The following is a 144,179-nucleotide window of genomic DNA, read 5'->3' as shown; positions in this document are numbered from 1 at the left end:
AACTTGGTTAAAGTATCAGAGAGGGAGCCGTGCTAGTCTATACACTATCAAAACAAAAAGCAGTCAAGTAGCACTTTAAAGACTAGCAAAATAGTTTATTGGGTGAGCGATCGTTGGTCTGAAGAAGTGGGTCTGTCCCACAAAAGCTCACCCAATAAACTATTTTGCAAGTCTTTAAAGTGCTACTTGACTGCTTTTTGTTTTGGTTAAAGTATGATGCAATTCTGACCTTTGTATCTGTACCAAACACTCCTGTGAAAGGAGAAAATGATTTGCTCCAAATCTGAAGAAGTGGGTCTTACCCATGAAAGCTCATTGCCTAATATATAAATTTGTTAATCATTAAGGTGCTTGTTCATCATACTTTAAGTATGCTGGAGACTTTAGGACCAACATATTTGAGCTTGGATACCTAAAATTAGGCACATAAAAAGTGGCTTGATTTTCAGGGATGCTGATAGATTAGTTGTTTGAGTTGACTTCAGTGGAATTGTAGGTGCTTTAATTCTCCAGAAATTAGGAAACCAGTTTTAGGCACCCGATTTTAGATAACCATATTTTTAAACTATAGCCTATGTATATAGTTCTGACCTGGTTTACAGCCTATGAAACTTGCTGAATCATTCCTAGTATTCTGCACTGGAGTAATGGCTGTGCCACGATAACATTATAATACTGGAAAAGTTGCAGGGCAGAAAAAGCCTCCAACAATATATTTCTAAGGGGGCTTTGAAATAGCTCTATCTTTAATTTATTATGCATAAAAAGGAAATAAATAGAGCAGAGCAAAAATATTTTTGTGTCTAGAATGGTTAATCGCACACCCCATGATATTATAATGAAGAAATCAGAACCTCAGATTATACTTTTTAACTTAACAGTTAAAACAACTTATTCTGAAACAACTTATCTGATTATGTTTTAATGCTTCAAGAGCACAAGACCAGCATATATTTCAGGATGAGGAGAAGAGCTCACCTGGCTGGTGTTGGTGAAAGACATAACTGTGATCAAGTTGATTGGGTCAAATTCTGACGTCGGTTACATCCAGGGAACAGATTTATCAAGGAAGGTAAAAGCACAAGCAAATATTAGTTATTTTAAAAACATTTGTGTATATTCAAATACAAATTAAATTCAGTCCATTGATTCCTGACAACATGAACCCCAGCTGAATTCCTCTGACCCATAGGAAGTATGTCTGAATGAATTCAGAGTATCTATTCAATAGCTTTTGTGGATCCATCAAGTCAGTTCTGGACAACTTACATCCCCAAGAAGATATGAGTTACCTTTCTTGAGTATCAAGGAAGTAATTGTTTGAAAGTAATCCCTTTTCTCTGCCCCATTAGTTTGATGTAAGCTTTATTTTTGGATTGCATTTGTCATCTCCTTATGTTTCTGTAACTTTGCCTAATGATGGGACCTCTCCTTCCATCATTAATTGTGAACAGGGATAGTGATCACAAGCAAAACTTAAATAGGATGCGCTGGATTCAACTCATCTCCTGTAGGCTTTTTTTCTTTTTTTTTCCAACTATCTGTCTATCTTCTGATATTTGAAAGCAACTGACAGAGTTACATAAATAGGAACATATGAATTGCTATACAATAACAGTCCCCTGGTGCACCTAATTCAGTGTTCTGTGGGCAGTAATAAGCGATATCATTTTTCATGCAAAGGACTGAGTCTCAATAGTATATTTACACAGTCGTCCAATATGGTGCTAGAGGGAGAAATTTCTTCAGAGTCATAAATGGAGATGAGTTGATGTAAAGCGTGAGGCTGAAGTGGGTGGAAGCCTGCGCTGCAGCGACCATGAGATAGTAGATTTCAGGATCCAGACAAAAGGAAGAAAGGTGAGCAGTAACATACAGACCCTTGATCTCAAAAGAGCAGACCCACTCCCTGAGAGAACTGATGAACAGGATCCCTTGGGAAATGAAGATGAAGGGGAAAAGAGTGCAAGAGAACTGGCAGTATTTTAAAGAAATCTTACTGAAGGCACAGAAACAAACCATTCTGCTGCATAGTAAGAAATGCAAACATGGTAGGCAACCGGCTTGGCTTAACAGGGAAGTCCTTAGGCAGCTTAAACTCAAAAAGAATGCATACAAGAAATGGAAACGTGGACAGTTGACTAAGTGTATAAACATAGGGCTGGAGAATGCCGGAGGTTAATCAGGAAAGCGAAAGCACAATTGGAACTGAAGCTGGCAAGGTATGTGAAGAGTAACAAGACGGATTTCTACAGGCATGTGAACAATAAACAGGTTATCAGAGAAGGTGTGGGGCCATTACTGGATGAGGGAGGTAACTTAGTGACAGATGTAGGAAAAGCTGCAGTACTCAATGCTTTTTTTTCCTCAGTTTTCACAGACAAAGTCAACTTCCACACGATGGTCCTAGACAATGCTGTATGGGAAAGTGGAGGGCAGCCATCTGCGGGGAAGGAACAAGTTCTGAGCTATCTAGAAAAACTAGATGTACATGGGTCTGAATTTCATGCACCCAAGGGTACTGAGGGAATTGGCAGAGGTCATTGCTGAGCCTTTGGCCATTATCTTTGAAGACTCTTGGAGATTGGGGGAGATATCAGATGACTGGAAAATGGCAAATGTAGTGCCCATCTTTAAAAAAGGGAAGAAGGACAATCCAGGGAACGATAGACCAGTCAGCCTTACCTCAATGCCTGGGAAAATAATGGAGGGAATCCTCAAGGAATCCATTTTGGAGCACTTGGAAGAGGGGAAAGTGATCAAAAGTAGCCAACATGGATTCACCAGGGGCAAGTCCTGCCTGACCAATCTGATTAGCTTCTCTGATGAGGTAACAGGCTCAGTGGACATGGGGAAATCAGTGGATGTGATATACCTTGACTTCAGCAAAGATTTTGATATGGTCCCCCACAACATTCTTGTCCATAAGTTAAGGAAATATGGATTGGATCCTTGGACTATAAAATTGATAGAAATCTGGCTTGATGGTCAGGCCCAACAGATAGTGGTCAATGGCTCAATATCTGGATGGTGGTTGGTTTCAAGCGGAGTGCAACAAGGTTCAGTTGTGGGGCCGGTGTTATTCATAGAATAGAGCTGGAAGAGACCTAAGAAGCCATCAAGTCCAGCCCCCTGCCCAAGGCAGGACCAAACCCCATGAGATAAGCCCAGCCAGGGCTTTGTCAAGCCGAGACTTAAACATCTCCAGGGATGGAGACTCCACTACTTCCCTAGGTAGACCATTCCAATGCTTCACCACCCTCCTAGTGAAAAAGTTTTTCCTAATGTTCAACCTGGACCTTCCCAACCGCAACTTGAGACCATTGTTCTGTGTTCTGCCATCTGTGACCACTGTGAACAGCCTCTCTCCAACCTCTTTGCAACCTCCCTTCAGTAAGTTGAAGGCTGTTATCAAATCCTACCTCAGTCTTCTCTTCTGCAGACTAAACAGACCCAATTCCCTCAGCCCTTCTTCAGAGGTCATATGCTCCAGCCCCCTAATTATTTTGGTTGCCCTCCACTGGACCCTCTCCAGTGTGTCCACATCCTTCCTATAATTGGGGGCCCAGAACTGGACACGGTACTCCAGATGTGGCCTCACCAAAGCCAAATAAAGAGGAATAATCACTTCTCTGGATCTATTGGCAACGTTCCTCTTGATGCAACCTAATATGCCATTAGCCTTCTTGGCTACAATGGCACACTGTTGACCCATGTCCAGCTTCTCAACCACTACAACTCCCAGGTCCTTTTCTGCAGAACTACTTTTAAGCCAGTCAGACCCCAGTCTGTAACAATGCTTGGGATTCTTCTGGCCCAAGTGCAGGACTCTGCACTTGTCCTTATTGAACCTCATCAGATTTCTTGGGGCCCAGACTTCCAATTTGTCTAAGTCACTCTGGACCCTATACCTACCCTCCAGCATATCTATCTCTCCCACTAGCTTAGTGTCATCCACAAACTTGCTGATGGTGCAGTCCAACCCCTCATCCAGGTCATTGATACATAAGTTGAACAGAACTGGACCCAGAACTGAACCTTGGGGCACTCCACTAGAACCTGACCACCATCCTGACATCGAGCCATTGATCACTACCCGCTGGGCCCGACCTTCGAGCCAGCTTTCTATCCATCTTACCATCCATTTATCCAATCCACATTCCTTTAACTTGCTGACAAGAATATTGTGGGAGACCGTATCAAAAGCTTTGCTAAAGTCAAGATAAATCACATCCATTGATTTTCCCCTATCTACAGAGCCAGTTATCTCATTGTAGGAACTAATCAGATTGGTCAGGCATGACTTGCCCTTCATGAATCCATGCTGACTATTCCTGATCACTTTCTCCTCCTCCAAGTGCCTCAAAATGACTTCCTTGAGGAGGCCCTTCATGATTTTTCCAGGGACTGGGGTAAGACTGACTGGCCTATAGTTCCCTGGATCATCCTTCTTCCCCTTTTTAAGGATGGGCACTACATTTGCCTTTTTCCAGTCATCTGGGATCTCTCCTGATCTCCACGACTTTTCAAAGATAATGGCCAAGGGCTTGTCAATGACATACGCCAGCTCCCTCAGAACCCTCAGATGAATTAGGTCCAGGCCCATGGATTTATGTACATTTAGCTTTTTTAGATAGCTCCTAACCTGTTCTTTCCCCACCAAAGGCTGTCCACCCTCATCCCACAGTGCATCACTTATCGCATTAGTCTGGGAACTGTCCTTGTCCGTGAAGACAGAGGCAAAGAAAGCATGTAGTACTTCAGCTTTCCCTAGGTCATCAGTCACTGGGTTACCTCCCTCATCCAGTAGGGGCCCCACTCCCTCTCTGATCACCTTCTTCTTGCTAACATGCCTGTAGAAACTTTTCTTGTTATCCTTCACATTCCTTGCGAGTCGCAATTCCAGTTGCACTTTCACCTTCCTTATAACTGCCCTGCATTCTCGAGCTATACATTTATATCCCTCCCTAGACATCTGTCCGAGTTTCCACTTTTTGTAAGCTCCCTTTTTGTGCCTAAGTTTTCCAAGGATTTCCCCAGTAAGCCAGTCTGGTGTCCTACCATATTTACTTCTCTTGCTGCACATTGGGATGGTTTCTTTCTGTGCCTTCAATAGGGCTGCCTTAAAATACCGCCAATTTTCCTGGACTCCTTTTCCTTTCATGATAGCATCCCAGGGGATTCTGTCCATCAGGTCCCTGAAGAAGTCAAAGTTTTCTTTTCTGAAGTCCAACATGTGTAATTTACTGCACTCTTTCCTTCCTTTGGTCAGGATCCTGAAGTCTATCATCTCATGATCACTGCTTCCCAGGTTGTCACCCACCTCTACCTTCCCTATTAGTTCCTCCCTGTTTGTAAGCAGCAGGTTGAGATGCGCACAACCTCTGGTTGGGTCCTTCAGCACTTGTACCAAGAAATGATCCCCAACATTCTCCAGAAACTTTCTGGACTGCTTGTGTACCACCGTATGGGTCTTCCAACAGATGTCAGGGTAAGTAAAGTCCCCCATGATAACGAGAGCCTGCGATCTGGAATCTTCTCAGTTGTCCAAAAAAAGCTTCATCTACCTCATCATCCTGATTTGGCAGCCTGCAGCAGACACCAACCACCACATCTCCAGGGTTGCCTACACCACTAAGCTTGACCCATAGATTCTCGACAGGCTTTTCTCCCTCTATGTACTGGAGTTCCTAGCAATCATAGTGATCTTTTATGTACAGTGCAATTCCTCCTCCTTTTCTCCCTTGCCTGTTCTTCCTGAACAGTTTATACCCTTTCATGACAGCGCTCCAGTCATGCGAGTCATCCCACCAAGTCTCTGTTATCCCAATCAAGTCATAGTTCTTGGACTGGGACAGGGCTTCTAATTCTTCCTGCTTGTTAACCAGGCTTCTGGCATTGGTGAACAAACACCTTAGATAACCAGTTGATCTCCCTGCCCTCTCTACTCGAACCAGGGGTCAACCTTTGCTCTACATTCCTCTTTGCATTTCTTCCTGGCCTCCAAGTTCCTTTCTCCCCTCAGGGTTTTGGTCACTGTCCCCCAGCAAACCTAGTTTAAAGCCCTCCTCACTAAGTTTGCAAGCCTACTTGCAACAATGCTCCTTCCTCTCTTGATTAGGTGGACCCCATCTCTTCACAATAATCCTTGTGCCTAGAACAGTGTCCCATGATCGATGAATCCAAAGCCATCTCTCCAACACCACCTGCATAACCCTGCATTTACTTCCTCAGTTCAATGATCCCTACCTAGCCTTTTCCCTTTGACAGGAAGGATGGACGAGAACACCACTTGCGCTCCAAATTCTTTGACCCTTCTTCCCAGCACCACATAATCTTCAGTAATCTGCTCAAGATCATTTTTGGCCATTTCGTTAATTCCCACATGCAGAAATAGGAAGGGGTAGTATTCTGAAGGCTTGAGCAGTTTTGTAAGGCTCTCAGTCACATCCTGAATTCGAGCTCCCGGTAAACAGCACACCTCATGAGATTGCACGTCCGGTCGGCAGATGGATGGTTCAGTCCCTCTTATGAGAGAGTGCCCAACCACCACTATCCATCTTTTTCTTATCAGGGTGGTGGTCATTGAACCCCCACCCCTAGGACTACACATCCCATGTCTTGCAGTAGAAGCAGTTCCCTTCCAATTTTTTCCCTGTGATGCTCCTTCTAAAGCATTCACCACCGCAGAACCAGTGGAGAGAGCCTGAAAGTGATTACTTATCTCTATATTGATGGGGGACTCATGTACCGGCCTTCTTTTTCTTCCAGAAGTTACATGCTGCCAGTTCTCTTCTTCATCCCTTACTGCCTGCCCCGGTTCTTTGACCTGCCGTGCTTGCAAGATTAAATGCTCCCTTCTGTCAAGGAAATCTTCATCCTCCCTGATTGAGGCTACGTCTACACGTGAAGCCTACATCGAAATAGCTTATTTCGATGTAGCGACATCGAAATAGGCTATTTCGATGAATAACATCTACACGTCCTCCAGGGCTGGCAACGTCGATGTTCAACTTCGACGTTGCGCAGCACCACATCAAAATAGGCACTGCGAGGGAACGTCTACATGCCAAAGTAGCACACATCGAAATAAGGGTGCCAGGCACAGCTGCAGACAGGGTCACAGGGTGGACTCAACAGCAAGCCGCTCCCTTAAAGGGCCCCTCCCAGACACAGTTGCACTAAACAACACAAGATCCACAGAGCCGACAACTGGTTGCAGACCCTGTGCCTGCAGCATGGATCCCCAGCTGCGGCAGCAGCAGCCAGAAGCCCTGGGCTAAGGGCTGCTGCCCATGGTGACCACAGAGCCCCGCAGGGGCTCGAGAGAGAGCGTCTCTCAACCCCTCAGCTGATGGCCGCCATGGTGGACCCCACTATTTCGAAGTTGCGGGACGCGCAATGACTACACGGTCCCTACTTCGATGTTGAACGTCGAAGTAGGGTGCTATCCCCATCTCCTGATGAGGATAGCGACTTCGACGTCTCGCCGCCTAACGTCGAAGTTAACTTCGAAATAGCGCCCGACGCGTGTAGCCGTGACGGGCTCTATTTCGAAGTTAGTGCCGCTACTTCGAAGTAGCGTGCACGTGTAGACACGGCTTGAGTGTAGGGTCAACACTTGAGCCTCCAGTTCTCTATTTTTTCCTTCTAAAATGGAGACCAGCTTGCACTTAGTTCAGAAGAAATCCCTTCTTTCCTCGGGGAGGAAGACAAACTGGCACATCCCGAGCAGCTAACAACAGTAGACCTGTCACTATCCATGCCTGCCATCTTAGAAAAGGGATTTAAAAGAAAGGCAAGGGTCTCTGGCCTCTTCCACTCCCCTTCCAAACTCCCTCTCTAAACTCCCTGTTTGCAGTCCCCTGTTTGCTTGGACACTGCTTTATAAAGCCCTGAACTGCCTCAAAGTCCCTCCCCTTACTGAGGCTCAGCCAATTAGCAGAGGCTTCTAGATATCAAGCTTATTTAGAAACCAACAGTTTCCAGCTGCCAGTCCCAGTCCACCCTCTGTGGACTTTATTAGTGACCTGGATGAGGGACTGGATGCAGATGACACAAAACTAAAGGGGAGAGGTAGATACATTGGAGGGTAGACAGAGAATCCAGAGGGACCTGGATAAACTGGAGGACCGGACCAAAAGAAATCTGATGCGGTTCAACAAGAACTGTAGAGTCCTGCACCTGGGGCGGAAGAATCCCAAGCACTGTGATAGGCTGGGGACCAACTGGTTCAGCAGCAGTAAAATGGAAAGGGACCCAGGGGTTATGGTAGATGAAAGGCTGGATATGAGTAAACAGTGTGCCCTTGTAGTCAAGAAGGCTAACAGCATACCAGGGTGCATTAGAAGGAGCATTTCAAGTAGATCTAGAGAAGTAGTTATTTCCCTCTGTTCAGCACTGGTGAGGCCACATCTGGAATGTTGTGTCCAGTTTTGGGCCCCCCAGTATAAAAAGGATGTGGATTTGCTGGAGCAGGTTAAGTGGAGGGCAACAAAAATGATTAAGAGGCTGGAGCACAAGACCTATGAGGTTAAGCTGAGGGATTTGGGCTTGTTTAGTTTGCAGAAGAGAAGACTTAGGGGTGATTTAATAGCAGCCTTCAACTTACTGAAGGGGAGCTCTAAAGAGGAGGGTGAGAAACTGTTCTCAGTAGTGGCAGATGGCAGAACAAGGAGTAATGGTCTGAAGTTGAAGAGGGAGAGGTGTAGGTTAGATATTAGGAAACACTGCTTCACCAGAAGGATGGTGAAGTGTTGGAATGCGTTGCCTAAAGAGGTGGTGGATTCTCCATCCCTTGAGGTTTTTAAGTCCCGGCTTGACGAGGTCCTGGCTGGGATGGCTTAGTGGGGGTTGATCCTGTTTGAAGCAGACGGCTGAATTAGATGATCTCCTGAGGTCCCTTCCAGCCCTATGATTCTGTGATTCTGAAATCTGTCATTTCATGTTAATGTAAGTTGATTTGACATTTTGCTGTGTGGAAGTATAACATTGTATAAGTATAACGTTGTATAAGGGGACATGCAGGACACATTGTATATGAGAGGGCATGCCAGAACATGTTACAAAGTATCTGAGGGAGCACACGTAGGGACAGTTAGCTTTTGAATGGAGAAGCAATTAAGATGGAGCCAACGGGTCTAAGAAGCAGGCATCAGAATGGAAGGTGTGAAGGGCAATTAGTTAAGTTAACTGGAAGCTGTTAAAGGAGATTGTTAAGAGTGGCAGGTAACTGAAGATACGTGACTGGTCTCAGGGATCTTGAAGGGTGGTGACTAAACTCTTTTTCTTCTTTTGTCTGTAACTTGTCTGTAACTTGTTCTCCAAAAAACTGTATAAATTAAGAGACACAAGCCCCACTCGGGGGGGGCTCACTTCTAAATGTATTAGCAGAGCGGCTTTGCTAATAAAACAGAGTGGTCTGATAAATTGTGGGTCTGAGTCTGACTTTGACAGCTGCTTGCCTCTGTGCTACCCAAGTGAGTTGCAAGGACTGATTAAATAATCAGTCCTTAAAAATCATTAAATATTGGCTAAGTTAAATAATTTCTCTTATCTGTTTTAAATTGGTTTTTAGCTTTGCTGAGTGCCTTCCTTTTGTTGTTGTGATCCATTTTCTATATGCCCTTTATTTTCAATATATTTGTGATTGCGGCTGCTCCCACATAGATGTAATAGGGCTAATTCCTATACTGCAGAGAGAAACAGTGAAGCCTGTCAGGGAACAGCTTCAAGGAACAGCAGTTAGGACACAGTGGGCCCATATAAAAGAAGCAGCAGTTCAGAATCAGTGCTGGGAATTAGCTCTTCCAGGCACTGTGCTCCCTCTCCAGAATCCTTACCCATGCAGTCTGTTCCTGCAAGCCCTCTCACTCGAGGGGCTGTAGTGTCCTCTTCCTGGCATGTCACTAACGTCTTCCCTCTCTGCGCAACTCAAAGTCCTCCCAGGCCCATGGGGTGGCATCTCCAACACCTTGTGCCAGTCCCAAGAGGCTGGTAGGGGAACACAGGGCTGCCCTCTACACTGGGTTCCAACCCAGGGACTCTGTTATAAGCAGCCAAGGCCTCTGTGTAGTCCCAGCTCTTGCTGCTGTTTCTGTGGGCTTTTTTCCTACCTCCCAGGGAGTCTCTTCTCTTTGGGTCTGTGTACACTACAGCTCTGTTTCGGAAGGACAGCTTTCGAAACTGAATGTTGAAAGACAGCCTTTCAAAACAGAGCATCCACAGATGCAAATGGGGCCTGAAGGTTCGACCCGTCATTTCAAAAGGCCCCCAGAGAACTTTCGAAAGAGGGCATCCACACATCAGGGCTCTCTTTCGAAAGAACAGGGGCAGGAAGCGCCGCAGGAAGGGTTACGTGACACACGCACTCTTCCTAGAGTGCCGCCTGCCGTCCCTTTGAAGGGCACCCCCACCCCAAGCCTGCCCTGCACATGCTGAGGGCCAGCTACCTGTCCCCAGGCACACAGGGGAGGGAGCAGAGGAGGCATCATGGGCCCCATGGACCCCTGAGCAGCACCCCCCAGCCATCAAGGCTGTGGCCAGTGCGGCCCTGGCCACTGTGCACCAGCGGCTCCGGGTAGCCACCCTGTTAGCCACCTTCCTGGAAGCCATCCTCAGGGTGCGACATCCCCGCCCAGTCCCCTGGGTCACCTGCTACATGTGGAGCTTCCCCACAAGCAGTGACTGTGGGCCCAGCTGGTGCTGGAGGACTGGGGCGATGACCCATGGCTACAAAACTTCAGGATGACCAAGGGACATTCCTGGAGCTGTGCCACTGGTTTGCCCCAGCCCTCCGGCACCATGACACCTGCCTGAGGCCAGCACTCTTGCTTCAGGAAAGGGTGGTCATCGCCCTCTGGAAGCTGGCCACCCCCGACAGTCACTGATCTGTCAGCCACCATTTCTTGGTGGGCAGGGCTACCACTGGGGCTGTCCTCAATGAGGTAAGCTGTGCCCAGGTCACACCTAGATTGCATGTGGGGAGGCAGGGGGCACCCTGGCAAGGGGCACCGTCAGGAACTGGGGGGGGCAGCCCCCACTGGGGACGGGGCGGGGATGAGGATGTGTGGGCACATGGGGGCAAGGGGCAGGGATGGGGACAGAAGGACATGTTGAACCCCACCCCACATTCACGAGCATGCCCCCCGGCATGTCTTACAGGTCTTCCAGGGTATCAACAAGGTGCTCCTGAGGCAGCTGGTCCGGATTGGGGACATGGACAACATCATCCAGGGCTTCAAGGAGTTGGGCTTCCCCAGCTACTTCGGGGCCCTGGACGGCACACACATTGCCATCTGGACCCTGGAGCACAGCCACATGGCCTATGTAAACTGCAAGGACTACCACTCCGTAGTCCTGCAGGTGCTCATCACTGCCAATGGTCACTTCCAGGATGTCTGCGTGGGCCAGTCCAGCCACACTCACAACACTACAGTGTTCCGGAACTCGGGTCTGGGACGATGCATGGCCGAGGGGACCTTCATCCCCCGGCAGGATCTTCCTGTCGGGGACACTACGATGCCGCCCTGCGTCGTGGTGGATGTGGCCTACTTCCTGCAGGCCTGACTGACGAGGCCATGCACAGGGCACACACAAGCTAGCTGGGACGTTTTTAATGAGCGGCTGAACAAGGCCTGCAATATGGTCGAGAGGGCGTTCATCTGCCTGAAGGAGTGCGTTAGACGCCTCCACACCAGGCTGGAGGTGAGCCTCCCCAACATCCCAGCAGTAGTCAGGGCCTGCTGCACCCTGCACAACCTGGTGGAGGCAAAGCACAAGCCCTTCATGCAGGGGTGGGCCACCGAGGCGGGGCACAGGTACAAACAGCCCCCTGCCACCCCATGCCACCAGGCGCAGCAGGACGGGCTTCAGGCACAGGAGGCCCTGAGTGAGGCCGTCGAGTGGGGACCACAATGACTCCCCCAGGCACACACTAGCACCACGCCAGCACCCTGCACACACACACACCCCAACACCACACATGCACAGGGGACACAGGGTAAACCTGAACTATAAAACTTTTACTGGAACTGAACTGTCTGCCTCTCCATGAACAAGGGAACTATTTACAGGCAGGAGGGGGAACAGCTAATGGGGGCTGGGGGAACTATTTACATGGATGTAGCAGCCCCGTGTGGGCACGCTGTGGGCACCAGGGTGCCTTACCCCTCGAAAAGGCTCGATGGCCAGGATCCCCATTGCCTGTGCCTGCCCCTTCCCCACCATGTCCGGTGGCCTCATTGGGGCTGGGCCAGGGCCGGCAGCACAGGGAGGTAGGCGCACGTGGCCTCGCCAGGGTTGGCATGGGTGGAGTGGGGGCTGGAGGGCCAGGCCTCCATCTGGCCAGCCCTGGCCAGGAACGCATGGGCCAGGCACACAAGGCTGGCCAGCAGGAGGTGGGGTGGGACCAGGGACTCAAGATTGGGCTGGTCAGGGGGGACTGCTGAGGGGAAGGGAGTGGGATGGGGGATCAGGATGTGGGGAGGTCTCGGAGGGAGGAGAGGGGACAGGCAGGTGATGGAGACACAGGGGATGGTGGGGTGGGGGCAGGAGGGGCAGGTGTGGGAGTGGCACAAGATGGGGCAGTGGACGAGGCCAGGTGGCTAACCATGGCCTGGGTCAGGGCATCCAGGTTGGCCGCCACCTGGTCCGAGGCCTGTGACTCCATAGTGAGCCACTCCCACAGCACACCTGTCAGGTCCCACAGGGCTGCCATGAGCGCTGCATCCCCTGCCTCCTCCTTCCCACCCTGGTGGCGCAGACAGACAGCCTGGCGGCAGCCCTGCATTATCCCCACTCAGGGTCTAGGCCAGTCCCCCTCGCCCTCCATGGTCAGGCTCCCCGAGACCGTCGTGGGGCTGATCCAGCTGCCACCTGCTGGAGCTGTGGAGACATAAGAGGGGGAGGAATGGGTCATTAGTCCCTAGTGAAGGCCCCTGTGACCCCCCTTCCCTTCCTAAACCATCCCGGGGACGCTGCAGGGACTTCATCATGGGGTTCCCCATCTGGGTGCTGCGAGTTTCAGCTCCCCTGAGCCCCCAGCAGTCCCTCTGTGGCTGGGCGGCCCATGGTGCTGTCCCAGCTGCATGGTACTGAGTGCCACATGTTGTCCCTCTGAGGCCTGGGCAGCTGGGCCATCTGGCCTGCCTGTGCCCTGGGGCCAACAGCTTTTTGGGTGGGCCGCAGCCACACCAGATGGGGCCGCTGGTCCTGGGCGGTACTCTCCCTTGGTCCCTGTCTCGGGCTCTGGCTCAGTTCTGGGTCCACCATGTCAAGGATCATGGCCTGGAGTCTCACCTCCTTTGGCCCAAGGAGGCAGTCCAGTTCTTTATAGTAGGGGCAGCTGGTGGCCACTGCCCCCGACCACCCAGCTGTGTCCCGGGCCCTGCAGTAGCCCTGGCAAAGCTCCTTCACCTTGGACCTCACCTGGTCTGAGGTGTGGTTGGGGTGACCCCAGCCAGTGAGGCCCTTGGCTAGGTGCTTGAACTGCCTCATCTTCCCAGAGAGTGAGGAGGTCTTGCAGCTCAGCCTCAGTCCACGAGGGGGCCCGGTGCTTTGAGACCTGCCTCTCCTCCTGGGAGGACTCCCTGGTGTTCTTGGTGGGCCCCTGGCATGGGCGGGGGTCCGAGGTGCTGGCCATGGTGCTGGGGAGGGCGCTTTTGTGTCTGGGGTGTCGCAGCTGGCAGTGGGCTGTGCAGCGGCGTGGGCTCCCTGCTGCCTGCACACTCTCAGCTTCCTGCCTGAGGCTTTGTGGGATCCTGCATCTTTAAACGCAGTTGGACGCTGGAGCCATAGAGCTCCACTTGTGCTGTGAGCACCACCGCCACCTGCCAGCTGATCATCGCCATGGAGGACTCCTTCTTTCGAAACAGTGGGCCATGGAGTGTCTACGCTTGCTCTCTTTCGAAATAATCTTTCAAAAGGGGACGGTCTTCCCACCACAGACATGGAGGACCAACTTCAACGGAATGGCCCCATTCTTTTGAAGTTACTTTCAAATGTTCGCAGAGTGTGTGTAGACCCTCTGTGGGTTGTTTTGAAAGATTTCCATTTTTCAACCTCACTTTCAAATGTACTTGCTAGTGTAGACGCACCCTTTGAGTTCACAACCTTACAACTCTGTCCACTCCGGGAGGGACTACAGTTTGCCTTTCTGCAGCTTCTTTCCTGCTCGCTGACTCTGGTCTTTATACTGCTTCTACCTCTTTCTGCTCCACTGAGTCTGCTGCTAATCAGTGGCATGCTCCCATATTCCTCCAGATGTACTCAGTGAAGTTAATTGGCCTGCCTGGCCCCCTTAAACCTTTTCATCCCATTCTGGGGCACAAAGCTCATCACAGGAAGTTATAAAGCAGCAGGTACTTGTCAAGGCAAGAATTCATGTACAGTGAGCTCCTGAGGTGAAAAATGAAGAGGAAAGAAAACTAAAATTAGAAGTGTACATATGCAGCTTGTACTTATATTGATGAACCACATTATCCACTCTTCTAAAGACACAAACCTTTCAATCCCCTCCAAATTGTGTACTTTTAAGCAAAATATTACAACATATTTTATAACTGCCTTGCAAATGTGATATGTATCATATATAGTAACAGAGAGGTAGCCGTGTTAGTCTGTACTACAACAAAACAAAGCAGCAGAAATGTAGCAGTTTGAAGACTAACAAAATGATTTATTCAGTGATGAGGTTTCATGGAACAGACCCACTTTTTCAGATCAATTTCAGTTCCAATACAGACTGACATTTACAAGTACAGAGGACTAAAAAGGAGAAAAAAACGATCAAAACTGTCTGGTCTGGCTATGGTCTGAAGAAGTGGGTCTGTCCCACGAAAGCTCACCTAATAAACTATTTTGCTAGTCTTTAAAGTGCTACTTGACTGCTTTTTGTTTTGATAGTGTATAGACTAGCACGGCTTACTCTCTGTTACTATAAAAGGAAGAGGGTGAGAGGTGGGGGGACGGTAATTGTCCTGTCTGCAATAATTACGAGCATCAAAGGAAGGGAAGCTGTCCTTGTAATGCGTGAGGTAATTGATGTCTCTGTTCATACCACATGATAATGTGTCAAATTTGAATATGAACTCTAACTCAGAAATCTCTTGCTCTAATCTGTTGTTAATGTGTTTGTGTTCCAGGACACAAATTCTTTGAAGACCTGAGAATTTGTGTCCTGCAACATAGAGAATTTAACAGATAAGAAAGAGAGATTTGTGAGTTAGAGTACGTATTCAAATTCAACACATTAACACATGATATGAACAAAGACATCAGTTACCTCACACATTACAAGGACTGCTTACCTTCCTTTGATGCTCAGAATTATCTCAGACAGGACAATTAACATCCCCCTATCTCTCACTCCCTTCGTTCCATCCTATTTGATTTGTCAGTTTTTATTGCAATTTTTTTTTCTTTTTGGTCCTCTGTACTTATATATGTCAGTCTGTACTGGAAATGAAATTGGTCTGAAGAAGTGGGTCTGTCCCATGAAAGCTCATCACCGAATAAATCATTTTGTTAGTCTTTAAAGTGCTTCGTTTCTGCTGCTATGTATGGTGTATGTTCATTCTTATTGAGTTAGTTAGTGACAAATATATTTGCCTGCCTCACAGATTGTGGCAGTCAGCTAATACTTATATTTCCAGATGATTCTGGATGACATACATTACAGAAGTGAACATTTTGATTCTGATTATTACTGTAATAGCAAAACACATAACATTGTACCTGTCTCTTTAAAAGAGCTGTGCTGTGGCTCAAACTTAACAAACTAGGAACTGCCTTAAAGATTACCCTGGAGATCCAGTTATGTTAAATACTAACTGTCATACCTACTGCTATGAAAGTTTCTAAAGCTGCACAGAGAAAAGCAAAAAAGGTCACTCCTTGAAACTCTCATACTTGAAGCATTCAGAAGAATTCTGCCTCCCCAGGGAAGGAATTATAGATTCTTTGAACTACTAAGCTAGCACATCAATAGTCCTACACTTAATAGCAGTAGTCCCTCCCTTATAAGCCCTGTTTGATGTGGAATGGAAACTGAGGTGAAAGAACCATATTAGGGAACACAGAGGAAAACAAAATGAAAATAGAAATATGTGTCTGCCCTGCCTAGCCTAGCTTCATCTAGTTTACAGTATGCATGTTACAAAGCGCTACCTGCCCCTGTTCTCTTCATGAGGATTTTACACTTTGGCTGCCAGGGTACATTAAATCTGTTTCTGCTTTCGACACAAACTTTTCCTCTGTTACATTTATTAGCTATGACTGAATCAAAGAATATTCATGCATAGATATTCAAGTTGTGTAAATAAAATATACTGTACTTCAACTAGCTAAGATCAAAGTCCTATTTCTCGACTATGTGAAAGATTGGGCGATTAACACTTCAAGTGGCAAAATAATTACAAGTGGTGGAAGCATTTCAAACTTCTTTCTTTATACATTTAGACAGGAACCTTTTAAAAGCATGTAAAATATGTCTCATTATATGAATCTTTGGTAAACACATCTTCTGAATAAGAAGCTGTCAGACCTGTGAGGTAGGTAGTGGACTGCACTACAGTATATACAGAAAACAAAACTGTTCTGAAAGTGAGTGTTTTCCCACGCAAAATTTAAACAAACAATTGTTTTGTTAAATTGTTAGGTTTTCACCTTAAAACTGAGGATTTAAATATTTTAAATTTTCAGTTTTTCAACAAACTTGAAAACTTTTAAAACGAAAATGGAATGCTTTTTCAAAAAAATCTGATTCATGAAAACAGCATTTTTCTAATAAAAATGCATCATTGGCAAATTTTCAGTCAGTTCTAGCAATTGTGTTAAAATATTTTTAATATATACCACACAATTTAACAGCACAATTAAAAAAAAATCAAAACAACCAACTTTTATTCAACCAGTCTAGATCCCTTAATGAGCTCTTTGAACCATAGAACAAATGTCCTTCCTTTTCCATGAATAACCATTGAAATGCACTTTGAGGAATCTAAGACATAATTTTGCTGGTTACTGTTAAGATTTATTGCATGCTGTGACAATAGAGATGATCAAATGATGACGGCAAAATTATTCACAAATAATTTTCAGAAATCCCAGCATTGACTGAACTATTTACAAATAATAATTTGACAAGCCCTAATGAACAATCTATTAGTTGCATCATCATCTTTCATTACAACTCATGGGTTATTCCTCCCTGAATTTGTGTCCAGTATCATTTCAGTTTCATCAGTGATAACAATAGTACAGGTGCTATAATATACCGTGTGCAGATATTTCTAATGTTTTCAGTACAGAATCTTCCATCCAAGTGTTGACCACAGCTGCTGCTGTTTCTCTTGTAAGAGATGACAAAAGCACAGCAAAACATGGGGTGTTTGGAGACTCTGCTTTCATTTATTTAATTCCTGCCTATTGTGATATTACATCCCATATTTATTTATGAAAATATGCTTGTGAGATGGATATGACATAACTGAAATATACTTGATACAAGATGGCACAAATAAGATGACTTGAAAGATGATATACTGAATACAATTATGCAATCTGTATCATTTTGGTTTCTGAAGTTAAGAACATTGACCATGTATCTATATTCCATATGTGCCGCTTTGGGTGATGTTTCTTGCTAACGTTTCAGGAACAACTATAAAAAAGCTAGAAAAAGCTGAGGGCCCATCCACGAGGATAATGGATTGTGACAATGCTTGGCCTTTTTGCAACCACCTCCATGTTGCTGCTGACTCCTGGACACTGAGGCTACAGAGTCAGATGATCCTTTATCTTGGACTGTGTGAGATGGTGGTGGTGGTGGGGAATTAAATAAAGGATTCCTGCCTTAAGGAAGTTCTTTATAAGGTGGGGAAGGAACACAATTAATGCATTCAGTTTGGTTCTCCTCCACCACCCTACCCAGGGGATACTTGAAAACAAAAGGATTTGAACTGGGGTTGGGGTGGTGCGCGGAAGTTGCTCAAGAAACTTCTTCCACATTGAGAGGGGAAGAAATCATCTTGTGGCACCTTAAAAACTAATAGATTTATTTTGGCACAGACTTTTGTGGGCTTTCCACATTTTTGCAGATACAGACCAACATAATAATTGAGGGAGTAGGCAATTTTCATATACTTGTGTGTTTTCAGTCCAAGGAAGGTGGACAGCTAGTTAACAGGAGTTTTGTGATAGAATGATTATGTGACCCTGCAGGTATCCTAGAATCATAGAATCCTAGGGCTGGAAAGGACTGCTGGAGGTCATTGAGCCCAGCCCCCTGCCTAAAGCAGGATCAATCCTATCTTAATAATTCCAGCCAGGACATTGTCAAGCTGGGACTTAAAAACCTCTAGGGATGGAGATGCGACCACCATTCTAGGTAACACATTCCAATGCTTCACCACTCTCCGAGTGAAATAGCTTTTCCTAATAGCCACATGGGTTTTTTGTGTTTGCAGTGTGCTTGCTATTTGAAAGATACAGTTTGCTCTGTTTGTTAGCAGCTTGCTAGGCAATGCTGAGAGCTTGGTAATGAGGCTTTGATTCCTTTAGTACCCATCAGCCCTTAACCAGGGGGAACATTACCCAGTAAGGCCTGAGCCTTAAAAAGCCCAATCCTAAGTGATCAGAGGATCTAGTAAGGGGAGTGTGAGGAGGGCTAGATACACAACATACTTTCAACATAACTAAAAACGTGATTTAAAAAACAATAAAAAAGTAACAAGCTCCAGGAATAAAAAGAAAATGCAAACAGATTAGGAGCTATCCAGCAACAGAGTAGGAGCTATCCAGTTTATTGCATAGATGATTACCTTCTCTATGGGCTAGTAATGTATGTCTGCATTCAGGTGCTAGGAGCACCTGGCCCTTGGAGACTATATGCTGGTTTGGGGGACCAGAGTAGCTGAACTAGAGGAGCCAAGGGAGATAATAAGATACAAAGATGAGACATTCTGGGACACAGTCCCACCCCTAGCCAGACAGACTCTGTGCTGTTGTGGAGGGTTAATGTCTTAGGAAAGGAGAACATCCAACTGGACCAGAGAAGTGCAGCCCAGCTTGAGCTACTGTAAGGCAATTATCTCGCTACCCTCTGTGATAACTGTCCATTGTGAATAGTTATCCAATCAGTTATCAATGGCTCACAGTCATCCTGGAATGGCTTAATAAGTGGGATTTCATAAGGATCAGCTTTGGGACCAGTTCTGTTCAACATTGTCATCAATGATTTAAATGATGGCATAAAGGGTACACTTTTAAACTTCGTGGATGATACTGAACTGGGAGGGTTGCAAGTGCTTTAGAGGACAGGACGAAACCTCAAAATGATCTGAACAAACTGGAAGAATGCTTTGAAATAAATAGCATGAAATTCATAAGGACAAAGGACAAATGTTCCTTAGGAGGGAACAATCAGCTGCACACAAACAAATTTGGAAGTGACTGCCTAGGAAGGTGTATTGTGGAAAGTGATGTAGGGGTCACGAGCTAAATATTAGTCAACAGTGAAACACTGTTGCAAGAAAAGCAAACAGCATTCTGGGATTCATTAGCAGGAGCTTTGTAAGAGAGACATGAGAAGTCATTCTTCCGCTCTACTCTGTACTGTTTAGGCCTCGAATGGAATATTGTGTCCACTTCTGGGTGCCACATTTCAGGAAATATGTGAGCAAATTGGAAAAGGTCCAGAGAAGAGCAACAAAAATGATTAAAGGTCTAGAAAACATGACCTATGAGGGAAGATTGAAAGAACTGGGATTGTTTAGTCTGGAAAAGAGAAGACTGAGAGGGACATAACAGCTTTCAAATACCTACAAGGTTGTTATAAGGAGAGGGCAAAAAATTACTTTTCTTAACCTCTGAGATGACAAGAAGCAATGGATTTACACTGCAGAAAGGAGGTTTAGGTTGGACATTAGGAAAAGCTTCCTAGCTGTCAGGGTGGCTGAGCAATGGAGTAAAATGCCTAGAATGTTAGACTAACATCTGTCAGGGATGGTTGAAATGATGCTTGGTTCTGCCATGAATGTAGGGGACTGGATTTGACAATCTCTAAAGGTCTCTTCCAGTTCTGTTTCTATAATAAGACAGAAATTATATTATTGCTTCTTTAATAAATGTATGGTATTCCTGCATCTTGAATACTGTATGCAGATGTCATCACCTCTTCTCAAAAAACATTGGAAATGGAAAAGGTTCAGAAATGGTTAAGGTTATGAAATGTCTGCCCTATGAGGAGAGATTATTAAGACTGGAATTTTTCACTTTGTAAAAGAAACGATTAATAGGAGATATAATAGAAGTATAGAAAATCATGACTGGTGTGGAGAAAGTAAATAAGAAAAAGTTATTTACTCCTTCACATGACCCAAGAACAGGGGGCAAACCAAACGAAATCAATGGGCAGCAGGTTTAAAATAAACAAAAGAAAGTATTTTTTCAGACAATACACAAGCAACTTGGGTAACTGTGCCAGAGAATGTTGTTGCCATGAATGAATGCCTGTAAAGGCATTACCCAGATTTCCCATGGTAACATCAGTTCCATGAATCTGATTTATCAGTTTTTATTTCAAAAGAAAATTTTTTGGACTTCTCTGCTATATAACTGTCAGTCTGTATTGGAAATGCTATTGATCTGAAGAAGTGGGTCTGTCCCACGAAAACTCATCACCTAACACATTATTTTGTTAGTCTTTAAAGTGCTACAGGACTGCTGGGTTTTTTTTTTGCCTGAAGCAAGGCCAGCTATCAGATTACAGCTCTTTGTTTCCAATCTATCTCCTAAAGAAAGGGTGAAGCTTGGAAGCTTTTTGTCACCCCACTGGATATTGCAGTACACAGATTTCACCCTTGAAAAGTAGGCCACTCCCCTTAGTTGGAATCTTGAGTCTTCTCAGTGTCCTGGTTGCTTGCAGCATCCATCAGGGAAGCAGAAAGGCCAAGCAGGGCCCTTCCCCCGCATTTTGCTTTTTCATAACCTTAGTCCATGTGCTTGGAAAATACAAGTCCAGGCATGCCTGGTGAGCATTATAGAGTCCCTAAGGAAAGGTGAGAAATTCCCTTGGTGTGGCCTCATGCAGCTGGGTCATCTAATTGTAAATCCTTTGCTGGACAATGGCTGGTGAAGTCTGTGCAGCTACATCTAGACGGCATATCTAGCTTGAAATAATTTATGTAATTTGCACAATGCAAATTGCATAAATTATTTATTTACCTTATTCTGAACTTGGTGCTATCCAAATGGCACCAAAATTTGAAATAAGCCCATTTTGAGGTTTCTGCTACATCTCTCATAGCCATGCTATTTTGAGCGCGGAGAAGAGCCTCAGGGTTGCTATTTTAGGATATGTTTGCATCCCGAAATAACAACCGCAGTCTAGACATAGCCCTTAAGAGCACCCACCTGGATGTTGATTACTTCCCTTGTCATTGTCTTTGTAGAGCTAGTAACAGGGTGCTTCCCAAACCCACGCTATGCTTTACTGAAAGCCATATGCAACACAATTCTTACAATTTCACATGCGTTGGTGATATGTATATAAGGATAAAGAAATGATTTCCCACAGATCATAACCTTTCTGCGACACCTCACATGGTATGCTTTTTATGCGATATCACAATTATATACAAAATGAGGAGTATGAGCATTACAAGGTGCTCCCTCAATGCACAGTGTCACACTTTGTTTTCTAAGTACAGAGCACCCATCAAAATGCAATAGTCTAGACACCTCCAAATACATTTACCCAAAGTCTGCAGTGGTGTTGAGGGGCTGTAAGAGATTTCCTATTGCCAGCATTTCTCGTGTCTTCTGGGGAGTTTTTTGCCAGTGATTCCCTTGCTCACAGAAAATCCAAACTTCTCTGAGTACACTTTCTAATTAAACTCTTCATAGGTTTTCTCTGGACCAAGCCCATAACTCAGAATGTCCCCTTGCAGGCTAAAAATGGCCCTAGCAACAACGAGTAATAATGAATTATTTTACTTATCAGCAAAGTGACTTCAGCAAGAAACTTACAATGACAAACACAGGTACCCAAACCTGGATCAGCTATGTACACTTCCTCCCCTTCTGGTGAATCTGTCCTTATTAGTAACACTGCAGTTGTGCAGATATCGTTTGTTCTTTCTGCCTAAATCAAGGCCAGATTTTTCCTGACTCTGGGTTTCTCATTTCTATTTTATGATGGCTGAGTAATAAGCTCATTTCTCTGGTAACAGATTGAGCACAGAAGAGGACCTGTAATTCACACACTGAACTATGAATTAATCAGGACTTTTTCCTTCAGGATGGATAGCAGTCCTTAAGCACATGCTTACAACCATATTGACCAGTCCTACTTCCGGTTACCTTCCTGTATGAAGGTTTTTCCATGCAGTGACTGTGCTGCTCTGGTTGCCTTTCTATGTACCTGCTGAGGCAGTTTGGAATCACTGCCTCAGTTTACCTAGAGGTCACTGAAACAAATCAAGGGTGCAAACACAAGAAAAGTATTGTGCAACTGTAAAAGAAATTGCTGTGAATAGGAAGCAGATTGCCTCATGCTAGGATGACCAAAGGGCATGGACTTAACTCAGCTGTATTTGTACATGTACCATAACCGATTACAAAAACTGTTTAATAGCATTGATTGAAATTTTCACGCTCCCTCTTTTCACTTTCTATTCCTGTTTATAACACGCATTCTTTACAAGGATGCTTGCTTTATAGAAGGCTTTGTTTTTTCATATTGATTTTAATTGATTATTTACATTCTTTGGAAGAGTTGACTATCAAACACTGAATAGGAAAAGAGAAATTATGGAAATTCTCTACTTCAGGAGACTTGGTAAGAATGTGAACAACATTGACGAAGGAATACCTCAAGAAATAAAAATTAAACCCATGCAACTTGCAATGTAAACATCAAAAGAGAGCTGGCTTGGAACTGATAATGAGGCATGCTTAGAATAAATGTAGACCAGGGTACGGCTGGTGTGATTCCAATAGTGTCAAGAGATTGTGTGATTTACACCATATCAGTGTGTCTCTTCAGCTTTACACCCAGGCTATTTTTGTATTTTGATCTTTTTGTGACTATATGTGGGAGTGTGGAGATGAGGATGGGAGGGCAACAAGAGCTAAAAGCCTGCAAGGCACCTCTCACATGGCACCTGTCAGTGCCAATTCTTGACTTAAAAAGCAACATCACAGTCTGCTCTACAGCTTTGTCATTCTGACACGCATGCAAATTTTATCTACAGATATTCCAGGTAGACATATCTGAATCCTGGCAATGTCATCTCTCCCTATATCTTTGGGGATTTTTTTTTTTTTGTTTATGAATACAGCAGTCAGTTCTGCTTTCAGTTACAGCAAGTTCAGATGTCTGATTCTAAATCATAAAAAGCAGAATCCTTGATTCTCAATATGTGCATAAGCGTAGGTGTAATCACACAGTGTAGGCATGACTTTTGTCTCCCATCACTGTTGATCTTTAATTGAGTGACTCTTGATTTACATCCATGTGAGATCAGAATGAGGCTCTGTGTGTTTCTGAGAGGGCTATTATGGTATAAGAATCCGGCCACTCTGAATTGTTCCTGATTAATTGGTTGAAAAAGATGTTTTAGTTTTGTTTCTAGATTTTACTGTTCAGCATCATTAAACTACAAAAACTTCAAAGCCCCAGTACTGTGATCATGTCAGTATTTTAAAAAAAAATGCAGTGTTTAAAAAAGAATTCCAGTATTGGAAAGCTTTAAGAATCTTCTTGCCTATGGAGAAGAGGAAGCCTTCCCAGACAAGTGTCATAAACTTCTGCTATCTAAGCTATCATCAAGATACAAGCCTTATGATTATAAAGGTAATATTTAAATTTAAATCAGGTTTAACCGATGCAGTATTATTTTCCATGACATCCAGACAGATAGCTTCAGCTTCTCAGTTGCAGCTCTTAGCTTTGTCAAGTTGCAGCAGTGAAAAGTAACCACAGCTTTCTTTTTCATGACTGACGACAGGGTTCTGAATACCATCAGTGGGATTGTCATGAATACCACACTTAGCTGCTCCTTTGGAAAGTTATGACTAACAAAAAGAGTCTGATCTTGAGCTGGCTCACTGGGGAAGAAGAGTCAGAAATGGAGTTTTGAAACAGTAAAGAAATAGAAATATCATTCACTCGTCTCAGCTGCTAGAAGTTTCTGGGGTGAATGGAGAAAAAGAGAATTCTCCTTTTCCATTTTTGCAACCAGCAGGATTGTTGATAGTTGGAGGAGGATGCAGCTTCCAAAGTAGCAGAAACAGGGTCAGGGGGCAGCCTTATTAGTCTGTAGCTGCACAAAAAACAAACAAACAAAACCAAACAAAAATAAGCACTCCTGTAGCACCTTAAAGACTAATAATTTTATTTATTAGATAATGAGTTTTCATGGGGCAGATCTGCTTCATCAGAAATTTATCAGAAAGTATCAAAAATTAACTACGTTGAGGTTGACCTAGAGGACTAAGCCCTGAGCAGAGTTGAGAAAACAATGAGTAGCATCCTCTTCTTTCCAAAAACTGGGTTGGGGGAGGATGTGTTTATATCTCACGTGGATTGTGAGTCCTCCACTAGCCAGATGCCTGGGCTGTAGGTGTATTTTTCTGGCTAGTATCTGGTGGGTTAAATTCTAAGCCCTATATATGAAAGGATATGAGTTACTGTTATACAGGAGAAGTACAGTATTTAAAACATTTTATGGGCAGAAAAAAGGAGGAAAATATGTAAAGGAGGAGATAGAGAACAGAATGTAGGGAAAGAAAAAGAATTAAGTGAGCTGGGTGAGAAAAGGAAAAGAGGAAACAGATGTTTAAGGCAGCACAGGAAATGCTTTGACTCTGATTTTCACAAATGCTGAGAGCATCCACACTCCAAGTGCAGTCAATGAGAGACAGAGGTGCTCAGCACCTGTGGAAATCAGGGCTCTGGAATTATTCCACAAAATAAACTGTGGCAAGAAACCAGGAAGGGAAAGAAAGTACAAGAAGGCAAGGGACATGTAATGTTACATTTAAAATTATAGGCAATAGAATGTGGACTAAAACCACATTATAGTTAACTATGGTACATAATAAGCAGCATATAGCTGCTTATTCCTTTAAATTGGAAAGAACTCAACAATACAGTTGTTCGCCATCAATAACGGGCTTAGCTCTCAGTTTTGTAGTTTTTCAAACCCTGCAAAATCACTTCTTTTAAGAACCTCTACATTAGCATTTAACAAGGTGAATGTAAAAACCGTAAAATATCACTTGGAGTTCCCAGGAAAGTTGCTCATGCTTTAACTAATTGAACTAGGAAAATCAATAGGTTGTACTTCTGGTAGCTTCAGTGCATATTGAAATAAATATATGTTGCTGTTCCACAATCAGAAAGTGCAGCCATGATTTGTATACAATGCCCAGGATTTTGTAATTCATAGAACCATAAAATACCAGAACTGGAAGGGACCTCGAAACCTCATCAGATCCACTCCCCTGCCCTCACAGCAGGACCAAGCGCCACCTATATCATTGCTGTTAGGTATTTATCTAGCTGTTGTTAAATAGCTCCAATGATGGAGATTCTACAACCTCCTTAGGCAATTTGTCCCAGTAATTAACCACCCTGAGAGTAAGGAAATGTTTCCTAATAGCCAACCCTTGAATTGCTGCGGCAGTGTTGCTCTGACATTCTGTGTGGCTCAGGGATGGGGACCTAGTGCCGTGGTCTGAGCAGTGCTAAGAGTTGACTGCCATTGGCCCCACCCTTCTAGGGGCACAGGGCCCCCTCCCACCTGACCTGTAGTGGCAGTGGGCCCTGCTGCTCATTCTACCAAATTTCTGTGTTACCTATTGTATCAATAGCCTCATTTAATATGAGATATTCTAGTTCAACCTTCTTATTACAGAGACTTCTAAAATGGGTATGTAAGCTTTATAAAACTGTGTCAGTTTTAGCCTGTCTGCCCTTAGATGCTGTAATTGAATGACTCTTTTTCATTTGACTGTCTCAGATGAGATCCTCCTTGTATTTTCAAAAACAAGAAGTCCTGCGGCACCTTCTAGACTAACAGATGTTTTGGAGCATAAGCTCTGACGAAGTGGGTATCTGACCATGAAAGCTGATGCTCCAAAACATGTTAGTCTATAAGGTGCCACAGGACTTCTTGTTTTTGAAGATACAGACTAACACAGCTACCTCTCTGATCCTTGTATTTTATCTTTTTCCATCTTACTCTCCTTACTAGAGAAGCTCCACTAGTAGATGTTCCCCTCAGGGTTGGCTGACCCATATGCTCTTCTACACCTGTCAGCTTTCGCCCAGCCCTTAGCTTAAAAAATGCTCTACAGCTTTTTTAAGTTTAAGCACCTGTAACCTGATTCCATTTCGGTTTAGGAGGAGCCCATCCTTTCTATATAGACTCCCCATTTCCCAAAAGTTTCCACTGTTCCTGATAAATACAGTGTACCAGATAGGGTCTGAATTTCTCCACTCGTGCAAGAGGCAAGGGTGCTTGCTGTTTTATTTGTATCTTACCATACGCTTTGTGGTGGGGAAGGGGCAACATTTTATCCCGGTGCTTTATGGTCTACCTCAGAGGCAGGAGAGTGAGAGAGAGAGGGGAAGAGGGATTCTGGGGTGCCAGGACCAAAAATGGGACAGTGCAGGTGTTTATGAGATCCAGCGAGGTGGGTGGTGCTCATGCTGCAGGATGCCCGCAGAACCAGATTTTGCCTTCTCCTACTCTTTGTACTAACTTCAGTGCTTCCCCATTGTCACCTAGAGCAGTGGCGCACAAAGTGGGGGGAGAGGGAGGGTGACATTTTGGAAAGAGAGTGCAGCACCATCGCCTGCTGGGTCTCAGGCTCATCCAGCTCCTTAACAACGCTGAGATCTAACAAAACACAGCAGCAGCACTTTAAAGCCAAACAAAATGATTTATTGGGTGATGAGCTTTCGTGGGACAGACCCACTTCATTGGATCTGACGAAGTGGGGCTGTCCCTCCAAAACAACAAGAAGTCCTGTGGCACCTTATAGACTAACAGGTATTTTGGAGCATAAGCTTCGTGGGCAAAGACCTGCTTTGTCAGATGTATGAGAGGATGCGTCTCTCATGCATCTGATGTAGCTGGTCTTTGCCCACGAAGCTTATGCTCCAAAATATGTGAGTCTATAAGGTGCCGCAGGACTTCTTGTTCTTGAAGATACAGACTAACAGGGCCACCTCTCTGAGACATGTCCCTCCAAAGCTCATTACCCAATAAATCATTTCGTTTGTCTTTAAAGTGCTCCATTTCTCCTGCTGTGTCTTGTTTCGTTGGAGTAGAAAGTAGCCCGGGAACCTCTCTGTGACTCTCCAACGTGCGGATGCCGGTTTTGCCGTGCGTGCACATTCACACAGCCCTTGGTAAAGTTTTACGCCCCCCACCCTTATTTTCGGACACGTGCCGAAAGGGCCTTTGGGCTTTCTCACAGGAAGGTGACCGAAACGGCCATCGCTTTGGATCACATCAGACAGGGGTGTGCGTGGGGAGGCGGCCCGACACGCCCAGTGTGCTCAGAGCTGCCCTAGAGAAGAGGGGGGTTCACCCCCCCCCCAGCCACCGCCCGCCTCAGCCAGCCCCGCCCTCACCGGCCCGGGCGGGGGCCAGAGGGGAGGGACGTGTCGGAGCGGCCGGGAAAGGGGCTCGCCGCGCTGTAGCCGCTGCTCGGCGGCGGGGGCGGGGCTGGCTCGCCACAGGGGGCGGTGACAGAGACACGGGCCGAGCCCTCCCCGCCCCCCCCCGCGGAGGCGCGTCTCTCCCCGCGCGCTGCCCGGCCGCCAGCCCCTGCTGGGCTGAGCTGGGAGACGGCGATCGCCGCTGACGCCTCCGCTCCTCTGGTGAGTACGGGGCCGGGGCCGGGGCCGGGGCCGGGCGGAGCCAAGGCTGCCCCGGGGCAGGGCTGCGGCGTGGCGGGCCCCGCTGGGCGCACCCAGCCCGCCCGGCGCCAGGGCCGGAGCTGGCGGCCGGGCTGAGCGGCGGGAGCCTTGGCTCGGGTCACGCGGGCTGCCCCCGCTCGGGAGCGGCTCTGCCGTGCAGCGCCGGGCGCGGGCGGAGTAGCGGCAGCAAAGTCTCCCCGGGCTGAAAAGCGCGGCCGTCCCGCCCGGCTGCAGCGCCTCCCTGCCCCCGGCCGGAGGGAAGGGCCGGGCGGGAGCCGTCCCGTCGGGGGGCAGGAAGCACCTGAGTCCCGCTCCTGCTGAGAGCAGGGATCCTTCTGTTCCCAGCCGGCCACAGGCGTTCGCTGGGATCCTGTGCCTCTGGCGAGCCCCACACTGCGGCTGCGGCTGCGGCTGGGCTGGCGAGCTGCTCGGACACCGCCGGAGGTTTGTGGCTAAAACTCCCCGCACGGCCCCCCGCTCAATGCGCTTTGTCGACGGGCTGCCGGCAACACTTGGCACGGCCAGCGACAGCCTTCTGCCTCTCCCGGCGGAGGGAGAGCGCCTGTGTCGACAGCGTCTGTCGCCAAAAAAGCTGCGTGGACACCCTGGTTAGGTCCACAGAAGAAGCAGCTCCCCACAGACTTGTGCCGAGGGAACCCCTGCTGGCAGATTGCATCTACACCCAAACACCGATCAACAGAGCAAACCGCTCTGTCCACAGAGAAAAGCCGGACTGCCCTGCCCTCTGTCAACAGAACGGCTGACCGGAAGCCCTTCCTATCATCAGAAGTGTCTTACACTGCACTTTTGTCAACAGAAGTGTTATTCCTCAGTTTTTCTAGGAATAACACTGTCAAGACAAATGCAGAGTTCTGTTGAGACTCTGTTGACAGAAGGCTTTACAGACGCTCCCTGATGTCTGGAGAAGGCCCATTCTGTTCACAAAACTCTCTAGTGTAGACGTAGCCTCTGGGGGGCCTTCTGTAGACAGCCAGAGCTCCCAGGATACTGGGCAGGCCTATGTGCTCTTCTTCTTCTGGTTCACTGTTTTGTTGAGAGAGTAGCCAAGCAGTCCAGCTGCTATGGTGACAGAGCTGATCGCTCTTTCAGTCTGCTTTAGGGTATGGATGGAGTTGGTCAACAGGTGTTTTGCTGGTAAATCTTTTCCGACAAGAAATGTCTGTCGACTGATGCTTCTAGTATAGCCGTAGGCTGCCAGGATTATCCTGTGGGCTAAATAGAATTTGGGAGGATTATTCCCTTGGCTCTAAACTGCACCCATCGGCAGCTCCGACCCCACGTTTAAATAACCCTCAGATTTTCACAAGTCCACATCAGGCTGCCTTTGCAAGCTGAGGCTGTGTTTCAAATAGAGCTTGTCCCAGGCCTGACGATACAAAAAATGGATCACAGATTTTAGTCCTCATTGTTCCTTTTAATCTTCCCCCCACATCCTAAACACATGTATTCTGTTTCAAAGTGTTTTAAAGGTGTATATGACATATCTTTTGGTGGCCATTTGAAACAAAAATCTCTAAATGGGTGCTGTTCTGGGGTCCACAATATAGCCAGTAAATCAATAGGTAGGTGTATAGAAATTCAGAATAAGAAAACAAGAGTTTCAAATAAAACGTTATTGTTTGCTGGGAGGAGATGGGGAATACTACTTTCCTGCTCCTGTGGAGTTTAAAATATGTATTTTATTTACTTAATGGCTCAGACTCTATTCCTTCACTAAAACTGAAAAAATATATCTTAAAATTAAATCTGTGATTGAAAGCTATTGCTTTATATTTTGGTCTTTTCTACCAAGTAGAAAATGTTCAAATATTAACATATATTTCCTCTCCTTTCTAATGCTAATGAAGTCATTACAGTAAGAGAAACATTCCCTGGCTCAGCTGTGATTTTTTCCCCCTCAAAATGTTAAAAAAACACTCTGGCTTCAAGAAGAGAAAGCAAGTGTTTTTAGGAAAAGAAAGAAGAAGGAAATTTATGAAGTCCATTAATTTCTTTTTGTCATCTAACATGGTATTGATGTGTAAATAGTCTCTCCTACACTTTATATCCAGTGTATATAGACACATCCAGGTCTCAGATTTAATATCTAATAAAAAAAATAACAGACTTTAGTAAGATTTTAACTCTCAGAGATGAGGAATTTTTCAATAAAGTATTTTTTGTCCAAAATCCTAAGTTGCAGAAACTGGCACTTTTTCTGAAAACATCTGTTCTGATGAGAGAGTTTCTCAGTTCCAGATGCAAATTTTAGTAAAAAGCACAAGGGTAGAGACTTCCTTCTACACACCTGGGAGACCCATGTATGGGTCCCCTACTAGATTTGAAGCTGGATCTTATACGTTCTGGAAAAGTCTGTTCTGGTCTGGCTATGGTCTGAAGAAGTGGGTCTGTCCCACGAAAGCTCACCTAATAAACTATTTTGCTAGTCTTTAAAGTGCTACTTGACTGCTTTTTGTTTTGATAGTGTATAGACTAGCACGGCTTCCTCTGTTACTAATCACTTCACTATGAAGTATCAGTTGCTTTTGTGTGAGTGGTTGTTTTTATGAAAAATTTCGAAAGGTCTAATTTTATTCCACTGTATAATGAAAACAGATGCGACACCTTCAGCTTTTCATGAAACAGAATTTTTATTTTCTGTCCATCCCTGCTTACTCGATTTTTAGTCTGTAGGCTATACTAATTGTTCCAACTGTCTCAGCAGGGAATAAAATTCCTTTTGGATGTAGTAGTTTCAATGGAGGAACTAGAAATATGAAGGTGTGTATATTGACTTGTTTATATCTTCAGCGACTTTTGCTGCTAAACAAAACAAACACACAAAAAACAAACAAAAACAAAATAAACTTGAAATACTTGAGCAGACCAGAAATTCCAAAAGCAAAGATAAAATATGGATTGTTTCAGCTGTGTCTACATTAGCATTCCTCTTTGAAAAGAGATGTGCAAATGAAGGAAATCAAAAGTGCAAATGAGACACTGATTTACATATCTGGCACCTCATTTGCATAAGCTCTTTTCAAAAGAGCTTTCGAAAGAAAAAAAAGCAGTGTAGATGCATCTCTATCAAAAGTAAACCCCATCTTCAAAAGAACCCTTCTTCCTATCTTTCGAAGATGGGATTTACGTGTGAAAGAGCCCTGTCTCCCCTGCTTTTTTTCTTTCAAAAGAAGCTCTTTTGAAAAGAGATTATGCAAATGAGGTGCCAGATATGTAAATCAGTGCCTCATTTGCACTTTCGATTTCCTTCATTTGAATAACTTTTTCAAAAGAGGAATGCAAGTGTAGACACAGCTTTCTTGTTTACTTCTTTTCATTGCTGATGACTTAGGAATCAAGCTTATCCATTTCTTTTAATTTGAATTGGTAGTATTTGTTTTGAAATGGTGAAATAGTTCAGTAGTCTGTTTATATTCTGATGCTTATGAAATCCTCTCATAGCTGATGAAGGCACTGTGAAAGAAACTAAAATATCCCTACAAAAATGTAACTTCCAAAAAAAAAAAAAAAAGATCATTCACTGCAACACACTAATGACATTTTTAATCTTATACTTTTTATTACATGTGCATTGGTATATGCATACCAGTCCAGTTCAGTTAAGTTTCATTATGTCACAGCAGTTACAAAGTCCATGCTCCGTATGTTGTTTTGCTCCAATGTGCTATAAAAACAGAAATGATCTTTAAGAAGTCCAGACAAACTCAAAGGTATTGATAAGAACTACAGTATCCAGAGATGGAAAGGACCTGGTAGGTCATCTAGTCATTTGCCTGTCAGTGCAAAAATTGTGTCCTATTGTCCATTTATTGATAGAGCAATTAGAAATATCTATTTCAAACAATATTTGATGCCTATGTTTGGTTAATGAATCGTTCGTGAACAAATCAGATTTCGTGTTTGTGCTCAGGCATGAGTTAGAAAAAGCAAAATATATATTCTTCTCATCTCTGCACACAAGAGCTGCCTCTTACAGTAGATCATCATCATCAACAACCATCGGCTCAGTGCCTGTTGGTGTCTGATGCCCCTCTCATTATTTGCTTCCGTTCTGACAGTAGATGGAGATGTTCAAAGTATTATATATGCTCACTGGTCTCCTTGGGCATGTCTTGCCCTCACTGCGACCTGAGTACACCTGGGGCTCTCTGGCTTTGGCTTGTCCTTGTTGGGCCTCAGGGGCCCTGCTTGGCTCTTTGAGTATATGGATTCTTAGTGGCGGTTGTGATGGCAAAATAGTGATAGTAATGTCCAAACACTCTTTCATGACCAGTGCCCCCTGTAAGCTGAGTGCTTGGGCTTGCACCCAGAAGAAATTCAGGTGCCACTCAGCTGGTTACTAGAGTGCCCACAGCCACCCACACAGCATGTGTTTCTACTGGTGGTGCACATCTAGTCATGCCTTGGTGCACATAACAAAAATTATTCTGCCCATGGATAGAAAAAATGAGAGGGAACCCTGTTCATGACCAGATGAGCGATCATGAAGTAGACTGTGAAGATCTTCCTGACTTTAACCATGGCCCATCTTGCCCTTTTTTGAAACATATCTTGAGGAACAGTGAAATGGTTAATAATATTGACTTTTAAAGTAGTATTATTGGGCAATGGAATGAGCATCCATTTAAATCATCATGGCAGGTCACACCTCTTGGACTCAGTCTTTCAATTTTTGCAACTGCAAGCAGAGGTCAATGTGTCAGTGAGCCTCAGATTGCTCTGAGACTCTCTCAGCTAAAAATATTCCTTATTAAAAAACAAAACAAGACACAAAAAAACCCAACAAGCTTAGATTCAAGAGAACAGGAAGGCAGCATGAAATAAATACAGGCTTTCCCAAACACCAGGTATTAACTCATTCTGTGCTCTGCAGGCATTACTCAACATTACATAGTTGCGCTCAATGAATTTCATCCTATAGACTGCTCATGAATGGGTTGCTTCCACTGTTTGGTATTCAACACTGATGTTTTATGAATGGTCATCTAAATCAAAAGGTGATAGTTTATTCACTGCGTATTTAAAACTCTTGACGTGGGAGACCAACACCAAACACACGCAGAAATACATTGCAGAACAAATTTGTGGATAAATGAACAATTGTGCTAAAATTTGTGAAGATACTTGAATTTGTCCCCCGCCCCCACTAGTATGTTGTGGTTGTCCTAATGCTCATTGCATCTAATCAAATGATCTTCCAAGGATCATAGCAAATCAGATAGAACAGTTTATTTGTGAGAATTTCACAAATCAATTTGCTTAATAAATGCAGCTGGCCAAACTATTTTGTACAATCTAAACAAGCGAAGCAATTTCTTGAAGACAGCTCAATGAGCTGGTAGCATTTATTTAAAAATACTGTTGATTAAGCTTCCCTTTCATTAATTTCGTCCCATTGCTCTTAGTTATACTACCTTTTGCTATGCTTGTTCCTTCCTTTGAGTTCAGAGATTTCCAAAGTTTGGTCGTACCTCTTCTCTCCAATAGCTGTCTTTGCTCTCTATTTTACCGGAATGATATTAACCAGCTGAGATTCCCAGAAATGAACTCCATGCTCCAAGTGCAGTTGTACCACAGATTCACAGATGGCGCATATTACTTACTTGATTTAGTAATTCTGTATGTGGGGGCGAAAGTTAGACTAACATTGTTTCATCTCTTGTCTCCTGAGTCACAAAGTCAACATATATCAATTGTTGCTGCTGAGTGTGATGAGAGCATAGCATTTCTTTGTAGTTTGAATAGAAAATAACTGTGGTATCTCATATACCATTTTAGAGTAACTGCAGATAAAAGTTGGCTTTTAAAAGGTAATCCTTTTATTTGGTCTCTTCTATCATAATTTCTTTTCACATTACTGCCTTCCATACTTTCCACTTACAAATCAGTACTTGTGTTTGGGAATATTTTTCATCAGATGTATTGCCTTGGATTTTTTAAAGCTGAATCTCATTTTGCAACTGTTCCAGTGTTTGTGACTCTGCGTAGTTGAGTATTTGTGAACTTCATTTTAAATCAGCTCAGCCTCTTCTGTTTGTTAATGAAGGGAAGAAAAAAGACAAAACCTAACATTCCTAGACTAGACCTCTACAGTGCTACTTAAGTATATTCCCTTTTATTATATTTTATTCCTTAGGGTCCTTCAGCCAGTTTTCAGTCCATGGGTCAGTGTTGAGATCCAAGCTGATTGGAATTAGACAGTATCAGGTGTCAAATATTACATCTACTTCTTTAGCTTCACATAGTAATGTTGTAATTCAATGGGAGGGCAGGGTAGGGGAGGCATCAAACTTGCTTGGTAGAATCTCTTTATCAATCCTTGGTGGTCAGTGCTAATGGTTTTATCTCTTTTCAATGGTTGATGATTGTATTCCTCAATATATGTTTCATTATTTAATGTGGGATGGTACTGAGGATTATGGGATGGAATTTATTTTCTTTTCTGTTTTTTTTTTTTAATATTGGTATCTACTTTTGTACCCTCTCTGACATTTAGAAGGTAAATCCGTGGTGTAGTAAAGTGGGACATAGGACATGTCTTTACTCCAGGGAGGATGAACTCTGGAAGACTGACAGCAGCAGAGTCTAATTGAGCATGCTTGGTAGGGACATACTAAATTGAACTCACAAGCCTCCCCCCCGACTACCACTGGCACCGGTACTCCTGCCCCTTGCAAGGATTAAGGGAAGTCTACAGGAGCATGTGCACCTGTGAACCTCCCTCAGGAGAGATGGCACAGAAACTCGAGTTAAGGTACAGTGACTCCAGCTAAGTAATAAACGCAGTTGGAGTTGAGTATCTTAAATTTGACCTTCCACTTTAGTGTGGACCTGGTCATAGACTGAGACTTGAGAGGCCTAAGTGACTCTTTAATAGGTCTCTTGAGGCTCTTTATACCACATTAAAAAGACATTGTGAGATTTAATTATTAACCTATCAGGATACTTTTACTAAGTTATTAGCCAACTGGTCTCCAGCACACAGCCCAGTTTGGCAGCACTTATTTCAGAGAAAGAGTGCTGTGTATCATACTAGTAGACAGTCACAGAGGGAAGGACCATTATTTGAAGTATGGATAATACATATTTCTGAATAAACATGGCTTAAATAGCATCAAGATTTCTCTCACAACGATTATAGTTGATAAAAATAATTGGTCATTTTGCTGTGAAAATACATAAATAAAAAATAAGCATTTCCCTGTCATACTGTTTAAGTATGAATATATAGTGCATGAAAGAATGAATTCACACTGCTGTGGCACTTCTGGGTAAAGTGGACAGTTAATTTAGCTCCTGAACCACTGGGGGCTGAGTAACAGTGGTATATTTAGTTTATTCACTAATTTCCTTAATACAGTAGAATATATATAATCTGAACTTGCACTTCATGTGTGTGATATATATATGAAAACTAACATAAAGATCTGAGGCTAACTTCAAAAAAAGTACACAGCTGCACTGAATATACATCAGGCTTTTTTTAACAGGCATGAAATGTTTTAAATATTATCATATGTGTTGTTCACTACTAAAAAGTACCATCTATGGTTGCACAATAATAAATCTTGGCCGTTTTTCCTCTGACACTAGTGTTACCCTAATAAGGGGAGAATCAGACATACTTATTAAAACTGATTGCATATGCTCATGGGCCATACACAACATTTAATCTGTTTCTTTTTCTTATACTTAAGAGCTATAGCCAACATTCTTCCTCCTTTTTAACTAGTTGGATCTCCTGACAGTTGACTGGTCAAGTAATACAATACAAAAACAACAAGAAGTCCTCTGGCACCTTATAGACTAGAAGATACTTTGGAGCATCTAATGCATCTCATGAAGTGGGTCTTTGCCCACAAAAGCTTATGCTCCAAAATATCTGTTAGTTTATCAGGTGCCACAGGACTTTTTGTTGTTTTTGAAGATACAGACTAGCACGGCTACCTCTCTAATACTGTACAGATACTCTGAAGTCCCTACTTGCCAGAAGGTATCAAAGAATCAAGTCAGTGTTGTTACAGACTAAGTCAGATATAGGACTTCCTTTTAAATCATGGACACATGTATAAATGCATACGTCAAGAGCAGATTCTGAGAATGGGACTCTGGCAGACCGATGATAGCAAACCATTTGAGTTCACCATCAGAGCTGTTCCACCTAGCTTGTTAGCTATGGTGAATGTTGAGCATATGCAATGGAAAGGTCTTTGGATATAGGAGGATAAAATAGCTATACTGTACTACAGATCATTCCTTGATATCTCGGGGGGCACTTGTAATTCAGTACCATATCACACTACAAAGAAACAGCCCACAGTAGGGGTTGTGATGCACTATTTTAGGAGACTCACAAGGAAGAAAACATGGCTCAGGGATCACAATTTGGTCTCCATTCTGCCGTTACTTGTGCCAGCAGCAGTCACTGCCCTCTGTGTATTCCACCTGTGCTGGCCAGTGTATTGAGGATGCAGAGCCAAGATACCCCCTTCTTTCTGTCCCACTTCTTGCCCATCTACTTCAGGAGTCAGGGGAGAGGGATAACAGGTGCATAGCATCTGGTTTGGCCTATGAATACATATTCAAGGCCGTGTCTACACGTGCACGCTACTTCGAAGTAGCGGCGCCAACTTCAAAATAGCGCCCATCACGGCTACACGTGTTGGGCGCTATTTCGAAGTTGAAATCGACGTTAGGTGGTGAGACGTTGAAGTCGCTAACCCCATGAGGGGATGGGAATAGCGCCCTACTTCGAAGTTGAACGTCGAAGTAGGGCATGTGTAGACGATCTGTGTCCCGCAACATCGAAATAGCGGGGTCCACCATGGCGGCCATCAGCTGAGGGGTTGAGAGACGCTCTCTCTCCAGCCCCTGCGGGGCTCTATGGTCATCGTGTGCAGCAGCCCTTAACCCAGGGCTTCTGGCTGCTGCTGCTGCAGCTGGGGATCCATGCTGCATGCACAGGGTCTGCAACCAGTTGTCGGCTCTGTGGATCTTGTGTTGTTTAGTGCAAGTGTGTCTGGGAGGGGCCCTTTAAGGGAGCGGCTTGCTGTTGAGTCCGCCCTGTGACCCTGTCTGCAGCTGTTCCTGGCACCCTTATTTCGATGTGTGCTACTTTGGCGTGTAGACGTTCCCTCGCAGCGCCTATTTCGATGTGGTGCTGGCCAACGTCGAAGTTGAACGTCGACGTTGCCAGCCCTGGAGGACGTGTAGACGTTATTCATTGAAATAGACTATTTCGATGTCGCTACATCGAAATAAGCTATTTCGATGTAGCATGCACGTGTAGACGTAGCCCAAGTCTGCACAGAGATGTAAAGGAAATTAGTTTATTCCCTGCATATGTGTGGGCCAAGACACAATCTAGCCCTTAGTAATTAATCCTGGCCACCAGGTTGCAGACATTAGTGAATGGAGCAATAGTTGGGATGATTAGTGCAAAAAAGAGGAGGGATAACATTTTAATAAGTGACTTAGTTCTCCTAAATCCCATTCAAAGTAATTAAAAGCCCAAGGGATTTGTGCACACATGAAAATTGTATGCTATGTCTATTGAGATGGTCTTGGTTGATTTCCAGCATTCCCCTCCATTTGCCATCATGGAAGCAAATATTTTATTAAATGTCTGACCTTCGTATAACACAGCTTTAGCCATTAGGGAAAGTTGTTAGAGCCATAGAAACAAATGTGCATATGAACATGTAAACTGATTTGTGTGTTTTTAAGTGAAAACCAAATGACAGTGCTTTCTGTGATTTATTATTCTTAAATTAGCAGAATGTGAAAATTCTGCAACTTTAATTGTTAGAGGACTAATGCTCAGCTAGAGTGCTTTATCATTTTACATTATTTGTGATTTCAGCATTGTTAAAGTGACGGAATTTAAAAGATAAGGAGCTGCATAAAAATGAGTATGAATGTAATTAAGGAGGAAGTAGATCCTCGTTTGCATGCTGGGAACATAGCTTGTGGCTGTGGTGGACCATGTGGAAGTGACTAAATTTGAAACAGGGATGTAAAAATTGTCTGCAACATAATGAAAATTCAGAAGAGGAAACCACTTATGTTTGTTAGAAAAGTTAAGTTTGCAATATGTATGTGAATATATTCATATACATTATAGAGAACACCTGATGATGTGTACTGAATGAACTTGTGGTGGCCATAGCATTTGTAAGAGAAGAAGTCATGACTTAATTGTGCAGCTGATACCAAATGAGTGACAATGACACTTTCATACTACATCATGAAATTTACCTTTCTGCATGTAGCCAGTGTACCATTTAATTCCCACTCACGCCCTCTTTGCCATCCATGGCAGGGAAGTAGGGCCTGTGGATATTCAAGATTTTTTCTACTAGATCTGATGTCTGCTCAGACAGAATTACAGCATTTAGCAGTGGAGGTGTTTTATCCTAATTAATAAAAATGTGTGATTCCCCGCCCCCCCATACTGCTGTATGACCCAGGGAAGGGTGACATTAAAATGAAACTATAATTATCTTTATTCTTTGCAATAGTCTAGTTTTGTCTCTTTGGCAATATGTGCTGTGAAGTTCAGGTAACAAGGCTGACTCTTGCAGTCCTTACTCAGCTAAAATGCCTGCTGATGTCAATAGGAATTTCCACTGAGTAGGAATTGTGAGATTAGACCTGTAAGTATTTAGATAACTTAAAATGTACGTTATTATGGAAAGGACTCCTGTGTTCAGTGACCACTGATGTCTTGGGTGACCATATTTCCCTATGTGAAACATGGAACACGTGCTAAATTTCTTGGAGTTAAGTGAGTTCAATGGTAACCCCGGAGAACTATGTAGTACAAACATTCAAAATAACATGAAGTTGACTGAGCACCCGTTTAAATAATATACTGCATTACTGTAACAAAAATAGGTAAAAATTAAAAAATATATACCTATGGTTGAGTGGTTATTCCTCTGTAAAAGTGCCTGCTTTGTTCTAATCTTACTGTCCTTCAGAGTGTGAGCGGGCAGTGTGAGAGAGAGGTGCGGGAGGCTGTGGGCATATGGGGGAGGGCTGCGATATGTGACTTAGCTGCTGGAAGTCAGGGCTGGGTGTGTGCACAGGAGTGCCGGAGTCAGGATAGGAGGCTGGAAGTAGAGAGGACCACAGGGGTGGATTCTGGAACAATATAAGCCTCTGGATATTTTTGCAGTATTATAAAAAGAGAATGAAATCTAGTAGGCCAGTTCCACCCCCTCACCCCACCCCCATTTAATTTCACTGGAGTCAGTGGATTTACAACAGATAAACCCTTATCTTTCAAAGATAAAAAATACATTACTCCATACCTGACACCTTTTAATACCTCACTGTATTCAATACAGCACAGCATTCCTTCTAATATCCATACACATTGTATAAAGCCCATTGCCAAACCTTCCAGTCTGTAAACAACAGCCCTATATTCTAATACCCCACTCTGTAAACAGGATTCTCAGAGCTTGTAACTTAGAAATCCCCATGAGTGATTGAGCACTGAAAGCCTTGGAAATCCTCACCCCTTGCCCTGATGCTGCCACCTGCCTGCTGTCTCCCATTGACATCATCCATCATGGGTTTCTCGCTCTCAAACAGTGACTTGACCTCCCGTCTAACCCCACCTTCCCCTCTCACTCCAGAGGTGCCCAGGCCACATGGTGCCTGCTTGTTTCCTAGTTGCTGCCTTTGGATCACCCCTTCCAAGAAGTGGTTCTGTCTTACAAAACTTCATAACCTAATAATATTATTATTAGTCTTTAAGGTGGTACAGGGCTGCTTTTTTCTTTGTGAAGATACAGACTAACATGGCTACCTCTCTGAGACTCTCCCCTCCTCTGCAGTCCTGGCCTAGCTAGCTCTGTCTTTCCCAGGGTAAGGCTGGATTAAGATAAGGGCTGCAGCCTAATGGTTCAAATACCCTCCCCAAACAAATACTAAACCTTGATGGATATCACTTATATGGAAATCCAACTCAAACTGAAAAGTCAAATAAACAGGATCCATTGTAAAGTCCTTCCAGTTTTTAATTTACCATGCACCAAGTAGCAAAGTAACACACGATATTTTTATGTTATTTATCAGTTTCAGATAGCTACAAAACTCCTAAAGAACTGTGTTGTAGAAAGTCTTGTGACACCTTACAGACTAGCAGATATTTTGGAGCATAAGCTTTCATGGGTAAAGACCCGCTGATGTAGCTGGTCTTTGCCCACGAAAGCTTATGCTCCAAAATATCTGTTAGTCTGTAAGGTGCCACAAGACTTCTTGTTCTTGAAGATACAGACTAACATGGTGACCTCTCTGATATTTGTTGTAAAACGCATTCTTTCCCTTCTAAACCATTAACACCTATGCAAAGTGAAGCAGCCAAACTCCCTGTCCCCACCCTATTTTTCCCATCGCCTCACCTTTCTCCACCTGAGGCTGTGGCTTTGGTCTTTGAGGGCAGGCACCGGCAGAAAGAATGGAGCGGGGGTGGGGAGGTTAGCCTCCCCAAAGGGGTGGGAGGTTTCCACCTGCCACACCTGTCTGAGCAGTTTAAAAGGGTCTGAGGCTTTTAGGCCATTTTAAATTTTCTTGGGTCCTGAGTGCTTACCCTTTGCTCCTATCTGTCAATGAGCCAGGCTGAGCCCCATCCCACACTCCAAACCCCTGGTCCCCAGCCTGGAGCTCTCTCCCGCTGCTCCCCAAACCCTTCATCACAGGCTCTAACTCAGAGCATGCACTCCTACCTGGAGTACCCTCACCACATCTCATGCCCCAGCCTTCTGGCCCAGCCTGGAGCAAACTCTCCCATATTCTGAACCCATGATTTTTGTGCTCACACCTGATCCTAGGGGGCCCCACAAAAGCCAATAGCCTTGTTCTCCAGAAGAGTTAATCCAGCCCTACCAGGCCTCCTCCATGATTCACATTCCTTGTCCCCTTCTTCCTGTCACTGCTCCCTTCTGAGTCCTGTCCCCCATCCTTCATGGGACTCCTCCAAACCCATGATCTCCCATCTAACCCCTGGTTTGGGCCCAGCTGCCTTTTACTCCAGATACTTGTCTGTTTGTGCTGCCTGTGGGCTACCAAGCTAAGTGCAACCTCCTAGCAGCTGTCTCTCCTTCTCTCCAAGTGGCTGCCCCCACTTCCCCACCAGAGGGCCCTGCCCTCCCTATCCCCATCCTATTATCTGCCAGCGTTGCATGTCGGGGGGTGGGAGAGAACTGTCTTGGGCTGTGTCTACACTGAGATAAATTTGATTTTTAATAAATTCGATTATTTAACCTTGATATTATGAATTCGAATTGTGTCCACCAAGCTTCTTGAAATTTGACCCACCTTTTTTCTGTGTCGAGTCTCCATGTCCCCATTATCCTGTACAAGTTTTACAGCATGAGCAGTGCATTGTGGGTACCTATCCCATAGTGCCTTAGCCCTGGTTACTTGTGGCTGTTTCATGTTTGAATCCCAGAATTCCAAGCACTGTCCCAGAATTCAGAGCACTAGTAACCACGTGAAAATGAACTGAAGATGGTGCCATTTCCTGCTGCGGCATTCCAGTGCAAGCATGGATCCCCAAATGCTTCAACTCATAGCACACATCGTTTCGGCAACCACACTGGCCGTCACACAATTTGTCCTTCAATTACAAAGCTCAGCGACAGTTCAGCATCATAATGCTGCTGCTGCTGATGAGGACAATGGTTTGGAGAAGCAAATCTCCCAACTGCGGTCCAAGAACTCAGAGCTGCTGGCTGTCCTGGATGCACTGGTGACAGTGGGATGGCAGTTTTGGATTCATGAGACCAGCACACACTGGTGGGACCACATGGTTTTAGAGTCCTGGGACGACCAGCAGTGGGTGCAGAACTTTTGCATGCACAAGTCCACTTCTATGGAACTTTGTGATGTGCTGGCCCCCGCCCTGAAGTGCAGCAACACAAGAATGAGGCCGGCTTTCACGTCTCAGAAGTGAGTGGCAGTCGCACTGTGGAAGTTTGTAATGCCTGACAGTTCCCAGTCAGTAGCAAATCAGTTTGGGGTGGGCAGATCTACAGTGGGGTCCGTGGTGATGCAGGTGGCCCATGAAATCTGTTAACATCTCCTCAGGAAGCCTGTGACCCTGGGAGATGTACAGACAATAGTGGATGGCTTTGTTGCCCAGGGGTTTCCTAACTGCGGTGGGGCAACAGATGGCATGCATATCTGCATCATGGCCCCAGACCTTTAGACCTCTGAGTATATAAACCAAAAGGGGTGCTTCTCCACGGTGTTGCAGGGGTTGAGAGGTCATTTCACCAACATCAACGTTGCCTGGTCAGGGAGGGTTCACGATGCACATATCTTTTGAAATTCTGGACTGTACAGAAAGCTCCTGGATGGGACTTCTTTTTCCTGATCTGAGAATCACGTTTGGCGATACCTATTGTTATGTAGGGCGACCCTGCTTACTCTCTGCTCCCTTGCCTTATGAAACTCTACACAGGTGCCCTGGAGCCCAGCGAGGACAACTTAAATCACAAAGTCAGCAGGTACAGAATGGTGATGGAATGCACCTTTGGCCATTTAAAAATGAGGTTCAGATGCTTATTGACACGTTTGGACCTTTCTGAAATTTAATGTCCCCACCGTTATTACAGCATGTGCTATTTTGCACAACATATGTTAATCCAGGTGGGAGACTTTCCTGTCCATCTGAAATTCCCCTGTCTCCCCCTCCCCTGGGTTTGCTGGTATCAGCATGTTCAAACAATCTGCTTAAAGAGCCTACATACCTCCTTCAGACTTCTCTTTAAACAGACAGCCGCTGCTGCTTAAGGAGCTGTGTCTTTAAAATTCAGGTCCCTGGTTTGCAACATATGGGGCAATTAGCCTGCTTTTCAAAAAAAGTCAGGATGCGCTCCAGGGAGCTACAAAAAGGGGTAGTCCTGGCTAAAACGGGATGGATGGTCACCTGACTCATGTTAGAGCTGAGTGAGAAATGGGGAAGAAAATGTCTGGAAATTGGGTTTTTGATTGAGCATGCAGCTCTTCAAATAGCTTTGGATCTCAGCTGGGGTTTCTACAGGGGTACACAGTAAAAGCTGTATGTTGCCTTGGCAATAGCCTAGGGATGGATTTATTTTCCCTAGGGCTTAACCAGTAGTGATATAGCTTTATAGCTGCCTTCATCCACCTCCTCTTGTTTTCCTCCCATCATTTAGCTTGAAACCGCTCACAGGCAAGACTATACTAGCTGGCCTTGGAACTGCCAAGGCAATGAGAGGTGCCTTTCTTCCCTGGCCCAGGTGCTGTTGTGAGGAGAGAGCTGGAACAGAGCTGTAGTCCTGGCGCACCCTCCTTCACCTCAAACCCCTCACATCCATGCACCACACCTTATCTCCCGCCCTGAGCCCCTCATCCTTGGCCTCACCCCTGAGCCTGTGCCCCCCAGCCAGAGCCTTTTGCATCTCAACCTTCTGCCCCAGGTCTGAGCCCCCTCCCACATACCGAACCGATTGGCCCCATTTCCCACCACATTAATTTTATTCTGTCAACTCCTGCCTTAGTAAGATTAAGAGTTTTCCTGAAGGCTACATGTACAATTAGGGGAAAAAATGTGGAGGTTTCAGAATTGTATTTAAGATGTAATTAGTTCAAAGTAGGTAACTTTTCTCTTCTGCCTTCTGTAAAGGAAAGTTTACATACTGTTCTGTACAATTCATATCCATTAGTGACTTCATTTCCCCTCCCTCCGAATTGCTGAGACCTATACAGCTCTTGTAACTTATATGTATGATGTGAATGATGAGCATCTCTGAGGATTAACCAATAACGGTATATAAAACCTGCCTCTATCTATCATAAAAAGGAGTGATCTAACTCTTACTTCAGGAACTGAATGGTATACTTCTGAGACTAGCAGCTGGGTCAGGAACATTTGCATCTTTTATACAATCTCCCTATGTTTATTAAACAAATGATCTTAATGGGAAAAGGTAAGTTAAGTAATGAGGTCAGTCAATGTAGTTATATTGGAGCCTGGTGAGTGCAGTGGACAAATTACATTCTCTTTACCTGAATTACGTTCTTCTGGCCTCTGTATGCCTTCTCACTCAGCAGACCCATGTGTCTAGGTACAGGATAGACAGTGTAGTGTGTTCCTTTCACTATCTGAATAGGGTAACCATCTGTCCTGTTTTCACTGGGACAATCCCATATTTTAGGCAGGTGTGCTGCTTTTTTTTAACAAAAGAGCTAATTGTCCCATCTATTCACTCCCCATGCTGAGCTGCCCTTCCCCCAAGTCAGCGCAACTGCAGGTGAAATCAATCAAGGACTGGTTGGATAGCATGTGTAGCACATACAGACCAGCCAGTACGGGCTGTAGCAGGAGCGGTAAGGCAGGGTACGCTTGGGTAGAGTAATGTGTTTTGTTTTCCCATCTAAGATTTCAAGGGGGACCTGGTGTCCACATGCAGCTGGGGAGACCACTGCAGGGAGGTAGCCCAATCCCCACTGCAGGACAGCTTCCCATGTAGGCAGGAGACACACTCCCTCCCCACAGGGCAGCTGTCTCCATAGCTAGGGAGCCCCCACAGCTGGGGAACTCTCCCATGGGGTGACAGCCCTGTTCTGGTGCCCTGTGGTGTGGGGCAACCAGGGAACTGCACTTTCTTGGCAGCTGCAGCCAGAGAGCCACCCCTCCTGCCCCCATTCTAGGGAGTCCTGTATTTGGCGTAGGGGAATACTGTCACCCGACATCTGAAGCAATTGTCTTGTTTTCTTGTTCTTCAGATACAGCTTTAGATGTTACCCAGAACATGCACTTCTGCGATGAGAGTCCTCTCTTACATGGTGTGTGTGAAAGAATGAGAGAAATTCAGTGTTTTGTTTAAAGACCTGAAAGATTGAGAATTCTGTTCTTGTCTCACCCCATTGAGGCTAGGTAGTGTGGCTCTCTTGAGATGTTGCCCTGGCTTGTGCCTAGGAGACCCAATCCAAAGCTCAGTGAAATCAATAGAAAGACTTCCCTTGACTTAAAAGGGAAGCGGGTAGAACAGCAAAGGAACTCATGTCCCAAAGGCCCCTGTAACCAGGCGTCTTGCCTCTTCAGTTGCATTGACACGAGCCGACGACTTCGAAGTAGCCGCGCCAACTTCGAAATAGCGCCCGCAGCGTCTACATGTGGCGAGCGCTATTTCGAAGTTGAAATCGATGTAAGGCGGCGAGACGTTGAAGTCGCGATCCCCATCAGGAGATGGGAAGAGCACCCTACTTCGACGCTGAACGTCGAAGTAGGGCACGTATAGACGATCCGCGTCCCGCAACATCGAGATAGCAGGATCCTCCATGGCGGCCATCAGCTGAGGGGTTGAGAGACGCTCTCTCCAGCCCCTGAGCTCTATGGTTGCTGCGTGCAGCAGCCCCTTAAAGCTCCCTGCCCCCTGCGTTCCTGTGCAGGAAGCTGAGAGCTCGTGCAGGCAGCAGCACTGCCACGCGCCCAGCCTGCACGGACCTCAGCAGCCCCAAGCCAGCACCCTGCACCCCATGGCAGCCAGCCAGCCCCCCAAGCGCCCCAAGGGCACGCCCCCCAAGGGGACCCAGGGCTCCCAGGCTGGCAGCCAGCCGGGGAAGAGGCAGCGGGGCCCCTCCTGGATGGAGGCTGAGATCTGGGACCTGCTGGGGCTCTGGGACAAGGAGGAGGTGCTCCAGGTAATGGGGAGCAAGAGGCAGAACACAGATGCGTTTGCTTGGCTGGCCAAGGGCCTGGCTGCCCGGGGTCACCCTGCTCGCACTCCTGACCATGTCAGGAGTAAAGTCAAGGAGCTGTGGCAGGGTTACGCCCGGGCCCGGGACTCAGCCAGCCGATCTGGGGCCGCCCCCACCACTTGCCCCTTTTACAGGGAGCTCAGAGCCATCCTGGGCCCCCGGTACACTTCCTCCCCCCCGGCCACTCTTGACACCTCGGCTGATGAGCGCCAGCAGGCCCCGGAGATGGAGTCCGCCCCGGAGGCAAGCCCTGCACCCCAGGGGCCCCCCCAGGAGCCCACCCCTGGGATGCTGGAAGACGGGGATTCCTCCAGTGACGGGGGGCTCCGCATCGCCTTCCCGTCCCGCAGCTCCAGCAGGGCATCCGCCCAATGGGTGTCCCCCGAACGTGGGAGCGGACCGTCAGGTATGTACCCCCCCGGTGCACACCCCCAGGGTTAAGGGGTGGGGACAAGAGACATGACCAGGGCCCTCCACATGCCTAGATGACCATGGCCCCAAGGACAGCAGTGGCATGTCCCTCAGAAGAGTCCATCAGCCCCTGCCCCCCAGCAGGACAGTGCCATGCCCCATCCCTGGGGATGGGGGGAGCGGAACCTAGGGTCCCCCAGGGGGGGTGGGACACCCATCAGCAGCAGCAGAGGGGTGGGGGGACAAGGGCCACGTGTCAGGGCCCACACTAATGACTGTCTCCACTCTTGTTCTCCCGTGTTCCGCAGCTGCACCATTGGAGGTCCCGGAGAGCGCCGGCGAGGTGTCCGTAGTCCTGGAGAGCCCACCGGGGCCATCCCACCAGGCCAGCCCCTCGGCGGAGCGCTGACCAGCCCTGGGACGAGGCCGACGGAGGAGCCACCCGTGGACGGCCACGGACACTCAGCTGCTCGCGATCCTCCAGCAACAGCTGGAGGTGTCGGAGCGGCGCCTGCGGGTGGAGGAGCGGCGGCTAGAGCTCCAGGAGCAAGCGCTGGCCTGGTGCCAGGAGGCTTGGGGGGCCTTCATGCGCACTTTTGACCGCATTGTGCAGCACCTGGCCCCCCCGCCGCACTGTGCGCCGCTCCACCTGCCGCGCTACCCGCTGCTCCACCTGCCGTTCCACCTGCTGTCCCTCCACCGTCTGCCACCCTGGGGCCTGCAGCCGAGGGGGACCATGGGCCTGCGGACACCGGCCGGCCGTATTTGCTGGTTCTCCCGGCCCCCACCCAGCCTCGACCAGAGCTCCGGCTGAGACGTGGGTCGCGCCCCCCCAACACCAGGCTCTGGACATTAGGGTGCGGGGCCGAGGACGTGGTCCCCCCCTCCTTTGTACATATTCCCCCATTTGTAAATAGTTTTTGTTGGACCCCTGTTTTAATAGCTGCCCCCCCATGTACATAGTTCCTTCCTTTTCTTCTGTTAATAATAAGGTTGCACTGTTTGGTTTGAAACAACATTTCCATTTATATCAAAGAAAAGTGTGGGGGGGGGTTGTGCTCTCGGGTTCTCTCTGGTGTGGGCGTGGAGGCTGGGAGTGTTGTGGAGGATGGGGGGGTGCCGTGGGTGGCTCACCCGCAGCTGGCCCTGCCAGCGTTCACCCCGCAGCCTGGTCAAAATGGGCCCGCAGGGCCTCCCGGACCCGGATCCCCTCAGGGTCGACCTGGCGACTGGGGGCAGCGGGTGGCTGGATGTTGGCCCTGCCAGCCTCTACAACCCAGCCCTGGAAGAAAGCCTCTCCCTTGCTCTCCACCAGGTTGTGGAGTGCTCTGCATGCGCCCACAGCCTGGGGGATGTTGGTGAGGCCTGCATCCAGGTGGGTGAGGAGACACCTCCAGCGCCCTTTGAGGCGGCGGAAGGTGTGCTCAACCACCTGGCGCGCATGGTTCAAGCGCGTGTTGAACCGCTCCTGGCTGGCTGTGAGATGGCCTGCGTAAGGGTGCATGAGCCAGGGCCGGAGGGGGTACGCCGCGTCTGCGACGACGCAGAGGGGCATGGTGGTGTCCCCCACAGGGATCTCCCGCTGGGGGATGTAGGTCCCTGCCTCCAGCCGGCGGCACAGGCCCAAATTTCTGAACACCCGGGTGTCGTGGGTGCTGCCAGGCCAGCCAACATAAATGTCCAGGAAGCGGCCCCGTCTGTCCATCAAGGCCTGGAGGACCACGGAATGGTATCCCTTCCTATTGAGGAAGTGTCCTCTGCTGTGCTCCGGGGCACGGATGGGGATATGGGTCCCATCCAGAGCCCGAAAGCAATTTGGGAAGCCCAGGCTGGCAAACCCCGCGATGGCAGCATCTGGGTCCCCAAGCCGCACGAGCCTTTGGAGGAGCAGGGCTTTGATTGCGTGGACGACCTGCAGGGGAAGGACATGAGAGATCACCGGTGAGGGGTGTGCAGGGTGTGTCTGGTCCTCCACCCCTGGGCTCCACCCCCCGAGGGCTCCCCCCTCCCAGGGTCCCTCCCCCGTGCTCCCCCCCAGGGCTCCCCCCGGGGTTCCCCCTGCCCTGGGTCCTCTTACCTCCACGAGGACAGCCCCGACGGTGGCCTTGACCATGCCGAACTGCTTCCCTACGGATCGGTAGCTGTCTGGAGTGGCCAGCTTCCAGACAGCGATGCTGACCCGTTTCTCTACAGTGAGGGCACGTCGCATGGGGGTGTCCTGGTGCCGTAAGGCAGGGGTGAGCCACTGGCAGAGCTCCAGGAATGTCTGCTGGCTCATTCTGAAGTTCCGGAGCCAGTGGTCATTGTCCCACTCGCCGAGCACCAGCCACTCCCACCAGTCCGTGCTCGTGGGGTATCTCCACAGCCGGCGGCGTGTGTGGCGGGAAGGGGCTGGGAGGGCAGCAAGGTCTGGGGCTGCTTCCTCATCCCCCGAGGACAGCTCATCTTCCTGAAATAAAAGATGGTCAGCTGCCTCCTGCATGGCACTGAGCAGGGCAACCACTGCTGCTCCAGGGGCGGGTGTGTGGGCCTCTGGCTGCTGCTGCTGCTTCTGCTGCTGGGGGTCCATGCTGCTTCCACGGGGTGTGCGTGCCTGTGGCTCTGCGGACCGCGTGCTGTGCAGGCTGAATGTGTCTGGGAGGGGCCCTTTAAGGGAGCGGCTAGCTGTTGCCTGGGAAGTGCTAGTCCGCTCTGTGACCCTGTCTGCAGCTGTTCCTGGCACCCTTATTTCGATTTGGGCTGCTGTGGTGTGTAGATGCTCCCCTGCAGTGCCTACTTCGATGTAGTCCTGCCCAACGTCGACGTTGAACGTCGATGGCACCCGCCCTGGAGGACGTGTAGACGCTATTCATCGAAATAGCTTATTTTGATGTAGCGAAATCAAAATAAGCTATTTCGATGTAGCATACCAGTGTAGACGTAGCCTTTGATCTTTTAGCACTCCTGAGGCTCACACTGTGTCTGCTGCCTCACGATGTCCTGACCTTTGATCAAGAGGCCAGACAGTAACTTTGCTTCCACTCTGTTATGGTCAGAAGTCAAGCAGGATGCTTCTGTGGTATGCCTGCCAGCAGTTGTCCTCAATGTAAGAGCATATGCAGCCACTTCCAATTACTGTAGCAGCAAAATGTGTCTGTCATGGGGTAGACTACAAAGAGAACACATCAAGTAAACACATCCAGGCAGATATAATAAAAATGGGAGAGAGCCTCTGTTACAAAGTACAGAGTGACTCTTTAAAGCAGTGTGAAATAAAGTTCCTCACCTGAAGGCTATTCACTTTCTCCCAGCTTGTCAACTCTTGAGTTTCTGCATCTCTCCAAAGTCTGTCCTATCACTCCCCTTACTGAGATATATCCCAGCAAGGAAAACTGTCTTGTCATCCCCTGCCACTTCATTTTTTCCCTTTCCTTTGATCTCTAAAGAGTACCGTCCAGTCTACATACTTTTTATATGTGATGGCTCCTAGCATCTACGGAAGTCCTATACAGTAATGCTATAACATAGGCATGTATTTTTTTTCCTAATACTGTTTTCTTGCATCTTATTTCTGCCCCTTTTAGTGTTTTGCTTGCATTCTGATGTACGTTTTCTTAACAAAAAAAAAAAAAAGAATGGCGGGGGGGAGGAATGTGCAGTTCTCCTTTTCCAACAAATGCATATAATTGAATAGGAGGGATCCATACAGGGGTTTATAAAACATTCTATTAATCTCTTTTTGAAAGAATGTTCAATTAACATCCATGGAATTAATTATCTTAACATTATAGTAATTATGTATTGTAATATATAAAACAATATTAATTTTCTCAAGCATGTGCACTAAGTACTGAGCAAGTCACACTGGACAAATTTGAGCCCTGTTCTTAATGGACAGAAAAATACTAACCATATGGCTGCTGTTTTGAAAATACACTCAAGTATACAATGGCAGGATAAACAGTGGGTGTAATTTGTCTTGTGATATTTAGGCCAGAACTAGAATGGCACAAATGGATATGACCCAATCTACATAATATAATAAAATGAGTCCCTTGAAGCTGTTTTCCTCTTTTGACCATCTCTCAAGTGGAAATGGACATACTCACTGTCCTTATTCACAAAAGGGCTATGAAGGTAAATGAGTTAAATTATAAAGCTCTTTAAAGACTTAAAACCACTATTTAATAGTAAACATTATTATTACATAAAAACTAGGGATCATGTACTAGCTTCACCCTATACACAAATCTCCCTTCAACAGTAATGAGTTATGGTCTGATACCATAGCATTCACGGACTATGCAAATACATCATGGTCAGCAACCTTTCTGAGGCAGAGCTCCAAAATTTGACTTTTTGACCTCTACGTACTGTCTGAGTGCCAGAGATACTTTTTAAAGTCAGTAATAGTCCTACTTAGAACAGCTTCATTAATAAATAAATTAAGATACGGAGCTTTGCTGTTTAGGTGGTGGTTGGTAGCATTTGGCATTTTGTTGATCCACAGGTAGCATGGGTTTGAGCAAGCTCCCAGCTGCATGGGGAAGGAGGGGCAGAGCTGAGCTTCTGTCTTGCATACCAATGAAAATCGGCTCATGTGCCACTCTTGGCACCCGTGTTGGGGGTTGCTGATCCCTGAAATATATAATGATATAATAGATTTTAGTTTACTAGGTCTTAAATATTTTTTTTTAAATTCAAGCGCATCCGTTGGGTATTACAAATCAAGACCTCCTATCCTGCAAACTGTTTCACATTGTTGACCTTCTGTGCTTGCCTAGTGTAATTGGTATAATTGGGGCTTAAGTGCTTGACATTGCTATGAGTGCCCTCAAATGCCATTAACTTAACTGGAACTGGAGATTGTTCAGCTCCTTTTCAGAGGCACTCAGTACCTCATGGAATGGGGCTCTAAGGAAACCGTCAGCGAGAATATCAATTAGGATTGATTTCCCTCCTGCTGCCTTGAAATTGAATTGGATTCTTTTACATACAAAACGATAAAATTAGTGGATGATGAGTCTAACCAATTTCTATGTTGTATTGATGTATCATTTATAGAACCATTACTCTTTAGAGTTTCTTTCAGTGGTGAATACCAAAAATATTCTACAGGTTGAACCTCTCTAATCTGGCACTCTCATCTGGCAACATCCATAATTCAGCATGATTTTAGTTAGCCAGAGAACCACTTATCATGATTGTGGCCAAGTTTCCCGTGGTCCCATAAAGTTTATTTCTATCCACCAGTCTTGGCTCTCAGACTGCTTCTACACTCGGAGGGGGCATGGTAATGAGGCAATTCGAAGCAAGCTAAGGAGGCAGTAACCTGCATATTCAGTACCCTATTAGCATAATGGAGGCTGTGCAAATTTTAAAGTGCAGACTTTGAATTGCAGATTGACAGTGTAGATGGGGGCAACTTTGAAATAAGCATCTCACTTTGACATTCCCTTATTCTGATCTAGTTTTGTGGGAGTAAGGGAATGTGCAAGCAGGATGCTTATTTTTAAGCTACCCCCATCTACATTGTCAATCTACAATTCAAAGTCTGCTCTTTGAAATTTGTGTGGCCGTCATCATGCTAATGAGGCTCTGAATATGCATGTTAGTGCCTCATTAGCCTGCTTTGAAGTGCCTCATTCCCATGCCACCTCTGATGGGATGGGGCTAGTGCAGAAGTAGCCGCAGTGTTCTGTGCTGTCATTTAGCTGTAGATTACCCCTAGATGATTTCTAAGAGCCAAGTAAGCAATGGAAGTGTTGGTAATGCTGCTAGACAATATTAGCCTCCTGTGCTTAAACAAAATTCTCTTGTTTAGCACCTGTCTGGTCCAAAGGGTGCCAGATTAGAGAGGACTAACCTGTGATGAACAATTAATGTTTGTAACTGGGTATTTTTCTAAAAAAACACTCACACTTTTAAAACAATGTAGAGTATCCACAAGAAAAGGGAATCAGTAACATGATTTGATTTGCCCAAAACAGCACATGCGTCTAAAAATGAAAAGCAAATATAATTATGGAAATGTAATTATATATTCTGAGTGGAACTCCTAATGTGTGTAATTCAGTATTTTATGACATGATGAACTAACTGTTCAATGGGCTATTCTTTGTAAAACAACCAAATCCTGTTTCACAAAATGTTCTTTTTACTTTCCTGTTTGCTGCAAATTAATAACAAAAAGTAGGTTGACCTGAAACAGATTTTTTTTTCATAAGTGGCAGCAAAACAAAAAATCAGTTATTCACACAGCTCTTGCTCTGAATGAGCAGCATTCCAAAGATTGCACTCCCTGCTCTAGGTACATGAGAAACACATCTCTGAATATTCTCTCCTGGAAGCTGGTACTTGGGGAAAAGCTCCAGAGCCCAAGGACTCAGCCAAGGTGAACTCCAACACCATAACTGCTTGCAAATGAAGGCTCCATGTGAAATGTTATAGGGTTCCATGCTGATTTTTCTTTTTTTTTTTTTTTTTTTTAACACTTACATGTGAGCAGAAGACTGTCATTCAGCAGGAAAACTCATTTCTTAGAACTGCTTTAAATCTGTAGTTCCACATGGAAGTGCTACATTGTGTTATTAGTTTTTAGAGTTTGCCACAAAAATATAGCAGCTAAAATGCTACCGCCTAGAAAAAGCAGTGAGGATTTAGTATGCAGTCATGGGGAATCCAATTTAAATGTTTAAACTGTGAACAAAGTATCTGAACAAAATACCATTATATCTGTTGCAAGAGCTTTCTGGAGGGAATTTACCACTTTTGTACAAATTAGAGAAACAAGAAAAAGCAAGAGAGGTAAAAATGACTGAAATTGTTTTTCAGATAGTGCTGCAATTCGTAACTAAATTAGAGGTTGTTTTTCTAAGAAAATGACTGTGTTCCCTTGAGGGAACTTGAGGTGTGGCATTTTCACTTGAATAGTTTTTTTTCTTGTAGATTACAGTATACTACGAAAGCAATTGGTAAGTGGGAAGAGTACATCTTAATGGAGCACATCATTGACTTCACAGGTGAACAAATTATTTAAGCAACAAGGTTTGTAGAAGCCAAAAAAGGCTTGAACGCTTGTTTTGTGCCATTAACCATTGGGGCAGTACCATCCTTAGGCACAGTCAGCTATGCAGGGCACCACTATATTTGGGACACAGGTGGTGCTCCAAATCTTGTAGTGCCTTATGCTGTGTATACCTAGGGCCACCATGGGCAGCACAAGCTCCACCAGCCTCAGTCCCCTGGCACTTGCTCTCTGCTCCGTCTCCCAAACTTGTCACCTCCAATCCCCCGACCTAACCTGTCTGCCATGCCTCCCAGGCCTAACCCCCCAGCCCCATGCTCCACCTCACAACCCTGTTGGCTTCCAGTCCCTGGTCTCTCCACCCCACCCTCCTTCCACCTGCTGGCCCCCAGCTCCAGCTGGCTGTACCACTCTGTCTGCTCCCCTACAATCCTCCCTTTTCTCTTCTTGCTCCTGCTCCTCCAGCCCTGAGCAAAGCCCCACCCCATGGAGTGGGTGCCCCCTGCTCTGCAGGGTTTGGAGGGCAGGTGCTTGGGCTCCATAGGCATCAAAAATCTTACAGATGGCTTTGTCTTGTGGGTGTGGATGACGCCTTTGACAGCAAGGCTCCTTGTAGAGGGTGGAGAACTGCAGCAAAAGGTTAGCAACACGGACTTCACTTTGAACACAGATGATAATGGACACACTGAAGAGCCGATGTAACAGGGAACCTGGCCCTAGGAAACCAAGTTAATCCCTTCTGAGTAAAATATGGCCGAGAGCATTACAGAAAGCTCGGCGTGTAGTTATTTTAAAATCATGCTGGCAAATAGTGACCATAGCCATGTAGTCTTGGGGGTCTCACCCATTTCATAGTGTGGACCCCGTCTTCTTAGAGAGATTGCCTCCTTGACCACCCCCACTGCAATACTGCTGAAAAGTTCCTCTCCAGTTCGTGACCATGCAACTTCCAGATGGCAGCTACAATCAGGGGCGCTGGAAAAATTTATATAGTGGGGGCACTGAGAGCCACTGAACCATGCCGCAAACCCTGTGTATAGTGTAAACCCCTTCAAGCCAGAGGGTACTGTAGGATCCCCTACATCCCTAGTCTATAACATGTGACTACAATAGTTGCTTATGTGGGAAAGAAAATATGTATTTTAATAATCCTGAATAATCCAATAAATGTTCAGCACCTGTTGAAAAAAGTTGTTCACTGTCTCCTTTTGTTCTTGATTTAATTTTCCTCCTCCTGTCTGCACTGTTCCTCATGCTTCTCCACTCCCACTCTGTCTCTTCCTCAACAATTGCTTCCTCTCTTCCTTCCTGCTACTGAGATCCCTTAGCTTGTGTTGCTCTGCACATTCCTCTCCTGCTAGTGGCTAGCGGTTTTATTCATGCTGGTGGCTCCAGTCCTTTGGGCTGGCTTCCGTTTCTTCTCTTCTTCCTACGTATCAGTGGCTCCTAGTGGAAGTAGCTAGAAATGATTGGGAGTGTTCTGTGCCATGTGACTCTTCACCGACCACCAGAAAGGGCTCTTTAGATCCCTGTTTGGGATCATTTATATAATAGGCAAAGTGTAGGAGTGTTGTGTTACCAGTAAAGAACAAGGAATTGAGTCTCAGAGCATCATCCTGTTAAGGTGCTGAACACTCTAATGCCATCTGAACTCTAAAGCACATGGCTAAAGCATGTGAAGTAATGTGCCTATAGTTAAGCACATGCCTAAGTCTTCTGATGGATTGGACTAGCCTGCTAAGCATCTTACAGGATCAAGTTTCTGTTCTTGGCTCCACCTCTACCTTGCTATGTGAACTTGATGCCTGACTCAGTTTACCAGACTGTGGAATAGTCCTAATTGTTCATAGAAGTGAGGGTTATTGCTAGGAAAGTGCTTTGAGAGTCTCAGCTGCAAGATTCTGCCTAAGTGCTAAACATTTCTTACTTATTGTTAGTCAGAAAGAGAGCAAGAAAGAGAGAGTGGTTTGCATTCATGGCATAGTCTTTGAATAAGATTTCAGTGCTGTGTTCCTTTCCCAAACTAACTCTTGTAATATGCTTGTGCATGAAATCCAATGTCAGACTCTTTCACTATTAAGAAATGGAACAGATAATACCACTTTGAAGATGCCAGATGGAAAATGTCTATATGTAACCATATGCAACAATCAAGGTCTCTTTCATAATCAAATTGTGTAGAATAGATCTAATAATTCCTTGAAGATATTTTTCCAGTCTAAGCACAAGAGCTTTGGGCACCACAGTGAATGTACCTTGGGGACAATAATTGTTCATAATTATAATCATATGTTTCAAGAGCTGTGGGAACAGTTCCAGTGCTGCCTGTTGGGAACTACCAGAATGCCCTGCTTGTCTTCTGCAAGGCTGAGGACACTCTCAAAATATACAGTCAAAGATTTCAGGAAGTTATTCAAAGCATTATTAGTAACCTAAAAATGGTGAAGGTTGGATCACAGAAAACTCTTTGAGACTGGCATCAGGTGGGCTGATCATATCACTGAGCCTACCTTCCTGCCTTTTGGATTGCCACACACCTGACTTGCTGGAGCAGATGCTCTGATCTCCCTCAGTACCAACACAGAGCTGGGATAACAGTCCCCCAGCAGAATAACACAGATGCTGATACCTGCTCAGCTCTGGGAGGGCTCAGCTAGAAGGACTTGAGCACACCCAGGAGTACAGCCCCAAATAGGACCAAATCCCCCAATGAATCTACCTTACCCTACGTAAAAGTTTTTCACAGAGGAAACTATAAAGATGTTTGCTCCCTTTGTCAGTGAAAGAGAGATGCACAGCTGTTGCTCTTTGTCCTCCCCAGGTAACATTTACCCTGGGTTTGATAATAAAAGTGATTTTTATTAAGTATAAAAAGGTAGGATTTAAGTGATTGCAAGTGAAAATAGGCAGATCACAGTGAGTTATCAAGTAAATTAAACAAAAACATGCCAGTTAAGCCTAACACACTAAGGCTGGGTCTACAGCACGGCTTTCCCGGCTGATCCATGCTAATGAGCAGCCTCGAAATTGCAAATGGCCGCTCATTAGCATTGTCCCGTGGCTCATTAGCAAAGCCATGTGCGAGCTTCATCTCAGCAGAGGCGGGTGCTGGCAGTAAAGAGGCCATGTGGATGTGCCCTGGCCAGCAAAAAGCCCCTCTGTCACCAGACTCCTGCACCTGAAAAAATGCAGCTGATGAAGTGGGTCTTTGCCCATGAAAGCTTATGCTCTAAAATATCTGTTAGTCTATAAGGTGCCACAGGACTTCTTGTTGTTCTCAAAGATACAGACTAACACGGCTACCTCTCTGATACTTATAAACTCAAAGGCCGTGTCTACACGTGCCCCAAACTTCGAAATGGCCATGCAAATGGCCATTTCGAAGTTTACTAATGAAGCGCTGAAATGCATATTCAGCGCTTCATTAGCATGCGGGCGGCAGCGGCGCTTCGAAACTGATGCGCCTTGCCGCCGCGCGGCGCGTCCAGATGGGGCTCCTTTTTGAAAGGGCCCCGCCGACTTCAAAGTCCCCTTATTCCCATGAGCTCATGGGAATAAAGGGACTTCGAAGTAGGTGGCGTCCTTTCGAAAAGGAGCCCCGTCTGGATGCGCCGCACGGCGGCAAGGCGCGTCAATTTCGAAGCGCCGCTGCCGCCCGCATGCTAATGAAGCGCTGAATATGCATTTCAGCGCTTCATTAGTAAACTTCGAAATGGCCATTTGCATGGCCATGTTGAAGTTTGGGGCACGTGTAGACGTAGCCAAAATAAGGCACACAATTTGTGCTATGCAAGTTTCATAGCTTATTTCAAGTGTAGTTCAAAATAGCTATTAGACAGCACCAAATGGTGACATAAAGAGCTATTTCAAAACATCCCTTGCTTCTCCTGCAATGAGAACGCCTGTTGTTTTGGAAAAATATTTCAAAATAACAGGTGTGTTTCAAAGACATGGAGTAGCTGTTTCAGGATACTGAGGATATCCTGAAACAGCTCTGCCATGTAGACACAGCCTAAGAGAAGTTGTTACAAATCATTTTTCTCACTCTAGTTCTTATCTCAGAGTTGATCTTTTTCTCTAAATTGAGCCCAACAATGTCTCATTATAGTCCTCTTTTTTTCCAGGTGTTCTCATATCTCCTCTTAGGGTGGGAGGAAGTAATTTCAAAAGCTAGCTGAAGGCAATTCTCATTTGCTCCCCCTTGCTAAAATAGAATTTCCCCAGGGTGGGGAGCTTTAGTTCAGTTCTCCCCATCTCCATGGAGAAATGCCAAATTCATGATGGAGTTCAGCACCAGGTGGCATGGTCACATGTCTCTGTAGGACCAATAACACAAATAGAGTATTCATATTCAGGGGATTGTGGCTCTTGAATGATCGGTTACTTGCCGTGTTTTGCATAAAGCATATCCGAGTTATATTAATATTCAAAAATATATTTCTATACAAATATGGGGGTGTAGCATCACAAAGTTCTCCTCTGTTCATGGGTATATTCAATTAGCTTATAAGGATTTTAATGCTACAGCAGAGAAGCTGTACCTTGAATTTAATGTGAAAAGCCTCTATTATATGTCTTTGAAAGAGATTTTAGAGAAAAGTCTAGTGATGAGCAGTAGATTAAATTAAGGGTATGGTAGGGCAAGGGAAGGTGTCGTGTCTTTTAAACGTATTTGGTTTCTCATATCTTTCTGTTTCAACATTTATACCAGTCTTCACCTGGTACGTGGGTCTCTAATTATTATGTAAATTTAAAAAATGATCACAGAGGATTCTAAGATACTTAACAAAAACCTTGGAATTTTTTTGCCAGTACTTGCTGGTACTGAGTACCAGCACCTCGGCAGCCCCAGCTCCGGGCTTGCCTGGGTACCCACTCCTCTTTTTTCATGTTCAGTTCTTCACAAGTGTGTTTCTGTCTCATGATGTAATTTCAGACTTCATATTCCCGTTAATTCCCTATGAGATCATTTTGTTCTTGGGAAATTCCATCATTTGTAATCAATGCAGAGTAGTTATTTTAGGAGCTGATCATGCTAGTTTTAGTCACACTGTGTAGTACCGTGATTTGAATTGAATTATTTGCAGAGGGAGTTAGTAATCATAGGGAGTAAGAGGGGCAAAATGAGGCCATTAGGGCCTCTGAAAAGTGGAGCCATGTGAGCTCAGCCAGCCAAAGGTGGCCTCATAAGACATTGAACATTGACTCTTAGTTCCTTTTCTTGTCACGGGGAGAGGGGGGAAGATGGGGGTGTAATAATTTTACTGTTGGCCTATACCAAATCAAGGTATGTGTTGGCTCAGTGGTGCTGACTGGCTGGCATGTTGAGGGCTGTCGTGTGTGTTGGGGGGAATAGATTTGAGGCCCCATATATCCCTTGCCCACTCCTGTAGGAGGGGGTAGCTGGTATGCAGTGGGCCCAAGGTTCAGGTAATTGGCACACTGGGTGAGGAAGTTCTTCTCCTTACTCCTCAGGGTGGGTGCATAGTGCACAACCAAACTGACTTATAGTTAAACTGAAATTCTAAAAAAAATAGGTAATGTTGGGGGTTCCCTCTTCGTCTTGGCTCCCCAAGACCTCAGCTCAACTCCAGTCTTGTCACTCAGGTTCACTGAGTTGATTAGATTCAAGTCTAAGGGTTGGATATAAGGCAGGGGTGGGAAAGATTTGGCCTGCCCAGCCTTTCAATCTGGCCTGTGGTCACCCCTATGGCTTTTGAGGGGGGAGAACTTTGCATGCTGCCCCTACCCTCAGCAAAATCTCAGATCCTTTTGGCTGGAAACCAACCCCTGGGAGCTGAGAGATTTTTCTGGGGGTGGGGGCAATACAGCACAATTTCTCTGCTCGCAGTGGCTGGTTTCCAGCCAATAGAAGCTGCGAGATTTTTGCTTGAGGGTGGGGGCAGTGCATGAAGCTCTCGGTCCAGCACAGGAATCCCCATAAAACAGTCAGTGGAGCGGGGCTGCAGGCAGGCGGGGAAGCCTCTCTGAGTGCTACTGGCCAGGAGCTGCTTTGGTGAGAACCTCCTGTCCAGAACCTGCACCTGGCAACCCCCACCTTTGCACCACATCTCTCTCCCAGGCCCTGCACTCTCTCCCCCGCCCCTCCCCAATCCAGAATCCTCTCTTGCACTCATACCCCTCCCAGACCCTGCAGCCCAGTACCCAGCCCCAGGCCACCACCCAAACCCTCTTCATCTTCCTCCCTGTGCCCCAGATCACAACTCCCTTTCAGACCCTGCACCTGCTCCTACATCCTTTCCCCAAGACAAAATCCTCTCCTGCACCCATACTTGCTCCTGAAAATACCCTGCCCCCATCCCCTCCTTCACCTAAACTCCTTCCCAGACCCCAACACCCTCTCCAGTGCCCTAGTACCACACGCTGAACTGCCTTCTGCACCCAACCGCCGGGTCCCAGACCCCACAACCCCTCCACAGATATGTATGGCCCTTGAACATTATCCAAAATCTTGGAGTAGCTCACCCCATTATAGCGCATAACACACATGCAAAATTGTACAGCAAATGTGTTCCTTTATATACATTTACGTAATTCAGTGGATTTACTATGCATTGCATCATATGTTTTGGAATTGGCTTGGTCACTGCTCAGCACTATCCATGCATGACTTGCTCTTTACCTCATTCTATGTTCCAGGCTTATCTGTTATCTGATCCATTATAAATGGTTCCCTGGGAATCCCCCATTATCTTAATTAGCACACATCTTCCATTTCCTGCCTGCAGGTCCATTTACTTCCCCATTACTGTCTCCCAAGAAATGAGATCTCACCCATGTCCAATTAGTCATGTCAAACTACATTCTTCAAATGCAAATGGAAGGAGAACGTGAGTGGTGGTAGTGAGGGGAGTGGTATTTTTTTCCCGTTCATCTGGCCAGGAATCTTTCCAGTGGTGACAAGTTTTCTTATGGATCCCCAGTTAGTTTTTCCGCCAGTGGTGCCACATAAAAGGGAAGAGAACACAGCCAAGCAGCTGCTGCCAAATTAATACAACTTTCTGACTTATCTGTTTGTTTTCTAGTTTTTATATGCAGAAGAACACAAGCCAAAGAGATTGTTTTCAGTGTCAAGAACCAAAAGAGGCCTTCTTCACAAACAGTACCTGTGATACATGCATATATTAATAATTAGATTTCAAACTAGCTGTTCTTCCCAGCGTAGTTCCCAACTTGCCAAGAAACAGCCATAAGACACTGGGCTTTCAACTATGCTACAAAAATTCAAATGCAGAATAGCAAAGAAAGATTTTGTATCTGAAATAACAACCCTGCAGCTAAACACTGCATTTGAAATAGCAATGCTATTTTGAGTGTGGTATTTCATTTCTGTTACCCCTTGTCCTGAGACAGGTAGTGAAAACTTTGAAACGGCCACTTATTTCAAACTTCAGCACCGACTTTGAAATACTTTAATTCAAGAAAATGTATGCAGTTTGCATTGTTTGCATAAGTTATTTTGAGTTATGGCTAAAGTGTAGCTGTAGCCTATATGTATGTAGGCCCATAGGTTCTCTGCTCTGTAATATTTGCTTAAATAAGCAGATGGGGTTAGGATTTTCAAAAACACTGAGCATTGGCCTAATTCTACTCAAATTTGAAGTTAGTGGTAAAAACTCCCATTGAGTTCCAAAGGAGAAGAGCTAGGTCAATGTCAAGCATTTGAATCACCATTTCAGTAAAGTAATGCGCTTGCCAGCAGGTAATGATAAATAATGGGGCTGGCTAGAAAACAATCATTCTGTTTCCTGAAATATTTTGGTTTTGATAAAATGGCATTTTTGAGGGAAATAAATGCTCATTTCCTGCCAGCTCTTGCAACTAAATCTACAATAAAACTATCTAATTACTTTATACATTTGAGGAGGCTATTGCATATCAGTTATCCTACAGACAACCTCAGGGGTATAGTTGTGTTACGCCATAATTTCAAAAACAACAAGCACTGTAGAGACTAACAAATTTATTAGGTCATGAGCTTTCATGGGTAAAAGCCATCTCATCATTTTCCTAGTATTAATTTCAGTCAGCTTTGAGACACTAATATCTAAATTGGGTGCATCAGCATGACTGTACAAATAATAAATAAACACCTTCTTTCTGTCCAAGTCATGCTCCACCTTTGTGGATTGTTTGCTTGAACAAATCCTGGTATGGAGCATGATGTAAGGATTTGATATACCTAGACTTCAGCAAAGCTTTCGATACAGTGTCCCACGATATTCTTGCCCATAAGTTAAGGAAGTTTGGATTAGATAAATGGATTGTAAGGTGGATAGAAAGCTGGCCAGACAGTCAGGCCCAACCAGTAGTGATCAATGGCTCAAGGTCTGGTTGGTGGTCATTTTCAAGTAGAGTGCCCCAGCAATCAATTCCAGGGCCCGTATGGTTCAGCATCTTCATTAATGACGTGGATGAGAGGATGGATTGCATCCTCAGCAAATTTGTGGATGACACTAAGCTAGTGGGACAGGTAGATACATTTGAGGATAGGGATGGGGTCCAGAGTGACCTAGAGAAATTGGAGGACTGGGCCAAAAGAAATCTGATGACATTCAACAAGGATAAGTGCAGAGTCCTGTACTTGGGATGGAAGAATCCCAAGCACTGTTACGGGCTGGGGACTGACTGTCTAAGTAGCAGAGCAGCAGAAAAAGCATCTGTGGATTACAGTGGATGAGAGGCTAAATATGAGTCCACGGAGTACATTTGTAGCCAAGAAGGCTAATTGCATATGGGGTGCATTAGGAGGAGAAGTTGTTATTCCCCTCTATTCTGCACTGATGAAGCCACCTCTGGAGTATTGCATTCAGTTCTGGACCCCCCAGAATAGAAAGGATGTGAATGCATTGGAGAGGGTCCAGTGAAGGGCCTGGAGTATGTGACCTACAAGGAGAGGCTGAGGGATTTGGGCTTATTTAGTTCGGAGAAGAGAAGAGTGAGGGAGGATTTGATAGCAGCCCTCAACTTCCTGAAGGAGGGGTGCTAAAGAGCATGGAGAGAGGCTGTTCTCAGTAGTGACGGATGGCAGAATGAACAGCAATGGTCTCAAGTTACAGAGGGGGAGGTATGGGTTGGATATTAGGAAGAACTGTTTCATCAGGAAAGTTGTGAAACACAAGAATGTGTGGTAGTGGAATCTCCATCTATAGAGGTTTTTAAGGCCCACCTTGAGAAAGTCCTGGCTGGGATGATTTACGTGGGGTTGATCCTGCTTTGGGCAGGGGGCTGGACTGGATGACCTCCTAAAGTCCCTTCCATCCCTAGGATTTTGTAATTCTATATTCTGTGATTCATGAAAACACTCAGAAGACTGACATTTATGTACAGGTTGAACCTCTCTACTCTGTCCAACAACATCCATAGTCTGGCATGATTTTAATTAGCTGGACAGCCACTTGTCAGGGTTATGGCCAAGTTTCCCATGGTCCCATAAAGTTTGTTTCCAGCCACCAGTCCTGGCTCTTAGTGTTCTGTGCTGTTATTTAGCTGTAATTTACCCCTAAATGTCTTCTAAGAGCCCAGTAAGCAGTGGAAGTGTACGTAATGCTGCTAGACAATATCGACCTCCCGTGGCCTGGCAAATTCTCTCATTTGGCACTGGGCAGGTCCTGAGGGTGCTGGACTAGAGACCTTTACTGTAACCAGGATAAACCAGTTGGGTCTCTTTTTTTCCTTCCATCTTCCGTAATATCTCTACCAAGAGTCCTATGGGAGGATTAAACCCTTGGTGGAGAAGCTCTTTAAATTAGTGACATGATTGTGTACTGTTTCAATTTACATGAATAATGGAGAAAATAATATTGGCTATGTTGTACATATGTGCATGCATATAGCTATTTCAAAGATTTCATATACTGCAAGACCAGGAGGGACCACTGTGATTGAGTATGATCTCTTGTATAACTGATCTAGTGTATAATCAAGAATTAGGCTGAAGCAGGTAGGAATACTAAAAAGGCAGAATCTGATTAATCTAAATAAAAACAAGAAAGAATTTCCTAAGGTGATGTGTTTTATTTAATTTCAAACACCGTCTGTTGTATGCCTTCTGTTTCAATTAAAACAAATTAACCTGGCATGGAAAGTAATATGAAGTTGCTCTAATAATGAATGAATAATAGACTATACATTTAGAGCGTATCCCTTGGACATGCTCTGTGTGAAGTACAGTAGCAGTGTACGTTAGTGCGATGGTATAGGGGAAGATTCCCATACTGTTTCCTTTGCCATTCACATGCTAAGGATAGTTGGAGGGACTTTGCTCCAATAATGCTTGTCCATCACTTTTTATGGTTATGGCATCAATTTACAAACTGTTAGAAGCTTTGTAAACCAATAATCTGCTACAATATGGATTCACTACATAGCCCACTGGAAAGAAAGGAATTAAATACTGGTTAGGATTCCTTAAGTTTTCTTCAAACGATTGAGTACATAGACAGCCATCTGCTTTACTTAGCATAAACATCGCTTATCTTCTGTACTGTGATGTTGTGAGGATTCCTGTTTGCTTGGTTTGAAGTTTGATCTATCTAGAGGATTATGCAGGATGAAATGCCATCAATCAAAATCTGTTAGATTGAAAGGAGTATAACAAAATGTGTAGTGGGTGGGGTTTAGAGAACCTGAATGGTTGGAGTGAATTACTTGCAGGGACCTGGAGGGATACAAAATGGCTGGGTCTACATGTGCCTGTTCCTTTCGAAAGGGGCATGTTAATGAGCAGGTTCGAAATATGCTAATGAGGCATTGCAAGGAATATGCAGTGCCTCATTAGCATAATGGCAGCCACGGCGATTTGAAAGTGCGGCTTTTCAAATCGTGCGTCACCCGTGGATACGGGACCTTCCGAAAGGACGCCCCCCCCGTTTTCGAAAGCCCTTCTTCCGATCACCAGATAGGAAGAAGGGCTTTCAAAAACTGGTGGGGGTGTCCTTTCGGAAGGTCCCGTCTCCACGGGTGACGCACGATTTGAAAAGCCGCACTTTCAAATCGCCGTGGCTGCCATTATGCTAATGAAGTACTGCATATTCATTGCAACACCTCATTAGCATATTTTGAACCTGCTCATTAACATGCCCCTTTCGAAAGGAAGGGGCACGTGTAGACCGAGCCAATGTGTATCCACATCCACATTTGTATCTGTAGAAATGAGCCGCGAATATCCACATCCACATCTGTGGATGCAGGCACCCATGGATATAGAGTGGATAGCTGCAAATTTGTAAGGTTCTGGGTGTCAAATTTGTATCTGCATCTATGTCTGCAAAAATAAGCTGCCTATTTCCACATCCACATTTGCAGAGCTGTGGTTATGTACAGATTTCCAGGTCTCTAATTACTTGCAGTAAAAACAGGGTAGGTTTTTGTGCAGAGACACTTGAGCAATGCAGAAGTAACAGGGAAAGTTTGAAAATGGACGGGGGAGTGGGGGGCAGGAATCTTAGTCCTTCAGACATGGAAACCAGCAGCAAATTTGGCGATGCAGCTGGATGCGCATGAACTATGGGACTGCATTTGTAAAACGATTGAGTGACTTCTCTTACAGCTTGTCACCAAGGTTATATCCTGTCCTACCATCATGTACTGGTACCAATTTCACATCTGAATCTCATGGATGGAGCCAATTTTTGATTATATGGAAGTGCAAATTTCGGGCCATCCTGGAGAGGGGATGGTGCAGAGTTGCCTATCCCCCCCCGCAGGAGTACTAAGAGAGAGTGTTCTAAAGGGAAGCACAATGCTTTCCAGTGCTCCTCCAAGCAAATAAGTAGCCTACCCACTGTTCGAACTGTTTTAATGGGAACCATTCAGCTGACTGGCACCAAACATGTATGGCCTCTGTCTATTCTGTTCCCCTTAAGGTTGCTGATACCTGGAGGGATCCTAGCAAGGAGCAGCCCAGCTGCTCAGGGGAGCATTGGGACTGCATTAGTGTCCAGCATCTCTCTCAGGAGCACAAGGGAGCGATGGACTTCTTGGTTCTGATCCCCTCCCCTGGGTGCATCTGCACAGGGGCCAAACACCTGTGTACCAGCTGTTCAGTGGCTACACTACAGAAGGAACAAAGCCTTTGGCAGGCACTGCCAGAATGACAGGCAGTAGCATATGCCAACAGCCTGTTTAGACAGAACTTTTATAAGCACGGAACAGCTGCGTGCATGGATGCATATTGATGTAGGGTTATGCTTTTCATGTCTCTCTTTTCCATTCATTCTCTTGAAAGGGAGCGTGGGTAGTGGAACATCTGACTTCATTGTGATTTGCTTTAGTTATGGCTTGTGTAAGGCATAAATTTCATCCTCTCATGACAGTCCAATGTCAGTACTGACTATGGAGGCTGGAAAGTGGGTGATGTTTCTTGTTCTGTAGTATGGTGGTTGCCTTCTAAGCTTCCTCCATAAGACCTTGCTTTATACACATCCAGCTTACAAACTGGTTGCTAGCATTGCTGTGCTTTGGAAGAACAACCGGCAATGTTATAGCACTGCTGCCAGCAAGTCACAAGGCTTTTAATACCTGCTGGCTTCTCTGGCTGGTACCATGTAGTGAAACTTTCACTTTGCCCTATAAGCCAGGCTAGATACAATGAGTATCTCACATAATTTCAACAGGAAAATGACCTCTTTCATTCCTTCTCCTGACTCAGGCTTTTCCATCATTGTAACACCATTTCATGCTCTGCTGCTGCCTTTGGGCCTGGAACTGAACAGTTTACAAGGTCCTCTTCTATCATTTGAAACGGTGGCATTTTATTTGTGGGAGAGTGATTAGCCAATAGCTCTCTATCTTTCCATTAAAATGTCTCCTCTTCCACACCTCAAACACCCCAGACATGTTTGATGTCTGCTAGCCATGTAAGTATGTTGTCTTTCTGCTGAGTGGGAGATTCCAAATAGGAGCTGGGCCTACTGTGGAAGCAGCACACATAGCCTCTGCGCTCGGTCTCCCAGGGGGCCAGTATTATTCCTTCACAGTGTGCTCAGCCCTGGGAGCTCAGAATCTAAACCTGAACAACCCCACACATACACACTCAAGATAAGTCATGTTCCTCCTGATGCAGTAAACCCTCTACAAAGCAATGGTACAGAGGTGTACTCAGCAGTGGTTGACACATATATATTCGGCCTTTTTTTGCTGGTATGCAGAGGTAACGTAACGTGCTTACAATTAACACAGCAGGTACATCTGTTCATTTTCCAGCTAGTATATAAGTCCCAGGATCAGTTTGTCTTAAATACCCTTAAACTGTTAAGGATGAATGTCCGACAGCCACTTCTATTAGCGCAATCTAGCACCTTCTGCATTGGGAACAGCAATGATTTTTTAGTTTTTGATTCAGGGGAGATTGGAAATGCTTAGTGTGGCAGATCATGAAGGCACAGAATACAAAGAATGTGTCTGTGCAGGTGTGGGAAATTTGCCGAGTGTTCATTTTGGACAGAGGTCCTAGGCAAAAGAAAATACAAGGACACTGGAAGTAACGGCAAGAGAATCGCTAATATTCTCCTCACCACTGAAATATTGTTTGGTGTGAGCTCAGATGTACTGCATTGTGAGGGCAAGATGAAGGGGAGTAGTGGCTCAGTCACTTTCCATGTGTATAAATATGGGTACTATAGGAATTGAAGAGGTGTGGTGTGTTAAATTTAATACCAGTAATAAACAGAGAAATGGCAACTCATCAGTTCAGTTTTTAAGCAGAGATCATTAGTCGAAGATTCATGCAGCACTGTACAGAATACTGTACTGAAAGTATACATTACCACCTTCTTGAAATGGCGAACAGAGTGCAACTTGTTCAGTTCCTCTGCACCTGGGGGAAAAGAGACAAGAAATGAACAAGCTGCAAACTCCCCAGAACTTTCCTTTTACAGGGTCTGAGACAAAGAAATTCCTTTGTGATGAAAGATAATTAACTTTCTCAAAGTTGATCGCATGTGTTCTGTTTTCAATATCTTATTACTTATGAAAGTTATTATCTCAGGTTACATGACTGACAAGATAAAGAGTTTTCTAATGTAATTACAGGATGAACCTCTCAAATATGTCTGTCAACAACCATAATCCAGCATGATTTTATTTAACTGGATGACCACTTATCATGGGTATAGCCAAATTTCCCGTGGTCCCATAAGGTTTGTTTCTAGCCACCAGTCCTGGCTTTCAATGTTATGTGCTGTTATTTAGCTGTCATACTTCTCCATGTCTTCTAAGAGCCAAGTAAGCAAAGGAGATGTTGGTAATGCTGCTAGGCAATATTGACTTCCCATGATCTGGCAAATTCTCTTGTCTGGCATCAGTCAGATACCAAGGGTTCCTTATTAGAGAGGTTCAACCTGCATTATTATTAATGGTTGTGGTGACAAACAGTTCCTAACAAGATAAAAACATCTTTGCATGCGTGGTTGTTTCATAAATCACAGAACACATCTGCAATAACAAGGAGCTCCCACTACGGAACGTAATTAGACCATTGGCATCCCTTATCAAAGACCCACTTCTTGTTTAATATAACATATTTCTGTAGTAACGGACATCCAGAATTAGTTGCCAGAAGTTCCCTCCTGAGCATCTGGACCAGATCAAGGGAGTTAAAAATGTTGCACACTCGCTCAGTTTAAAACAAAGCATGTTAGTCCAATAGATACCGAGCATTAGATTTTATAGATACGCAATCACTTTAGTTTATACACACATAGGAGTTTGGTTAACAGATAAAAGAGTTGTAGGGCTTTTAATACCTATTAACATGAGAATGAAGATCAAGAATTTGATTCAAAGCCCACTGAAATGTAACAGAGAGTAAGCCGTGCTAGTCTATACACTATCAAAACAAAAAGCAGTCAAGTAGCACTTTAAAGACTAGCAAAATAGTTTATAAACTATTTTGCTAGTCTTTAAAGTGCTACTTGACTGCTTTTTGTTTTGCCACTGAAATGTGTGGGTCTGTCCCATGAATGCTCATCACATAATAAATAATAGTGTTAGTCTTTAAGGTGCTACAGGACTGCTTTTTTCGTTCTGTTGGTTTCATGAAGTCTTGGTCAGGTCCTGAAGAGAAACTCAGCAGGACAGTTGAAGCATGAGTTCCCTCTCCTAGCAAAGAAGTGCATATGTGACTTTCAGAAGAAGTAAAAGGCATTGGCCAAAAGGTCAGTTCTGGATACTTAAAATTAGGCACATAATTCAGTGTTCTGATTTTATTAAAGCTGCTGAGTATTCTAAACTCTCAGTCTCCTCTGAGGTTAACTAAATAGCAAGTTAGGGCCAAAATTTTTAAGGAACTCTTAACGTGATACTCCTCAATATAGCCTGGCTGGTTTAGAAGTTGGGTGATCAGTATTTTCAAAAAACATCAGACTCCATCTGAGCACGTAAAAACTAAGATGCTCTAAATTACTAGTCATATCTGAAAATCCTTGAAGGAGAGGCTAATTCTAGACTTCCAAGGTTTTTAAATGTTGTCAATAACTTATGGGAATATGACATGTTAGTAGGGATTTAAAACTGGAAAATTTTTTCTTCTGTTTGGTAAAATCTTCTTGTATGTGACAGAAAAAGCACAAGACAATTCCTATCACATCTCACTGAAAAGATGAGACTATCCTGTCTGTAAAATTACTGGGAAAAGAAAGAACTGCACTCATCAGAGTCTTGCCAGTTTTACTTAACTGGTCTATCCATAAGTTTGTACTGTCAAGCAGCTACACAGCACTTGATTTTAACTGAATGAAAAGATTACTCTGCAGAGAAAATATAATTTTTCTGCTTATCACACTGAAGATAAAGTGCATGAGAAAAGTTGTGGTGGTATCTGTTTTTTTTTTTTTGCATGAATTTAATCTTTATCGGGTTGGATGTACAGCACATGTCTTCGTATAGTTTTGGAAATGGCAAAAGCATGCAAATTGGTAAGTTTCATCCACTTGGCAGATAAGAACCTCAAAGTGGGTTTACAATACAGAAAAGTGGCTTTCCGCTACCCTTCATATTTAGAATAGTCTATGTAATGGAGGATTAAAGGGTGAGGTTTCATCTGAAGGGTCATACTTGCCTGGCTGCAGGCAGAGTTCTTCACTGCCAGGAGTCCACAACTACAAAGCTTCTTCTCTTAGGGCCCTATCCAGCCCCTCTGAAAGCAGGGGAAGGGTTCCCCTTGATTTTTGTGTAGGCCAAATCAGGTCCTTAATGCACACTGAAGGAATTTCATTTTTATACAGCATCTTTTAGGGGTGAAAGTAACAAATCTCCTACAGGTACTAAAGGCTGCACCTCCTAAAACTGGTCACCTCTCTTGTACAGCAGGATCAGGGATGTTCCTGGCCCAGAAAGCTAGGCAGGAGGGCAACCTAGAGGCCACATACTCCTGCAGCCCTGGGGGACTGGAGCATGTTCTTGTTTGTGCTTGTAAGGTTGCATGCTCACCACCCACAGGAACCCTTTGTGTCAGGGTGCTGTGCTGCAAGGAGTCCTCACGTCCAGTGCCTCCTGCAAGCATACTGCCTCTTTCTGGGATTCCTGTATCTCAGCCCTCTGGCCACATCACAAAATTCAGTCCTCTTCTGGGGTGATAATGTCCAATTCCAAGGAGCACACAACTCTTTCATCCTTCCCAGAATCAGTCTTCTGTGCACCCTTCACCCTATGCCCAGGTGCTGCAGAGTTCCTCCTCACTCCATTACAGAGTCTTCTCCATGCATGCCTGTCTCCTCCTGGGCCACTGACACTCAGGGGCTTCTCTGGAACCTCCCTCCCCGTAGGCCTGCTTTAGAAGTCTCCTCCCCAGCTGCCCTCCTCAGGGACATTTTCAGGGTATAAGTTCATGCCTGCTAACCCCTGGTTTCCTTTCCCCTTTAGTCTGACCCTTCTTCTATAGTCCAGCCTTCCCAGCCTTTATCCTCTTTCAGGACTTAGCTCTCTTTTCAAAGCCCTCACCTAGTTCTTCTTGGGCCCAGTGCCCATGTTCTCCCTTTCTCTGTAGTCCAGCTTTCTGCTTACCCTCCTCCTAGTCTGGCTAGGATGCCAAGACTTTTTCTGTCCTCCTGGGTTTTCTCCCCATTATCCCTCTGTTCCGAAAAATTGACTGCAGGCTCTCTCTCTGCCATCCTGTTTTCATTCTCTCTCTCTTTTTTTTTTGTTTGTTTTCTGGCACAATAGACTCATCATATGAAGCTCTGAGTGCCACTCTCTTCTTTCATTTAAACCAAGTGTTGTTGTTTGGTTCTGTGTCCTTTCACTCCAGTATCCTTAAGAAAGTGCAGTCAGGCTTCTGTCTTGCTTTATTTTGCACAATTGCTTTTTTCTGATGTTCTCCCTTGCCCCGTAGGGAAAACTCTGATTCCAAGCTGACTCAGTTCTTCCTACAGAAACTGTCTTTAATAGCATATTTCCCACAGTGCCATAGAAAATATCTACATTTTCTTCGATTTTGCACACATTACACAGCCCATACCTGTGTCTTTTTAATAAGCTTGTATTGTCATTTAATGCACACCAACCAGTTACCACTCTAAAAAGGACAACTTAGTTTTTTGCGTCACAGCTGCGGGGTACAGTATTATCTTTGATTTTTGAGCATACAGCATAAAAACTTTGTCCTTGTTTCTATAACTCTTGTCATTCCTTTGCAAGCTGCTCCATGACCTCCCTTTAAAATTCTAGTCAGATTAAAGATATCGTTAACATCCACCCCTTCATTCTTTTTAAAGTTTGTTTCTCAGCCATCTCAGTTCCAGGTGTTCTGATACGCACCAGAATTGAGCCTATTGTTACACAGGCTCCTGTTGCCATTATTTCTTTAGGGAAAAACAATTATTAACCCCACTTTTCTGCTACAAACTGCCTCTTTTTATAGTTATCAGCCTGTTCCTGCATAGCTGGGCTTCATGCTTAATTAAGGATGACTAGAGCTTGGTATGTTAATTGACCTCTGAGGCCAATATTAGCTCATTCAAGGCCTGCATTGAGTACCCCATGCCAGTGTTATGTCCGTAAACTTTTTTGTATTTAATTGTAGAGGTCGTCATAATTGAATGCTAGATAGGCTCCACTGCAAATGTTGCAGTGACATCGATTTAGCAGGTCAGATAAAGGTGCAATGAATTGATAGAAGAGTGCTCTCCTGTCAACTTCAACACTCTACCTCCCCAAGAAGCATGAGGAAGCTCAGCAGGAGAATGTCTGTCTCTCACCAACACAGGGCAGTGTGGACACCATGTTAGAGCAATGTAAGCTATGTCACTCAAGGGAGTGATTTTTTATTTTCTTACTGTTAGGCTTCGTCTACCCTGACAAAAAACTTTGAAATGGCCATGTAAATGGCCTTTTCAAAGATTACTAATGAGGCACTGAAATGCATATTCAGTGCCTCATTAGCATGCTGCTAATAAGAAATTGCCACATTTCATTCCTGTGCTCATAGCTTTGCCTTTACCAGCCACTCCTATGCCCTTGTTTAGCCCACTACTTAAATCAGTGTAAGTTACATCACTAAAGCTTTGTCTACACTGACAAAAAATTTCATATGAGCTCATAGGAATAAGGGGATTTCAAAGTTGGCAGGGTCCTTTCGAAAAGGACCCCTGTCTGGACGAGCCGCATGGCAGTGAAACATGGCAATTTCGAAGAGATGTGGCCAGTGGCATGCTAATGAGGTGCTGAATATGCATTTCAGTGCCTCATTAGTAATTAGTAAATTTGCATGGCCATTTCGAAGTATTTTGTCAGTGTAGACATAGACCTGGTGGTGTAACTTACATTGATTTAAGTAGTGGGCTAAACAAGGCCTTAGGAGTGGCTGGTAAAGGCAAAGCTTTTCTAGTCAACAAGAGGCAGACAGGAGTCTGAAAAGTATATTGATATTTATTAGGACAATTCTCAATAATACATAAAATCAGACTCCCTGATTCTGAAGGCTACACAAAAGATTATTTCTATATTTTGGCAGACCTCACCAACAGACACATTAAAAATCACTGAAAGTTTTATTTTACTTGGATTAAACCAAAGCTATTTCAATAGAGACCATAAAAATCCAGATTTGAAACAAAAAAAATAAGAATGAGTTCTCTAGAAAAGCACTTATCACTTCAGTGACCATATTAGGATTTGGTCTATTTTATTTATTTCATCTTCCTGCTTCTAATGTACTTAAAAAACGTTTTGATACTACTTTTTGAGTTTTTGGCTAGCTGTTCCTCAAAATCTTTTTTGGCTTTTCTTATTACATTTTTACACTTAATTTGACAGTGTTTATGTTCCTTCTTATTTACCTCACTAGGACTGGACTTCCACTTTTTAAAAGATGCCTTTTTATCTCTCATTGCTTCTTTTACATGGTTGTTAATCTGTGGTTGCATTTTTTTTGGTCTCTTACTATGTTTTTTAATTTTGGGTACACATTTAAGTTGGGCATCTATTATGGTGTCCTTGAAAATTTTCCATGCAGCTTGCAGGGATTTTACTCTAGTCACTGTACCTTTTAATTTCTGTTTAACTAACCTCTTCATTTGTGTGTCATTCCCCTTTTTGAAGTTAAATACCAGAGTGTTGGACTGCTGAGGTGTTCTTCCCACCACAGGAATGTTAAAATGTTATTATATTTGATCACTATTCCCAAGCGGCCCTGTAATCGTTACCTCCTGGACCAGATCCTGTGCTCCACGCGATACTAAATCGAGAATTGCCTCTCCCTTGGTGGGTTCCTGTACTAGCTACCCCAAGAAGCAATCATTTAAGGCATTGAGAAATTTTATCGCTGCATCTCATCCTGAGGTGACATTCACCTGGGCAGTATAGGGATAATTGAAATCTGCTATTACTGAGTTTTTTATTTTGATAGCCTCTGTAACCTCCCTTAACATTTCAGTGTCACTATAATTGTTCTGGTCAGGTGGTTGATAATATATCCCTACTGCTATATTCTTATTAGAGGATGGAATTACTATCCATAGTGATTCTATAGAACATTCTGTTTCATTAAGATTTTTACTTCATTTGATTCTACGTTATCTTTCACGTACAGTGCCACTCCACCACTCGAATGACCTATTCTGTCCTTCCGATATATTTTATATCCCAGTAAGATTGTGTCTCACTGATTGTCCTCATTCCATCAGGTTTCTGTGATGCCTGTTATGTCAATCTCCTCCTTTAATATGGGATGCTCTAGTTCACCCATCTTATTAGTTAGACTTCTAGCATTTGTGTAGAAGCACTTTAAAAAATTGCCACTGTTTATTTGTCTGCCCTTCCCTGATATAGTAGATTCTTTATGTGTGAGGGTTTCCTGTCTGATCTGGCACATATTATATCATCTCCCCTCCCCTCTTTCTGAATAAAACCTAGAGAATCTCTATCAATGGACTCTGCTCTAAGAGAAGTCTCTGTTCGATACACGTGCTCCTCTGCACCAATCAGCTTTCCCCCGTCTCTTAGTTTAAAAATTGTTCTACCACATTTTTAATGTTTGGTGCCAACAGTCTAGATTCACCTTGATTTAGGTGGAGCCCATCCTCCCTGTACAGGCTCCCCCTATCCCAAAAGTGTCCCTAGTTCCTAATAAACCTAAACCCCTCCCCCCTACACCATTGTCTCATCCACGCATTGAGACTCTGAAGTTCTGCCGGCCTACCTGGCCCTGTGCATGGAGCAGGAATCACTTCTGAGAATAACACTATAGAGGTCCTGGATTTCATTCTTTTTCCTAGCAGCCTAAATTTGGCCTCCAGGACATCTCTTCTACCCCTCCCTATGTCATTGGTACCTACATGTACCACGACCACCAGCTCCTCCTCATCACTACACATAAGTCTATCTAGATGCCTCGAGAGATCTGCAGCCTTTGCACCAGGCAGGCAAGTCACCATACGGGTCTCCTGGTCATCACAAACCCAACTGTCTACGTTTCTGATGATCGAATCACCCACTGCTAACACTTACCTCTTCCTGACAATTGGTGTTCCCTCCATCAGAGAGATATCCTTAATGCAAGAGGATACCATAACACCCTTTGGAAGGAGGGTCCCAACTATGGGATGATTTCCATCTGCTTCCGTTGACTGCTCTCTTCTCCTGAGCCTTTCATCCTCCTTGACAGCGCTGAGGCTGTCAGACTGGAGGTGGGACAGTACTACAGTGTCCCAGAAAGCCACATAAACAAATCTGTCTGCCTCCCTTAACTCCTCCAGTTCAGCCAGCCTGGCCTTCAAAGCCCAAACTCGGTCTCTGAGGGTCAGGAGCTCCTTGCACCGGGTGCACACATATGCTACCTACCCACAGGGCAGGTAATCATACATGTTACGCTCAACACGATAAACAAGATAGCCCCCACTCTGCTGCTGGGCTTCTGCCTGCATTTTCTCCTAAGAATAAATTTGATTATATTCAGGGCTTTTATTTAAACACTTGGGATGTAGTTTTATAAAGTTTTATGTCTAAAGGTGGTCAGAAGTAACTAGCACCCTCTAAGCACCCTCCCTAAACTTCCCTTTCAAAACTCCCTCCTGTTAGCAAGCACCCTGGTCACTTACTATCAGGGTTTATGAAGCTCTGGCCTTCCTGATAGCTTCCAACTGCCAGCCTGAGCACATGGCCTTTCAAATAAATAAACACAGCTCAGCGCTGAAAACTCCAAAACAGACAAACTCAAGCCCCAAACCCCCAATCACCCACACACTTCAGACAGCCACTTACCCCAAGGTGCTGTAAATTGCCTCCTCCTTCGCCAGCAGAGCTCCTCTCAAAACTCCCTCCTGTTAGCAAACACCCTGTTCACAAGCTAAGATGCAACCCACCAAATGAAAGCCTTTGCTGCCATTTGATTCCATAGGAGGAGCTCAGAGGGCAGCTTTTTGTTCTGTTCTGTTAATTCGTGTAGACATACCAAGCCTAACTCTGCTCTCAGGTTGCTTTTACACCTGTGTAATCCAATAGACTTCAATGGAATTACTATAATTTTACAACAGCGTTCGAAGAGAAGCCTCAGAAGCTCTTTTCCTGTTTTGTGCGAATAAATCTTTACCTATCTATTTATTACAGTAAAACAAAGCAGCAGAAATATGGCACTTTAGAGACTAACAAAATGATTTCATCCCAGAATAAATCATTTTGTTAGTCTTTAAAGTGCTACATTTCTGCTGCTTTGTTTTATTGGAGGACAGACTAACACAGCTACCTCTCTGTTACTATTTATTACAGTGATATTTCTCTTTACCGGTTACTGCTGGAAATCATAAGGTCACAGTTTAGTGCTTCCATAAAGTGTGTTCTCAGCAATTCCAACTGACATGTAATTGTCCACATTTTTGTATCTGACAGCCGTGGATTTTTGGGATTGTAAAAATGGACAATGAAATCAAGTGTTGGGCAGCTTACAATGCATTACAAGACTGCCGTGTTAACAAAGGTTCTGTGAAGGTGGAATTATAAAAGCAGCTGTATAAAGTGAATGGTTCATTGTCTTATTGTCAGCAAAATTTATAATGACCTATGACAGAAGGTAAACATATACATTCATCAGATTTCTGACCTTCAGTGGTTTTACAGTGACCCTAAATACAAACACTAACACGAAAAACAAATGGATCTTCATTCTAACATTGCTGATATAATGTGAACTTCTATCCATTGTTTTTGTTGGCATTCCCTTCTTCTCAGTGTTTGCTTTAGAATAAGTTCTAGACTAAACTGAGAAAGATGGAGTGAATAAAGATGAAGATGGAATCAGACCGAAGGGAAAAATATTTTAAAAGAAAACTTAAGTATATAAACTGCATTATTTGGAACAATAAAAGACAAAACTTTGGGAGAGAATAAAATAGAAAATAGCTAGTCCAGCCCATGAGGAAATATTTTGATTGGTAGCTGAGGTCCAAATGTAGGTCAGAGTGGATTGTTTTCACTCACCTTTTGTTGCCAGCCCTTGCTATGAACAAAAGGGAGACAAGGCTTTTGGCAAAGATGAAGGAAAATAAGAGGGACAACTGGAAAAGAACTGAAGGCTGCTATGGGAATGAACTGGGTCATGAAAACTGAAGCGAGTTGTCAGCAGATTTCTAGGATGTTCCAATCACAGTATCAGATTGGATACTTCTCGTGCAACAAGAAACTGCATCTCAGGAAAAAAGGTGTCTTGGAGCCAAGACTCCTTTTTAGAGCCAAATGCAAATATAATTTCTTTAACTTCCTCTCCGTAAGTTCTATGCACACAAACAAACAAGCAAGTTGATACTCCTGTAAGCTGGGAGAGAACACAAAAAACAAAGTTTTTTTCTTTGTTTTTCTTTTTAATGCATGGGGAGAAGCTCAAAGAGTCTGGGACGGAAGCCGTGTTTACATTTTATCTCTAAGAAGTTTGAGTGCACGTTTCAGCAGACCGAATGCTGAACAGTTGTAGTACAGAAAAAACGATCTGTCCTTTACAAGTCAGTTATGCACTGCAGCCATTGCTCTTATCCTCTTCACACAGCCACTTTTCACATATGTAATTGATAAAGATAGATTATGGGTAGTGGTGAAAGACTGAAATCAGAAATGATTTGTGAAGAACATGGTTTATTTTAAAATTCTCATTCGCACAGTAAGGGAGCATTTTCTTTGTAATACAAGTATCAATTAATTTATAATGAAGCCACTGCAATATATACACACAGTTGAAAAATTCTCTTCGTGTGTTCCCTTAAAAAGATGTTTTCAAGACAGATTGGTGTCAGGTGGACAGTGCCAGGTGATTTAGGGGTTGCCATAGTGACCACTCTTTGGTAAGATGACAGAGTATACTTGCACTTAACAAAAATTCTTTGCACAGTGTAATAAGCTGTGCACAGACGGTCTCTCTATAACCTTTTCATGCTGCTCTTTCAGGCTGCACATTTTTATCCTGAAATGTCCCGTAACTGAGATTGCAGTCTGGTGTTTAGAGTATTGTTCTCCCCATTTTCCTTCAAGGTCCTTCGAGGTCCTTCAGCTCTAAGCCCAAAGGACCAGATTTTGGTTTTAGTTACTTCAGATTTGCACCAATGTAACTGCATTCACATTAGTTTACACTGGTGTACTTGCAATCAGAGTCTGGCTCAAGATTTATAATATGAAAGTATCTTTTTATAAACAAAGGTGAGACTATTTGTTTAAAGAATTTGTTTATTGTGAAGACTCAGCTATACAACATAACAAGTATACAACTGGCAAGTTAAAATTACAGTTAAAAGAATTCTGAATCTCTGTTGTTGATGGCATCTCCAGTTATTAAAATTAAAATCTTTGCAATCTAATTTACTCTTCACACAGCTGCTTGTTTCCTTTTCTCATTTGAGTGTTTTTTTTGTTTGTTAGTTTTTTTGTAGTCCTAATGCTCCAAATACTTATGCACTGGCCTCACTTTACAAACATGACTGTTCCTCCTCACAACAGTAAAGTTAAGCATGCGTTTATGCATGTGTAGGATTGGAGTCATAATTTTTTTTAAGCAGAGCAGGACCATTGGGATGTGGTTTGTGTGATGAAGTTGGGGGTGTGGGTTGTAACCTAGGCAACTAGGCCTAGCTATTAATAACCCGGTAATCTATTCCAATGATTAATTACCCTCCCTGCAACAGGGGAGGTGGATGGATGGGAAGGGAAGTCATTCTGAAGGCACAGGGCGCCAGGATCAGTGAACAAAATGATTGCAAGGAATGACTTTTTAAATAAGAGTAGATCTGAAAGGTGCTGAGGAGCATCTTGTTTATCCTGGTGAATTTTAGCTTATGTTTTCTTATCTTTAAACATTAAAAAAACACTGAAGATCCTTAGAATGTGCACAGCACTGTCTGCTAGCTGGGCACCCACTTGTTCACTTGAAATATTGTTCATGGTATTTAAAAAGCTGCTTCTAGGTTTAAGCAATTAAAATAGCATAGCCAGTTTCACTTTTGTGTTCAGTTTCACTTTTCTTGGTCAAGGTTATGATGTGGACTTGCAAGAATGCACTTACTCATGTATGAATTTGCAACAAGAGGTTGTAAACAGTAAAGGAATATATGTTTATTTAACAAAATTTCCATTGGGCTTTAATAAATTGGTGGAAACTTTTGTATTGGTTTGAGATTTGACAAACACCCATAGTTACAAGGTTCAACCCCAGAAAGTGCTAAGAACCTTAAGTTCCCATTCAAGAGGAGGAAAAGAACACCATCTCACAGATTAGGGCTGTAAAGATTAAAATCCAGGCCAATTTTAACCCGATATGTCTTACCACATTTACATCTACTCAAGACGTAAACTAGATAAAATGATTCCAGCTGATCAGGACATTTAAGCATGTGTTTAACTTTAAAGCATATGAGTATTCCTAATGAAATCAAATTAAATAGATGCACATGATCAAATGCTCTGCTCAGCTGGAACCATGCTCTGTAGTGCTCTTATGGTGAAGCAAGTCTTTTCAGGGAGCATCTTCACCAAAACTGGAGATGAAATGTAACAGAGAGAAAGCCGTGCTAGTCTATATACTGTCAAAACAAAAAAGCAGTCAAGTAGCACTTTAAAGACTAACAAAATAATTTATTAGGTGAGCTTTCGTGGGACAGACCCACTTCTTCAGACCGTAGCCGTACCAGAACAGACTCAATATTAAGGCACAGAGAACCAAAAAAATGTAATCAAGCTGGACAAATCAGAAAAAAAAATGATCAGGGTGAGCAAAACAGAGAGTAAAGGGGCAGAAGGGAGGGAGCGGGAGTCAAGAATTAGATTAAGCCAAGTATGCAAACTAGCCACTATAATGACCCAGAAAATTCCCATCCCAGTTCAAACCACGTGTTAATGTGTCAAATTTGAATATAAAAGAGAGTTCAGCAGCCACTCTTTCAAGAGTGTTGTGAAAATTCCTCTTCACTAAGAGGCAAACATTTAAGTCGTTAACAGAATGGCCCACTCCATTAAAATGCTGGTTGACTGGTTTGTGGATTAGGAGTGTTTTTATGTCTGTTTTGTGCCCATTAACTCTTTATCTAAGAGAGTTTGAAGTCTGTCCAATATACAAAGCATCTGGGCATATATGATGTTAGTTGAGGAGCATGAGAATGTGCCTGTGATTCTGTGAATAACCTGGTTAGGTCCAGTGATGGTATCTCCAGAATAGATATGTGGACAAAGCTGGCAGCAGGCTTTATTGCAAGGAAGAGTTCCAGGACTGGTGTTCCTGCGGTATAGACTGTGGTCGTGGGTGAGAATCCTCATAAGGTTGGGAGGTTGTCTGTAGGAGAGAACAGGCCTGTCACCTAAGGGCCTTCTGGAGTGTGGCATCCTAATTAAGGATAAGTTGTAGGTCTTTAATAATGTGTTGCAGTGGTTTGAGTTGGGGGCTGTAGGTAATGACCAGTGGTGATCTGTTCTTGACTTTTTTGGGCCTATCTTGGAGTAGCTGGTCTCTGGGTATTTGTCTGGCCCTGTTGATTTGTGTTTTTATTACTCCTGGTGGGTAACTCAGGTTTATGAATATTTGGTAAAGATCTTGCAGTTTTTGGTCTGTGTATTACACTGCAAATTAGTTAATCAGTTCAGTCTTTTGGGAAGTAGTCTCAGAGGAGTAGCTGTAGCTTCACAAAAACAAGCAGTTGTCTGCTTGTCTTTTGCGTAACCATGTGGTCTATCGTACATAAGCCAAATGCTGATGGTTACCAGTGCCATGTCCTGTTTTCCCAAAACCTTGAAGTTCCTTATAGTGACACTAACAGTTGATGGATCTCAGTCACTTGTACACCTGTGTTAGCCAACTTGGGTTAAAATAGCACAGAAAACAGCAGTTCTGGTTTTAACTGTACTGAGGGTTTTAACTCACTTGCTACTAACAGGAGTTAGCTAACCAGAATTATGAATACTTTTTTTTTTGAATAGTAACAGATAGATAACCGTGTTAGTCTATATACTATCAAAACAAAAAAGCATCCAGTAGCACTTTAAAGACTAACAAAATAATTTGTTAGGCAGTGAGCTCTCATGGGATAGATCCACTTCTTCAGACCATAGCCATACCAGAACAGACTCAATATTTAAGGCACAGAGAACCAAAAATAGTTAAAGGTTGACAAATCAAAAAAACTGTAATCAAGGTGGGCAAATGAGAAGAGCAGAGGGGCGGTAGGACGGGGAGAAGTCAAGAGTCAGATAAAATGAAGTGTGTAAAAGAGTTCATATAGTGACCCGGGTAGTTGGTGTTCCAGTTCAAACCATGTGTTAATGTGTCGAATTTGAATATAAAAGGTAGAACTAAAGGCCAGACTAATGTTGGGGTCTTTAGGTATTTTGTGAAAATCCACTCTGGTGTGTACTGAGATTCTGTGGCGAGGCCCAGAGCTGAAGCCACAGAGGGCTGTAATCCCAGGTTGTTGCCTAGGGCCAAACCCACACAGCAGTGGACAAGCAGCTGGGAAGGGCAGTTGGCAGAGCACAGGGCACAGTGGACAATCGACCGGCAGGGTTGGCTGTTGGAGCACTGCGGACAGGCAGCTGGCAGGGGCAGCCAGAAGGAGCAGTGTACAAGTGTCTGGCAGGTGATCTCCATGCTGATGTACCTGTTAGTTCTGGGTTTGTATGCACCAGACTGTGCTGTGAGAGGTACACCCTATAAGTGGAGATGTGTGGGTCAAGAACTCTCAGCATCGGACTCGGCTCAGCAGACTCTGTGGACAGTGCTTTGCTTAATGGTGCTCTCCGTTCCTTTGTTTAGCAACACTGCATTTATTGCTGCGTAAATTTGTGTTAGGCCGCTGTTATTAAACAAGCTTTGTCTAGCTCGGCCTCTGTGCTTCTGAGAGGGACAGAATTGCCCTTACAGGCACCCACCAAGTAGAGTGAGATTGTCCCAGGTTACTGAGTGGGGGCTTGAGTCAGTTAGGTTGTATTATTAATGAAATCCTCTAGGAACTGAACCCGGCCCTTCTGGTGGTCACCTGCCATTAATAGAAGGGTTACAAGATACGTGGTAACCTTCCTGTTTATCTGCTTTTGTCATATTGCCTCCTTGTCTCATCACGCCACCAATGAAATCAGCTCTGTCCTGTTGGTTTCTCCCACAAATGTCTGCACTTCTATGCCACTACTGCAGATGGTATCCAAAGCTACTAGCCTTTCCTTGTTCCAACCCTCCCCAGAGACCCACCTCTTCCTTTTTGCCTACATTAAGATATGAGCTAAGTCGTGTTTGGCCATTTCTCTCAATATTACGTACTAATCACATGAATGAATTGCATATCTGTATGGAGAGAGGAGGTGGAGTGTTGGGGCAGGGTGAAGAAGACTGAAGAGTCCCTGGAATTGAAGCAGGCAATAGGTATGGGAGCAAGAAAATGGCCAAGTTGAATGCACAAATGCTCAAAAAGAGAATTTAAAACATAGTGTATGTCCCAGGGTAAGTGTGCACTGCTCCTTTTTAGTGCACCCACCAGATGTTGCCCTGTACTTTCACTGTGTGGTGACGTCCATTGCTGGCCTGATTCATCTCAAGGACATTTCCACTGACTTCATGTGACACATTCCAAGACTGAATGTGGCTCACTGTATAAAGAGCAAAAGAAAGGGAAAAAACACACAGCAGAGTTCAGAAGGTTCTCAGATATGATGCACTGACTAGCAGAGTATTTATTCACGTGCCAGTTTGCGGGTGAGCTTTTGATCAGCGCTAGATATTTGTTGGGAAAACACGCAGCAGGTTTTCCCACACTGCCTGATGATGCACACAGGAAGTTACAGTACCACTGCTATTCTTCTCCAAGCCAAGACTGGTGTGCTGAGCTCTCTGGTGGTTTTGTGATGCCTACAAACTTCCATTACAAAGAACCCCAAATTTTCACTAGAGCCAGTTAGCCAGGAACTGGAGCCAGTTTCTACAAGTGAATAACTGCTGTATCTATTCACTGAGCCAGTCTCCCTCAGTTATTCTTTTCCATTGTCTGCAACATGTGTGCTAACCTAGGAACTCTCAAAACAATAGCCACCATGAAAAATACAGAGCAGTTAGCTGGAAAGTGAAAGAGTAGGAAAATCCAAACAGCCACATTAGTATGAACTTAATTGATCCAATGGGCTAGCTTTGATTGATATCAGCTTACCTTTAGGTTGAAGGCAGGCAAATCCACAGTGCAAATATCTTGGAGATATCACTTGGATTGGAACCAGGAAATTAAGCAAAGACAACAGATGTGCAATGTTTATACTGAATGACAGATGGAAAGCGTAATACGATGGGAATTCTGGGCACAGCTAAGGAAATCAGTCTAGGGCAACTGCTTAAAACCAGGCCACTTACACCCCATGCTGGGATTTCCTTCTCACTAGGGCAGATCCTATCAGCCACAGAAGTACTTCTCCCAGCCCCACTTGCCAGCTAGAAGTCACACAAGCAAGCCTATAGACTTCCCAGCTGCTATACCTGCCCAGACAAACAACCCCAAACTTAGGTGAGAGGTTTTTAAAATCTATTTCGGCAACAGCACACAGATTCTTGTTGGCCCTAAAAGGTCTAGCCACAGTCTCCAGTCAATATATACTTGGATCTTTCCCAGAGACAATACACTTTCCCAAATCCTTTAGATCTAAACATCTAAAGGTTTATTAACAAAAAGAGAATGAACAGGGTCAGAGAGAAAAATTGTTAAATCAATACTTTACATACATCAATTATAGGCATTGATGCAGGCCAGCGATATTCTATGCTGATTCTTGAAAGTCTCTAAAAGTCCACCCCCAAGGGGTAGGATTCCAGGTTACGTATTTTAGTTACTGGAGAACTGGAGATCTGGCGAGCTGGAGTCAGCATGCTGGAACATGGATCTTTGGAACAGGAACATAGACAGGAACAAAAGACACAGATTTTCCCCAAGATGGATGCTGGTGGGCCCCTTTTGTAGTTTTCTCCTGTGGAGGGAAAAAGCCCTTTCTTCTTCTGATAGGCACTTGAGAGTCAATGTCGTCTGACCCAGGTGAGCCGCTGTGGCAAAATGCCATTGGTCACTGGTTTTACTAGCACGCCCCAGTCATATACATGGCAAGTGGAATGGATGTCTAGGCATCTGTCAATTCCTCTGCTCAGCCCAGGTCACCTGACCAATAGGCTGCATTCCATTGACAAGTCCCAAATTTCTGAGATGTGGATTTGACATCTGAGCCTTTGTTTATAGTCGATAGGTTGTATTTCTAATACAACTACAGTGCTAACAGCTGAAACTTTACCTACCAACATGATACAAACATGTAAGTAGCATACACAGAGTCAAGGCATCCTTTGCTTTCATTAGACACCTCACATGTGCCCCTCCAATGCCCCTGGCACACTGTTTGGGGCCAATAGATACAATGGACGCACAAAATGGTTTCCAGATGCATAAAAGTCCAGTCATTTGACAGAAAGAAACCACTGGGCTTTGGAAAGCAAAACAGTGCTTTGTCACTGATGAGACAAATCTCCATCATTTAAGGTATCCTTGGTTACAGTAAGTGAAATGGAGGCTAATGTGGAACAAAGCATTACCTGCCCAATTATAGGCATCAGGGATTCTACACCACTGTGAAAATGTGCTTGAGTTTATTTGTAAGGCCTTGTAAATCTGGCCTGATTTTTTTTTTTATCTCTTGACTGTGATGTGTGGGAAGTATGGGAAATCCTTTGAAGGGGTTCCAACATGATTATGATGTTCACGTACCTTAAATTAAAGATTTACTGTTTTTCTTGCTGATATAGACTTTGTCCATTCTATTATGGGAAACTTTTGATGACCTCTGCAGATTCCAAGCATTCAAATTTGGAAGGTCTGAGTAAGGGGAATGTCAGTCAATGGTTGCTGCCCCCAGATCACCTGCAATAGGTTAAGACCTAATTCAGAGACCATTGAAGCCAATGAGAGTCCTTCCATTGACTTCATTAGACTTAGGAGATGGTCCAGAGGAAACAAGTCTAATTTTCTGAATCACCTTTTTTTATGACAGACAAGTTAATGTTGAAGGGTATCATGTTTCTTTTCTGTCTTAACTGGGCTCTAATTACATTTCAGAAAATTTGTGCCTACATTTCTACAGCAGCATTGTCATGCACATAGTCAGAATCCACACCAGGAATGGGAAGATACAAAAAAGCCAGTCTACATATTTCCTCTGAGGAACTTGGGATAATGGGATGGCTAATGAAATTATGTGAAATAAGAGCTAGGTCTCCACTGTGATGCTACATCGACATAGCTTATTTCGATGTAGCGAAATCAAAATAAGCTATTTCGACAAATAGCGTCCACGCATCCTCCAGGGCTGGTGCCGTCAACGTTCAAAGTCGACGTTGGACAGCACTACATTGAAATAGGTGCTGCAGGGGAGCATCTACACACCACAGCGGCCCAAATCGAGATAAGGGTGCCAGGAACAGCTGCAGACAGGGTCACAGGGTGGACTAGCACTTCCCAGGCAACAGCTAGCCACTCCCTTAAAGGGCCCCTCCCAGACACACGCAGCCTGCACAGCACGCGGTCTGCAGAGCCACAAGCACGCACACCCCGTGAAGCACCATGGACCCCCAGCAGCAGCAGCAGCAGCAGCAGCAGCCAGAGGCCTGCACACCCGCCCCTGGAGGACCGTTGGCTGCCCTGCTCAGTGCCATGCAGGAGGCAGCTGACCATCTTTTATTTCAGGAAGATGAGCTGCCCCCAGGGGATGAGGAAGCAGCCCCAGACCTTGCTGCCCTCCCAGCCCCTCCCCACCGCACACGCCGCCGGCTGTGGAGATACCCCACGAGCACAGACTGGTGGGAGCAGCTGGTGCTCGGCGAGTGGGACAACGACCGCTGGCTCCGGAATTTCCGGAAGAGCCAGCAGACATTCCTGGAGCTCTGCCAGTGGCTCACCCCTGCCTTATGGCACCAGGACACCCCCATGCGACGTGCCCTCACCATCGAGAAACGGGTCAGCATCGCTGTCTGGAAGCTGGCCACTCCAGACAGCTACTGATCCGTAGGGCAGCAGTTCAACGTGGGCAATGCCACCGTTGGGGCTGTCCTCATGGAGGTAAGAGGAACCAGGGGGAGGGGGGAGAGCCCGGGAGGAGCCTGGGGGAGAGCCCGGGGGGGAGGGGGAGGAGCCTGCGGGGGAAGGGCCAGACACACCCTGCACACCCCTTACCGGTGTTCACTCATGTCATTCCCCTGCAGGTTGTCCGCGCAATCAATGCCCTGCTCCTCCACAGCTCGTGAGGCTTGGGGACCCGGATGCTGCCATCGCGAGGTTTGCCAGCCTGGGCTTCCCAAATTGCTTTGGGGCTCTGGGTGGGACCCATATCCCCATCTGTGCCCCGGAGCACAGTGGAGGACGCTTCCTCAATAGGAAGGGATACCATTCCGTGGTCCTCCAGGCCTTGGTAGACAGCCGGGGCCGCCTCTTGGACATTTATGTTGGCTGGCCTGGCAGCACTCATGACTCCCGGGGTGTTCAGAAATTTGAGCCTGTGCCACCAGCTGGAGGCAGGGACCTACATCCCCCAGCAGGAGATCCCTGTGGAGGACACCACCATGCCCTTCTGCGTCATCGCAGATGCGACGTACCCCCTCCAGCCCTGGCTCATGCACCCTTACACGGGCCATGTCACAGCCAGCCAGGAGCGGTTCAACACACGCTTGAACCATGTGCGCCAGGTGGTCGAGCGCACTTTCGGCCGCCTCAAAGGGCGCTGGAAGTGTCTCCTCACCTGCCTGGATGCAGGCCTCACCAACATCCCCCAGGTTATGGGCGCGTGCAGCGCACTCCACAACCTGGTGGAGAGCAAGGGAGAGGCCTTCTTCCAGGGCTGGGCTGTGGAGGCTGGCAGGGCTGACTTGCAGCCACCCGCTGCCCCCAGTTGCCAGGTCGACCCTGAGGGGATCTGGGTCCGGGAGGCCCTGCGTGCCCATTTTGACCAGGCTGCGGGGTGAACGCTGGCAGGGCCAGCTGTGGGTGAGCCACCCACTGCACCCCCCCCATCTTCCACAACACTCCCTGCCCCCACGCCCACACCACAGAGAACCTGAGAGCACACCACCCCCCCACACTTCTGTGCAATAAATGTAATTTTTTTTAAACAAAACCCTGCAACCTTGTATTAATTATTAAAACAGAAGAAGAAGGGGGGAACTATGTACATGGGGGGGGCAGGTACAAAACGGGTAGAACAAAAACTATTTACAAAGATGGGGAGAATAAGTCCAAAGGAGGGGGCCGGAGGGAGCCTTTGGGGGCAGTGTCCTTGACCATGCACCCCTATTGTCCTGCGCCTGGTGTTGGGGGGTGCGAGCCACGTCTCGGCCAGAGGCTTGGTCGAGGCTGCATGGGAGCCGGGAGAACCAGCAGATAGGGCCGGGCGGAGTCCGGAGGCCCCTGGTCCCCCTCGGTGGCAGGCCCCAGGACAGCTGGTGGTGGAGGGACGGCAGGCGGAGCGGCGGGTGGAGCGGCGGGGGGGGGCCAAGTACCGCGCAATGGCCTCGAACGTGCGCGTGAAGGCCCCCCAAGCCTCCTGGCACCAGGCCAGCGCTCGCTTCTGGAGATCGAGCCACCGCTCCTCCACCTGCAGGTGCCGTTCGGATACCTCCAGCTGATGCCAGAGGGTGGCGAGCAGCTGGGGGTCCATGGACGCCCGCAGATGGCTCCACCGCTGTCAGGCTCATCCTGGGGCTGGTCCGTGCTCCGCAGAGGGGCTGGCCTGGTGGGATGGCCCCGGTGGGCTCTCTGGGACCACAGACGGCATGCCAGTGCTCTCCGAGCCCTCCGATGGTGCAGCTGCGGAACAGAGGGGGGAAGAAGAGTGGAGACAGCCGTTAGTCTGGGCCCTGACCCGTGGCCCTTGTCCCCCCACCCCTCTGATGCTGGTTCCCCATCCCCATCCCCCGGAGATGCTGATGATGATGATGGGTGTCCAACCCCCCCCGCCGGGGGACCCTAGGTTCCGCTCCCCCCATCCCCAGGGATGGGGCATGGAGCTGTCCTGCTGGGGGGCAGGGGCTGATGAACTCTTCTGAGGGAGATGCCACTGCTGTCCTCGGGGCCATGGTCATCTGGGTGTGTGGAGGGTTCTGGTCATGTCTCTTGTCCCCACCCCTTAACCCCGGGGGTGTGCACCGGGCGGGTATGTACCTGACAGTCCGCTCCCACGGTCGGGGGACACCCCTCTGGGCAGATGCCCTGCTGGAGCTGTGGGAGGGGAGGTCTATCAGCAGCCCTCTGTCGCTGGAGGCCTCTTCCTCCTCCTCCGGTGTCCCAGGGGTGGGCTCCTGGGGGGCCCCTTGGGGTGCAGGGCTGGCCTCTGGGGTGGACTCCGTCTCCGGGGCCTGCTGGGGCTCGTCGGCCGAGGTGTCAAGGGTGGCTGGGGGGGAGGAGGTGTACTAGGGGCCCAGGATGGCCCTGAGCTCCCTGTAAAAGGGGCAAGTGGCGGGGGCAGCCCCAGATCAGCTGGCCCTGTCCCGGGCGTAACCCTGCCACAGCTCCTTAACCTTACTCCTCACGTGGTCAGGAGTGCGGGCAGGGTGACCCCGGGCAGCCAGGTCCTCGGCCAGCCGAGCAAATGCATCCACGTTCTGCCTCTTGCTCCCCATGACCTGGAGCACCTCCTCCTTGCCCCAGAGCCCCAGCAGGTCCCAGATCTCGGCCTCTGTCAAGGAGGGGCCCTGCTGCCTCTTCCCCCACTGGCTGGCAGGCTGGGAGCTCTGGGTCCCCTTTGTGGGGGGGGTACCCTGTGCGGGCTTGGGGGTCTGGCTGGATGCCATGGGGTGCAGGGTGGTGGGTTGGGGCTGCTGAGGACGTGCAGGCTGTGCATGTGGCTGTGCTGCTGCCTGCATGTGCTCTCAGCTTCCTGCACAGGAACGCAGGGGGCGGGGAGCTTTAAGGGGCTGCTGCACGCGGCGACCATAGAGCTCAGGGGCTGGAGAGACCGTCTCTCAACCCCTCAGCTGATGGCCGCCATGGAGGACCCTGCTATTTCAATGTTGCGGGACGCGGATCGTCTACACGTACCCTACTTCAACATTGAACATTGAAGTAGGGTGCTATTCCCATCTCCTGATGAGGATAGCGACTTCAACATCTCGCCGCCTTATGTCGATTTCAACTTCGAAATAGCGCTAAGCAAATGTAGATGCGGCGGGCGCTATTTCGAAGTTGGCATGGCTATTTCGAAATAGCCGGCTAGTGTGGACACGGCTAATAAGAGAATTGTGAAATGACGGGAGCAAAATAAAAAACAGATTGAAAATGTCAATTAGCAACCTGCAAATTAATGAGCTTCTGCTGCAATTAAAATGTATGTGTGGATAATAAGCGGCAAGCATAGCTGAACAAACATTTGCAATTTTGAGGGAACATTTTCAGGTGCTGGTAGTCACTTTTCAGTGTTGTAATTCTGCGGCTGAAATTTGCTTGATAGGTTCTCGTCTCAGAGGTGCATTTTTTAAAACTTTGAACAAAAGTAACTGACCCACTTTTGAGAATGAAAAATGACCCTTAATAAGCTGCTAGTAAGACAGAAATGATGATGATGATAATGATAAGGATGAAAGTAGAGAAGAATATAAAAGATGGTAATCGTGATTTTCGAAAGTGTTGCCTAATGTTAGGCTTCTCTATGTATGTTTGAACTAAAACATAAATCGCCCAGTTTTGTAAAGTGGTGAGCACCCAACAGCTTACACTGGGCATCATTTGCTGTTTTTCTGGCTTTGTGCTCCAATATGTCTGGCACACAAAGGTGTGTATAATGTTTGAACTTCCCTGAAAACTGGTATGGGGTTACCCTACACCTGTGTTTCTTGGTTCCACACCTCTTCCTGGAACTGCTTAGTAATTTCTGTGGGGGAATTATTGCCCTTTGAAAAGTTGGTAGATGCAAATAATAGATAAAATGGGTGCCAGTATTGAAAATTCCATTTAATTCCTTTGAACAATGGTAACTACTCATTTTCATACACAGTTCTTTGTAAACAAGCCCTGTGGTGATAAGATATTCATTACACTGAGTCAATTGAAAGTTCAGCAGCAAAGGAAATTATTTCTATCCTTTAGTCAGATTGACATTTTTTGTCAGTTGATCGTATTTATTTTCACTTATAGCAGGAGTGAGCAAACTTTTTACCTTGGGCCTCACTTTTCATCTTTTCAATTAACAGGGCTCCCCAAACCTGTCTAGCATAATCCAAATCGATGGAAATTTTGGTTATGTTCATGTGGAAAAAAAAAACCAAAAAACCTTTTGACACTTGTAAGAAAATAAGTGTGTAGAATGTAAAAACTTTATTAATTGTGTATAAATGTGAATGCACACACATAAAAACAGTAACATAGTTCAACATTTTTAATAAGATGGATGAGCATGAGACCCAGCAGGTGATGGTGCTGCACCTCCCTTAGGAAATTTCATACCCACCCGAGGGGACTCACCCCCTTCTTTGTGCACACCTGATATATAGGAAATGTTAAATATTGTTAAACATCTTGCAACACCTGTCTTCAGGGGAGCCTAAATATCATATTTGTGCCACTTGTAAGTGCCTTGCTCCTCACTGTTTTGCTAATTAAGTATAAACTGAGCAAGAGGTAATTACATTTTAGCAAAACATTCAAACGTTACTTGTAGAGCAGTATTTCTAGTGTTGGATTTGGGTTGTATGAAATTATCTATTAGTATTACAGCAACACCTAAACATCTCATTGCTAACAAAAACAAACCTAAACCCAAGACTTTTAAACATTTTGAGTGAATGCCCCTTCTCCTCAGTTTTTCAGTTTACGTTCTCTTGTTTCTCTGGTGCCATTTCACTAGTTCTCATTTCATTATACAGGTTAAACCGTTCTCATATGGAACTCTCACATCTGGCAACATACTCCAGCATGATCTTAGCTGAATGACCACTTATCATTGGTGTGGTCAAGTTTCCTGTGGTCCCATAAAGTTTTTTCCAGCCACTGGTCCTGGCTCTCTCTGTCCTGTATTGTTATTTAGCTGTAATTTACACATAAATGTCTTCTAAGAGCCCAGTAAGCAGTGAAAATGTTGGTAATGTGCTGAACAATGTTGACCTTCCATGATCCGGCAAATTCTTTTGTTCAGCACCAGTCAGGTCCTGAGGGTGCAGATTAGAGAGGTTTAACCTGCAGTCTTCCAGGCTAAACAGAACCTGAACTTATCATGTAAAGGCAAACATCAGGAAATTTTTAACCCCGTAATTTCTAGCTCATCTTTGTATGATCAAAGCAACAAAAAAAGGACAAACCTTTTACCCCCTCTGAAAATAATCTTTAAGACTGAAACCTGCAGTAAATCTTTCTAAACCAAAAGTCTGGACATCTGTGTGTTGCTTTCCTTTCTATAGGGTCTCTACTAACAGACTGACATTAATGCTGGCCCCAAGTATCATGAAATGCATATTTTTTTCATACAGGAAACCAGAAGGAACATTATTGTATTTACAGGCTGAAATTCTGATATCTGTGGCAAAACATACACTGACTTCACTTAGACCAAGAATTCAACCCATTTCTGCAGTCCAAAAATTAGTGGCCCAGATTGTCATCTAGTGTAAATTGCACGTGGCACTACTTACTTCCCTGGAGCTTTGCTGATGTATACCATATGGGGACCTGGCCCAGGACATTTCAATAGAGTTGTGAAATGTATTTCTACTTCTACTGCATTTTTATTTTTGCCAGTGTGGACATGTTCTGATCATATTAAAGACCCTTAGATTAGGGGCTTAAGTTTGATTTCCTTAATGTTATGACATCAATAGATTTAAGTGGAGCTACTTCTGATTTTGACGCATGTTGGATCAGAATCAGGCCCTATTATCTAGCAGGATTAAAACATGGTTCTCTAATGTAAGTGTAACAAGACTTCCCCCCCCCATTCCTCATAAACAAGAAAAAAAGCCAAGATAACACAAATGGGCTACAGCCATATTAAAACATGGTTATTTCATACCTTTGTGGACACAGGGTGAAAGTCCAGAGTCAATATTTTCTCAGTTAATGGTTGGATATTGTCTACCACACTGACAAACAGCCAGCCAGGCCAACCAACAGGAGGTGCAAGGAGAGGGGGGAGAGAAGGAGGGCAGTTGCCTCAGGGCCTGTCAATTCAAAGGGGCCTGTGGCTCCCAGCTGCCTGTGCTTTAGCAGCAGTGGCAGTAGAAGTAGCCCAAGGCCCTTTACATCACTACGGGTGCGTCTACACTAGCCAGCTACTTCGAAGTAGCCAGCAGAACGTCAAAATAGCACGTGTCGCATCTACGCGCACTGTGTGCTATTTTGATGTTGAAATCAACGTTAGGCGGTGAGATGTTGAAATCACTGTTCCCATCCAAAGATGGGAATAGCGCCCTACTTCGACGTTCAACGTCGAAGTAGGGCGTGTGTAGGCGATCCGCGTCCTGCTACTTCGAAATAGGGGCGTCCTCCATGGTGGCCATCAGCTGAGGGGTTGAGAGACGCTCTCTCCAGCCCCTGCTGGGCTCTATGGTCACCGCATGCAGCAGCCCTTATCCCAGGGCTTCTGGCTGCTGCTGCTGCAGCTGGGGGTCCATGCTGCGTGCACAGGGTCTGCAACAGGTTGTCAGCTCTGTGGATCTCGTGCTGTGCAGGCCAAGTGTGTCTGGGAGGGGCCCTTTAAAGGAGCAGCTAGGGGCTTTGCTGTCCCCTTATTTCGATGGGGAGTGCTTGTGTGTGTGGACGCTCCACATTTCCTTCCAGGACAGCTCCTTTCGATGTTCCCCGTTGCTACTTTGACGTGGAACGTCAACGGCATCAGCCCTGGAGGACGTGTAGATGATACACGTCGAAGTAGCCTATTTTGATGTCCTTACTTCGAAATAGGCTACTTTGACATAGTGTGCTAGTGTAGACATAGCCTACTTGACGGCTGCATTGAGCACTCCACATGGCTTTAAGGGCTGGCTGCCATGCCCCCTGCCCTTGCACTCTAGGCCATACCTCTTCTGGGGGTACAGAGCTGCGTCTTCCCCCAACACGCACTCACACCTTGTCCAGAGGCCTGTGGAAGCTGTCAGTCCTCTGAACCCACCTGCTATCCAGGCATATCACATCAATTTAATCTGCTGGTGTTTTGGGTTTACGAAAAAATAAGGCTGGGTTGCTCTTTAGATAGCCACAGTGTCACTGGGGAGAAGAAAAGACCAATAAAGAAGAAAAAGTGTAGCTTCAGATCTGTTACAATAAACCTCTGAAAGTCTGGCCTTCAGAGGAAACTAGGATAACACCACAGTACTTTTCAGGTTACTGTAGTGACATTCAAACAAGGTTATGCTAGTGACATTCATTTATCTGTACACTAATAAACAACATAATGAAACAAACAAGTACTTAGCTGATTATCAGGAGGAGGTTCAATTCTAATGTGTGTTATCTGGCCACTTGTATATTGCTGCAGCGAATGACATTAAAGGCAATAGCTATTCTGGGTTTACACACATTTATGACAGAATAGCAGTTGTTCCTCTATCTTTAATTGGCAGACTTTATTTAAAACATCACTTTGAGAAACAGGAAGTTGTTAGATCAATTGCTTTGTCTGGCACAAATCCAAATGGCTAATGTGTAAGACTATGTCTAGATTGCAGGCTTCTTTTGGGAGTTCAGAGGTCTGCTGACAGACGTCTGATGCTCTGGGAACCTTCTGCTGACATGCCAGTCATCCTCATTCCATGAGGAAGAAGGGAGGTGTCGGCAGAGGGGGTTTCCCAACATTTGACCCTGTTTAGGTGGGCCAATGTTGAGAAAGCCTCTCCCAATAGAACTGCCGGCAGGAGATACGCAAATTGTGCAATGCATTTGCGTATCTTTTGCTGACAGATCCCTTCAATATAGACATAGCCTAACTATGAAAATGTTGACAAGTGTCAGAGGGGTAGCCAAGTTCTTGCTGTATGAGAAAATGTTGTTGGGTCACAATTTTAGAAAGCTGCAGTGACAGGTCAAGAAATTTTTTCTTTAGCTGGCACTAATGGAAACCCTGGAGCATTGCAAGGAATATATATGTAGTAGATCTATGGCTATAAATGCATTTGAACTTCAAATGAGATGTCAGAACCAGCCAATAGTCCTTTCATGTTTCATTCCCCAGTACTAAAATAATAATAATCTTGGTAACATCAACACAGCAAATGTCATATTTAAAGGGCACATGTGCACAGAAGGAATTTCAGAATAAAGATGTGCTCAAAAGCTTTGATTATCTTCATTCTTTGTTCAGGTGGGCCAGATCCTCAGCTGGTGTAAATCAGTATAGCTTCATTGACTTCAGTGGAGCTATCCCAATTTACAATGAGTAAGGATTGTCCCAAAATTGGAAATCCAATATTTCCTCTCATTTTATTACATCAAAACGTGTTACTTCCAATAATAAAACTGGTCTCATTTTACACAATATCATTTGAAAGCTCTGTTCATTCATAAGAATTTCTTCAGATGTTTTTAATCAGTCTAGCCTAAGAGTCTAACTTTTCTGTATTTTGCTTGCTAACTGCACATGACAAATAAATGAAGCAGATCCCACAAACTCAAACCAAGGATTATTACATATTTGAAATTGACTGGATTATACTAATAAAGCAACACCAATAAATTATATCTTTTTAGTGGCAGGCTCAAGAGTATAATTAGTAATGATTCATAATGCCAAAAGCTGCATCATTTTATTCTCCTGAAATGTGTCCTTTTATTATGCCATCTGCTAGCACAATGTTTTCTGGGCGTACATGTTGGGAAGTACTACAATAGATTTGGAAATTGTTTTTTTATCTAGTACTGTAGTCATTGCTTAATAAGCTTGTATGCGATGCAAAAAGCAGGTGCTAATGTCTTTTATGTTATCAATAAAGTTGTCTTTAAAATTAGCACACTTACACATAGTCCCATCTGTGAAACAGGCAACATCTTCAGCCTTTTCCAATGTCATATAGTCCTTCTAAGGCATGGTTTCCCAAACTGGGGGGCATGCCCCCTGGCGGGGGGGGGGTGAAGAAATTCCAGGGGGGGCATGAGGTGACCCAGCCCCCCATCAATTCCCCCACCCAAAGAAAAAGCCGGCCTTTGCTTCCAGCTCTCAGCCCCTGCCACTTTACGTGGGTGACCCGGCGCAGCTGCTATAAAAAGCAAGCAGCTGGCGAAGACCCACGTGGAGCTAGCTGCCTTCTGCAAAGGTGAGTGAGTGTGGGTTGGGGAGGGGAGGAGGAGGATAGGATTAGATTGGGGGGTTGGGGGTGCCTGGCTCGGGGGAGGGGAGGGGCTTGGGTGGCAGGGCTCGCGAAGCTTGGGTGGCTGGCCCTGGCATCATGGGGCTGAGGTGGCTCGGGCTGGTGGGTGGGCAGCTGGTCCCAAAAGTGTGAGGCTCGGAATTTTTTGTTAAAAGGGGGCTTGGATGATGGTAAAGAAGAGGTGTGGGGGCATGAGGGTTTCTCAAAAATCAAAAGGGGGGCGTGATACCGAAAAGTTTGGGAACTGGAATTCTAAGGTATATCTCAGGTTATCGTATGTGGCAAAGGGCTGGGGGGAACGTGTTCCGCTCAGGCACAATTTAGAGAAGTGGAAATGATTTCGGGTTTGAATCAACAAAAGTAACATCTGAATTCCGAAGTTGAAATTCTAGCCCTATTGATGTCAATGGGAATTTTACAAGCAGCGGCGAGCAGGGTGTGCATCGCATGCCTACCTTGAATTGCCCAATTCAAACTCTGCCTCAGGATCATCAGATACAGTGTTGTTCTTTATGCCACTTGTGCGGAACTCTAAGCAGGTTTTCTAATTCTCTCACAAGATGTATTCTGTCACTTCATGTTTCTAATTTTACTCCACCTTTTTAAGACATCTGCCAAGAGTCCACAGATGTCCAACATTCAGCACGAGCATTGATTCAGGAATTGTGCTTACCCACGTAGGGTTTAAAAACTCCTGATGGAGGCTAATTATGCGCCTATAACTTTAAGCTGTTAGCATTGTTGGTATCCTACTTTCTACTGCTTTCTGGGTTTTGCTAAAAACACCAGAAAATACTTCTGTGTCTTTTTAGCTCCTCCGTGGATATATCCTATTAAGCATATGTTCCTGTAGGACACAATAATAGATGTTTATTTAAAAAAAAAAAAACTCCTACAACGTAGATGGTCAGATTCTACCTTTGGCTCCAGATTTTTCACCCAAGATTTGGACACTTGAGGGGACTCTGTACAAACAAATTTCCCCACTTCTGCACAAAACCAGGGCTTCAGTCATCTCAGTGGCACCATGTCTTCCTTCGCTAGAGTACTCTGCCCACCCAGGAAGGAACATCAGCCGAGGCAGGGCTGGCTGGGCTGTGCATTGTTGCTTCTCTGGCTCTGTAGATCTCCATCAGACCAAATAATAGAAAGCAAGGCTATATGAACTGTGGTGTGGAGACCTTCCCTCCCAAGATCAGCCGCAGCAAAGGGTTCCCAAGATCAGCCCCAGCAAAGCAAAATCAATGATAGATCATCTGCTTCAAAACCACACTTGATTAGGGCAGTCATCAAGAGCTAGAGCTGGTGCTGGGATACGTGGTCCTATGCAGATAGTCCTGATTTCTTTCGTATTTCCCCAGGAGCCACCTAGGTCCCTCAGAATCTAATAGATTTGGGAGTGGGTTCACAGCTTCTGAAGCAGAAGCAAATCCCAATCCTTGCCCTTAATAAACTAACTGTGAAAGAACTTGTGGAAGGATGGTTGCAGAGATTTCCTTCTTAGCTCCCTCACGGCTTCTATTACATTGTGTGATTCTGGAGTGACTCCACTTATGTGTAAATGGCATCAGAGTTTGACTCATAGTTTTAGAATGTGGTGTATCTATCAAGTGCCTACCACACAGGAGTATTTTGACCACATATTGAGCACGTGTCTATGCAGTGGGGTAATGCACAGTAGGGATGTGATTTCTAAAGTGTATTCACATGGTGCATATTAATTGGTCCAATAGGTGCTTTAGGAAGTGTTTGATGCACATTACAGGGGTATATAAAGACCTACTAATGCACCACACAGCATGCTTTAGAAATCATGTCCCCTGTGCTCATTACTCCACCATAGACAAACCCTGTATATACACACTAGAAAACATTAAGAGCTGCTCTTGGTTTTATTGAGGAAAACACAAAGGAAGTCGACAGTTTTTATTGCTCTATTTTAAATGGGGCCACCAAAATTAGAGGAAAATATATTTGCACTTGGTTTCTATGATCATCTGAAAGTTTTCAAGAACAGATAGTCACACGGAGGGAAAATCTGCCCAAACCACATCTCCTTCCTCCATCTTGCACGATAACTATTCAGACTGAAAGCAGAAGTGCAGTAATACCAAAAGAAGGACTGTATTACACCTTCAATTTCCTGCTCAGCTTAAAAAGCTGTCTCTTGGCTTCTTATTTAAATATGAAATCAATATTTAAACCAATACAGATTCAGCAATCACTACAACTGTTTATCTAAAGCACAAGTGAATACCAAAAGCCGATTGTCTTTCCTGAAACATTTCAGTCAATGTGTGAGTCCTGCATTAACCTACCAATAACCCTGTGAAGTTCCCCTAAAGAGTGTAGATATGGGCCTTGTGGAATACATTTCTGAAAACAAACAAACAAACAAAATCCCCAACTTTTTTCCAGCATGTGTTGTACTGAATGGGATTTTTTCAGGGGGAAAAGGCAAAAGACCACATTTATTGGTACATGGTATAACAATCAATACTTATATGCATATGACAAGCACACTCCGTCTTGCAGATGTTACCAAAAGTTGCTCCCCATAACTGCGCTGGCCAGGTAAATTAGATGGGGGATGGGTGGACCGGGCTTCTGCCGATTCAGATTGGTGCTCCAGTACTGACAAGACAAACCCAGGGTCCCTGTGTGTGATGCCTCCCATTTATAGTGTCCTCTCTGTCATGCAGGCTGCCACCAGTTAGCCATCTCATGCATATGCGTAATTTTCATAAGCAATCTTATGAATATACATTTAGGCATCTGTGGTGCCTTCATCTGGGTGGTGTCTCCTTCACCTTCTAAACTTGAAGGATTAAAACAAAGGTATGTATCCCGCAAAGCTTACTCTGGTTGGCTACGTCTACACGTGCACGCTACATCGAAATAGCCTATTTCGATGAATAACGTCTACACGTCCTCCAGGGCCGGCAACGTCGATGTTCAACTTCGACGTTGCTCAACCCAACATCGAAATAGGCGCTGTGAGGGAACGTCTACACGCCAAAGTAGCACACATCGAAATAAGGGAGCCAGGCACAGCTGCAGACAGGGTCACGGGGCGGACTCAACAGCAAGTCGCTCCCTTAAAGGGCCCCTCCCAGACACACTTTCATTAAACAGTGCAAGATACACAGAGCCAACAACTAGTTGCAGACCCTGTATATGCAGCACGGACCCCCAGCTGCAGCAGCAGCAGCCAGAAGCCCTGGGCTAAGGGCTGCTGCACACGGTGACCACAGAGCCCCGCAAGGGCTGGAGAGAGAGTATCTCTCAACCCCCCAGCTGATGGCCGCCATGGAGGACCCCGCTATTTCAATGTTGCGGGACGCGGATCGTCTACACGTCCCTACTTCGATGTTGAACGTCGAAGTAGGGCGCTATTCCCATCCCCTCATGGGGTTAGCGACTTCGACGTCTCGCCGCCTAACGTCGATTTCAACTTTGAAATAGCGCCCAACACGTGTAGCCGCGACGGGCGCTATTTCGAAGTTACTGCCGCTACTTCGAAGTAGCGTGCACGTGTAGACGCAGCTGTTGTGTCCATACTACAAAATAACTTCAAAGTTGCTTACTTCGAGTACAACTTTGAAGTAAGCAACTTTGAAGCTGAACATCTACACACACCCTACTTCGAAGTTAAACTTCAAAGTAGGCACTATTTCATTCCTGGGAATGGAGTAAAGAAAATCTGTGTAGACTCTCTGGTGGCTACTTTGAAGTATTGCCTAACTTTGAATATAACTTTCGAGTTAGTTGCTAGTGTAGATGTACCCTTGGTGTGGGATCCACTATGTATCAAACCAGAAGTATCAGTTTACAGAAAGATTAATTGGTGATGCACGTATCTTTGAGGATATTGCTCCTCCTTTTCCCCTCCCTGTCCTTATTTAATAAATGCAGTGGGGAAAAATCCTTTTGTGTGGAGATATGCATAAGATATAAGATAGATGAATTTACATTGCCTGATGTCAGGTTGTAATAAGATCATGTAGGCAGAGCTTAAAAAAAAAGGTGTTCACAGTTTATGGAAAAGTTGGAAGAGGTCATAACTGCAGCAGATGGGAAGAGAACTTTGATCATTCTGGAGTCACTGAGTTAACATGCCTTAATGCAGCTACATGTATCTGGTCATAAAATTCCAAATGCAGTTTTCAAGGGTACTGTTTAGCATTTAACATATAAAGTCTTATTGATAACTCTGAATACCACAGATGTGACGAGAAGCATGTGTGTATACCCTGCTGTGCATTTTTATTAGGAAGTAAAGAGAAAGACATGCACCTTGTACTTGGGCAGGAAATGGTAATGTCCATGATGGTCATTGCTTCTTTTGGTGGCAGAACTACATTCCACAGTCTTGGACCAGCCCCCTAAAATGCTTTTCTCCTGCAAAGTTTAACTTGACCCTTTTGCTGAAAAGTCCCATTGAGGCTGTGTTGTTGACCTTGGTCTTCATCCCAATGTTTTAGTGAATCTTTTAGATATGCTTGGCTGACATCATTGAGTACCTTGAAGACGGGGGACCAAGATCTTGAATTTGAATTGATATGCTGTGGGAAGCCAGTGTAGGGAGCAGAGACAAGCTTTATTCTGTCCTGGTAGTGAGTATCACCACAGAGATGTGCTGCAACATTCTGTACATAGTGGAGTTTTCCTCAGGGTCGAGAACTCCGTGCAGATATAGTGCATTCCTGTAGTCCAGCTGAGAGCTGATGAAGGTGTGCGTTACAGAGCCCAGGTCATAGTCTACCAGGATGGGATGGACTGCTCGCTGCTTGATAATGGTTGTGCATTAGCTACCTGGCAATTCATGGCTCCTGCACTGAGTGCAGGGTCAGTGAGGAATCTAGGGACATTCCTAAATCATGGACTCAGTTGACCCGTTGTAAGGGTGTACCAAAAACCAAAGGAGACTGGAGAGTATGCAGCTGTAGCTCAAAGTAACTCAACCCACCAATGGAATCTGTGTCTTGCTCAGGTGCAGCCTCAAACACCTATTTTCCATACGTGAGCTGCTCCCATCCAAGTAACGAGCCATCTTTGTAGCAGAGGGCTTGCATGGTGAAAGATAGGGGGAACTATGTGTTCTCTGCATATTGCTGGCACTTCAGCTCATGTCGTCCGATCAGTCCAACTTGCTCCTGCACGTAGAATTGGAACAGGAATGAGAGAGAATTGACCATTCTTCTTCGAGTGTCCCCGTGGGTGCTCCACAATAGGTGTCGGGCTTGCCCGGCGCCGCAGATCGGATCTTCCAAGCAGTTTCTGCCGGACCGCGCATGCGCCGGCGCGCGCCGTTCCCTTGCGCGCTCCTGGCCATGTGCGTGATCCGGTCCCCGCCAGTTCCTCTTAACCGCCGTCGGCTGCAGACGGAATCCGAACTAGGCTAAGGCCAAGTAGCGTATTCAATGACTTTAATTGTTTTTCTTTAAAGTTTTTCAAGTACTTAGGCTACTGCAAGTTAGCTGGTTGTTATTTTTGCAAAAAAAAAAAAAAAAAGCAACAAACAAACTACAAGCGGGACAGCTTCAATCCAGTCCCAGTAACAAGCGCCGGAGGCCAGGAGCATAGGGCCATCAGCCCTCCTGCTGCGGCAGGCCATCGGAAGGGGAAAACAGCACAGAGAAGGTGCTAAGTACCCGTTTAACAACTGAAAGACTCACCAACAATGTCCTCTTCAGGATTTAAAAAATGTGAGTCCTGCCGAGAGGCGATGCCAGCGTCCGATGGGCACAGTCTATACATAAGGTGCCTTGGAGAGTCCCATGTTGCACAGAAATGCTCCTTCTGTGCTAAATTAACAGCCAGAGCAAGCAGAGACAGGGAGATGCGGCTTAAAATGCTGCTTTTTGATAAGGCCCTCCAGCCAGACGTGCCGGAGCGGCCGCAGCAGGAGGGACCCTCCGGGGCCCATAAAAGGAAAGCTGCCTCCCTCACCCCATCAGCGCACAAACGGAGGAAAGCCTCCCCAGCCCGATCCCTGCCGGCAGCAACAGCGAGCGGGACGGGAGGAGCGAGCAGCCCCCAGCCGCAGCAACAGCTGATCGGCGGCGGCACGGAGAGCCATGTGGAAGCGGCTCAGCCTCCGATAATCAGCCAGCCGCCCCGCACCGCAGGCAGGGCGGCGGCTAAACAAGCGCCGGTACCGGCGGCACCGCAGGCAGCGGCACCGACCCCCGGGGAACCGGCGGTGCAGAGCGCGCAGGCACGCAGCCTGCAGGTACCGAAGGACACCGCACGTGCGGCACCGCCTTCGAGCGTGCCGAGCACGGTGCGGACGGGGCCGGGATCCCCTGTGCATCAGGGGGCAGAGTTACCTCCTCCAGGGAGGGGGAAGGCTGCACACAAGAGGAGGCATTGCAGCCCCTCTCCGGACAGGGCTGTGGAGTTGCTTTCTCACAGCCCTCCGCTTATGTTGCAGACTCCAACCAGAAGGCAGGGGTCCCCCCCTAGCCTACCCGGAGCCCCCTTCTCCATTTTTGCAACCAGCCTCACCCTGGCTGGGACCACCTTCACCCTTCCTGGGGTTTGAACCGCTGGACTATTATGCAAAATCGCTCTGTCCAGTGTCTCGACGATCTCCCTCCCCCAGACGCAGAGGGTATGCACCAAGGGAGTGGTCTAGGTCACCTTCCCAAGAACAGTGCCTATACTGCCATGGTCGCCCCTACCACGCAGGGCATAGACACCATCGGCAATCTACTAGGGAAAGATCCCCACAGACGATCTCGTACCCCCGAGGGCAATTGCGACCGGGGGCAGAGACTCAAGCATCTCGGGGGGGACTGGTTATGGAACCCCGAGATTTTCCCTCGCAAACCTCTAGTGAGAGGGTGTACCATCACCAGCAGGAACCGGAAGGGTCCAGAGAGACGTACCCCAGCGGTTCCTTGCTGTCCTCCCCGGACGAGGCTACGGCCCCGGGGGACGTCCATCCTCCGGACGATCTCAAACAGTTTCAAGAGCTGTTTAAGAGGGTGGCCTTCACGCAAGGCATCCAGACAGCAGAGGTGCAAGAGAAACACCATAAGCTCCTCAAAAATTTGAGACCTCCGGCCTCCTCCAGAGTAGCAATACTGCTTGATGAAGCGATCTTAGAGTCCGCCACTACGATATGGCAGACCCCTGCGACTATTCCGCCTGTCCAAAAGAGAGCGGATAAGAAATACTTCGTGCCGGCGAAGGGCATGGAGTTCCTGTTCAGCCACCCACAGCCAAATTCCTTGGTGGTGGAGTCGTCGCAACAAAGATCAAAGACATCTCAATTCAGGACATGGGGAACAGACAAAGATGCCAAGAAGCTAGAGCTGTTCGGCAGAAAGGTCTACTCCTCCTCCACTTTAACGTTGCGAATGGCAAATTACGCAGCGCACTTAGCGAACCATAATTTCGACAACTATTCCAGGTTAACCTCCCTCATGGACTCGCTTCCAGAGGACAAAAAGCCGGTGCTTAAGGCCATAGTGCAAGAAGGCTCCGCGGCCTCGAGGACGGGAGTTCAGATCGCCCTGGACGTTGCGGACACAGCAGCACGTTCCACAGCAACGGCAGTGGTGATGCGAAGGGAGTCCTGGCTCCAGACTTCGGGTATACCGAGGGATCTGCAGGCGAAGATCGTTGACCTTCCCTTCGACTCTCAGAAGCTGTTTGCTGAATCAACTGACTCGGTCCTTCATTCCAGTAAAGATTCAAGAGCCACACTCAGGACCCTGGGGATTTACACCCCTCCATACACAAAGAAAAGGTACTACCCTCAACAAAGACGGTACCACTACCAGCAACAGCGCCCCCAGTACCACAGGGGTTACGAGCAAGGGCGACATCAACAGCACCAGCAGTACAGAACTCCCAGGCGACGTTCACAACAGAGCCGTGCGTCCTCGGGGCGGGGCCAAAGGCCACAAGTTTGACATACAGATCCAGGGCTGCGTCATCACTACCATCGCACAAGGTCATCCGAAGCGACTATTCCACCATCGCCTCCGAACATTCTACGACCAGTGGCAAAGGATCACCACAGACAAATGGGTGCTGGAGATCATAGCCACGGGGTACGCCATCCCCTTCCAGTCGCTCCCACCGTCACGACCTCCACCCAAGCCCCACCTCCAGGAGGCCTCCCATGTAGCGAGGCTCAGGCAGGAGGTGGACCATCTCATGCTCATAGGGGCAGTGGAAAGAGTGCCGGAGCAACTGCAAGGGAAAGGGTTCTACTCCAGGTACTTCCTCACGGAGAAAAAGACAGGAGGCTGGAGGCCCATCTTAGACCTTCGCGGCCTCAACAGGTACCTGCGCAAGCAACGTTTTCGGATGACCACAATCGCCTCCATCCTTACAGCACTGGACGATGGAGACTGGTTCGCAGCCCTCGATTTACAAGACGCGTACTTCCACATAACTATCCATCCGGCTCACCGGCGATTCCTCCGGTTCATGGTAGGCAACGAACACTTCCAATACAAGGTCCTACCGTTTGGCCTTTCCTCGGCCCCCAGAGTCTTCACCAAGACCTTGGCAGTGGTGTCAGCCTACCTGCACAGACAGTGGGTATTTATATTCCCGTATCTGGACGACTGCCTGCTCAAAGGGGCCTCGAAGTGGGAGGTTCTGCGCATGATACGCGTCACAGCAAACACGTTCTCTTCACTCGGCCTGGTTATCAATCTGGCAAAATCAAAGATAGACCCCACACAGGACATAGAGTTCATAGGGGCTCGCATAAACTCGGTTACAGCGAGAGTATATCTACCAGAGGCTCGCTTTCGGGCCATCGGTTCCCTCGTGCAGGTCATCACCTTCAGCCCTACGGTGCCAGTCTTGACGTGCTTGCAGCTGCTGGGCCACATGGCAGCGGCGACGTTCGTAGTACAGAATGCCAGGTTACACATGCGCAGCATGCAGCACTGGCTGGCGAGTGTATACAAACCGGCAGTACACACCGTTCACAGGGTGGTGTCGCCCACAGCCGGGGTGCGCAAATCCCTACAATGGTGGGTAAACCCCAGGAACCTGCTAACAGGGGTACCCTTCCACCAGCCGCAAATACCGGTTTTTCTCACTACAGATGCCTCCCTCATAGGGTGGGGAGCGCACATGGGCGAAGAGGTGACTCGACTGTGGTCACCCACGGAACAGTCACTACACATAAATATACTGGAGCTCAGAGCAGTGTTCAACGCCTGCAGACACTTTCGAGACCACATACAAGGCAAAGTCGTCGGGATCAGTACAGACAATACCTCCACCATGTTTTATATAAACAGGCAAGAAGGAGCTCGATCCCGTGCCTTATGCGCGGAAGCAATCCGCTTATGGAACTGGTGCATCGCCAACAATATAATCTTGAAAGCCTCATACTTGCCAGGTGCGCACAATGTGAAGGCAGACCAGCTGAGCAGGCGTTTTGCACTCACACACGAGTGGCAGATCCGTCCCGATCTGCTACGGCCGATTTTCCACGCATGGGGTTTTCCCCAAATAGACCTGTTTGCCACTCAGCACAACAAGAAGTGCCCACGATTCTGCTCCAGGGCAGGACTGGGATGGGGGTCCCTGGGGGACGCGTTCGCGATCCCGTGGAGGGGCCCCCTGCTTTATGCGTTTCCTCCCACAGTGCTGATCCACAAAGTCTTGCAGAAAGCCAGGAGGGAAAGGGCCCGGATGATCCTGATAGTCCCAACGTGGGATCGACAACAATGGTTCCCCCTACTCCTGCGCATGTCGGACCATCCACCGATGCTTCTTCCGGTGGCGCCGGATCTGCTCACGCAAGCCCAGGGGTCCATAGTGCACCCGCACCTCCAAAGCCTGCGACTGCAAGCGTGGTTAATCCATGGCTCAGCTCCCTAGAGAGCACATGCACAGTGGAAGTACAGCAAGTCCTAGAAAGTAGCAGGAGGACTTCCACCAGGAAGACCTACAAGCAAAAATGGACTCGCTTCACGGCTTGGTGTTCTACCAAACAGCTGGCCCCCCTTTTGGTGCCTATTCCTACAATACTAGAGTATTTACTAGACCTCAAGAGAGGAGGACTCTCGCTATCCTCGTTGAAGGTCCACCTTGCCGCCATCTCGGCGTTCAGACATGAGGAGGAAGGGCACACGGTGTTCGCCCACCCTATGGTTACCAGGTTCCTCAAAGGGTTGGTAAACCTATACCCCCCTCGGAAACCGATTCCACCTTCGTGGAACTTGGACCTGGTGCTTACCACGCTAATGGGACCACCGTTCGAGCCCTTGGCCACGGTTCCCCTCCGCCTCCTTACAATAAAGACGACCTTTCTTCTTGCAATTACGTCAGCTCGTAGGGTGAGCGAGCTCGCGGCAGTCATGGCAACGCCACCCTGCACTGTTTTTTCCAAGGAGGCGGTAACCATACGGCTGCATCCAGCCTTTGTTCCCAAAGTTTCTTCCGAGTTTCACATTAACGAACCTATTGTTCTACCCTCGTTTTATCCAAAGCCTCATAACTCCAACGAAGAGGCGCGCCTACACCTCCTGGACGTGAGGAGGGCGCTAGCCTTCTACGTAGACAGGACCAAGTCCTTCCGGAAAACGGATAGACTCCTAGTCTCCCTCGCTCCCAAATCAAAAGGAGAAGGTCTCTCCTCGCAGAGAATCTCAAAGCACATTGTATCCTGCATAAAAATGTGCTACGAGCTCAAAAAGACTCCTTTATCGGCCACTCCCAGGGCTCATTCCACTAGGGCGGTGGCGGCATCAACAGCCTTTTTCAAGGGCGTTGCGTTAAAAGACATTTGCAGAGCGGCGACCTGGTCATCCTACGACACCTTCGTCAAACATTACGCCCTTCACAGGGTATTCCAAGAGGATACCCGTCTCTCTGCAGCGGTCCTCTCGGGGACAAGCTGCACATAATCCGATTACCCACCTCCTACCTTGGGTTACTGCTGGGTAGTCACCTATTGTGGAGCACCCACGGGGACACTCGAAGAAGAAAGAGAAGTTACTCACCGTAGTAACGGTGGTTCTTCGAGATGTGTCCCCGTGGGTGCTCCACTACCCGCCCATCCTCCCCGCTTCGAATCTCTGTTAGTGTTTTGCAGGGGCACCCGAGGCGGTTGGTCGAGGAACTGGCGGGGACCGGATCGCGCACATGGCCAGGAGCGCGCAAGGGAGCGGCGCGCGCCGGCACATGCGCGGTCCAGCAGAAACTGCTTGGAAGATCCGATCTGCGGCGCCGGGCAAGCCCGACACCTATTGTGAAGCACCGATGGGGACACATCTCGAAGAACCACCGTTACTACGGTGAGTAACTTCTCTTTCTGGGAATGTACAGGGCATGTGTGAAGATTTCCCATGGCTACTCTCTTTCCTATACTTTTAGGGACAAGAATCTTGTGTGGCAACCAACTTTATGTCCAACTTAGTACAGCACTTTGGCATGCAACCATAAATATTGTGCTTAAATCCCATTAAATCAGTAGGGCATAGAGATGCTTAAATGTTTTTTTGTAATGGATCCTGAATGTTGTATCCCCTGGGAAAATCTTATGAGGCCACCAAACTGTGTTCATAGAATGAAACTTTTTGAACTTCAAGACTTACTTGATTGTATGGTTTGAGGCTAAATCATCCAGGTAAAGCATTCTGTCTGATTAAGTGATTGAAAGAATGAAAATGCTGAAGAACCACTCTATCCCTGTGTCTACACGTGCCCCTTCCTTTCGAAAAGGGCACATTAATGAGCGGGTTTGAAATATGCTAATGAGGTGCTGCAATGAATATGAATGCCTCATTAGCATAACGGCAGCCGCGGCAATTCAAAAGTGCAGCTTTTCGAATTGCGCACAGGCCGTGGAGATGGGACCTTCCGCAAGGAGCCCCCCAGTTTTTGAAAGCCCTTCTTCCGATCATCAGATAGGAAGAAGGGCTTTCGAAAACTGGGGGAGTCCTCTCAGAGGGTCCTGTTTCCACAGTCAGCACGCGATTCGAAAAGCCACACTTTCGAATCGCCGTGGCCGCCATTATGCTAATGAAGTGCTGCATATTCGTTGCAGCGCCTTATTAGCATCTTTCAAACCCACTCATTAACATGTCCCTTTCGAAAGGAAGGGGCATGTGTAGACCCAGCCTCTAGGTATAATTAAAAACGATTGGTGGGATATTCTTTGCTTGCTCCCTGACCATGTAAAGGAGAATAACTCTGGTCTTGTATGCTAAGGCAAACATGGATGTAACCCAGAATGTAGCAAACAATACATACGTAGACAAAGGAAAATCAGTAAAGGAAAAAAAGGTAAAGCAAAAGAGACCAGGGAGATCAGGGGGCCAACTGCCTTGCTGGGTCCATGGGCAAGTTAGTGGGGAGTCGGAGGGAGGCAGCTCTGCACTCCCAGAAGGTTAGGGCTTTGGATGGAAGGGGTGGGGCTGGGGCAGCCAGTGCTCAGTGCTGTCTGGGGTGTGCAGTGCCACACCCTTCCTCCCAACCAGCCCTGACAGCCATCTGGAAAGCACCACACTGGGCTCCAGCAGCAATTTAAAGGGCCAGAGGCTCTGGCCACCACTGCTGCTGCAGTGGTGGTAGCTGGGAAGGCTTGGGCCCTTTTGAATTTCTGGGCTCCAGAGCAACTGCCCCCTTGCTCCCTCCGCAATCAGTGAGCCTGGGAGGGATCAGTACATTTCATGGCCAAGTCCTGTTACTCTGTATGACAGAATTAATCTCATTTTCAGCATCAAGCGAGAAGATTCAGTTACTTTTTGCTGCTTCCCACCGTTCTCTTTAAGCCTCAATGGTTCATCTAACTGAAAAGTCTTGTGTCTGATTGTGTTCTAGCTAAAAATAGGGTAAAGAGCCTGGCTTTTTATAAATGACATGAATCATGTTCAGTGAATGCTTTTTTCCCCTCCCCTTTCATCTTTCAAATAGCCCTATTTGTACTCCTTGGCTTGGCAGGCTGCTTAGCACATGGGATTTGTTTTTCTCAATCCCCAGTAAGAATACTTAGGTATTTTGATGCTAGGATACATTTGCTAATGGATCATTTATTAAGGGGAGAAGGCTTTTTGAACATCATTGGCATTAATTAGAACTCATTTGAATTAAATTAATTTCATGCTATATTGATTTGAACACTTGCAGATTGTGTGCCTGGAAGACCTGTGCAAGCCAGTGGTATGACTGCTTGTATAAGTGGATATTTGGACTAGAAATGGCCATACTGTTAGATTTAGGGTTTACTAGGGTGGCTCATGTTTGGACAGTAATTTCTCTCTCTCTCTCTTAAGCACAGAAAACCTTTAAAATAATTGTCTAAACATTTGTTGCTAAGGAGTTTGATATTCTATAATGGCTGCTCTCTGATTGGAAGGCTAGGAGGGGATCTATAATGGCCTGCAATGGAGGCAGTGGAGAGTAATTAAGATGATTCAGAACTCCTTAAAATGAAAGTATGGTGAAAGGATAACAAAAATTAAACCAAATTAATGCTAGGGATAACACCACTGCTTTAGACTTATAACTGGGGTGAATTTGGCCCAGTAGGTATCCTCACTCTTGGAAGAAAGAAGACTGTGATCCACTATATATTTTAAAAACTTTGCATGTCTATCTGTCTGTCCATCTGTGAGTCTGTTTCTTCAAGAATGTCTCCTAAATGACTAGAGCTAGGACCACCAAATTTGATATGCAGCTATCTTTATATCTTGAAGCAGAGTAGGGGGTTGGTCATGCCAAGACAATGGGATGTGCCAGGAATTTGATTGTTTCTCATAAAATGGAAGTGTTTAGAAGGAGGGACAGTTATACTGCAGAATGACCACATGGGGGCCTTCAAGGGGCCAGAGATGGGGACCAGGACAGCCATAACCCCATTGGGCCAGCAGGAGGCAGGGGCAGACAGAGGGATTGCTATCTACTATATATTCCAGAGAGTTTATCTGTCTGTGTGTCTGTCTGTCCTCTGGTGCATCTCACTTGGCCCCAAGTTGCTGCGGTAAGAGAGGGCTGGGGTTGGCCTCTCTCCCCAGGTCAGCTTGCACACTGAACCCCACATTCCTGGCCCCATCTCAGAGAAATGATTTAAATTAAGGTAAACAAAAATTGTTTGCAGTAAGAACCCAAGCAACAGCAGGTAAATCTTCTACTAATACGATAAAAATGAAGGTGGTTTAAGGAAGAAGTGATTTAAGAGGTACAGGACATCATCTACAGGGAGCAAACAGTGCACGGAAGTTACCCTTTATTACAGGAAGGGAACAATCCATATAGAATGAGTTATGTGGAGGAGGCCTTTACTATTTACTGTGTCTAGTAGTGCTGCTCATCCACTATCTACACCAGAATGGACAGAAGTGAAGGACTGAGGAGGAGGAACATTTAGATGGAGAAAAGGGTTAAAATAAAAAAGATTGTCAGGCAAAAAGATAGTTACGAAGGGGAGCGAGTTAACAGAATGAACAGAAACCCTGGGGGACATGGGAATTAAATTAATTGTTACCAAAATATTGGTATTTGATACTGATGTCAGGAGAGATGGCTGATAAGAGAATGCTAAAAAGCTCTGGTTTTACACAGAGCATAAGCAGCGGAAGCCAGTATTCTGGCATGTAGTGGAAGGGACAGCCCATATATGGGTTTTATCTAACAGGGCCTCCTATCTTGAGTGGTTTTGTTGCATTTTGACAATTGATTTTGACAAATTATAGTTAAATATTAAACGTTTATTTTTTGGTTCTCCCTACCTGTCTGTCGACCCTAAAAACCTTTCTTGTCAAAAGTAGGAAATTGCATCATGTGTCACTAGAAGGACCCGTGTACTTCTTCTGCTTTATTACATTGATAGAGTTGTGTTCTTCCCTCATCTCAAACTATGGAAAATATGCATACAGTTTTACTTGGCTGTAAACTTACCTAGGGACTGGAACTATTATCTTCTGTCCCCACTGTCTGTTACTACAAACTGATGCAACCTCTGCATCTTCATGTAACTAGGCGCACATCAAGATGACAACCCAAAATACTGAGCTTATCTTGACATTTCATTTTTCTCTAAGTATTGATACTCCCAGCATTGTATACGTTCTTTTCAGTTTCTCATTACTATACTGTCTGAGACCTTTATTGTAAATGATTCCATATCACAGAGAAATCATCAGTCACTCCTGCAGGTACCCACAGTCTACTGAGGACTAATATCTGTGCATCCGTTCAGTGTGAGTCCTGTAATATGCAGCTCCACTCCCACATGTGGAATGGAAAATGTTTGAATTAAAGCTGCCCGTAGGAACTGGCACTGAGGTTCCAATTCACCAAAGCATGTGCTTAAGTTCCATTCCAGTCATTGATCTTGTAAACGCTTAGGCATGTGGTTAACTTTTCTTCATTGACACCATTGAGCCTATTCACCTGTCAAGCCAGGCATCTATGTAACTGTAGAATCAGAGCATACAGTTGTCCTCATGTCATGGGGACAGCTTACAAAAGTTTGAAATTGCACATATTCTCCTACCTGTAGCTAAAACTCTCCAAAAGATGATTTAAATATTTATGAGTCAATGATAGCTGATGCTGTTTAATTCAAATTAGGAGGCTTTGCGTAGACATATTTCTGATTAGGCTATTTTGAATAACAAAATCTCAAATCAAATTTCATGAGTTAGTCAACCTAGTATGAGGCACATTTTTCTAGGGCTAATTTCATTAAATAATTGAAGCTGGAGATTCTGGAAATCAAATGAATATGCTTTAGAAGGTGTGTAATGACTGCTGTTGTATTAGGCAGAGTACACATGCGGTATGTAGGAAGACAAATGAACATTTTTAAATTAGGATTCATTTTATAGTCAGCGATAGCTGGGTTTGAGATAAATGCATAGAAATACAACTAAAGTGTAAATGTGATATGTAGAGCAGAGCTGAGGGGGAAAAAGTTTGAAAGCTGATTTCAGAACCTAAGCCAAACAAAAACAAAACAAAAGCATTGGACCCAGAATTTCTGAAGTAAATCCTACAGAGGTAGCAAGAAGAATGTGACCTGAACCAGTCTTATGTTCCTGGTTACTTTTAGTTTACAGAATATTAAAGTCACTGAGCTGTCAGCCTCAGTGCCTCTAATGTCACAACCTTAAGAAACTTCATTGCCTTGCACATTGATTCTCCAGTATACTGAAGTGACTGGGGGTCACATTACTCCCATTTTGCCTTTCTTAAAGAGCTCACATTCCAAATGAATATGTTCTATTAAAGCTGGTTTACAAACAGACCTCCTACACTTCAGGTCAGATGTACCAGCACAATCGCTCCCTGTTGGTTTGTGGTTCAGTGAGTTCCTTCCAGGAACCAGCTACACCAAAATGATCCAGCAGAATTGTCCTCCTTGAGCTCAGTTCTATACTCAAAGTCAAGAGGCTTTAGGTATCATCAACTTTTTATTAACCACTGACTTAGCTTTGTACAATAGGAATCAAATTCCAGGATCACCATCCAAGGCCTTATCTTTCTAACAGCAGCAAAACACATTGTCTTTTTGGGGGTCTCTGTAGACACGAATGGGACAAGTAGAGAAATGAGGAAGTGAAACCTGTATCATCAATGGAGCAGAAGGGGTGGGGCTTGTAAAAGTCAAAGGCTGCGTCTACACGTGCACGCTACTTCGAAGTAGCGGCAGTAACTTCGAAATAGCGCCCGTCACGTCTACACGTGTTGGGCGCTATTTCGAAGTTGAAATCGACGTTAGGCGGCGAGACGTCGAAGTCGCTAACCCCATGAGCGGATGGGAATAGCGCCCTACTTCGACGTTCAACATCGAAGTAGGGACGTGTAGACGATCCGCGTCCCGCAACATCGAAATAGCGGGGTCCTCCATGGCGGCCATCAGCTGGGGGGTTGAGAGATACTCTCTCTCCAGCCCTTGCGGGGCTCTGTGGTCACCGTGGGCAGCAGCCCTTAGCCCAGGGCTTCTGGCTGCTGCTGCTGCAGCTGGGGGTCCGTGCTGCATATACAGGGTCTGCAACTAGTTGTTGGCTCTGTGTATCTTGCACTGTTTAATGAAAGTGTGTCTGGGAGGGGCCCTTTAAGGGAGCGGCTTGCTGTTGAGTCCGCCCCGTGACCCTGTCTGCAGCTGTGCCTGGCTCCCTTATTTCGATGTGTGCTACTTTGCTGTGTAGACGTTCCCTCGCTGTGCCTATTTCGATGTTGGGCTGAGCAACGTCGAAGTTGAACATCGACGTTGCCAGCCCTGGAGGACGTGTAGACGTTATTCATCGAAATAGCCTATTTCGATGTCGCAACATCGAAATAAGCTATTTTGAAGTTGGGTGCACGTGTAGACGTAGCCAAAAACAGCTAGAGATGGAGAGAATTTTGTCCAGCCTTTGCAGTAAGGACAAGAGTCTGAACCTTGATGCCATGGAAAAGAGAGAGACAGAGGAGGAATTTAGATGGGGGTGAAGAGAGTGCAGTGATGCACAATAAAAGACCATAACTTGATGGATGCATGTACAGATACTTTGAATTTGTGAATCATTAATGAAACAGGTGCATCACCTTTACCCATAAAGCTGATTCTCATGCAGTCTTCCCAAACAATAACATTTAAAAGTGTTTTAGATTTATAAACTAACTTATACAATGTCGTGAAAGCAGACTGCTGCTGGAAAAAAAAAGTCATCCATATGCTTATGTTCTTGGACTGTAAAGACCTGAAATGTTTTAGCTTGCCAGCCCTTTACATGTTCTTCTTAGAGTTGAGCGAGTAATTGATAATGAACAGTACATTTGAGAAATTACACCTCAGACTGTCTAAGAACAGCTTGTGACTTCACAGTCAAATTCTCTTTCTTCTCAAATGTGTTCATTATTCAGAACTAGTCTCTAAATAACTGCTGTGAATAATTCTTGGTCTGCAGGTAGGGGCTTCCATTTCAAAATGCCAGCCAGACCTTTAATGGAGCCAGAATAAGAACAGTGGACTGGTTTGCCTGAAGCAGTCTCCTGCACATCCAAGCTTTACCCTTAAATTAGAGAGCTCCATTGTGCCAGAGGTGTGAAAGTTATTGACCACAGTCTTAGTTCCAGAGCATGAGTTATATCTTTAGATACCCTTAGCCCAGACTCAGCAGCTCCTTGAGGATAATGACTGAGAGCTGGACTTGTCTGGAAGTTCTGTGGGAAGTCAGAGTAGAGTTCTGTGCCAGCTAGAGTTTTCCAAGTGCTGAAGACCTCAGGCATGTTGTACTGCTGTAATCCGTCTGAAAGGACGGGACAGCTACCAACTGTGGCACTGACCACCAGTGTAGGCCATGGGGCAAGGTGGGAGGAGGGCCCAGGATAGAAGGAGAAGGGCTTTTGGCACTCCTTAGAACAGCGGCACAGCATTCTGCAGTACGGTAGTCGCTCAGTGTACATGAGAGTTGCATTCCACACAACCCTCATGTGCCTTGCATTTTGTGTAAGTTGCGGAGGACTTGGGGGGGTGGGTTGGTGTAGGGGGGCTAAGCTTGGGGTGGGCTAGGGCGGCAGGGGTGATGGGAGGGTGTTGTTGAGCCAGGGAGTTCAGGGGGTTGGAGCTGGTGCCATGGGGGTGGTGGGTAGGGGGGCTGGAGCTGGAGCCCGGCACACATACGCAGGGAGCCCCGGGCACAGGTTGAAGCTGGAGCCCTGTGTGCCAGGGGCTGTGAGCTGGGGCCGCGGAGGGTTGAGAGGGGGTTGAACCAGGACAGTGGAGTTAGCTGGGGGGGGCGGGGGGATAAAGCCTCATGCAGCTGCAGCAGCTGACAGCTGGAGCCCTGTGTACGCTGGCGGCTGGGACCCAAGCATGTGCCAGGGGGTCAGCTGGGTGAAGCAGGGATTGAATGAGGTTGAACTGGGGTGGGGGTGGGTTGAGTTGGCAGGGGGGTTAGAGCCCCTGCACATGCCTGTGGTGGCTGATAGCCAGAGCCCCACGCACAGGGGTGTGTGAACTGGGGCCATAGTGGGAGGGGTTGAGCTGGGCAGGGGGATTGAATGGGGGGTGCACTGGGGCAGCGTGGTTGAATGTGGGTGGGTGGGGGGTTGGAGCCTCATGCAGCACACCAGGGAGCTGGGAGCTGGAGCCCTACCTGCGGGTTGAAGCTGGAACCCTACACGGGGTAGGGGGTGAGCTGTGGCCGCAGGGGGATTGAACTGGGTAGGGGAGGGGTTGACCGGAGGTGCACCAGCATGAGGTGCTGGGTGGGGGTTGGAGCCCTGCACGTGCTGAGCTGGGGCTGCATGGTGGTTGGATCTGGGTACACAGGGTTTGGGGCCTGGGCATGCAGGGGGCCCAGGGGGTTGTGGGGCATGGGGCTTGGAGCCAGATCCACAGGGGTTGGAGGGGAACCCAGATGTGTGGCTGAAGCCCTCACCACTAGGGGAGGTGAGCTGGGGTGCACAGGGGCGAGTGAGCTGTGGCCACAGGGCTGGGGGAGTTTGGGAGGAGGTTGAGCGGGTGGGGAGGTTTAACAGGAGTGAACTGACCTGGCTGTCAAGCTGCACCACTGTGGGAAGCAGGGGGAAGGGGGTTTTAGCCCACTTGGCTGCCCGCAGGGGCAAGCAGCTAGGTGAGCTAAAAGCCTTCCTCCTATCTTTGCAGAGCTGTGCCTAGCACTCTGGGAAGCAGGGGAAAGGGGCTCTTAGCCTGCCTAACTGCCTGCAGCTGCAGGAAGCTAGGCAGGCTGAGAGCCCAGCAGCTTCACATTGTGCAGAACTTGCATTAAAACGAGTTTCATGCCATGTGAAGACGCGTAAAGTGAGGGTTTACTGTATTTCAAAGGGGTCCGGAGCTCTGGCTGCTGCCACAGTTACTGTGGCAGCATCTGGAGCTCCTTTGAAATGTCAGGCCTGGGGCATCTGCCTCTTTTGCCTCCACCCTTGGCTCCACAACCCCTGCCGCTCCCGTCAGTGGACCTGACTACCAGCAATTATGTGTTTTAAGTGTGACCTTAAAAGTACTAAGAGAATTATATGGAAATGAATTCTGTCAGCTTGCAGCAGCACCAGAAGAAACGCTGTAGCTGGAAATGTACAGATGTTATAGCAAGTAAGCATCAGGCCCAGAATGTAAGATCCAAGCAGGAACCCCAACATGTCAAGCTTCATAAAACAGAGGGAGTCAAAGAAATGAAAAACTTTTTGAGTATAAATAACAAAGGTTAAGTGTTATCCCCAGGCTCATACGTATCCAGTGTAACCACGTGAGACCAGGGATATGTCAAGAGTTGTGGAAAAGCTCATATGTGCTGCTTCATTCTAAATGGATTGTAAAGGAGGATAGGGGGATGTGATTCGGTCTCACTGTGTGGAATGGCATATGTGTGTTCTCTCTCAGACTCCTGGAGTGCAGAAGCCCATGTGGTCAGTGTTCAGGATGTGGGAAACAACTTTGCCATGTCAGAGAAACCAGCTTCTTGCTCTGACTGTCATCATTCATTAAGCAGCTAAAGGGAGAGGGAGAAACCCAAGTAGAGGATTTTATTTTCATTTCTGCTTTAACCTTTCTGTGGTCTGAGTCATTTTTGCATGTTAGTTATTGGGAAGGGACTTGTTTAGTGGGTAGTATAGGGAAGTAGGTTATTGACTCCCTGGCTACGTCTACACGTGCCCCAAACTTCGAAATGGCCATGCAAATGGCCATTTTAAAGTTTACTAATGAAGAGCTGAAATGCATATTCAGCGCTTCATTAGCATGCGGGCGGCCGCGGCACTTCGAAATTGACGCGCCTCGCCGCCGCGCGTCTCGTCCAGATGGGGCTCCTTTTCAAAAGGACTCCGCCTACTTCGAAGTCCCCTTATTCCCATGAGCTGATGGGAATAAGGGGACTTCGAAGTAGGCAGGGTCCTTTCAAAAAGAAGCCCCGTCTGGACGAGACGCGCGGCGGCGAGGCGCGTCAATTTCGAAGTGCCGCGGCCGCCCGCATGCTAATGAAGTGCTGAATATGCATTTCAGCTCTTCATTAGTAAACTTCAAAATGGCCATTTGCGTGGCCATTTTGAAGTTTGGGGCACGTGTAGACACGGCCCCTGTGTGACATTGTTCCAGTCACTTACATTATCCCTTAGCCCATCTGTAAAATAGACACAGTACTCTCCTTCCCTTGCGAGTTTTATTCCTGTTTGAAAAATCACACTGGAGATTCTCTGATGACAAGTGTTATCAAGTGTCTATCTGTCTCACTTCCAGTTAGGTACCCATCACCTTATTTCATTGTAACTCATCAAAATGAACTAATGAGAGCCCATTTTTTGGATCCTGGCTCAACGTCTCCCTCCTCCATAGGAGGATGCTGGAAAGTAATTTCCTCTCTCCTTTCAGTGAATGTGTATGAGTTTCTCTTCATCTCCCTCTCTTTGTTGTTCCTCTAGGTGTGATGGTGGGATGATTAGAATAAAGAAATAAGTTTTCCATTTATTTCTTAGGGCTGTGAGATCTGTGGCCATTCTCCCTTCCTCCTGACGGGAATTCCAGAGTTCTTAGCCCATTACTCAGAATGAGCTCTCCTCTGCTATTGTGAGTTTCACCCTTCAAGTTGGCAGTGTCATTGTTCTTGGGGAATGTTACTACCGAAGGAGTTCATGGTCCCTTGTTGAGAGCGCTTATTGTCAGAGAAGTGTTAAAGAAGAGGGCCAAGATGTTGGTTTTCTGCATGGGGTGGGGAGATGTCTGTGGAGAGAATGGGGTGGATGAGCTCTTTGAAGCTGGTGTTAACTAATTTGGTGTCCAGGAACAGGGAAGAATTGAGGACATCTCCCAGGATACAATCTAACTGGAATATTTGATTCAAGACTCCTTGTATCGGGGAGATACAATGCTAGTGGCAAGCTCTTCAAAATGTTTTCCCTTCAGCAGCAGTATTAGCAACATATATATATATATATATATATATAGCCAGAGATCTCTGAAAGAAAAATTGATAAGAACACAAAGTATTACTAAAAACAATGGTAAGCTTTTCCTGAATAAAGTGTGATTTAAATGATGGTGACCATGCGTTGAGAGTCCATCAAGATACAGAATAACTCTTAATATGACTCTGACCCATTAACTGTTAGGTTTTATGTATCATCTTTTCCAGATATTCTTAAATGTAGTTCTCTGATACGGGAAAACTTCTTAAAAATAGACCCTCAAAAAAGTACAGTGGTAACAAATATAATTTTCTTTTTGATGATAGACAGATAGTGTATTTTCCTAAGAAACAAGTCTGAAGATTTAGAAAAGACAGATTTGTCTAACCATACCAAGCAGAGATGTTTTTCCCCCTTTCTGTTTTTTTGTGGGAACTTGTAGCAATACCAATGTCAGGCACTACGACATTTCCTGAGGATTGGTCTGTCCTCTCAAGCAGAATAAGCATAGTAATGTGTCTGTGAGTAAGCCTTGAATTCAGGAAAAGGCTGGGTGAAAAAAGGCTTCAGAAGTAAATGTACCAAGTTATTTGTCTGCTTCCTGGTCAAGTGGGAGGGAGACATGGCTGACAGTGAATATGGGTCAGGGCACTTACTGCTCCCATTCACCATGAAACACTTTATTCTTGATCGTGAGAGTGACAGTGATGTTGACTTTCAAGAAACTAATTTGTTTCTTCCTTTGGCATTTGCTTTTAATAAACTCTTGTCAGCTTCCATGAATCATTTCTCTCAGGAGACTGGCCTGCTGAATATGCCACTGACAGAAAGTCCTGCATCTAAGTAACAATAAGTCAGACATCTCACATTAAAAAAAAAATTACATTATTTGTTTGCCTATCAATTTTGCCCAAGTCGTCAAAATATGCCCTTTTAAATGTCTGATCTATACAGTAATGACATTTTACATGGGTTATGGGCAAATGACACTGTAATTGACCATTTCCTCCTCCTCATATTCACTGAAACTGAGACATTATAGTACACTAAACCTTTTCAGACAATGGATTACAATCCCAGCTGTGCCTATATAGGACAAAACAATAGAGGAGTGCGAGAGTACCACAGAAAGGGGAGGAGGTCAGACACAGAAAGGAGTACAGTAAAAGAGAGGAGAATAAATCTGACAATATGAGAAGATGGGCATTTTTATACAATACAGTGCCTTTTTGTTGTGAATCGGGTCTTTCATGTGTGCCTGTTGGTCTCCAGGAAGACATATGGTGTTGGTTTTAGCCTATAAAATTTCGAATCTGCCTACCTGAGGCACAACAACTCTCTTCATGCCAAATAATCACAGTTTAGTTAGAGAAGGAGTCCGGTGCTTGGTTTAAAAGAGAAGTGACTGCAGGCAGTTTGTTTTGGGTGGCCCCCTGTGATCTGACATATCATAAATCTACTGGCCTTTCAGAAGTGTTGAAAACAGAGGAGGGAATGCAGTAACTAGTGGCTTTTGTGGGTAGTGTGGGGTATTTACGATTATTTTTGGCAGGCTGCACTTTAATAGTGGCTGCAAAACAAGACTGTTGGACTGATTGACACTGAGGGGATGTATTTTCAGTTTTTCTTAGGAGTGCCCAAAGCAGTGGCCAAGTACAGTCTGAACTTCTAAATCTGAATTTACCTAAAATAAAATTAGATGCAAGCCATATCTCAGAGAGTTTTTCAGAGCTGCAGAATACAATTACAGTTTGATAAATTGTATCAGGGATTCAAAAATGGAGCAGTGGAAAAAAGAGATTTTCAGGTGAAGGGCAGATGAAAGGAGACTATAGCATACAAAGCTTGTTTCAGATGGTAGGAGCTATAGACGGCAAGGTTCCTATACACAAATTATATAGGAGGATGGAGGCGCCAGCACCACAGAGAAAAGAGTAGAGAGACCAGGCTGGAAGACCTCTGTGATGTCCTGGAAAAATAGAAGTCAGTTTTGAACTGCATATTTAAATAAATAGAGGGATGAGGTGGTTGAGGTAATATTTTTATGGGACCAGCTTCTGCTGGTGAGAGAGACAAGCTTTCAAGCTACACAGCCTGAAAATCTGTCTCGCCACCAGAAGTTAGTCCGATAAAAAGATAAACCTTCACACACCTTGTTGCCCTAGTATCGTGGGGCCAACACAGTTATAACATCTTAACTTTAAAAACAGCAGTCAGACAGGAACAATACTGCGCTGGCGAGATCCATCACAATACCTGACCGGCTGGATTAAAAGAGGAAGGAGCTACTGTGGCCCTGGGTGTGGGACACCAGGACATATGACAAAATTTAAACATTTAAGAGCTAAGGAAGACACTTACTACAGACACGCTCTTCTCTGTTTTAAAATCTGATTTACAGCCTTACTTTCCTTGCTGTCATGAGGAGACTGAGCACATGAGCGGTAACTGCAGAACTTCTCTAGTAAGTAAATAAAAACAGACAAGTATTTATGACTAGAAGATGTATCCAGCATTGCCTGAGTCCTTTGGGTTTTTTAAGTAAAAGGAAAATGTACATGCTTGACTTAAATTATTGGATTTTTTCAAAAATATAGTGTTATTTTTATGAAGTTAATTTTTATTTTGAATTTCTTTAAAAGGGGATTGTTAATTTTTTTCAATCTAATATTTTTAGTAAATGTTTTTCAAGGGGATTTCTATCAAGTTTTTTACTTGAATCCTATAAACTCTTAGTCATAATGTTTTAACAAAAAAAGGGCAAGAGTCAATTTGATTTCCAATAACATTTTGTCTCAGTGTCTCTTTTCTGTTTGGTTTTCTGAGAAGCAATCCCATTCCAGGCACAGCCCGTTTTCCTGGCACAACCAAGTCCTTACCTTGCTTTAAGTTATGATAAGAGGACGCTGTTTATTGCATTTGGTGGTTCTAGCTCTTACTGCTTAGGACGCGTTCTTGAACGACAGCTAGACAAACGCTCTACAATATATACTGGATGTATGCCATATATGTAATCTCTTCTTTCAGCATTCCTTGTCAGGGCAGCATAATAGATAATTATATCAGTTTATATTTATGTAAATCAGATCCGGGTGAGATTGGCCAGGATTTGAAACTGTGACCATTTGCAGTCAAGGCAGGAAGTTCAACTAGCCCACCAAGCCTGCACATACAGTTGCTGCACTTATTTAGAGTGATTCACTTACACATTCATGTCCTGCAAAATAGTTTGCTCAAACTTGTCACTATTGGTAGGAGGGTTCACCATTAGCTACTTCCCTGTATTACACACTAAGCAAAGATGAACTTAGAATATTTATGCTTGAAATTGCAGCTCAACAACTGCAAGGAGTTTACAAGAAGGGAGGAAGAACCATCTCTGTGTTTGAACCACCAAGACTAGGTCTTCGGTGAGAGGTTCTATTTCTGACTCTGCCACAGCCATTTTGTGTGACCTTGAGCAAATCATATTCAATCGGTACTTGCCTCAGTTTCCCATCTGGAAAATGGAGATGCTAACTCTGACCTACCACACAGGGCTGTTCTGAGGCTTACAGTACTACTGACTGTAAAATGCTGTATGTTTCTCAAATGAAAAACAACTATAGAAACTAAACATGTTATGGGCTGCAGCCTAGACAGGAAAAACAGAGTAGTAACATGGTTTATATTGCCTTTTGAAAAGAATCTCTTCTAAATAGGGACAGTTGTTAAGAAGAATGTCAGAATCAGGCTAAGAACCCCAGAATTCCTTGTCTTCCATCCAGAGGATGCCTTCTCTCTCCTGCCCATTTAAAATATTGTATATATTGATTTAAAAAAAGACACTCTAGCTGCCCAAATGGAAGTAAATATTTCTTTAAATGGAGCAATTAGTATCTGATCAACAGAAATTGTTCATACTGTTACCACAAATTATTTGCACTAGGTACAAATTGTTTTGTTGCTCTTAATGTCAGTTACTAATTTTATTTGTAGTTGTTACACTTTATGCTTTGTAACACTATTCTCCTGGCCCAGCCTGTCCCTCCCCTTTAGGGCCAGACACTTGGTCTTCAGCTGGTATGCCAGAGCCTGCAAACACCTTTGCATGCAAATAACTTTTCTCAGTTCCCTAAGGCCAGATCCAAAAGCCACTGCAGTCAGTGAGAGTCTTTCCACTGACTTCACTGGGCTTTGAAGCAGGCTTCTAGTGCATAGGGCAATAGTGATACTACCAGTTTAAACAAGGACATTATTTGTATAAAGAGTGGATAAAAGCCTTTATGTAAAAATAAAAATATCAGACTTTTTATTTAAATTGGATATTTTGATTTTTTTTAAAATCGTCACTATAATACTAAATTTCTTATTTAAAAATAGCTGGTACAATTAAATCTGATCACATATATACTAAACATACATTTATAGTCTCATAAAAATGAATTAATGGCTCTCCTCTGTCTAGCCTAACTACTAGCTCTTGCTTTTTAAAAGTTCTGGGTTTCCAATTTCTGTTTTTCAACAGACTAAAAAGTAACATGTTGAAAGAAAGACACGGGCTGGATAGGATTCTTTTGGTTCTGTGCTTGTGTGGTGATGGACCTTAGCCAAGCACTGCAGGGGAGTTGGTTAAGACGCTGTCTTAGGCTATGTCTAGATTAGAGGGTTTTGTCGACAAAATGGCCATTTTGTCGACAACCCACAGAGCATCCAGATTCCCAAGGGCATTCTGTTGACAGTGAGTCGACAGAATGCAGCACTTTTATCAACAGCAGTACCTCACTCACCACAAGGAAGAACACCTCTGTCGACGGAGACCTGTTGACAAAAAATCAGTCTGGACATTCCAGGGAGCATTCTGTTGAAAGAAAGGCTCTGGGACACTGAGCAACCCTGTCCTCTGTGCTTCTGGTTGGCTGTTTTGCCAATAGAGTGGCTGGACAATCTAGCTGCTCTCTTGTCGACAGAGTGGATCGCTCTTTCAATCTGCTTTGGCAGTCTGGACATGATCTGTTGGCAGAAGTTTTGCCAGAAGATATCTTCTGACAAAAAACTCTGCCAACAAATCTCTCTAGTCTAGACAGAGCCCGAAAGACAGAGACACAATATATAGGAAAGGACAGAAGGAGCATTGAGAGGAACAGTAGAGTGGACAAGAAAGAAAAAGGGAAAATATTATTCAGCACACACACCGCTTCCTATATTCCCCCATACTTTTGCCCCTGAACATCTTTCAAGGCTTCTGGGCATAAGAGAGACCCTTTTAGAAACTATTTTGAAGAAATTCATTCCCTGTGTGAAAAAGGAAAAGATGTCAAGTGTAGGCAGTGCAAGGTGATGTAAGGCTTTGTTGAAAGAATGAAGCAGCGTAAGGAAAACTGCTCATTGGGAGAAAATGGTGTGGATGAAGATGTGGATATGGCTGAGTGGATCAGCTGGTTGTTAACTTAAATAATTCACTTTGCAAAGGATTCTTCAAGACTCTCTCTATACCTTTTAGTTTGTGTGATCTGGCAAGTAAACTCTCAAGCTGTTTCCTGTGCTGGATGTAGCTAGAACAAAAACAAACAAAACTTAGTTTAACCAGTGCTTAAGGCTTGTTCAATTAGATGGCTGGCTTTAGACTCTATCACTCAAGTATACAATACAGAAAGCTGCAGTAAGAGAAATCTAGAGTTGTCACAGTCATTTTCTCATTTTATGTTACACAGTACATGCCTTTATTTTGAACATGATGGCTACAGACCATAGTGGTGATACCAGAAATCTACTCCCTATTTTATTTAAACATAAATCCACTGTTCCAACCACACACACTCCAAAAACAACAACAACAAAAACAAAGAAAAAACCCAAATAAATGTAGAATTGCCAGTGAGTTCAACAGGGCTTGCTCCAAAATTATGTGCACTCTCAGCACATTCAGTCTTAGCTTTTCTGGTAACTTGATTTAAATCAATATTTTTTATTTGATTTGGTTTTTTGTTTTGTTTTGTGATTTAAACTGTTCTTTAAATCAATGATTTATATTGGCTTGATTGAAATCAATCCACCCTGTTTGTAAGAGACCGCATGTCTTATTTAAACCTAACTAAATGTATTTCTATTCGAACAGGGCAAAGTAATAGCACCTGTACTTGCAGGATAAAGGACGTTTGTGGAATTCTGAGGTTTTATGTTTAGTTCTTTGTCCGAACTGAAGCACAGAGTCCTTTCTGTGCACCCTGCTTCAATTGTGAAAGGATTTTGTTTCAGCCTAACTAAGGACAACGATAATAATAAAATCCACCGACTGTTTCTCAGAGATAACACAGGAAGGCAGAGTTTCAGTTCCCTTCCAGGTGACTGGCTAGTAAAACCACATATGAACAGAAAATAGAAAAGGGATCAGGACACAAAAAACCCCAAACACAAAAAAGAAAAACAAAACAAAAAAAACCCCTCCAAACCAAAAAAAAAAGAAAGCCCATTACAAGAGGTTCATAGAAAGTCTGCCTCTATGTATACATACCTTGTTTGTACTGAGAGTTATCCATTGTGCTTGTCGGTACTGGTAAAGTACAAATTGGAACAGAAGGAAATGAACAATGAATACAGATGAAGTTGTGGCAGCAGGGTATTGAAGTATATGACATTTATTAAGAAAGCACTAGTTGGTCACGTCTCACAAGCCAATGGCATTTGATTGTTTAGAAGGAGACTACCTTCCATTGTTAAGGAATGGAATTACTGCGTGTTTCATGACAGACAGCTTTTCTTTGGTGTGTGTTCTACCTGCAGATGTTGCTATGAAGAAAGAAGTCAGAAATGACTGATGTGGAGCCTGTGGTCACAGATTTTGCAGCATCGGGAAGAGCAGGCCGACGAAATGCCTTACCAGATATTCTGGGTTCACCTTCAGGAGCTGGGGCAGGGACTTCAGACCTACAAGACAAGCTAGCTGAACTTTCTGTGTCAAAAGGTAATACCTAGAAATAGTGAGAATGTAGTGTTTCAGGCAGGTAGCCTCCATTTTCTCCTAAGACTTACATCACTTCTCTCAGTTCTGATGTCAAGGGCAATGGTAGCATTTCTTGTCCAGCTAGAACTAAACCTGCATCTGTTTTCCAAAGTGGCCACTAACTGTGCCCATTAATTGGGAAAGTTTAATTTTACACCAGGTTTCAGTTAAGCTTGCCATACCCACCCTTCTGCTGAGGCTATGAAATGAATTCCAAACCCATGCAGTAGCAACAACAAATACCACCACCAGCACCACAACGTTGTTGTGCCACTGTCATATTGTTAGTCACTCACCTTATCCATCAGATTCTCTTCAGCACTGGGGATCTACTCATGACAGAAGGGCAGGAGGTGTCACAAAGCCGCTTACAACACCCAATTCCCTAGTCCCTGCAGCTTTGGCTCCAATCAAGCATAAATTAGAGCCAACTAGGGATGTCCGTAACTTACTAGAACCGTCAGGCACCCCAGGAGACCATATGCCAGCTGTGAATTTGTGGAGGAGAGCTGTGTTCTGCCTTGTCCGACTGCCTGGATGGAGAAGGGTTAATGAGGAGACAACTCTCCAAGCTTTACCACAGCTAAGAGTTTGCTCAAACCAAGAGGATTCTTAGCCAGGAAGCTTTGACTAGGTTCTGGGACCTTGGTGCTCTCAAAGAGAGAAGCTGTCCCTATTATTTATTTTCCATGGTAATCCTATCTGCTGTTCCATGTATCTCTCACGCGTCTGTAACTGATATTCACAACTCACTGCAGGATCACAGAGAACTTTTGAGAAAGTAATAAACATCAGTTCTCACAGGAGGATAGAGCCTGTGAGAAGAGGCGCAAAAAGGTATCAATTTGATGCCTGCTTGCTTGAAACTAGAAGTGGGGAAAAGAATCAGAAATTTAGGGTGCATGTGTGTGGAGAACAGAAGTGCAGAAGTTAAAGGGCAGAGCATTGTGAAGTAAAGGGAACTGTTCCTTATGGCCCTGCTGTCCTCTAGAGCCTGAGAAACTGATTATAATAATTTGTTTTAGTATTTTTCTAGGCTCACTGGTCTGCCATTGCCCTTTTTAAAGATGGGTGTTATGTTTGCCTGTCTGCACTACTCTGGGACCTCACCCATCATTCTTGAGTTATCAAGAGATTGCTTCACCTAGATGGTAAAGACAGTAGAGATGGTCCATTGCCCTAGGTGTGGGGGAGGACAGTGGAGTCCTTAGTGCTGGGAGCCCTGAGAGTTTGACATCAGTGAAAGCAGGTAAGGGGAATTGAATCAAGCCCTAAGGTCAATGGAAAAACTACCCTTCAATGAGAACAGGAAGCACAGCAAGACAGGGCTGCCCGGTGTCCTGGAAGCCCTGTCTGTCAACCGGTAGACCCCCAGAACATTCAGACCGGCTTTCTGTCGACAAAAGCGTTTTGCCTCATGGGGGAATGGCAGCAACCTGCAGACAGAAGTGCCTATTACTGTTGAGAGAATGCCATAGGAATGCGTATGCTCTGCTGGTTTTGTCAACAACACTGTTTAGTGTAGACATAGCGTAAAAGTTCAGGCTCAGGCTGCAGTCCAGGCTCTGGGACCTTCCTGCCTTGCAGGATCCTAGAGCTCAGACTCCAGCATAAGCACCTCTGTCTACACTGCAATTAAACAGCCTCTGAATCTGAGCCTCAGTCAGCTGGCATGGGCCAGCCATGAGTTTGTAATTGCAGTGTAGACATACCCTAACATTCCACTCCACCACATTCCGGATATTTATTATAATGAGAATTATTTATGTTGGGGAGTGTGTAAAATTTTATTTTACAGGTAATAAAGCTTTCTGCTCTGAGCTCATGACAGAGGAAAGAGGAGCTGCAGTAGTGTAACAAGGGGAAATGCAGGGTAAATAGAGATTACCAACTTCTCTTATGGGGAATATAGAGTTTATTTTGGTTTCATTTACCCACTTTTTTACCACTCTACCACCAGGGAGCTGCCATTTCCGTTACTGAATGGGATGTAGCCAAGAGTAACGTGGATTTCGGTTGTTATTCGCAGCTGGAGCTGTGGAGGTGGAAACACTACATTAGCCAAGCCCAATGAAATATTCATTGGTTTAAAAAATCATATTAAGCTTTACATAGTTCAGCATAATAGCCTTAAGGGACAGACACGCAACTAACCTGAATAAAACAGAGTAAACAAAACAACTGGAGACCGAGAAAGATTCCATCTATTTGCTTCATTTTTGCCTCTGGAAAGCTTAGTTGAAAAAATGTGCTTCTTACAGCATAGAACCTCTCCCCTTACTCTTTTGCCACATAAAAGTGAAGATGAAAGAGTAAAAGTATTAGTAAAAGAAACACCAAGGCATTACACAAAATAATATAAGTATTTAGCCCTCCAGGGCAGCATGATCATCCACTCTAAGAGCTCATCCAATCTATTATTAAGAAGAAATAAAAGAGAGAGAGAGTAGCTCCAAGAAAATGTGCTGCTGCTTTTACATGAGTACTGGTATGTAATCTGCTGCAGAGATTTGATGAACAATGACGTATCAATTGCTCTTGACACTGTTGTGTATGTGAACCAATGCTCTTACTGAAAAGGGTGGTTTTTAAATCCTCTGTTATTGAGAACAGTAATTTTCAATGGTGAAAATGAGATAACAGGAAGCTTGCACAGGATCAAGGTCAATGTGGGTCTAACTTTAGGAATAGCTCCGAGTGCTGTATGGACAGGGAGTTCTCAAAGGGTTTCCGTGATGCTAGCTAGAGAATTGTTCTGTATCACTCTAATAAATGCCACAGAAACTCATTGAAAATTCTTGTGGTATCAAAATGTATGCAAAAAGTTATAGCCCATATACACTGTTGGAAAGTAAACCAATGACAAGGCAATGACCCAGACAATGGCCAGAAAGTTTGGAGAGTTGAGTAACCCAAAGTTTAGATCTTCATCTGCACCTTATAGCTGCGTCTACACGTGCACGCTACTTCGAAGTAGCGGCACCAACTTCGAAATAGCGCCCGTCACGTCTACACGCGTCGGGCGCTATTTCGAAGTTAACTTCAACGTTAGGCGGCGAGACGTCGAAGTCGCTAACCTCATGAGGAGATAGGAATAGCGCCCTACTTCGACGTTCAACGTCGAAGTAGGGACCGTGTAGACGATCCGCGTCCCGCATCGTCGAAATTGCTGGGTCCTCCATGGCGGCCATCAGCTGGGGGGTTGAGAGATGCTCTCTCTCCAGCCCCTGCGGGGCTCTATGGTCACCGTGGGCAGCAGCCCTTAGCCCAGGGCTTCTGGCTGCTTCTGCGGCAGCTGGGGATCTATGCTGCAGGCACAGGGTCTGCAACCAGTTGTCAGCTCTGTGTATCTTGTGTTGTTTAGTGCAACTGTGTCTGGGAGGGGCCCTTTAAGGGAGCGGCTTGCTGTTGAGTCCGCCCTGTGACCCTGTCTGCAGCTGTGCCTGGCATCCCTATTTCGATGTGTGCTACTTTGACGTGTAGACGTTCCCTCGCTGCGCCTATTTCGATGTTGGGCTGAGCAACGTCGAAGTTGAACATCGACGTTGCTGGCCCTGGAGGATGTGTAGACGTTATTCATCGAAATAGACTATTTCGATGTTGCAACATCGAAATAAGCTATTTCGATGTTGGCTGCACATGTAGACGTAGCTTATGTGTCTATAAAACAGAGCTGGACATTTAACAAGGAAAGGGTTTGCTTATGAGGGTTCTGACCTTTCTTCCATGCAGTTGAACCAGAAATATATCAGGAAGAGCTTCTTTACCAGGTAGGCAGAGAAAATGCAGAGCAGCGGTGTTCCCTGTAAGCCAAGTGCTTCGGCAGATGCCCAGGAGAGATTCAGGTGCTGCCCAGCTGATTAGCAGAGTGCCCCCAACTACCCGCAGCCAGCAGCACGTGTTTCGACTGGTGCCGCAGATCTGCACATACCTTGGTGCACATAACAAAATGTGTTTTTCCCATAAGTAGGGAAAAAAATAGAGGGAATACTGCAGAGTGGAATGATTTCATTTTCACATTTTTCATACCTGAAAAGAAATACTGTTTGGGTTTGTATGTGGGTGATGATCTTGGACACATTATCCAAATTGGTTTGTCCTTACTTAAAGCTTGTGGGCAATAAGTTTTACATTATCTTCAGGAAGCTGTCAACTGCTGTGATACTGGTAAAAATCCAAGAATGGGATCTGCAGATGCCCTTTATTATGGAGCAAAGGACGAGAGCTACATACATTGGTCTGTGGTATAGCCCTGTGTGCCGTAAAGATCACATCAACTTAACTACCAGGTTTCTCCTGTAGAAGAGCCATCTAGTTGTCGGTTCAGTTAAGTTCCTTTCTATAGGCAGACAGCTTCAGTACAGCTTCTATCTCAGTCAACTCTCTTAGAAGGAGTAAGAACAGAGGATAAATTACTTGTCACCAGTCACCCTAGAATTAGTATCAGAGAGGTGGCCCTATTAGTCTGTATCTTCGAGAACAACAAGAAGTCCTGCAGCACCTCATAGACTAACAGATATTTTGGAGCATAAGCTTTCATGGGCAAAGACCCACTTCATCAGATGCAGTTCTCTAGAATTAGAGACAGCACATTGCAGCTGACTGTGACCATTAGTCAGGTTGCTGAGTAAGTCATGAAGGTGCTGCTTTCCACTTCCTTGGGTTTTGAGAGGCCTCAACACCAATGTCGCCTCTAATTTTTTCCCTGTGTGTGCAGATAAATTTTATGTGCACCAAGGCATGTGCAGATGTGCACCACCAGTAGAAACACATGCTGCCCGCTGTGGGAGGTTTGGGCAAAGCTGCTGAACAGCCGAGCAGCATTTGAATCTCTCCCGGGCAGCTGCCCTAGCACTCAATTTACAGGGCACACTGCTCAGCACTTCCAGCAGTGGATCACAAGCTCCATTCTGCAAGGTTGTCATGCTAGAGAGTGCTGGCTCTGGAATGATGCTTAGTTGCCTGTTTTCACTCTGGTGGACATAAGAGATGCAGTTCTTCTTCTTGCTAATAGTAGTTTTAAGGGCATGGTTCCAAGGCTGCTTGCTGAAAATTGAATCTTTTGATCTAACAGTTAAACTATGTAAGACTCAGAGAGCTCCACAGCCAAACACTATATAGGTGGGTCTGCATGTGCAAAAAACTTCAAAAAAAAGGCCCTTTTTCAAAAGAGCGGGAGGAGGGTCTACATGCACAATCCCGTCTTTTGAAAGAAAATCGAAAGAACGGGGCTCAGAAATTGAAATCCGAACCCCGATCCTGTATCAGGAAGATCACTCCCTTTCAAAATAATAAATCGAAAGAGTACACATGTAGACGCTCCACAGCCCACTCTTTCGAAATACAGGTCTGCCATGGCACTGATCAGCTGGAGCGCGGGGCCCCTCCAGCCGGCAGCAGTGGGACTCTATGGTCCCTGCATTCAGCTGCTTTAAAGCCGCATGCACACAGAAAACCCCTGGCAGGAAGCTGAGAGCGTGCTAGGAGCAGCCTGTGCATGAGCTCCAGCCACACGCTCCAGCCATGGCCAGCAGCCAGCCCCCCCCAGCGAGCCCCACGGCCCCCCCTCCGTGCCCTCTCCAGCCTCCCAGGGCTCCCAGGGGGTGAAAAAATATGAGCCCCCTCCTGGACAGAGCAGGAGCTCCTGGACCTCCTCAGCCTCTGGCAGGACGAGGAAGTCCTGCACCACATGGGCGTCAAGCAGTGCAATGCCGCAGCCTTTGGCTGCCTGGCAACAGGCCTCTGCACCAGGGCCACCCAGAGCGTACTCCAGACCAGGTACGCTCCAAAGTAAAAGAGCTCCAGCAGGGATATGCCTGGTCCAGGGACCAGGCCGGACACTTCGGGGCAGGTCCAGCGACCTGCCCCTTCTACCGGGAGCTCCGGAGCATCCTGGGGCCCCAGGAGAGTTCACCTGCCACGGCCTTCCTGGATGCCTCCGGGGAGGAGCTGCAGCCAGCGGAGGTGGAGGAGCAGCCCAGATCGGGGACCCTGGAGGGTGAGAGGACCACTGAGTGGTCAAGTGAGGACGGGGAGCTGACCATCCTCATCCCCTCCCGCTCCTCCAGCCGGGCGACCGAGGGCCAGACATCTCCGGACGTCGCCGGGGGACCTTCTGGTGCGTACAGGGAGGGGCACACACCTATTCCAAGGGTGGGGGCGACGCAACAGCTGGGCACCCGCACGTGGGACCGGTGGTCCCTGGGCCCTACACACGCCATCCACCACATGGGATGCAGCACCCTGCGGTGGCACTTCAGCCACACCCAGCACCCGCCCTCAGTGGACAGCGCTGTAAGCCGCGCAGGGGTGGTGGCTGGTCGGTGCCCGACGGCGCCCAGGGCCCACATACTGCAGGCTGGGAAGGGCCACCTGTGGGAGAGACCCCTGGAATCACACCCAGGCTGGGAGGCCTGGTCTCAGGGGATGGTGGGGGGTGGGTCAGTGCTCCCTGGGGGGTCAGTGTCCCTTGTGGGGGTGGGGGCCCTGTGGGGTGGGCTCGGGCAGGTACACCACAGCCGGGTCCCCTCTGTTTGGGGCACAATGCTGACATGCTGTCCTCCTGTCCACACAGCCACACCATCCAGGGGCCGGGAGAGCCCTGCACCGTCCCTCGTACCGGAGATCCCACCAGCTGCAGCCGTCCGGACGCCACCCCAGGCAGGGCGCCATCGGGGCCGTGGCTGGAGGGCCCCCCGGAGGGCCGGGGAAGATGCAGCCACCCAGCGTCAGACCAAGGTGGCTGAGGAGCACCTGCACCTAGCCAGGGCCGACATGGAGTGGCGGAGGGCAGCCTGGGACAGGATGCTGGACACTCTCCAGGGCATTGGCCAGGCTGTCCAGGAGCACACAGCCACTATGACCTGCCTCCTGGCCTCCCGGGCGACTCCCCCTGCTGGCCCTGTCCCCACCGACCCCCCCGAGCCTGCCCCCGCCGAGCCTGCCCCCGCCGCCGCCACCAGCTCACCCCCCACCGCTACTTCCCGGTGCTACCAGCACCTTCCCCTGCCCACCAGGGACCCCACACCCGGGGAAGCAGGGGCTCCAGGGTCTGACAGGGCTTGCGGCCCACCACCCCTGCCCCAGAATGAGTGCCTCCCTCCCCCCTCCAAGTTACATCCCCCCTCCAGGTTACATGCCCCCTCCCCCCTCCAGGTTACATGCCTCCCCCTCACTCCTCCAGGTTGGATGCCCCCCTCCAAGTTAGGTTCCCCCTGTGCATATTTACCAACACCAGTTTGACATAAAGTTTGTTTATTGTTCACCACCCCATGCTGTGCTCCTTGGTGGATGGTGGGTGGTGGATGTGCGGTGCTGGTGGGGGTGGGGATGGGAGTGGCAGGGATGGTGGGTGACAGATGTGCGTGGGATGTGGGCGTGCATGCGGGTCAGAGGTGGCCGTCAGCAAAAGCCTGCCTGAAGGCCTCATGGATGCGGTGACCGTCCTGGCGGATGGGGGCGGTGCTCAGCTGCTCATAGAGAGCGCCATCCGGAGGGCCCCCCCAAGGGACATAGGCGGCCCCCTTTCCCTCCACAGCGCTGTGGAGTACGCAACAGGCGCCCACCACCTGGGGCACATTGGGGACCCCGACCTCCAGGCGTGTGAGGAGGCACCTCCACCGCCCCTTTGCGGTGGAGGCATGGTTGTGGGCATGGTTGAGGTGCTCATTGAACGCCTCCCGGGTGGGGTCGAGGTGTCCCATGTAGGGCCTCATGAGCCACAGCTGCAGGGGGTATGCCGCACCTGCCACCATGCAGAGCGGCATGGTGACGTCCTCAGCCACTGGGATCTCCCTCTGGGGGACAAATGTGCCAGCCCCCATGCGGCGGCAGAGGCCAGAGTTCCAGAAGACCTGGGCATCGTGGGTGTGGCTGGCCCAGCCCACGCAGAGGTCGGTGAACTGTCCCCTCACGTCCACCAGCACCTGGAGCACCACTGAATGGTAGCCCTTCTGGTTGATGTACTGGCCGGCGCTGTGTGGCGGGGTGCGGATGGGGATGTGTGCTGTCCAAAGTGCTGATGCACTTCGGGAAGCCCAGGTCCTGGAAGCCAGCGACCGTGTAGTCCACATTCCCCAAGCGGACAACCCTATGGAGCAGCATGGCGTTGATGTCCCGGACGACCTGCAGAGGGGGAAGGGGGACACATCCTCTAGTGCAGGTGTGGCGGCCGTCTCCCCTCGCCTCAGGCCCATTCTGCCCCCCGCCCGTCCAGCCCCTGGCCCATGCAGCTCCTGCCCCCCTCCCATCCGGCCCCTTGCAGGGGAGGGTTCCCCTTGCCCCAGCCCCTCCCACCCCCGGCCCCACCTTACCTCCATAAGCACAGCCCCAACGGTAGCCTTGCCCACCCTGAACTGCTGTCCCACAGAGCGGTAGGAGTCCGGGGTGGCCAGCTTCCAGATGGTGATAGCGACCCGTTTCTCCAGGGGGAGGGCTGCCCACATGCAGGTGTCCTGGTGCCGGAGTGCGGGGGCGAGCCAGTGGCAGATCTCGTCGAAGCTCTGCCTCGACACGCGGGAGTTCCGCAGCCACCTTTCCTCGCCCCACTCCCGTAACACCTCGCGCTCCCACCAGTCGGTACTGCTGGGGTGGGTCCAGAGGCATCGGGGCCTGGCAGTGGCGCGGGGGGGGGGGAAGCCCCACAGCCCCAGGGGGACCTTGCAGCCACCCGATGAGCTGGGGTGCAGCTGCGGTGAGGGAGCACAGCACTGCCAGCAGGGCGTCCATAATGAGGGCGTCTGCCTGCAGGAGGTGTCGCTGGGCTTCCATGGGCACGAGTGAGTGGGCTCTGCCGGGCAGGAACAGGCTGGGCAGCACTCAGCTCGTGCAGAGGGGAGGGAGGGGCCCTTTAAAGGAGGCGGCTGGCTGTGGCCCTGGAAGGGCTTGTCGGCCATGGGACCCCGTTCGCGGCGTTTCCTGCCTCCCTGCTTCCGAAAGAGGGCTTGGAGCCGTGTGGACACTCTCTTTCGAAAGACCAGGGCGGCACTTCGAAAGAGCGGATCGGAACGCCGATCTGAAAAATGGCGGCGGGGGCTCTCTTTCGATGGCCGCTTTTTCAAAAGCTGAACTTCGATTTTTGCCCTTTCGAAAGGGCGCTTACGTGAAGACGCAGCTTATACATAAATCCAAGGTACCTGGCCTGATCAGATCCCTAAAAGTCATAGTCTGGCCTAGATTTGGGTGTGCAAATCCCATTGACATCCATAGTTATGCTACAGCTAGCTTGAAGACAATAGGGAAAGGATAAAACTGTTTTAGAAAGTGTTGCTGATCAGGAATGAAAACAAACCACCAAACCAGAGGGCAGCTGATATTTACTTGTTCATTTAGTCAGTAGAAAAAAGTTAACCGTACATATAATGCAATTCTCTTTTAATGATCTTTTGGGCCTGCCCTGGTTTTCTTATATTCACATAATCACGCCTACCCTGTCCCTAAAGGAGAGAACTTTCTAAATTAGAAAGACAATCTTCGTTTTGCAATTGCAGAGTGATTTCCATTAGGCTTTTAAAGGCTAGGAATAGTGAAGCATATCATAACTACCACCCCCATCCATTGTCATTTTCTCTACCTGCAGCCAAGCAACGCTCAGAGATGTGAAATTCATTCCTATCTTTGGAAAGAAATGAGAGAAAAATCAAAAAAATTATCTCCAATTTGAATCTTACAACAAATACCCATTGATCATAAGCAAGCAACCTAGCATCAGTAGGGAACGGCTGTTGGAAAATGAGATGCAAGTCATGTCTGCCTAAGGCAGGGGCTCCCAAACTTTTCAGCATGATGCCCCCCTTTTGATTTTTGAGAAACCCTCACACCCCCCACTTCTTCTTTACCATCATGCAACCCACTCTTTTAACAGAAAAATTAATTTGTAACTTAAAATAAACACCAAAACATGATATAAACATTTTATTTAAAATTAAAAATAAGCACAAGTAGTTTTTCTTGGCCCCTTGGGTGTGCGTGGTGCAGCCCCAGCTGACCAGCTGCTTGAACCCCGTGCTAGTTGCCACAGCTGCCTGCACTAGCCACCCATCCACCCACCCAAGGCTTGCGCTGCCAGAGCTGCCCACCGCCGGGGCCCCGCTGCTGGGGCCTCCTGCCTCTAGGGCTCCCCGCTGCAAGAGCCAGCCACTCAAGCCAGCCGCCCAAGCCCCACGAGCTATGAGCTGCCTGTCTGAGCCCCTCCCCTCCTCCAAAGTGAGGCACCACCAGCTACCCCCTCTTACTCCATCCCCATCCTCCTCCCCTGAGCCAGACACCCCCAGCCCCCTATCTAACCCCATCCTCCTCCTCCCGCCACAACCCACTTTCACTCACCTTTGCAAGAAGCAGCTAGCTCCACGTGGAACTTCGCAGGCTGCCTGCTTTTTATAGTGGCTGCACTGGGTCTCCCACCATAAAATGGCAGGGGCTGAGATCTGGATGCAAAGGCTGGCTCTTTCTTGGGGTGGGGGGAGTGATGGGGGGCTGGGTCACTTCACGACCCCCCCCAGGAATTTCTTCACAGCCCCCAGTTTGGGTAACTGTAAGCTACATGTCCTAAGCTACCTACTCCATCTGTCTAGTGGTTTTGCTAAAACATCTGTCTCTCTGGAAGTTAAGAGCTAATCAGTACTAGCAGTGAATAGTAAATATCGATGTTTGATTAAATAGACAACTCCTTGCATGAGAATGTACGTCCTGGGTGTTTTATCATGTACCTATGTCTCTTTAGATGAAGAATCAGAGGGTGGAAAAATATCATCATCTGAAGCCATGCTGGAAAATCCAGAGACCGAAGGAAAGAGCAGTGACACTTGACCTCTAGAGACTGCTGGATTTACAATGTCTTTCAATAGACTTTACAAATGTTCTGCTTTTCACAGGTTCCTAGCCCTGGCAGAGACTGTAGCGGGCTGGGCAGGACTATGCAACACAGCTGTATCAGGATGATATAAACTTGCAGCTACTGATTAGGGTTTTCATGCTGTTTTCTATGGCAGTCCATCCAAAAGCAAGTAATCTACAAATCACAACCAGGAACATGCTAAAGAATGTTTGTGATTTTTTTTAATTGTTGTCTGTTGCGCTGTATTTACACTAACTCAAACAAATCCATTCTGATCAATGATTGTGGTAGACAGTTGCACACAGCACAGATACCACCTTAAATATAATTCCTGGTTAATTTTTCAAATTATTTTTCTCCATTACATCAACTCTGGTTTCCCATCCAAAATGAACAAATGATGCAAAGTGTATTGGGATGCACCTACGAAGGGAGTGTTGATTATATTCAGAGATAGAAGAGTCCGAAAGTTTGGAACCTTTTGAAGTTTTTGTTCCCTGTTCTTCAGCTTATTCAGCTCTATCCCTGAGCAGATAATTTCTGGGTTCTTCCCTTCTCAACAGTCATTCTACTTCTGTCTTTTCTGTGCATAGTCTCAATAGTCTATTTGTTCTTATGTAGCTAAAATAAAAAAGCAACATTTGCAAATGGTTTAAATTGTTTAATCTCACAATGGCTATTAAATAGATTACCATCTCTTGTGTCATCTTCTTGAATCTTTGATGTCGCTCCAGCCTGGGAAAGAATGAATCAGAAGTATCAGAATACACAATGATTTTGTTCATTTGAGGGTTTTTTTTATTTTGGTTTGTCTGTTCATGACAGACCTGTGCCAGTCATTGTGGGTTTATATTTAAATAAAGACTGTGCTTGCATTTAAAGATCATCCAGGTTTTGTTATAAAAATTGTGTCCCTGAAAATATTGTGCATGTACGCCTTAACCATAGAGCATATACACCCATGGGTACACATACCACTGGGTGAGACCCACTGGTGCAGCTAATTATGACTTACAAGAGGAGGTGGGAATGCTACGTGCATATTTGCATTGCTCAGAAGATGATGATCATAAATTCCACACTGGGCAAAAGTAATGGGGCTTGACGTTGCTGACTGGAAGTCCTAAGAGGGAGAGGTGCCTGAATGTGCACCCTAGCTTAGAGGCAAGACACAGGACATCCATACACAAAATACCTTCACATCTCTTCCCCACAAGTCCAACCATATCTGTGTGGGTCTTTCAACAAAGGAGAAGACTCCCCCTGAACCGAATGGAAGCTGAGCTCCACCACCTCCTCCCCAAACCCCATCCCTCAGGAACAGAGTCTTAGAGCTTTTCACGTTACACAAAACACTGTTTCATTAAAACAAGGTGAACATGCTGCCAAAGACTGAAAGAACAAAGGAAATGGCATCAGCAAAGCAAACAGAAAACCTGGACAAGAGGAATTCCAGGTTATATTTCACTTGCAGTGCCTGCTCTTACATGGTCCTGTGTCCCAGTCCCAATTTCAGGCAGCATAATGACCCTGCTTGAGCAAGGTTCTTAATCTGTGGCTAACTTTGAACACCTGAGTAAATCCCATGGCAATGAAGCAGTGAAGGACCATTACAAGGGACGTCTTGCATGATTAAAAGAAAGCAGGCGATTTGTTAGCTGATAGCCTACATGAGACCTGCTTTTCTTCACATTGAAGCACTGCCTATTTTGAAAACTGCATCTTACATTGAAATACATTGAAAGTGAAGCTCTGGCTATCGTACTTCGTTGATAAGAAAATGCTTATATTAACCAAAGGTGTTTTGCAAGCATTTTCTATTAGAATGCTTATGTATGTGCTTAACTTTATATGACAATGGTCCCATAACTGCTCACGTGTAAAGTTAAGAATGTGCTTGACTGTTTGTAGGATCCTGGATGTCACGCTCAGACAGTTCCATGATGCACTAACCACATTGCAGCATTGGGCCACGATTTCTCTGGGATGTATACAACACTGCTGTGGCATTCCTGAGAGTGACACCAAAGCATGGGTACCAACCTGAGGGCAGACTTAGCAAGTTAGGGCCCCACCCCAAAATCAATGTGTTCTAAATTAAGGTTTCACCAACCAACTCTACTACGTGCAAACACCTTAGGCGTATAATCTTAAATGGAGAAACAGACACAGGCCTGCCAATAGGAGGACAATTGATTGTTCCTCAAACCAGAAGCAGGGAGTTTCCAGTTGTAAGATCCAACCATATCCTCTAGTTGTCAGTTCAGTCAAGTTGCTATCTACAGTTCTATCTGGTATTGAAGGGTATTGATGGGTCTCCTCTTTCAGAGGAGTGGGGCATAACAGTTTTTGTACTAGCGCAGTCGTACATACCAAGTAATGTCCCTTTCCTGTGCAGTGATTCCTACAATCACAGAAGCTCACCGTACCCCCACTGAAATATTCCATCATGATTTGGAATACAACGACAACTGAGATGAATGCATGCAACAGCTCATACGTATTCAACAGTTAAACGACTAAGTACTTATCTATCATGCTAATGCTTATTTTATCACTATTAACCCGCAAGCAAGCCAGACAGACTTCAGTTATGTCAGTCTTCAGTTAAGACATGGGGACCTTGGTGTGAGTTGGCCTTGGCCTGCCAGGGTACAGCTGACACTGAAAAAATGTGTATAGAGATAAACAAGGGAAAGGAGCAACTCTAAAACAGAAAACTGAGTATGTTCAGCTAAGGAACAGACAAATGAAACTGCAACAAAACAGGCTTTGGTTTTTTTTTTTTTAACATGACTAAATTTAACAGGGTCAACATAGTTAATCAATTTGGAAAGTATTTGGTCCCAGCTGTAGATACAAAGAGCAATATTGCTAGAAGTCAGTAATGGCAATTACCATTTTAAGGGCGTGACTCAGCTGGGTTTCTGAGCATGTGCCTCACTTTAGGCATGAGACTGAGCCCAGTGAAGCCAATGAGTACTCACATACTTACAGTAAGTACATGCTTAAATGCCTTGCTGACTCAAAAATTTATTGTGTGTAGTCTGATACATGTTGCAAAGCACTGAACACAATTTCCACTCCAGTCAATTTGGTACAAGTGCCGTTTATTACTGTAAGTATCTTTATTGCCAGTGTAAATTATGCATGGTATTTTGTGGATTTATGAAGCAAAGAGATCAATGCTGCTGAAAGGCAGGAAAAATGTATTTATTCTGGTATGGATTTTAGAGTTTAATGGAACAATTATTCATTTTCAACTACTCACTAAGAAGAAAATAGTTCATGATACTATATATATAGTTCAATATAGTTTACATGCTTTCAGGGTCAGTCTTGAATGCTCACTTACTTAACTGAAAACTAACGTTCCTTGGACATGATCTGTAGTTTTGCACTCAGAAGACACATATGATAAATCAGACAACCATATTGGACTGGCTCTTGCTCCATATTGGATCTGGATCTTGGCATAAATAGCTGTATTTTCATTTACATCCTGCAGAGCAATAAATGGGAAAAGTATATTTTTGGGAGATTTATTAGAATGTTCTCAAATTGGAAAGAACAATTCAATTAGTAGAATTCATCAATTTCTAAAAAGACAACTTATCTGCATATGATATATCTATTCCTTAGATGGACTTTTGCCATATGGTTTATATTGGTATAATATTGTCTCCACCATGCTTAGAAAAAAGATGATCGCTGGAATGGGCAAAGTATATGAGGTTTGTATGATAGTACATTTCAAAAGTGATTCCAAAATAGCTAACTAAAGGCCACATTCAATTCCCAGGGAGTGAAGTGAAAGGGCATCTTGCCCATTGACTATAATAAGAGTTCACTTGGCTATAATAGCAGATACTGTTTATGGCTCATAATCCAGATATAGTAGTAGAAAAGCTTAAAACTTTATATGCCATCTAAACAGGTACAAATTACTCCTAACACACACGATACAAAGAAGCGTAATGTGGCTAAGGCGTTCTGAACCTTACTTAAGTCTGTGTTTATCATGCTTGTCAATAAATCTTGACATGCACCTCAACAGAAATTAGTATCATCCTATTAGCTTCCCTGCATGGATGCTACTAAAATAAATGGAAGATTGTATAGGTTGTATTATCTTTGTTGCTACTTTATGTCAGGGACATTTACACTGACAGGTCATTTGAAAATGTTCCACTGCTCTTGTGTAAACATCACACTGCTGGAATTAGTATCATTATACAGGTTGAACCTCTCTAATCTGGAATGCTCTCATCCGGCAACATCAATAATCTGGCATGATTTTAGTTAGCCAGATGACCTCTTATGGGTGTGGCCAAGTTTCCTGTGGTCCCATAAAGTTTGATTACAGTCAGCAGTCCTGGTTCTCTGTGTTCTGTCCTGTTATTTACCTGTAATTTACCCCGTTTTCTAAGAGCCCAGTAAGCAGTGAAAGTGTTGGTAATGCTGCTAGGCAATATTGACCTCCCTTCATTTGGCAAATTCTCTCGCAAATTCTCTTGTCTGGTACCAGTCAGATCCCAAGGATGCCAGACGAGAGGTTCAACCAGTAGCAGTTTTGAACATTGTCTGTACGATACTGTCTAAAGATCAGAGTTACCTAACAAGGCATTATACAACCTTTATTAGCATTCCCATACAGTAACACTTTCTGGATATGAGCAGTATAATTGTACCTGTGTTAGTCCTCTGATATTAACGAGGGGAGATGTTGGTCCAATAAAATGTATTAGCTCACCCTCCTTGTCTGTCAAAATATTTATGAACAGTCACACAGAGATGTATACAGAATGTATGATGGTGCCATGTGATATAAAGGTTTTATGTAGCATGGAAGTGTAGACTCTTGCAACAAGATAATACAAAATTACCATAAGCCAGAGAAAACAAAGAACCAAACGAAAACACAGTAGAGCTGCTCATGCAAAGCCTTTCTCCACTGTTTTTTCTTCCACACCTCATTACTTTCTGATTGACAGGTATGGTTATGCACTTTCTGAAAGGAGAGCATCACATTTGCATTGTAATCAGGAATATGCTAAAGATGAATGTGGTTTTGGTTTGCAGAAGCAGAGCCCAATGCACCAGGAAAATACATGAGAGTCAAACACTAGGTGGCACTCCAAGTACATATCAAGCAGAAGGCTGGGTACACTGCATTTTACCTAGGTCTACCAGCCACATGATTTTCACATTCAGACAGATATTATTTCAATGTCTGAGATGGCTTATCAAGTGACAAATTATTTGAAAGTGTGCAGTATTGTTGTAACCATGTTGGTGCAAGGATATTAAGGAGAAAAGCTGGGTGAGGCAATATCTTTACTGGATCACATTCTGTTGGTGTGAGAGGTGAAGGTTCCAATTTAAGCAGATCTCTTATTTGTTCTCTTTCCAACGGAAGTTGGTACAATAAAGCATTACCTCATCTATTTTGTCTCACTAACTTGTTTGAAACTCTTGTTTGTGAGTTTTAAGCCAAGAAAAGAACTCACAGTGTAGCAGAGTATAAATGAGAGAGATATGCTACATTTTTTTTTTAATTCTAACTAGGAGATGAGAAATGCAATACATATGACTGCAGAGGGCACTCTATAACATCTTACACGTGTCTGTGGTACATATGGAGACATCAATTATGGACTTCACAGTTTCAACAATATCAATTTTTTCACATAAAACAGGATTTTAAATCCAGCAATTTCACAGTTCAAGGATTGAATTTAATCTGTAAATTTACTGCAATTTCTGTTCAGAAGAAAATTTAATTTTATATTTTTTCATAAAATAATGTTTAAGTTTGCAACAAAAAACAATGACTGAAATGTGCCCATGACAGAGAATTTCACTTTTCTCCTTTTTTCCTTGTAACTAACCAACAGTAAATGCAGCCTCAAGTTATCACTCAGACATGATCATCATGTTTCTAAGACAGGCCACAACAGAGATTTTAAAATTGAATAGAAGAAGGTTATTCAATTTTTTTAACACAACTGCAGCTGGCTGGAGGGATTTTAACGGCACATATCTATATCAGTTTATATCAGTCTATAGAAATCAAAATGCTCTGCAAAACTGTGTTAATTTAACTGGATTTTTGTTTAGGACAAAAGACATTAGAAAAAAAATTAGTAATGTCCAAATGTCCCTGTTCTCTGGTTTGAAATTACAATGCTTATTTTTTCATGTTATATAATACAATGCGACATTTACAAAAGTCTTAAGTGAAACAGGGGCTGTGTCTACACTAGCCAAAAACTTCGAAATGGCCATGCAAATGGCCATTTCAAAGTTTACTAATGAAGCGCTGAAACACATATTCAGAGCCTCATTAGCATGTGGGCAGCCGCGTCACTTTGAAATTGACACGGCTCGCCACCGCGCGGCTCGTCTAGACGGGGCTCCGTTTGGAAAGGACCCTGGCTACTTCGGAGTCCCCTTATTCCTATGAGCAGATGGGAATAAGGGGACTTTGAAGTAGCCAGGCTCCTTTCGAAAAGGAGCCCCATCTGGACGAGCCGCATCAATTTCGAAGTGCTGCAGCCACCCACATACTAATGAGGCACTGAATATGTATTTCAGCGCTTCATTAGTAAACTTCGAAATGGCCATTTGCATGGCCATTTCAAAGTTTTTGGCTAGTGTAGATGTAGCCAAAGTGTTTTATTTTTGTCAAAACAAAATATTTTACATAATGCAAGATGAAAATACTTAGACTTCCAACTTTTCAGTTGTTGCTTCAATTTGGAATGAAGTCAGATTTTGGCACCTCAAAATAGTTTGTGAAACAGATTTCCATCCTCTTGTATCTCTAATCTCAACCTTTTCTTTTTACATCAGGAGAATTAGATAGATATATCCACATCCACCCTTCTCCAGCCATGCTTCTCACCAGCCTGCGCCACAGCCTTCAACTTTTCATCTGGCCCTCCACCTCCAGCAAAGCTGGGGAGGTTCAGCAGTGATATGAAATTCTCCAGTAATAAGAGTCAGAGTTGGATTTCTTTCCAGTGAACCATGGAAGAATTAGTTTCACAAGGTGATTGGCTCCTTTAAGAGATAATGGGTCCAGCTCACCTGTGATTCATCTGTTTCCCAATAAAGCCTGATAGAGGGCACTCTGGAAACAACCAGCTGAAACATGGAGGCAAAGGAAACCATAGAAGGGCAGTGGTGAGAGTTCCCTAGGAGAACAGTATTAGAGACCAGTAACTGGGAGGTGCTGAGGAGAAGAGCTGGCATAAAGACATCAGTGAAAAATGGTGAGACAGTACTTGCCAGATCTGAGGAACTCTGCCAAGTAGATGCTTTGTATACAGAGGCCACTAGGCACAGGGGAAGAAGTGGCCTCACCAGGGACTAGCTGACCCTAGGAAGAAGATGGTAATTCTGGAGGAGCTCAGACCACTCAGGCAAAAGGGTCTCAGCAGTGTAATCCTACAGGGAGGCCTCTTGTAGTAGCCTTGAGATGAGCGATGCAGGTGGAAGGGTAATAAGAATGGCCAGTGGTGTGGAGAGCCTGGAACAGGGCAGACAGGAATTACAGAATGGGTTTGCTCATACTCAGGTAGATGGTTTGGGGAATGGGCTTTGAACTAACAGTAGAGGAACTGGGAAACAAACCAGCTGTAGGTTCTTAGGTAGGTGACCAGGAGGAGATGATGTCCCAGGACTGATGGTGGAGAACTATTGCCTTGTTGCTTGCTTTACTTCAGGTTGAAAGTTTGTTTTACTTGGAAAGATCTTCTAAGGTTTGAAACTGTACTAATAAATTATGCCCAGCAACAGGGATTGACTAGGACTTGGAAAAGGATCTAATTTTCTTTCTGGGCAGGAGAAGTGCCAAGTGGCCTGCTCTGCAATGGAGATGAAACTTGGTTTTCTCTAGGGGCAACAAGAAGCTCAGGCAGGACTTGCCTCTTTTGATGCAATTGACTACTCAAAGGCACCTGGGGGTTGTGGGGGAGGTGAGTCCTGTAAACAGCACCAGATGGTAAAGTGCCTTCTCGTAGCAGACCTTCAAACTCTGATTGCCAGGCCACTGTACCCTTGCTACTCCCACCAATTCTACATATCCAGCTACTAACCCCAAACACTGTCACCTTTTTGTCACCCACTGTAGCCAGACAGAATCCCCCTGCTCTACTCCATCTTGCCCCTCTTAGGTGCTTCAGAGCACAAAGGACCAAAGGAAACAGCCCAGTCTTGGAATGCCCAAGAGCACAGATGCGCTAATCTCAAGCACAGTCTTTGATGCCTCGGAGCACAGATGGACTGCCTCATCATGACCCTGAACAGGCTGAAATGAGACAACAAAAGACAAACGGGCTAGCAGACGACCAGGGCCTCAGGCTGCCCTTGGCTAGTACTGGTGATTGATACGCCTGCACTTTGTCCCAGGAGAGGAATCTCACACCCATAAGAAAATAATGTCTAAATTGTCTCCACCTTGCAGGTGTGAATTAAATCTCTGAAACTCCCTGTGAGAACCAGCGTCACGAGACGATCTAACACAATTGGCCTCTTTAATATAAGGAAGAGTATACGTGACCCAAGGGGTATAAAGAAGGGTCCGGCATCCCACTCTAATTGAGCTGCAATTACCTATACCTGCTGGTCAGGAAGGTCTTTGCCTCCCGAGGTCCCAAGGGACTCCCTCCATGTACTCTTCTTCCTGAGGGATTGAGTGACAGACGCTGGCCATGCCAAAATCGGATAACACAAGGGTGAGAATAAGACCTGCTATGTGTTTTGCTTTTGCGCGCATTTAATAATAGATCTATGAATTAATGTACTTTTGTTATATGCTAGCTACTTGTAACTAAAAAGTGAAAATATAAGCCTTGTAACCATAAGAGTTAAGCTTTCTTATCAAATAAATAGTAACTGTTTAAGTTTTAACCTGACTCCTCCTGTTACTGTGCAAACCAAACACAAATAAAAGAACCCCAGCCGGTTTTTGGCTGTATTAGCATAGTCACTGATGAGGCATACTGAGAGCTGAGCGCTGAGTTGTGCCGCCTCCACAGGGCAGACTCTTGGGGCACCCATCAGCCTCCCTGGCTGCCTTCTGCGAAGGGACGTTTCCTGTCTTAGCAGTCAAAGACTCGGGTGAAGGAGGCTCTCAGTACAACCTTTGGGGCACCCGTCAGCCTCCCTGGCTGCCCACTGCAAAGGGACTGTCTGTCCTAGCCATTTAAGACTTGGGTGATAATCCTTGGGGCATCCATCAGCCACCCCTGGCTGCCTGCTGCGAAGGGACTGTCTGTCCTAGCAGTTAAAGACTCGGATGAAGTAAGGGCACATGTGGTATCTCACCCCAGCCATCGGCTAACACCCACTGGTAACGTTGTCCCCTTTTTACCCACCCAACAATCTCTTGGTCAACATATTTCCATTCAGACATTGTGCCCCTCCCATGTAATGTCCCTTGTCTTTCTGCCTACCTGGATTATTGTCTGAATTCTCCATTCCCTCACCATCCCCTGCTCCCCTCCATCATCCAGGCACTCCTGCCATTTCCCACCCACCCCCAGCACCCTTTTACTGTCTTCTCAACTTCTCCCATGTCCTCTTCAAAGCAGTTCATATTGCCACGCTGCTAAACCTCCTCCCTGACAATACACCAGCCATGTGAAAGAAAACAAAGCAATTCCCTCACAGGAAAACTGTATTAAAGTATGCTCATTATAGTGGATTCACTGTCCACGAAACTAAAAATAACAGTTCCGCCAAGCTCGCATTTCTCCAGCTTATTTATCAGAATGCCATGTTGGACTGTGTCAAAAGCCTGGTTGAAGTTTAAATATATCATGGCCTATACATTCTCCCTTTCCACCAAACCAACTGTCTTTTCAAACAAAGAAATCAAGCTGGTTTGGCATGATTTGTTCTTGTTAAATCAATGATGTCTGCTAGTGATTATCACTTTGTCCTCCATGACTCACAAGTCCAATGTTTTACGCAATGTTCTAGTGGTTTCCATGTTACTGAAGTCAGGCTGAATGATCTGTAGTTCCACAGCATCTTCTTTTTTTTTTCTTGCTGAAATCAGAGTTACATCTGAGCATAATTTTGAGGAACTGGATGTGTGCATTATGGATTAGGAATGAAAAGGGTTGTGGA

At 45.7% G+C, this 144,179-nt stretch overlaps 1 protein-coding gene across 3 annotated transcripts; it reads left to right on the top strand.

Annotated features, from left to right (window-relative positions):
- Positions 1–27,742: 27,742 nt before the first annotated feature.
- Positions 27,743–134,855, top strand: PKIB (cAMP-dependent protein kinase inhibitor beta). 3 transcript variants are annotated; one of them, XM_074988792.1, is made up of 4 exons: positions 27,743–27,898; positions 118,625–118,687; positions 122,986–123,166; positions 133,926–134,855. In XM_074988792.1, the coding sequence occupies exons 3-4, from the start codon at positions 123,013–123,015 to the stop codon at positions 134,009–134,011; spliced, it is 240 nt and encodes a 79-aa protein (XP_074844893.1). In that variant the 5' UTR covers positions 27,743–27,898; positions 118,625–118,687; positions 122,986–123,012; the 3' UTR covers positions 134,012–134,855. The 3 variants fall into 3 exon arrangements, with proteins under 3 accessions (XP_074844893.1, XP_074844892.1, XP_074844894.1); XM_074988793.1 differs by lacking the exon at positions 27,743–27,898 and adding an exon at positions 115,875–115,885; XM_074988791.1 differs by lacking the exon at positions 118,625–118,687 and having other exon boundaries at positions 27,745–27,898; positions 133,926–134,854.
- The last annotated feature ends 9,324 nt before the right edge of the window (positions 134,856–144,179 follow it).

The sequence above is a fragment of the Carettochelys insculpta genome, chromosome 3 (assembly GCF_033958435.1).
Source record: "Carettochelys insculpta isolate YL-2023 chromosome 3, ASM3395843v1, whole genome shotgun sequence".
NCBI classification, from domain to species: Eukaryota; Metazoa; Chordata; order Testudines; family Carettochelyidae; genus Carettochelys; species Carettochelys insculpta.
The sequence above is the reverse complement of the archived record's forward strand: the minus strand, read 5'-3'. Positions and strand labels throughout refer to the sequence as shown.

Bases quoted from the DNA above. Each gene is read 5' to 3' on its own strand.
- PKIB (XM_074988792.1), top strand. From the start codon at position 123,013: ATGACTGATGTGGAGCCTGTGGTCACAGATTTTGCAGCATCGGGAAGA. The intron at 123,167-133,925 runs GTAATACCTAGA...ATGTCTCTTTAG, and splicing joins TGAACTTTCTGTGTCAAAAG to ATGAAGAATCAGAGGGTGGA.